General features: G+C 43.3%; 1 protein-coding gene across 1 annotated transcript; it reads right to left on the bottom strand.

Annotated features, from left to right (window-relative positions):
• Positions 1 to 55,313: 55,313 nt before the first annotated feature.
• LOC308568158 (uncharacterized protein) lies at positions 55,314 to 127,519 on the bottom strand. Its single transcript, XM_081160707.1, has 3 exons — positions 127,357 to 127,519; positions 126,673 to 126,920; positions 55,314 to 55,908 (listed from the first exon to the last, which is right to left on the bottom strand). The coding sequence occupies exons 2-3, from the start codon at positions 126,753 to 126,755 to the stop codon at positions 55,524 to 55,526; spliced, it is 468 nt and encodes a 155-aa protein (XP_081016833.1). The 5' UTR covers positions 126,756 to 126,920; positions 127,357 to 127,519; the 3' UTR covers positions 55,314 to 55,523.
• Positions 127,520 to 144,179: the final 16,660 nt, after the last annotated feature.

Raw genomic sequence — 144,179 nt, 5'->3', positions numbered from 1 at the left:
TATTCTCTAGCTCCTCCAAAACGGGCAGATCCACAGACAGACCTGAGCAACACTGGGGACTGGGGACGAGGTCCGCTGATCTCCAGTTCCTGCTTTGCCTCGGAGAAGGGTATTTTGAAATAATCCACTTACTGTTGCTTAGCTTACAGTCAGGGTATTTGGAGCCATTTCTGATGTGTACAATTTCTCCCCCGTTCTAGCTGCAGGATCAGACAGGAATTAAATTTCAACCTATTAGGTTTGTGTTTCTTTGTAGCGCAACATATATATCAAGTAGTGTGCAGGCACCCCTGGTATAATATATGTTTGATTATATTTCAAATCCAAGCGATACCACACTGAGATCGCTTCAGTAGCTAAGCAAATGTGATTCAGGACATTACCTGAATCCAAACTTAAAAAAAAAAAAAGAAAGCGAGAAAGAAAAATGTATTTTTAATCTAAGGATCAGTACTACACAAATCAAACCACGCAGCCCCATTTACTAGGGAACCCGGGACTGCAATGCACAAAATCCCCAGTGACAGAATTTGTTCATAAACAAGGCTTATGTCAGCAACAGAACTATACTTTCTAAAGCAATTCTCTTCTTACAGTTCCCAGGGCGAAGAGAACAAAAAGAAAAGACAGGGAGGGGAAAAAAAAGAAAAAGTAGAAAGCCAGCCCATCGAAACCCAGCACCGTGCATTATGCAGATAAAGGCAAAGCGAAAACAGTCCCATGGAGAACCACAGCTCAGGGAGCTTCATCTGAGGGGATGCTGGGCTTGAGTCCCACGCGAGGTGCCTCTTGGTTCCTGCTGCTGGGTTTCCGTCCTGGGGACCAGCAGCATCTTCCTCACTGTCCTTCAGCAGTTCCCCAGGACACCTAGAAGGTGGTCTGTCCTCTGGCCAAAACAATCAGAGCCTGTGAAAGGACACATAGGAGAAAGCCCATCAGTCCTGGGCCCAAACCATCCGACAGCTAAAGGTCGATGGAGTCAAGGGCAGAGGGAAGAGCGATGTTTCCTCACCTCCTCCAGGCTGGCTTCCTTCCTCCTCTCCAGAACAGTGGCCTTATATGTTGGAGCAGCTGGAGGCTTGGACTCTTTGAGACCTTGCAGTGAGCTCCTTGGGGTAGCCATCACCTTTCAGTCCATGATATCTCTGTTGACAAGAACGTAAAATAAATACCCCTGTGGCACTGGTCTATGGAATCTTGAGGAGAAAGAGACACAAAAGAGCAAGAGACACATAGAAAGAGCAGAGGGAGGACAAGAGGGAATAAAAGTTAGAAAGGATACTCTACCTGCCACCTTTCCCTGGAAGTCCCCCAGGTGGTCGGATCCTCGATGGGAGGCTTCAGGTGATTTCTAAGACCGCCCAGAGGTCTCAAAGGTCTGAAAGGTCAGGAGGCATCATTCCATTGCCATGTGGGCACCTGAACTCAAAACAGCTCCTTGAGAACCTCAGCCAGCCTCGCCTCAACTTCCCTCAGTGGATCTTGTCACTGAAATACTACAGAGAGCAAAATGCAGTTGGAAATTAGCAGGAGGTCCTTCTTCCTTTGCCCTGGGGCAATGGACAAGGGGTGGGCAAGGGGCTGGGGAAGGAGGGACATCAACAACCACCTGGTCTTCTCCTCAGTGAGTTCAATCTTCAACTTCATACTCTCAGCTTCTCACCAAGTGACAAAGCTCTAAGAAGATTCCTCCAGGCCCACGTTCCATGCCCTTTAGGTCAATCTAGCATTGCTTGTTGACTCTAGAGCATCCTTTGGATCCTGAAGAAAGTGTCTATTCCAGTCAGGCTGCCTAGGGGCAGAAGAGCTCCAGCAAAGGAGCATGACACCTGGCTCCACTTGTGACCCTCCTGTCCCCAAACTCACGGAAACCCAGGGCTACCCCTTTGTCCTTCACAGAACCTGCCTCCCCCAGAACGCAGGGTGGGTAGACCACCAGTGAAGAACGCAGGCTGAGAATCAGAGGAACTTGGAGGGCTACCAGGAGAGGAGGCAGAGAGAAAAAGGCATTCAAGAGCACGTATCCTAACAAAGCAGTGGCGGAACAAAGGGTGGGGGCTGGTGGGAGTGGTCTGTTCTGGACAAACATAATACAGAGGGCACATTATCTGCCAAGAATTTAAGAGCAATAATAAAACTAAGAGTGAGCCTGCCTTTGACTATGACCATGCACTGGTAACAGGCAGATCCCCCTCCTTGGCTCCTTGCAGGTCACTGCAAATACTTCACGGTATCTGCACCCTGCCGGAGTCTTTGCTTGTGCTCCTCCCTCTGCCTGGAATCTTCTTGCCCCCATCGCACCTGCCCACATTCCACCTACATTCAAGCTCTCTTTCCAATGCTACCTCTTCAAAGGAGGCTGTCATGACCCTCTCAGCTAGGAGTAATCCCTCTGTCCTCTTAACTCCTAGGGCAGTGCATCTATATTTTTTATTCCTACCTTCTATTTCAATGTGCAAAAGTGCTATCTTCCCTATTGATAGACATCAAGATGCAGTGAACTGGATTTGGAATAGGGCCGGGGTTAGAATCCCCGCTCTCACCCTGCACTAGCTCTCTGTTGTTGGGCTAGTTTCCAATACTTTTCAAATAAACTACTTGCTTTCAAATCCTTGTCTCAGGGTCATTCCTTGTGAACAACAACTTAGACACTAGGAAACCACCTTTTCTCAGCTCTAGTCACTTCAGTCTTTTCAGAAAATGCTTCAATTTTATGTACATATGGATATGTGTATATATAAATATGTATTCCCAGGCCACGTTAATTGGATTTATAAATAACGAATGATACATGTCTGGCCGACATCTGAGTGCTCGTGTGTTTTGCTTTGTGCTGCATCTATCCCGTAAGCTGGTAAGATGTTTAAAGGCCGGGAGGGCATCACCTCCTTCTATAATTCTCCACGACAGACAAGATGCCATAGAGGTCAGGTCCGTCTGTCCATGGACTTGTCAAAGGTAAGAAAGCGCCTTATATAAGGAAATGGTGATGCTCTTTTCAACCCTTTGAAGGATGAGCCTGGAAGCCCCGAGTGGAAGCTGGTACTGAGACAGGGCACCAAGTTAGGACAGCAGAGTCACATGGCATGGGCTGAGCACCTCCAGGCCAACAGGATGGGGGATAATGCACTATCAGCTGTGTTCCCTGAGCCTGTTTTGGGGTGAGAATCCAGTAAGAGGCAAACTGAGCTAGATGAGCTGGATGGATCAACATCAGGTCCATCTCTGAGAGATCTTTCTGAAAAATCCCGGGCCTTTGCTGAAAATCAGGAGCCATCTCATTTATTAAGCACTTCAAAGTACATCACAGAACTGGGTGCTAATAGGTGAGGGGCCAAAACTGGGAAAGAGGCGGCCCTACCTTGACCCCTCTTATACCCCTCATGGCTTTGAGGGCTTTTAGCAGAGGCAGACAGTGGTGAGTGTTCGTATCTCTGCAACACGCCCACCTTTGCTTTGGGCTCTCATCTCTCTCCAGGGCCCGGGAGACCTTATGCCCTTTCCACTTGCCTATTTCCCTTCCTAAGTAGCATAAAGGCTGGCTTTTCAGACATTCTAGACCTGGAATCTTTATTAACTCCTCCCCCAGGATACAAAGATTCTAAACGACCTTCTGAATCAAAGAAAGGTAAAAGGATGCTCTGCGTGATTTCAGAACTGAGTATTGTTGCATTATTTTCTAAGCCTTTCACAACTGACAATCCAGGTAAGGTGGTGATTAAACAGATCACTTACTTCCCCAACTCGGCTGCTAACAGAGTTCACTGTAATGAACTTTTGGCCCTTCCTGGGGAACTCAAGTGCCTCCAGAGCGAATGGCCACTGGGAACTCATGCGTCGACACCTCACAGTGGCTCTGCCAGGCTCCAGGTGTGCAGGGCAGGCCTGCCCACAACACGTAGCCGCCCACCAGTTATGGGATTCTAAAAGAACATTTCTAAGGCTTTATCTAAGCAAATCACACCAACATATGGCTTCACGTAAATCCTTTTGTTCAAGAAAACTTGAATTCTATAACAGTTTTCTAAAAATAATTCTAATTTGAATAGAAAGTCCAGCCCTTTACAAAGCTCAGACTGGTTTGTTGTTTTTTTGTGTTTTGTTTTTTCCTGTCACATGGGAACTTGAAGAAGCCACAACAATGACAAGCAGATAGAGCAACGGGTAATTCATCCAGAAATGAACTGCAAACAGAATAATATACAGCTGACATATGGCCAGAAAGAAGCCAGAATTAAGAAGGGCTTGAAAGGGACGCACAAGGAAGACCAGAGACCTCTAAGCACCAAATAAGAAGACACACTCAGCATCTCTCACGATCTTCCTCTAACTTCTGCCCCCAGCCACATAGAAACACTTCATCTGACAGCCAGATAAATTCACTTTGGAAACAAATAATGAATGAATACATAAATACATTGAAAATAGACAAAGCAGTGGACAGCCAGAACAACAGAGTCTTAGAGGGAAGTTCTAGATAATCTGGTCAATTCCAAAGTATGCTGCGCATTATTTATGGTAGAAATTCACTGCTAGATGTCTTCTCACACATGAGAAATACAATGCCAACGGAATGCTTAATTAAGTCACTTTCAAAGCTACAGGCTACTGAAAGAACCGCGGCAAAAGAAAAATAGACACATTCCATTGGGGTTATTTACTCTCTGGGTTCTTTGCACGCAGGGTGCCCTTGCAGCATGAAAATGACTTTACATGTTACCGACACAGAGGGAAGACACGTTCGTAAGAGTCACGCTAAAAATATTCTATATTGTCCCAGATTCTGCTCACGTTTGCACTGAACAGATCATTGGCGATTTAACCTGCAGCAAGTTATATTAGACGTGGCCCCTTGGTAGTCTTATTAATGTCTAAAGCAGCTAAATATTAAAGGGTGGCTTACTTGAAGTCGATTCTAATTCTGCCTAGTCTCCACCCCGAAGGCAGTCTAACATCTCCCCACCTAGTCTCACAGCAATTCTTTTCTTCCTCCCGAAGTCGCTGTCATCCTCGACAGTCCCTGGGTGTTATAAATCAGAAGTGGCCAAGGGGTCATTTATCGTGCGCAGTGTTTTCGCAACGCTGATGGATAGCGCTTCGACGAAGCCTATAAGCTCCTATTTGAATATTTTTTATACACGTGCTTGACTTTAGCAGCCGGAATATAGACTCTGTGAAAGCTGTAACTGTTTCTTACGCGTGTTCCTTTTGTAAGTCTCATAATGCCAAGCAGCGTGCTGGAGATGGAGTTCTGGTGGCTGTAATTTCTAATAAGATAGTGATGCTCACTGCAAGCAGGCATCCTGCACGCTGTTAAACTTGAACCCGCTCTCTCCCGGGCTCCCAAGGGTGGGGCCCAGAGACGTGGCCCTCATGGAGGTGGTGCCAATGAGGGTCCTCCTAGAGGGCTTACGGTATTTTCTCATCGATTCCTTCTCCACTTTTGCCTGAAACCCAATGGTGGAAGTGAGGTTAAGCAGGAGATATTATTGACGTTGATCCTGCAAAGATTCTGCCAGATCATCACCATGGGGAAAGAGGCCCTGGCATCCTCTGTGGTTGGTCCAAGACCGGCGCAGAGAAGACCTAGGAGTTTCCAGTCCCCTGAACTGAATCCCATTCCTCTTGGCCCTGTGCAGACTTCTGCTCACATGAAATGGGGTTGGGGGGTGAATCTGTCTGTCTTCAGGAATTCTGACAGCGGAGCTTCTTGATTTGCCTGGGAGACGCACGGAGAAAATAACAGGGAACTCTGCTCAGTACTGAGAGGTACAGGTGATATATAATGGGAATTACCTACCTAATATAACTTTAGACAATTCTGGGTTTCAGTGGATGTACCTATATGATGGGAATACAGATGACCCTTGAACACCATGGGCTTGAACTGCGTGGATCCACCTGTATGCAGATTTCTTCAAAAATACTTACAGTACCATAAATGTATTTTCCTTATGATTTTCTTAATAACATTTTCTTTTTTTATCTTACTTTATTGTAAGAATATAGTATATAATACATATAACATACAAAATATACGTTAACCAATTACCTAGGTTTTCTGTAAGGCTTGTAGTTAACAGTAGGCTATTAGTAGTTAAGTTTTGGGAGAGTCAAAAGTTATATGCAGACTTTCAACTGTGCTGAGGGTGGGGACCCCTAACCCCTGCACTGCTCAAGGTCCCACTGTACTAAATGTCTTGATTCCATTGAATATCTTGTATTCAGACATGACACTTATGCAATTGTTCTAGAGTCCCCTTAGCTATAGCCGTAGGTTATTCAGGACAGCCCCCAAGGTGGGTTCAAGGAAGTTTTTGCATCCAAGTCTATACCAGTAAATTTCCAATCTATCAATCGTTCCAAAGCTGTGACCCAGAGGAACCAAGTTCCCAGGCAGGAAATGAATATAAACAGAGTTCACATTTGTCTGTGTGTGGTCTACCCAGATGCAAACAGATTACTCAACCAGGGCAAATACATGAGGTGCCAGCAATAAACCCAAATGGTGACAGGACCAATTATGACTCCGCTCGCCTCCCTGATTTTGAAATGTCACTTACACTAGAGAAATGCTCTGTCAGTGAAAACCCTGAAAAAGAGAAACCACACCACTAGGCCTTTCATTCCCATTGACTTCACATGGAGGAAGCCAACCAGAACAACCAACTGGCTGTGCTACGCAGCACACCTTAAATTCCTTGATGTTGGAAATGTCGAAATTTTTAATTGAATCCAGAAGTCACAAACTTGTTTGAACACAAAGGCCCTGGAGGTAACACAGACAAATGAAGAGGGCTGTGTGGGCACTGAGTGAAATGACAGAGCACACGATTCAGTTCCTGTGGTCACTTGCCATGGAGAGATGAGAGCCTGAGGATATTGTATCTTTACGTTTTTTCAAGAGAAGCCAGAAATCTTGATGATTTGAGGGAAGCATCTTAACATTAAAATGTTGGCAACTACAAACTTTTTAAGTTACCATACATGCAAATAAGACATATCCATGGGCAAGATTTGGCTTGTAAGTTGCCAAATTCCTAGGTTTCTTCTGCAGATAAAAATCATAGATAGGAAAAAGTCCAATTCTAATGGTTTCAGTATAAATAGGATGTAGTCTTGGAGTCGGGAGACTTGTATATTTGTCCTGGATCTGTGATGCTCTTACAGGGAGAAGGAGGGCAAATGGAGCCCATTTCCTTCTGTCTAAAATGGAGCTAGATTGCAAGGCTCTTAGGAGAATTACATTAAAATGAACTAAATACATGAAGAGCACTCAGTGCAATGCCTGGTATGTTACAGCAAATGCACTTTATGACTCTATGCCCTCAACTGAAAATTTGAGATAGTAATTTTACCTCAAGGGAGCTGTCCTTCGAACCCAGTGAAATAATACAAGCAAGGGGCTTAGCACAGTGCCCGACATAGAGTAAGTGCTAAGTGTTTGTTGTTATTTTTATTATTTGTAACCAAGAACCGCATTTTTAAATCCTAATTTTACCAACGTGGACACAGAGATCCAGAGAAAAGGCAGTGTAGTCAGGGCTCTGCTAGTGGGTAGCAAAGCCAGAGTCAAGAAACAGGCTTCCTGACATCTGACCAGTAAACTTTTCCATGAAGCTCCAGTTTCTACTCAGCTCTTGGTTCACAAATTGCCCTTTCTCTGTATTAGGTTCACCAACATATTCAAAATAAACCAATAGGCTGCTGTTATTTTTGTTGTTGCTGTTGATGACTGATGAAGTTGATATGGCTGTCTTTACTTATTGATAAAGGAGAAGGGATATAGGGACAAACTAACAGATTTTCTCTATTACATAAAATCCAAAGGATAGCTTCTACTTTTCAATAAAACCCAAAGAATCAACTAGTTTTCTTTAACATAAATTCTTACTGTACGAAGTGACCTGCACTCTGATTCATTATATAAAATAAGAATTTTATTCTCTTTTCTTATGACAGTCCTGAAACCAACAGCCTCATCATGATCACAAACAGTAGTAAGTTTGATGTCTGCATGAAAAGAATGTTATTCTACTTAATAGACAAACAAGACAATCCCAAGCCACTGTTTGGGTAAACAGGGCTTATGTGTATCAACACTGTCAAGGTAAAACACTCAGGAATCCAGCATTATCGTCTATGAAAGCCAAAGTGCATAAAGTGTTTGGGATTCCAGGCAAGAGACAGTATTGTAAAGAATCAACAAAACTGATAGTTCTCAAAACATGAAGTTCCCTTTCAACGTAGACCTGAAAATAGAGCCCGATTTGTTATAATTGGATCATCGCCTGCTTTTTCTCGTTTGTGTGCATTCCATTTCCTCTACTCTCACCTATTCGTCACATCCTGTCTCCTATTAGAACCTAATGATCTAAAATCTCCCCTTCTCTCTCAAGTTCACATTCACGACCACCATGTTGAGATCCATCTACTCAGAAAGTCTATGCTAAGCACGCACAGTGTCCCCATTTAACCAGGGTCTTGGAAGACCCATAGAGAGTCTTGGCCCTTCTTTTAGAGTTGCCTCCCTCTGCTTGTTTTCTCACATTTCCCATATTTCTTATTTGTTTAAAGACTTTATAAATATTAATGGGGGTCAGGCACTGACCCGATCCATTAAGGCCTATTCGTTCAACAGATGGTAACCTTGAGTTGCCATTTTTATTTTTATCTAGGTAGGTCCTTAGCTTTAAAACTGCAGAAATAATAATAATTATACATTTTAAAGTCCTCAAGTCTTGCCTCAAATCATGTTCTCTACCTACTTGCCCCTTGTTCCAACAGACAGGGTTAATCTCTCCTTCCTAATATGCTCTGCCTCACCATAATTTGTTGTTACTAGTATTAAGTATGTATTCATTTAACCCCTTGATAACATTTTACCCTTGAGAAAAGGGACCAAGTATTACTGTTGGCATTTGGAAACATTTCCCCTAGTAAACACCTAGTAGAATGGCCTGTACTTAGTAGGCATCCTCATAATAACTTGTTAAATTGAATTACGGCCCAAATTCATATCTGGCCATCATTTTAAAACATTTCAACCTTTTAAGATTCTTCTGAGTGCTCTTACAGGAGAAAGTGCAAATGGATTCATTACTATGCTTGACAAAGTGAAAAGCCCCAGTTGGTTCTGCCTTGCCCTTCTAGCTTGGAACACAACTGGAATATGAAGCTGGTTGGGCATCACATCCATCTAGGCTGGCAGATCTATCAGGGTCCTGTTGGAGATATTAACATATGAGCTGGTTAGAGTGGGATTTATGCATTTCCATCATAGGTAATGGAGACGAAAAGGAACCTGTCAAATCACAGGGCCTATTTGTCTGCCCAAGGAGGGTATTCAATTAAAGTGATTATTTATATATGTTCTGTAGAGTTTTAAAGACTTCATTCTTCATATCCCCTTGGAAATCTGGCAAGAGACAAAGAATATATCCATTTTTTGCAGGCAAAGCAGAGAGGAACTCAATGAAGAATCCAGGTTCCTGGGAGATGGAAGTTCTGTCCCCTGAGTTCAGACCATAGAAAGCTTAGGCCACAGATTTCAAGATAAAGATTCTTTGGCAAGTTTATATGTTCCTAATGAGAACGTAAGAGCTAATTATAACAACGTTTACTGTCACTTTATAGGCATGACTTTACAAAATGAGGCTATTTATTTCTTCCTAAACACTGTGTACAATTCAGATAGTTGCAAGTTGAGCTGCAGTGACTTAACAGTGGTTGGTTTCATGGGCTAAAACATATTCTAAATAGCACAGTCATTCTACCTAGGTAAATTTTTTTAAATAAAATATACCTGTTTATTAAAACAATCACCTTTTTTTATATATAGTCAAACAATACACAGAGCAAGAACAAAAGAAATTCAAATACCTACATACAATTAGGTGCCATGCTTACAAACCTGGCCCTGTTGTCAGTCATCACCTACTCTAAGCATGATCATAAATACAAATTTGATTAGGCTTCATGCTATGCTGTTTCTCAGATGTGTGTGTGTGTGTGTGCGTGTGCGTGCACACGCGCTTTGGGTTGAGCTCTTTGCTCAAAATCATTTATCCAGCATTATGAGCACCTAAACTCCATGTGGCCTTTCTTCATATTTAAGTTTTCACTTTATCTAACAATGTAACTAACAGAAAAATGCATCGCTCCTGCCTGGTAGATGGCTTAGCACAGAATACGCCCTCTTTCCCTTTCCAAGTTTCCTGGTTTCTCTTCACATCTTTTGCAAAAGGGATGAAACAGGCAGCCTGCAGACATGGCAAATTTTGTGAACCCTCTTATCATTGATTCCTAATTCGGAGAAGAGTTTTACAATGATATTAAGGAGCCACTCTGTGTATTACTCTAAGGTTTATTCCACAACTTTCCATAGCTGCTGCCCTGATTAGCTCAACTACATACAGCTCGCAGACTCTACACTATTTTAAAAGGACTTGGAATTATTTAAATACCAAGCTATTTCAGATCTTTCCCTTTAGAAACATGTGAATAAAATATTTTCTTTACGCACACATACCGCATGCAGAAACACACACAGTATTTAAGTGCCTAAGGGGACTGCACTATATTAAATACTTTGACATTTGTTTTTTCCTAGGAGTTTATAATAAAATAGGCAATACTGACTCAGACAGACATGTGGGCATTCAGCAAACACTGCCTACATCATTAAACTGTGGAGGGACAGTGAAATGTCTGTCCCATAATACAGCCCAAGGGCTTTTGAGGTGAGGAACAAATATAGGTTATAAAACCGAGGAAAACAGTCCAGTATCTAGAGACACCATGTCCAGTAGACTAACGATGCTGGGAAGCCAGAAGTTCTTAGCTCATCAGACCAAAGCAAATAGGACCACGCCAACATGGCTTGGGAAATTACAAAGAAAAATGGCTGAAACAAGGTAAGAGATAATTAAAAAGGGAAATTCTGATAATACCCTCATAAAGATCCAAATGAACATAACAGGAATGGATTTTCAAATGACCACACTAACCCAGTGGCTGCACAGAGAGCTCTCTGATGAGCTTATATTTTCAAAGGGTGAGTACAAAGCCAGAAAAACAAGTTGTGCAATGTGAGGGGTGCACACAGTGTCTGAAAGGCTTGAGCAGAGAAAGAACCACATGTTTTTAGAAAAATATAAAGAACCCTAAGTGCCTTTTTCTTCTAGGTCTTCTTTTAAGCTCAAGAACTTTCTTCTTTGGTTTCTGTAATGATCTAGAAAAGGAGTTAAGAGGTATAGGTGGACAAAATGAGTAATTGGGTGGATATCTTTGCAGATTCCCCCTGAAGATTAAAAGAGAAAGGAGAGATGCCAGGTATCCAGAGAAAAATGAATATCTTGCTTTTCAAAATGACAGAGGATAAGCAGTGAGGAAAGAAAACAGGCTCCAGAAACTGGTGAGACTGATATCAAGCCTTAATTAAATTCTAATGTGCTTACTACATAAACTGTGGCTGCGTCAATAGAAGAAATGATTACCAAGAATTAATATTCGTTTACCTGGATAGGGTTGGCCAACCTGGTTGATTCAGGGAAGTGCCATGGACATGAAATAACAAGCTCAGCAGGAGATTTTACTGTTTCAAGACATCCTTCTAGAGAACATGGAGCAATGACTAAGAGTGAGATGGCTTAACAGCTGGTGGAAAAAATATTCCAAAAGCGTTGATTAATGACTCCGGGTCAATGTGGAAGAAAATCTGTATGAGTTGCAGAAAGCTTTTATCATTTCAATGACATATATCAATGTCAGGTACAACAGGAGAAATCTGGCTTAACAGAAGCTCATCTAAATAAGACTTTTGCCAGCCACAAGGTCAAAAGAATGCACGAATAATATGCTTGCCAAAAGAGCATAGGAAATCTTAGGCTCTACTATAAAGGCATAGAGTCTAGGAGGTGGGCAAGGTGAGGAGGGGTCAGGGAGGTGTTGGCAAGCCCATTCCATGACTTTGTGCTAATAAAAATAAAAAATAGAAGCCCTTTCTCTGTGAAGACACAGACCTGAGCCAGGGCATGGATCTTGGTGGGTGGCATGCAGGCTAGAATTTAGCTTCCCCATGCCACCTCTATCAGGCGCTGCAAAGCAAAATTGCATGACTGTATGGCAGCCTTGGAAATAACCTGCTATCCTCTGCATTTTGCTCCAAACTGAGTATTCCTTTTTAAGAGATACTTTCAAAGTGGAATGCTTTCAAAGATGACTAGAACAGCAATTAGTCTGGAAGTAAATCATATGAGAAAGGATTTAAAAACCAGGTAAAGCCAAAGCTTGATAAGACATTACTCGGGAGACCATGATAGGAGACTTCAACTATTTGAAAGGAAGGGGATTAGACTTATTCCGGGGAGATCCAGAAGGTCAAATGAGGGCTGGCGAGTGGACTCGCAATGCCCTGCAGATGGTGAGTGTTCCAGCCGTGTGTCAAATCAAGTCAGTTATGACAAGACGTATTTTTCACTTTAGTTAAAGGGATATTTTCTGTAAATATGGCAATTCAAAATGGGATGGCACCTTTTGAAAATAAATTCCTCATAAGCAGAGAGTTCTACCCGTCAAGAATTTTATAAAAGAGCCCCCATTAAGCAAAGGTCGAATTAGAAAAAGTCTTCCAAGACTCCACAAAATTTCATAGCGCACAGTGTTTGACCATGTTCACAAAAGGGATCATAGGAGATACAAACGTAACTGAAGAATTTTCTTCCTTGCAGCAGTTCACAGTCCAGTAATAAAGACAGATATGTGCACAACCATGATGCTACGCTATAAACAATTATTTTCCGAATGCAACCAGTACACAGGATAAGCCTGTACAACAGAAACCACATATCTAACTTTTATCAGCACCTGAAAGAATTGGAGGGCCAGCCATCCAATAATTTGCCTGGCATGTTTTATTCTCTTGTCTTTAAATATTTAGCCCCAGAAGGAATACTAAGAACTTATTTATTCACAACTTCCCACTAAAGTTTATTTTATTCTTAGGGATCAGAAAACAGACCTGAACACAACTCTCATTCATGTCTGAATCTTACTGAAATCAGAATTATCGTCCATGTGTCCTAGGGGGTCCACACATCTGGTTTACCCGGAAGGGTCCTGGCTTGTGCCTGCTGTCACAGCATCATGCTAACACCACTCCCTTCACTCTCAAAAGTGCCCAGTTTGAACTATAAATTAGCCGGCCACCCTGATGCTATCCGACTTTTATATGCCCTATGCTCTGCTCTGTGGAATAAAAAGAAAGCATAAAGACCACTGAGTAATTTTAAGTTGAACAAGACTACTTGATGTGTGATCACTAACACTAAATACCTTTACTGCGATGCAGATTAGAATAGTTACCCAAACAAAATACAAAAATCTATGGAAGTGTGGAGGAAGAAGATACCAACTGACTAAGAAAAAGCTCCTTTGAGAAAAAGAAAATTTCCTTAAAGTTGAGCAATAGGTGAAAATTTCAGTGACTGGAAGGGGCATTCCAACTAGAATATGGAAATATCTTTACACGTATGTATGTTCATTCATCATGTATTCACCTAACAAATAAGAATATAAGTAAAATTGGTTCAAGGAATACTATATTATGTCGGCAATAAAACAGGGAAAGGGAAACGCTAGGTTATTCAGACATTCCTACATCAACATTCCTTTTCGGTTTCTAGCAACAGAAATGGAAATGGAAGGAAAATAAGAGTAAGTGGGTTTTCCAAGGTATTTTACATATTATTGTTAGCCAATGTGATTCAGTATAACCATCTTAAATGGGAATGGGTTGTGCCTCTGTGGTTTTCTTCATTCAAGTAGATTTTTTCTCTTTCTCCTGCCTAGGGATTTATGATATAACAGGCTGTAATAGGCAAGATAAAAGCATTCATCATGCAGGCTTAAGGTGGGAAAGTAAATTTAACTTGGTGAGCTTGATATATAAATATTGGCCTTCTTGGGAACACACAGAGCGTATTTACTTGAGTGTAAAATCCAGGCTATATACCATGTCCAACAAATGTCTCCGGTCTGTGGTTCAAGGGAAGGGTCTTTCAGTGCTTTAGGTTATGCAGACCGCTGAGAAAAATACTGGGTGTGGGAGAAAGAGACTATGAATTCTGCTGCTTCCCAGCTTCTACTCTATGACTGCATTTTAATAGCTGTCCATTTTATCTCTATATTTATACTTAAAGGACAATGCAAATTAACCCAGCCACCTAGAAAGTTGAAGGTGGATCTACTCTTGATAGATTTATTCACAAAGATGGTTGGAATGTCCCTAAAAATGACAGGGCAAATGAAAATGGCATTGTATGAGATTTAATGCCATGTCTAGACATCGTTCATAAGCCACCATCCGTATCATGTGCTAAAAAGGCTTTGGGTGGTAAATTCGGGGATTGCCACCAAAGGGGGCTCACTGAGGTTGTGTATCAGTCAATACAGAGAAATATTGTCAGGCTGATCAGTCAAATGACTTCACTTGTGCTCATTTTTAGCAAGTGATTCAAACATTCTTTAGATAAGGCTGAGAGTTAGACTGAGAAATTTGGAAATGTAGCTACACATCCCTATGCTTAAAGTTCTCAGTGGATATGTTCCGCTGGTATAATTTAAAATATCTTAGGATACTAGACATTTTATTTTAAAATATTTAAAATTGGGGGGAGGGCTGTGTACATAAAAACAACTCTTATCAGAGGTGGTGGTTTAAGTGGAGCCATCACCGATATTGAAAGGTTTTGCTAAAGCAGAAGCCATCTCACCCAGCCTCAGCCAGGATAACTTCAGTTAAATACAAGTAATATTCAAAAGTCAAGTTATCAAGGAGTGCTGTATTATATCTCTTTTTTTCTGAACATCTTTAAAACAGGCAAGCTATATCCTGTTACTAGAGATAATTTGGTTCAGATGATTCAGTCAACAATGTTGAGTGCCTATAACATGATCGCTTCTAGGTGCTGGAGACGAAAAGTTAAGTAAACCACGGCCCCTGCTTTTAATAAGCTTATCATCTTCTAATTTAGGGTATGAGACTATTATAAAGGCAAAGAGATGGACTCAGATGCTTAATTTTCAATTTGTCCAACTGCTTCAACTATATACAAATATATATACTGGATGAGGAAAATTATAGTAGTGGAATTGCCCTTAAAGGAGCTCAGAAGCTGGAATCTGGATTACGGGGAGATATGTACAGATAGAAACAAGACAAGACAGTACTTCAGGAGTACCAGGAACACAAGTTTTAGTTCAGTTGATGGTTAGTCAAGGTGGTCTCCAAGCTGGTCAGGGAAGGCTTTGGAGAAAGGGCTTAATAGTACATTGGATACAGCATTCTAGGAGGTTTGAGTGGGAAAATCACAGCAAAGAAATCCATGAAAAAAATTTTTTTTTACTGATTTTAGAGAGAGGAAGGGAGAGGGAGAGAGAGATAGAAGCATCAATGATCAGCTGCCTCCTGCACGCCCCCTACTGGCGATCAAGCATGCAACCCAGGCATGTGCCCTGACTGGGAATTGAACCTTGACCTCCTGGTTCATGGGTCGATGCTCAGCCACTGAGACAAGCCGGCCAGGCCATGCAATTTTTTAGAGATTGAAGTAGGGCAGAAAAAGCAATGAGACAGATGCTACAGTTCAGTTAATAAACAAAGGACTTGAATGATAAGGTCAAAAGCATATATATATGTTGGCCTTACAGTAAACTAGCCAGAGGATGGGAAAACAATCCAAAGATCAGTGTATTTGTAGCCTTTCAATGGAAATTTCCAATTTACAAAGTCAGGCCATTCAGAGTTGACATGGTTGACCCATTCTCATTGGGTGATAATGCTAAACAGAAGACAGTTACTCTGTGAAATGTACCCATACTAAAAATACTACACATACATGCCAAGGGGTGAGGCTACAGTTACCAAGGGGGTCTGATCATAAATTTTTGATTCGGTGTTGGAAAATAAAATCCTACCTGTCTTGAAAATAGAATTTGTGCATGCAATTAACTCACTATACACTGACTTGTCACCCCAAGTAGATTAGTTTTTTCCATCAATTTTAAGTACATTAGAGCTTTCCAGCAGCAAAATATAGCCTGTGTTACAAAAGACATCATTAGTCATGTGTATTAAGCCATAAAATGTCAAAAACGATTCTAACATTCTATTAAATGGGTTAGAAGTCTGGGAAGTCCCATAAGTGTCACTTTGTTTATTAATAACAGTAAAGGATAGTGGTGGTGGGGGTGGACATAGAAAAAAGACATAACCCTGTAAATTATAACTATACCTGTGTATTACCTTCAGGGTTTGAAGGTATCACCCCAGGTGACAATTATGATGGGCATACACACTAAGCTTTGGGTATAGGCTGATAATTGACTCCAAAATAAGATTAGCTGAATGGGTTCGGAAAACCCTCTGGCTTTAAAATACATTGATCTTATAACTGTTCCTATACAGATAATGATATACAAAATAAATAATGTGTTCAACTGACATTTAGAGAAGACAATTTCCATTCCAGATTTCTTATTTGGGAATCTCCTGATTGCATTTAAAAGCCTGAGAAAGCGTTCTGTAGCTCCAACTGTTCACTCATTTTTTTAATCCTCACTCGAGTGATATGTTCATTGATTTTAGAGAGAGAGAAGAAGGGAGAGACAGAGACAGAGACACAGAGAAGAAGAGAAACATTGATCGGCTACCTCTTGGAGGGACCCCCCCCTCCTCCAGGGATCAAACCGGCAACCTTTTGGTTTACAGGACAATGCTCCAACCAATTGAACCATCTGGCCAGGTCCCAGCCAATCACTCTTCCAAAATACCCAGGTATAAATAAAGCTAATAGCTTCACTGTCTTTACAATAATGGGATTAACTCTTTGCTGGCATCACAACAGGTCAAAAAACAATCTCCATTATCTGCCAGATATGAACAGTTCAACAAATGCTCTGGGCAGTTGGTTTTTCTTAATGTGGCGAGTGTACAAGATTATTTGAGACAACCACTGACCTTTGCCAGAATCCTCCCAGCACAAACCTGCCCCGAGACTGACAAACCAATGAGGTGCAGCTATTGCTAATTCAAGGTGCTGGGGGGCTAGGGGAGCCCGGCAGCTTTACAGTGGGTCTTTCCGTCTGGGGGCAGGCGCTTATCAGAATCCACGTCATCAAGTCCATGCACATGCCAGCTGCTTTTCTGTGCCTTCTCTAATATTGTCACTTCTTTTTTTTTTTTTGAAATATATCTTTATTGATTTCAGAGAGGAAAGGAGAGGGAGAGAAAGAGAGATAGAAACATCAATGATGAGAGAGTCATTGATCGAGCCCGCAACCTGGGCATGTGCCCTGACCGGGAATCGAACCCTGATCGCCTGGATCCTAGGTTGACGCTCAACCACTGAGCCACGCCCGGCCGGGCATATTGTCACTTCTTTAAAGGGCAAAATGTCCCACACCGTCTGTGTGCCAAACAGTTCACCAAAACAACTACTGCTTGCCAGGAAAAACAAACAAAAAACTGTTTCCTAAAGTAAAAAATTTTTAATCCGTTTTCTACTGAAATAATATTGCAAAGACAAAAAGAGTAGGAATTAGATTATTCTGGTCACTCTAAATCTCACTTCTGAAAGTTTTTCTAAAAAGGCATTCTTTCTTCACAATTAATGAGCTGGGATGAGTTACGCTATTTTCTTCATTGTACCTAGAAGACCAACCCACCATCCAGAAAAATCTGTGATCCTAACAGTGGGGTCAGCATTCTGAGCTGTAGAGAAGGGTTTCCAGCGAGTGCCTCACCGTTGCCTGCCCAGTAGACCCTCTCTGCACCCTTTGCTATTCAGGCACAGTCATTAACTCACCCGACCACAGGCTCCGAACAATTAATTGGCTCTCTTACCATCACCCTGCCCTCTTATCCTCTCCCCTCTCTTAAGCCTTACAGCCTTCTCTACACACTATGCTTTTAGGAGAAAACCCTAAAAAACTACTTTTCATTATTGATTTTTCCAATCATTTGACTAATACTCAACATTTAAATAAAATGTTAAAAATGAAAAGTGCATCTCCCTATCTTCGTCTTTGCCACCCTCCCCCACCCCATAATTTGCCACTGTAAGGATTCATTTCATTATAGCAATAAGCCTATACAACACTGGCATCTCTATTAAACCATCTTTACATCCCTGGAATAAGAGAGCAAGTCACCATGTTACCCAATCAAATAAATTCCAACACCAACACTAAACGCATCACTGTCCAAATTAAGATCATCTGTGTAACATGTGACTTACTAGGATATCACTGGTGCAGAAATTCCTTCCAGGACCTTAGTCCATTTTCTAATTTATCCTGGACACCATTATAGGGCCTTGGAGATCCAACGAGTCCAAATGAATTCAGGGACTCCTACTGATCTGATTAAACTTACTCAAACTTATAATGTGAATTAATGTTAATGCTCTAAGTTCCACGCCTACTGTACTTCAGGCATAGTCATTAACTCATCCTACAATAGGCTCAGAAACAATTAACTGACCAAACTCATCAAACTCAAACTTTGACTCTTCAGGGAAGTAGGGGGCCAAGGAATTGGTGAGCCAGATTTGTCAAGTTTCCATTCCCAAGATCAGCTGTGTACCTGGTCCAGTCTCTTCTGAATCCAGACAATTCTAAAATGCTTCAAATTCTCTGACAATTGCTTCCCTCCCAGTGCTCCAGCAGCAGATGAGACACACACATATATTTAGATGATCAATTTGTGAGAAGTGATTGCCTAATTTACCCTTGTCCATTTATGTGCAACAACAACATTATGAAACTACTCTCTCGCCCATCCATCCAACCTCTATTACCTGAAGTGTAATTGTTATTTCACTGAGGAATCACAACCAGATTACCTGTTCCATACGTTGTTGCTTCAGCAATGTGAGGCATGCACCCAAATTCTGCTTTTCATTTTGGAGGAAAAAGGAGGAGATGGGGAGGCAACCAACGTTTACTGAAATGTCTTTTAAGGCCAAGTACTCTGCAGCATATTCTAATCACATCATAAAATTTATAATCAAACCTAACTCACTAACTCATTCAACCATCCATTCAATACATCTTTATGGAGTATCTCTGATGTACCAGGTGTTATGCTCAGTGCTAGAGATAAAGCAGTGAACACCACAGCGGTAGGAGGAAATGCATCTCTTAGAAGATACACAGGAAGGCAGTATCACTATCCCCATTTTTCAGACAAGGAAACAAGGCTCAAAGAGCTGACACGACTTGTCTAAGTCATAAGCTTTCAAGGCACCATAAGTTTCAGAGCCAGAATTCAGACCACCCAGGCCTTTTTGATTGTAAAACTCAACACCTTTTTGCTACTTACTGGGCTCCTTCCCCTTTGTTTAGCCATTTTTACTCAGAATATTTTTATTGATTTTTAGAGAGAAAGGGAGAGAGAGAAATGCCATTGTGAAAGCAAAACATCGGTGGGCTGCCTCTCTTACACACCCCCGCCAGAGATCAAGCCAGCAACCCGGGCATGTGCCCTGACCAGGAATCAAACCAGCAACCCTTCGGTGCATGGGAGGATGCCCAACCAACCGAGTCACACCAGCCAGGGCCAGAATATGCATTTTTAACAATCCTCAAGTGATTTGTGTGCACGTTAAAGTTTGCATAAGAATAGGCCAAGAAGCTCTTTGGTGAAGTAGAGGAAGAAAACAAAGAATTAACACGTTTTACTAAAACTATACCCAAAAGGGCTGTAATTCCACCAGTGTGGTCTGTATTTTGAGATAAAAGATGTGGGCTCAGCCTTCAAGTTTATAAACTAACTTGATAAATAGTTTATGCACTTACACTCAAAGAAAAAAGACAAGAAACACAATCCAAGTTGCACTAAGAGCCTTAGAACACATAACAAATCCTGCAAAGTGCTGATTTCAATATACCAGTTTGCAGAGAGTCTTTAGGAAATGCCAGACTTATACCACTTCTGTTCTTGTTCAGGTAAATCCGCTTAATTAGAATGACCTCAGATTCCCTCAAAGCTGCACAGCTACTATATTTTCTTCAAGACACAGTTAACTACCATTTCCTCAGGCATTCACTCATCAAATTTTTGAAAGCCTCTTACAGTTGAAGAAAGGTCACCTATAGGAAGCATGGGCTTCTGAAAGATATCAGTCATTTGCAAAACATCTCTGCAGGAGTTTTTTCCTACCCCCTGGCCAGTGACCTCTCTCCATCTCACTTCTCAGGAGCTGACCCACTGGATACTGGTTAATGCCCTGCTGCCTTGGTTAGTGCTAGTTTCTCAGCTTTAATCATGACAGATGCCTTCTGATTGCTAACCTGGATCTCTGTGTGGCCTTTCCTTTAACTTTGCAATGTTCTAGTACGTTTCTGTATTCACTTACAACTTCAGATCTACAAACAGTTAACCAACCAGCCAACAAGAAAACCCTCCTGAATGCTTTCTGAACTTTGATCTTAAGACATGGCTTCCTCCACCTTCAATGTCAGAAGTCATCAATAAACTCTAAATTATCACATCTAATAACCACATTTGGCAGGTTACAGCATTTTAAAGCTTTATTTTTCCATCAAAATTCCTTCCACAGAACCCCCAGGGCTCTTTTCTAGGATGTGAATATGAGTCACTCTTGGGAAAACCAGAAAACAAAGATTGCAAAACGCCTTCACTATTAAGTTCAAAAGCCACTCTTCAAAATGTACAAACCATTTGCACAGATGAGCAGGAAAAGAGAAAGGAGAGGAGCTGTGTAAACAGGAGAGAAGTGTGATGCCACAAACCAGTATCACCCCTAGAGCAAGTACCATCCCAGGGGAGGAGCTGGGGCTGTGAAAGCACACCACCATCCAGGCATAGTTTCACCGATGCCAATGAGGACACGGACTCACAGTGGGCAACATAGTGTCTGTGGGTGTCCCATCAAGGATGACACTTGTCTGTGTCCTGTGACTTTGCCCCTGACCCCATCTGTCCCAACCCATATAGACAATGCCTTGTTTAATGATAAGACACTCATCAAGTCCTGGAGACAGAGGAGTCCTTGAATACCTGGAGGAGCAGATGGAAGCATGATTAGAAAATCCCCACGCCTGGCCAGGTAAAACTAGATGGACCCAACAAGATGCCCTTTTAAACAGGACATACTGGAATTCACAACCAGTTTTATTTTCTCAGATTGATTGCTCGTAAACATAAGTTTACTAGCCACTAATCCTCTCTAAAGTATTCCAGCTCCCTTATCTATCTTTATAAGCCAAATAATCACACTTCTCCCATTGGTGGTTCCTTCTAAAGCACTGGTTGCTTTAATTCCTCTTGCCCTACAAACCTCTGCCCAGGGCTTCAATCCAAGGTCTTCTACTACCTGCTTACCGCCTACAAGGCCCTTTCTTCTTGAACTTTCCCTTTGCTGATAGGCCACTATTTCTCTAAATTCTTCATTCCTTGGTTTTCCATTCCAATGTCTCTCCTTTATTTTTGTTTCTACAGTGGTGCCTGATTGATTTAAAGGTGAAATTTGAACAATTTAAGCTGCAGATCAAAAGGACCAAGCAAGTAGATGGATAAACAAACATGAATCTGACACTGAATAAGCTCACACTTTGGGAACAGACCTCAATTGTACCAACCACATGTAAAATTCAACCAGTATAAGATGGATTGGAAAATTGTAGTAATTAACTGGGTAATTTAGTAAAATAAATAAATATATTCTAACAAGTGGGGGGAGGTGGAGTTTTGTTTTTTTTTTAACTAAAGGCATCCAGGTTGCCAGTCTACATTGATCAAATTGACAAGAAAATTGCTCAATTCTCTATTTCATATTTCCTGGTAAACACAGTAAAAGACATCCAGATGACTGAACAATTTCATAAAGTAACTGAAGTATACACATTATACTCAGGCCTTAATACAATTTACATCTGTGCAAATGCCTGGCATGTGGTATCATGTAGAGATGAATCTGTGTTTGCATAATGACTTCTGCTTACAGTGGCCCTGTAGGTAGCATTTCAAGAGTGAAGAGATAACTGCTATACCTCTCCCTCTCTGCAACTGAAAGCTGGGTTAGGCTCTCATTGGGGATTTTCTGGGTACAGTATACAGTACAAATTTTTAAAAGGCAGACTCATATCTCGTTAAGGCAATATCCATAAATTTTCTCAAATCAAAACAGATATTTGGTGACCAGCTAGACCAGGCATTAGAAAACATTTTCTGTAAGGGGCTAGATAGTAAACACTTGAGGCTTTGCAGCCTCACAGTCTCCGTTGCAACTACTCAGGTCTGCATGGTAGCATGAAAGTAGCCACAGACAATATATAAATGAATGGGTAGGCTGTGTCTCAATAAAACATTATTTACAACAACCAGTGGAAAAATATATTTGACCTGTTAGCCATAGTTTGTCCACCTCTGTTTCAGACTCTGGGGTGTAAAGTTGAGTTGGAAAGATGGTCAATGAATCACCCACCATCTTAATCTCCATATTTATCATCATGAACATCATAATCATCATCTCCATTTTACAGATGAGGAAAGGCTAGAATATAAATTTACAGTCGTTTATGGTGTTTGGGCTGGGACACCAATGACCTGTTCTCAAGTCCAGTTTTCTTTCCTGTAGAGCATAGTACACATGCATAACACAAAAACAAAACATTCTAATAGTAATGCAATAGTTAGAGTAAAAAAATATGGTTAAAAAAAAAAGAGAGAAAAATTAAATTTAAAGGAGTAAAATTAAAGAAGTGCAAATTAAATGTGCATTTTCATAATCATTCGATGTAAGGAAATAAATATAACTGTCAACAGGTGATATCACTGTAACTAGCTAATTATTAATAAAAGAAAACGAACAAAGGGAAGGCCAGACATTATAGGCATGTTTCCTACAAAACACTGGGGGCAGGGGGCTGGAAAAAGGGAAGGCAGGCGCATGCCCAGTAAAGTCGGGATGATATAGGGAGGATACTTGTCTGTCCGTCACACCTGGGAACAGAAGTCACTGGCCAGAATGGGGGTGGCTGCTGCAAGCCCTCAAAGATTTGGGAGATATAACCCCCTAAACAAAGGAATCCACTCTCTTGGTTCCTCTTGGCATGCTGCGCTTAACTCCTAGATTGCGGGGCTCTTTTGCTCCTGCTTCCTTGCATTTACCCACATGTCCCACAGCATGTGGACCCCACACATCATGGACTAATGGGCTGGAATTAGCCCGATGCTGAACTGGACTCGGCTCTAACACGGAAAGGAAACTCTGGACACTGGCTTTGCTTCCAGCTTTACTGAAACCCCAGCTACACTTCCTCTGTGACTGGGCTAAGGGAAATGGGACTTCAGAAAGGCAGGGATTTAATTCCACGCAAATGAAAATCACTCATCCTCCCGGGTGAGGCTCAGAAAATTCTTTTCCTTGGGATAGGGTAAGAAGTCCACCCCCAGCAGTGCTCAGTGGGGAAGAGGACCCCCCCCCACTTCGTCCGATATCATCGGTGTTCCCACCTGTCTACTGTGAACCAAATTCATTTACCTCTTATCAGAGCTCCTTTTGCTGTCTGTAGCACATCACTGAGTTTCAGTTCATAATTGAAAGTGTCAGGGTAATAGACACAGGGCATTGATGACACAAAGGGTGAGCCTTTTCTTTTTTAACATCTATTTCCCCAGTTTCAAAATGGATTCGTATGTGAGCATAACTGAGCCCAACACAGGTAAAGATAATTCAGAACAACTCACAGAAGCAGGTAAAAACATTTCCAATCATTTTAGTGATACTACATTGTTGTCTGAGCATATATATTTGGGTCCATTTGCTGGTAAAAGAGTTAACATATTCAAGAGAAAAGTTTTACTCAGTCAGTTTTCACATACATCTGTGTTCCATAAAATAAATGTAAATTGCATCTTAAGACATGTGCTAAAAACAAAATTTTTTTTTAAAAAAAAAATGTTTTTATTGATTTTAGAGAGAGAGAAAGAGTGAGGGATAGAGAGGTAGAAAAGAAACATCAATGAGAGAGATACTGGCTGCCTCCTGCACGCCCCCTACTGGGGATCGAGCCAGCAACCCAGGCAGGGGCCCTGACCGTGAATCGAACTGGGGACCTCTTGCTTCATGAGTCAGTGCTCAGCCACTGAGCCACGCTGACCGGGCTGGAAATAAGTAAAAGAATGGGTGCTGCTCTGGCAGATGAACTCCGCTTCTCCACGTTCCCTCCGGTGTGGAAAGCAGTGCTGCTTTATACAGCAACTCCTTCCTGGTGATTGTACAGCCCCTGGAAAGTAGGTCAAGACGTACTGGAGCTTTCCCATTTCCCAAGTGCTGGACGTCATGCACGAAAGCTGGGACTTATCTGGAAAGGAGAGGAGGGGCCAAACCAAGCGGAGGGTAAGAAGAAACGCAACATATTTCCTTCTAAGCCCCTTCATAAATCTCCAGCCTGTTTCCAATAAGATCTGGGAAAATCACAGTTTTACTCCGGGACAGGGATGCTCGCTACCCAAGTTCAAAAACCCATGAAAAATTACAGTGGAAAAATCATTCACAATTGATTTATGGTTAAATCAAAAGAAGTGGAAGTGTTGGACCAATCATCCGCTTTGAAAATATCTTTCAATCCCAAACCCACTCTGAAGCTTGGCTCCAATCTGCTTCTATAATTAGGGGACCAAAACACGGGGCGTTAATACCTCCAACAGATCATTAATCATTCCAGCTACCTCGTGATGGAGGTAGAGAGGGGCTGAGCAAATAGAATAGTCATTGATCTCTGTTTGAAGACGAGAGCAAGACCGCTCACTCCATGTGTGTTTGTTGGTTTCTATGACACTCGTTTGCTGCACAGACCATCAATAACACCCAGCTCTTTTTAACAGCCTAAAGCAGAGAGAGAGACTATGCCTGTTTCCTCTTAGTTAGCAAACTAAGACCCATCTTAGGTGCCTACACTTGGTTAGTATTTTGTCCCTTATAGGTGATTAAACAGCAACTATCATTATCTCCTTTTACTTCGATATTGGGACAAAAATTGATGCATATGTACTAAATGACTTCACAAACTGTCTACTAGATTCTCTTGAATACTTCATGAATTGACACCTTTTTCGAGAGCAGTAAAACCTCATTAATACAAACTGTTTAGAGGGTAAGCCTTCAAAACAATAGGGGGGAACAAGTAGTTATAGATTTATTCCTTAAATAACTGAGGTTGCCTTTCTTTTACGGTCCGGTAGAAATATCCTAAGGTTAGAAGCCAGTAGATGTGGAATCAACCCCTGCTCACCTCTTTGGATGGAAAGATAAAGTGCCAGGCATTCTATTTCCCTCACCTGTTCACTGCAGATCACAAAACCTACCCGTCTTCCTTACAGAATGATTCTGAAGACGGTAGGATACAATACTTATAAAGGACCTTTGCAAAGTCGAGATCATGATGAAAAGATAAACTTCCATTAAGACAAGACAAAGTTGGAGTCATTTAAAAATTTTTATTAATGGGCAAATGATAATGACTCCTCATTAGTTTATAAGTGGATGCTTAGATATTACTTGAAAATTATTTTAAAGCAGAGTAATCATTTCTGATTTGACACATTTGACTAATTTATTATATATTCTATATAATTGTAAGTATTAATCCCTAAATCCAGACCACATGTGAAGTATCAGGCCTTCACTTTATGCCAAGTCACCACCTACATTCTCCTGGAGATAGGTCCTGAACAGATGAACAGGTGGTCCCGGAAATACTAACCACATGACCCTCAGAATTTGTTCCCTGTTCTCCACATGTCAATAGCAGAACAGAGGGAAAGCCTACTTCTGAATCATTCATTGTCTATCTCTTGACCATTAAGGGTAGAACAGAGCTACTGGCATGGAAACAGAGTCTACTTCGGTTCTGATATTCTAGATGCCCAGAGGTGATTGCCCTATTGCTAACCTGACAGAGATATTCCAGAACTCCTTAAATGTCTTCTAGATGCCCCAGAGCAGTGCTGTTCAATAAACTTTCTGTGATCAAGGAATTGTTCTTTAATCAGCACTATGCAACATGGTAGCCACTAGCCACTGAGGCCTTGGGGACCGACCTGGGGCAAACCTGATACTGAGATCAGCAGCTAAGTCAGGGGTTCCCTACACTCTCTTTCCCCCGTGAACCAGATTTAGTTTCTCTCTGTTACAAGAATAGAATAGAGATAATGGTTCCTAAATCAGTCGTTTCTCATCTATCATATGGATTACCAGCATCCGCAAACATTGAAGAAACAACCTGGTTACCCGTGAAAGCCAAGTGACTCACAGATTCACGGTGAAGTACCCAGGGTGGATCTGCCAGGCCTAATGTGGAAAGGAGGAAACTGAGAGTACTGTTCTGGGTTCTCTGGCTGGCCCCACTAAAAAGCAGCAGGCTAATAAATGATAGCCATGGTCCTTCACTGCTCAGATCCAGAAGATGCCAGACCCTGAGATCTAATCTACTTTGATACCCGGATGAGCTACTGTGTTGCCAATGGCAACATAGTGACTACATGCTGGGAGTCCTGTTATGCGAATAGAATTAATACTGACTGCACCTCCACAGAGAACATGGTGCTCTCCTGGTTCAGACAGAAAACAAACCATAAAGCTCAACACTCACGGGGCTATGGGCAGGTCACAACAACAGAGATGGAATCAGGCTCCTGGTTTTTCTTTTTCCCTCAGAAAGAAAATTAGACTTGGAAGACAGTAATAAATTAGCCCAATTTTAAAGGAGAAATGACCATTCTAATGCCTCAGTATAGAGCCAATCTCATTATTTCATAGAAGAACAAAGGGCCATTATTGTTATTTAATCTTTATGAGACTCAGCTCCACATCTGCAAAATGGGAGTAACAGCAGCCGTCGTGCAAGTCTGTGGTGAGCATTAAAGATAAAGCAGTGTCTGGAGGACGTTCTCCGCTTACCGTCGCCCAGCATTCTACACCTACCCAATGCCTAATCACTTCTAGGGATCCTTACCTGGTCTCAAAATTAGGGAAGGGGTCCTTCCAATGAGGACCCGAGACACCTGCATTTTCTGCATTTAAATGCCATTTTCCTCTACTAGACCCTGGCGATCCTGTTTACTATTATATCTTAAGTATCAATACCCTGAACACGACAGGAGCTCACCTCATATTTAAAGACTGACTGAATGAGTAGATCGAGGGAGGAATGAATGCTGATGCCTTCGCCACCCCCAGAGCCCAGTGCAGGTGACTTGCTGCAGCCAGTCGACGCTCACACCCTGCTCCCTTTCAGAACTGGAGTCGCCTGGTGCGGCAGGTAGAACAATGGGCCCCCAAGGCTGTCCCCACCATCACCCCTGGAACCTGTCAATATGTCAGGTTACAAGGCAAAGAGAAAGGAAGGTTGCGGATGAAAACAGGTTGCTAATCAGCTGACCTTAAACTAGTCCATTATCCTGGGCTACGCTGAAGGGCCCAGTGTAACCACGGGGATCTTTAAAAGGAGAAAAGTGATACAAACGAGTTGAGTCAGAGGGAGATGGGCCTGCAGACGGAGGTCAGATTGATGCACTGTAAGGACTTGATTTGCTGCTGCTGGCGTTGAAAAAGGAAGGAAGAGGCCATGAGCTAAGGAACTTGGTGACCTTAGAGCCTGGAAAAGGCACGGGAACACATGGTCACCTAGAGCCTCCAGAAAGCAACACAGCTGTGCTAACATTGTGATTTTAGCTCAGTGACACCTGTGGCAGACTTCCATCCTACAACACTTTAATAAATTTGCGTTGTCTAAGCCACTACATTTGTGGTAATTTGTTACAGCAGCAATAGAAAACAATCCACTTGGGTAGTTTAAAAAATATATAGTAATGTCTGGGTACCACCCCCAGAGATTCAGATTTACTTCCTCTGAGAAGTTGCCAAGGTATTAAGAATTTTAAAAGTGCTGCAGGTGAGTCGAATGTAAACCAAAGCTTAAGAATCATTCCCCTGCCCAGCTGGCATGGCTCAGCAGCTGAAAGTCGACCCACGAACTGGGAGATGGCAGTTGGATTCCTGGTCGGGGCACATGCCCGGGTTGTGGGCTCGGTCCCCAGTAGGGGGCGTGCAGAAGGCAGCTGATGGATGTTTCTCTCTCATCATTGATGTTCCTATCTCTCCCTCTCCCTTCCTCTCTCTGAAATCAATAAAAACATTAAAAAAAAGGAATCATTCAACTATCCAATATGTGAATATCCAAAATCACATTCAAAAATCTGCCCAGAAAAAGTACCAACCAAGTACCATGCTTGGCCTGAGAGAAGGAGGGCAGTGAAGCAAACTTAATATTCCTTAATTTGTAATAGCAATGTGCATATTCCAGCACAGTATTTAACTTGGCCATTTCAACAACCCCTTGATAAAGGAAAGAAACATGAAGTTAGGTGCAGAGAAATCTAATGGGTTCTCCAAACCTGGGAGTTAGTGAGTGGAGACAGCCCATGCTGAGGCCACTTGGCAGCCAGGATCTTAAACATGGAAGTGCCTAGGAACCAGGAATTTCCCCCATGGAATCTACCCTTGATTGAGCGTAACTGTGTTCCACGCCCAGGAGTAACGAAATCAGGAAATAAATGATATAAATCATTAGAACGATTTTCACACTCTCTACTGGGAAATTGTGTCTCTTTTGCCATTAGTTCAACTCAGTAATGGATTTCTGAATCGGTTCATGAATAGTCAGGAGATTTTAGTATTATCACCTAGACCAGGTGTTAGCAAACCGCACCCCACAGGCCAAATCTGGCCCACCCCTGACTATAAATAAAGTTTTATTAGAACACCAGCATGATTATTTGTTTATATATTTTCTACGGCTGCTTCATTGCTACAACAGCAGAGTTGAGTAGTTGTGACAGAGCCCATGTGGCCCCCAGTACTGAAATATTTTTATCATCTGGCCATTTGTGGGAAAAGTTGGCCAACCTCTGACCCAGGTCAAGTACGAGTCCTTTACTTTCCTCACCGCTGGGACTGTTATTCTCCATCCTGTTCACTTTGTGAGGACAATTTACAGAGGCTGGTAGGAGTGTCCTGCAATAATGCTTCCTGGATATAGACAAAAAGACCTAAGACTGATTTTTTAATAATAAGTTTAATTTAACCACTGATTTAGTTCAGAGAAAATCAATATACTTTCAACATTATCTCGTTTTTTTTCTGACAGTTTTTATTAGGAAAAAAAAGTGGGGATAAAGAAAACATTAAAGACATCACTTAAATCATTTAAGATATCATCAGTTCCTTTTTGTCTTCTCCCACTGTCAGTGTTTTGAGAATTAATTGCTCATTTGTGCATAGCACTGTACAATGCAATTTTAAAAGACAGGGTATTTGCCTTCTGGGAGCTTATACAATCTAAGACAAGCAAGGACAGCAGAGAAAGAGTGGTCCTTAGGGGATACACTAAACAAATCCATAAAACAAACAAATAAGCCTTCCTGTAATGTATTCACAAAAGGTGAGTCTAGATTTAACAGGAAGGCAAATAAAGAGGTGTTCATGAATGTAACCCACTCTTCTAAGAAACTCTTTTAATTATTTAATGGAAGCTTTCCTGGAGAGGGAGTTGTACATGAAGTGATTAAGGTGACCCGAGAAACAATGCTAGGCATATGGTTTAATTACACTTAAAGGGGCTAATTAGATGGAAGCGGTGGTACAGAAAATTACTCAGGAAGACAAAGAAAAGTTGAGAGCATTCTGACACCCAACATTGAGACGGAAGACAAGGCTGTACACTTGAGATGCATTAATGGAGCACTAGGAGCCTGATCTCCTGACCCACCCCCAGGGCAGATAAGCCTGGAAAGATAGATTAGAAATATCAGAGGAGCCACTAGGCTGAAGTCAAGCAAGAATAAAAAGTTTGAGCTAACAAAGTGTAGGAGAAAAAATGCAAAGCAAGACTAATTTGGGGACAGAAAATGTTGGCCCTTGAAGCTCAACGATGTTTCTTACCCATGGGTAATTAATTCCAAGCCTATGTTTGCATTTAAGAAACAAACAACACAATAATAATAGTAGTAGCTATCATCTCTGGGAAAGCAACCTCAAGATATGTACTGTGATATACCACCCATTTTAAAATCCTCAACAGTGCTTCAGGCAAGTATTGTGATCCCCATTTTGCAGATGAGTGCAAATGAAATTCAGAAAAGTCAAGTGACTTGTCCACGGTCACACAGCTCGGTGCAAAAGTCAGCATTCAAACCTAGGTCTGTCTCAGTTTATGATGCTTCTCCTACACGACTAAAAGTTAGTACTAGTGGACTTCTGTGAAACTAACATTTATAATAACAACAGCTAACCTATATGGAACACTTATTATGAACCAGATATTTTCTGCCTCTTAAATCTTTGTAACACCCCTGTGATATAGGTACTGCTGGTATCTTCATTTTTCAAGAGACAAAAAAATAAAAACATAAAAGACATGGAGACATAGAAAAAACTCACCCGACATCACATAGCTCATAAGGAACAGAGCAGAATCTGAACTAGCTAAGTGACTCCAGTTGCCTGTGTTAAACCACCAAGCTGGGGTAAAGGAGCTGGGGTTACAGGCACTCCCCTAAAACAAATAGTGAATCAGAAACTGCTCTAGAGCTTGTGATTTGAAATCTCACGACATTGGCAGTGCAATCCACTGTGCTGAAAAAAAACTGGACTAAGGAAGAATCATGAAGATGAAATAAGTACCTTTGCCTAGTTAACTCTGAGTCGATAATAAAAGTATCCTGTTTTTTATATTTATACATTTGATATTTAAATATACTTTATATGTAAATAGTATTTTATATTTTTTAAGTTTCTCCTGTATTATTATAGACTGCATATGATTTCTACAGGACTGGGTCAAGCTGACCATCCAGGGGTGGCCAGGTGATTGGGTTATGATCTCAGAGTGAACAGCAGCCGCACCCAGAGGGAAAGGCAACTGGTGGGAATCCTGGAACAGAGGGCCCCACAGCCAAGGACATAAAGAACAGAACCAAACCCCACTCTGGCCCCCGAGGGAGGAAGCCGTGCAGAAGACGACTGTGCCCTGGAAACCCCGTGCCCAGAATGTCTGGGGCAGAAACCCGTCTGGAAGTTCCCCTCGTTTAATGACATTTCCATATAGATTAAGAAGGAGCCCTCATTTTTTCCTTCAGCTGCCTCCTTCCAAAACAAGCCTGTGGTTGTTCCCATTCCAAGGCTGACATCACCCCCGGGCGCTCAGTCACTGCAAAAGAATGTTTCTTCATATCAGCCCAGGGACTGTGCCCCAGGCAGCCACAAACCCGCGCTAGTGAGGGGCACAGTCAACTCCGTTTGAACCCAGGTCTGAAGTGCCCGTTGGCCCCAGCCCGAAATGGCCCTTCGAGTTGCTCCAGGAGCTGTTTGTCTTCGCAGGGACTCTGCTTGGGTGGCCTCCCCGTCTGGCCTCTGCTTTCTCTTCCCGAAACTTTAGCAGAAAGAACGAAGGTGACATCCCATTAGAAGCCCCTTTACCATTTGCTTTCCCTCAACTTGGCATTGCAAGTCTATTACTCTTCCTTCTCTGACATTCATCACTCCTGGATTTTTAAATATTGTCTCCTCTCTTCTTGCCCGACTCTTAAAACCCATCGGAGCGGGGGTCTTGAAGCCCATGACTGTCACGAAGAAATAACTGCTTCAAGAACCACTGGCCCCTGCTCCCTTTCTGTGCTGGCATCGCTCTTCCCACCATCACCTCATCACTCCTCAGCATCATTGCTCCCCCTAGGCTTAGTCACCACCTTAACCCATCCATTTTGCCTGTAAAAGGCAACAGACATCTCAGATTTACTCAAATCCTCATACGACTCTGTAAACCGCAGAATGATCCCCATCAAATTTACTATGACACAAAGGAGTCCAATGACTCAGTTCTCCCCAGCACTGCAAAGGTCTGAGACTCTTGGCTCCCAGTCCATCGTCTTCCATACCAAGACTTCTTCCACCTTTAGAGAAGGGTGATGGCAAATACACTCGTGCCCTTATTCATGCCCATATATTTTCTAAATAGCAAAGAGCTTCATCTGGTTCAGAAATGGCATTTGGTAAGATCTCCCTACTTGTACATCCATGGCATAAAACCACTATCAAACAGTATCGGCAAATAAGCATGAGTTCCTTTTTAGTACAAGATACTGTGCCCCAATTCTTCTGAGTCAGACATGCTGGACTAGCTAGTTTCTCAGGTACAGTTCTGAAAATGAAGTGGCTAGAGTGCCTCTGGGTCTAGTCGACTCTGGCCTGAGTACCAATAGAATATCCAGGCATCTATGGAAAACTGAATGGACACCGGACACCTGCCTGTCTGATACCACTCTTTGTGGGCCCAGCTACCTCAGTCCAGTTTCCTTAAAAAATTTAGCTCAGATGAAAATGGATTATAATGGGAGACAGGCTGGTCCCAAGGTCCCTGCTGACAGGGTCAGTGAGGATCAATCCAGGGTCACATTCCAGAAACACAATGATTCAGAGGAAACTGCCAAGTAATGAGCTTCCTACCGGACTGGAAAAGGGGATGAGAGGCTACAGAATCTAGAAGGTGAGGGTCAAAGGAAGCGCCAATAAGAAAGTGACTCTAAGACAAAATTCATGTCTGTGCCGTTGTCTTTCAGGTTAGTGCCCAAGACCTGGTATGGCCACTGATTTACTCAAAAAGTTTCAGCAAAGTAGACATCAAGTGTATGTTCTTGCCTTATGTTGTAATAACTACCTATGGTGCCAGGTGGGCATTAGAATTCTTGGGGGTGGGGTGAGTGGGGGGGGCCTTCTTGCCAAAAGAGAAAGGTCTAGATGCCTGGGGAGGGGGAAATAGTGTTTTAAACCTTTCTGCTTATAAATATTATCGAACTGAATCAGTGAAAACTATATAGAAAATAAAAGAGTGCATCTCCTTCCCCACCGCATAACACCCACACCCCGCCATACACCTAGAAAAGTCCCCAAGTCTCCACTGGATGCCCTCGTACCCGAACACACCAGAACCGTGGAGAAAGGGCAGCATAATGGATCATCCAGTCCCTAAATCCCTTCTTCAGATACACAAGAAACTGGGACAAAAGCGGGACCTGGGAAGCAAATCAAACAAGCCGGGCAGCTCCTGCATTTTAAATCAACCCCACGTTTAAGTTAATATCAACCAGGACACTGGGGCATTGTTGAATCTAAGTAAAAATCAATGAGTTCTGCAGAACCTTTTGTGAAAGTGAGAATCTGGAAGAACCACCACTGAAAGGGAGATAATTAGAGGAGCCGAGGAGTTTTTTGGCTTCAGTCTCAACCCCCGTAGAAGAAAAAAGAACACACAGAATTTCTCTCGTATTTAAAATTTAGGAGAAGCTGAAGGAGCTAAACTTGCTATCCTTTCTAAGAGCGTGCTGCAAGGTAGGACATGACAGATAACTTCACGTAAATATTGGAAAGTAAACGATGCTGAGAAACAAAGGGCTGTGGCCACAGAGACTGGAAAACAAGAAAAGGGCTGAGGCAGACAAAACATTCTCCACGCAGGGCCACTCGTCTTCCTGCCCCTTCCACCAAAAACAGACAAGCAAGGCTGTGTAGCACCAGGGCCAGGGTGCGGTTCATCACCTGGCAAGTTGGGAAGCATCACAGTGTCCCCAACCTGCTCCGACCCTCTGCCAGGGCTGAGGTTCAGCTGGTAGGTGACCGCCTTGACATACTAGACACCAAAATATTTAAAAAACAAAACTTCTGAATCCCTCTAGGTGTCCCTCACTCTGACAGTCTTAAGTCAATATTTTGGAACTTTCTGGGCTGTTTCATGATTCAACAGTTAAAATCTTAACAGCTGCTACATCAGGTGGCCTCCAGGACCCTGCTTCAGGTATAAGCCCTGGATCTTCACATGGAGTGGAACCCATGCCTTCCCACTTATTGAATAGTAAACATCACCTCTTTCGTCTTTTCTCTTGTGGTGATTCTCAAGTAAGTGGGTCATACAGAGAGTTATTTCTTCCCCGGGGAGAACCACCAGCTCCCCATTCCCCAGATCAACCCAGTAGAATTATGGTTTTCAAAGTATCACTGTAGGCTGTGCCTATTTTTTGCCCTGAGAATGTCACACACAGCACCTGAAGGGTGCAAGCCTGGACTTGGCATTAGAATGGCTGGTTTAAATGAAGCCCAGATCTTCCCCTAGTTTTGTGGCCATGATGCAGTCATGTACGCTCCTGAGCTTCAGCTTTTTCACCTGTAGCCCTGAAGTACAGCCAAGGATTCTGCAGGGTTTGGAGAGAATTAAAGATAATATGTGTAAAATGCCAAGCATAATGGGTAGCATCTGGCAGGAGTCTGATAAAATGTTCTAATGTTATTATCACACTAGAAAGGGCAGTCAATAGGACCTAATGCTCATGTCTATCTTTCTACTCCCAGATACATTCCTTTCATTTCCCAAATTTTTGTCTACTGAACCCTTATTTTATGCAACATCAATCAATGTCCTCCTCTCAGCATCCATTTGGGTAGATGCTGCTCTATTGGAAAACCAGGCACAATGCAGGGCCCAGCTGGTGCATCCATGTCCCTTGCTTCCATGATGTGACAACTCCAGGATCTCAAAGCCCATATTGTAAGTACCTCTTCACATACTAAAGATGAACTAAAACAATACCTGAGGCTGACAATCAGCTGACAATGGCTTTGGAGGTCTTGAGCTGGGGCATCATTGAATCAAAACCTTGCCCTGAGAATTGGCAACCACAAAACACCAAACTCCAGCAAGAAGTCCCTGCAACAGAAGTGCCCACTGCTTGATGGGTTCTGCAGGAAAGGCCAGCCTCATGGCTCCACATTGTTGGGCCTGCTGCCATGCTGCCTTTGGGCTTAAGGCTATAAAACTCCATTACGAGACCAGGATATGAGGAGGTACTAACCGTCCACCCTTGTCTAGACAAGCTCAAGGCCTGCCCAGTTTATATTGAATTCTGAAGCTGTTTGAGAGGCAGGCCTCATGGTGGGCAATAGCAGCAACTGTGCACTGAACATGTTTCTGGGGCCACGCACTGTGTCAATTATTTTCCATCTCTCATTTACAACCGGCCTACAACACAGGCATAGTTTCAATGATACACATGGGGAACTGAGGCCCAGAGAGGCAAAACAAATTGCCCTGAATCACACAGCCAAAGGACAAAACCAGAATGCAAACCATGTCTGCTTTAGCTCAAAAGCCGATGCACTTTTCGGTGTGTGATGCCTCCTAATCCTACTTAATTCTCACACTGAGGTTAAAATCACTCTATTTTGCAAAAGAGGAAACTGAAATTTACCAAGGTCCATACTTCTAAGCGGTAGAGCAGAATAAAACCCGAACAGACACTGTCTCCCTCCATCTAAGTGCCTGCAAGGGTGCAAACACCAAAAGTGGAAGATGTAGCATTCATTTTATTTTTAAAAACTGAGGCAGCCTTGGTGGGAGGGGAGGTGCAAACAGTGGAAGATGATGACTGAACAGAGTTCAGAAAATGTGGACTCGGCAACCTGCAATAGGCCCATCACCTTGATCTTCCCTGGAAACAGTCTCCAGGGAAATATCTGTCTATGAGATTTCTCTGAATCAAGTTTGCCCTCAGTCCTTGCTATTTTTTTTTTTTTTAATGAGCCACAAATTCCCAACTCAACAGCTTAGTTGCACATAGATATTTGTCATCTCCTGGCTGGAGCTGCTGGACTTCAGCTCATCTCTTCTCTAGTCTTCAGGGACTTGACTCAAGATCTTGCCATTTATTTTCATCGTGCAAACCCCTTTGTTCTCTTCGTTTCTGACATGACCAGTTCAAGGACTTTTCAGCAGTCAGCACCAAAAGCAACATGCCCCATCTGTTAGGAACAGTCAATATTTGGCAAAAGGTGAGCATGTGACTCAAGTGGTCAAGAAGAAATTGAGGCTGAAAACAGCAAATACTGCCTGATACAGCAGCATACACTGCCTGACATCCCACAGAAAGTTCTCTTGGTCCTGAATTTAATGCCTTTATTTCAAGCAAGGAATGCAACTGCCACTCTCGGAGAATATTAAAAGGGTAAATACTGGCATCTTTACAAATTCAGCAGGCTCTCCCACCAAGAGGCTGGAGCGTAACTGCATTGAAGCCATCCCACTCATAGTGAAAGGAAATAAAATCACTGCTCTTGTCAGCAAAATAAATCAGCAGGCAGTCCTACAAGAGTGATTTCGGGGGAAGGAAGGCAGAGTTTGCTTGTTAAGAAGCTAATATTGTGTAAAATTTAAGTTAAAAAAAAAAAAGGCAAAACTTTCTTTAGAATCAAAGCTTTCACAGATTGACAGTACGATCTGGAGCAGCTTCGTTAATTGACATAGCTTAGGAGGCCTCTGATCTGTAGCTATGATGGGAGATGCATTTCCACACTCCCCACCTAACAGAACACAATCTCCTCGGGCCAAGGCCAAATGGCCTTGGCATTCCAGCCCTTACCCACAATTATAAATATACATAATAAAACTCAGAGCTTTGCCATTCCCTAAACATTACAGTCATTCTGAGCCCCTCTTAAGAGTGGTTGCTTTAACTACTTGGGACCCTTAGGCCCAGATTTCTAGAAAAAAAACTATTTAGCATCTGGTATACCTTTAGAGATGATTGAGTTCATTTGCCTCTGTTCTTCAGCTAGGAAAAGAGAGGCACGAGTGGAAAAGGACTTGCCTAGGGGGCCCTTGGAAAGTTTTAAAAGACAATTTTAATGAACACGAGAGAGCCTAGAGTGAACTGAGTGTTCATATAAAAAAAAAAAAAAAGGGGGGGAGATTAACCAAAGAATTTATATGCATATATGCATAGTCCAAGGCAGACAAAACTTTAAATAAATAAATAAATAAATAAATAAATAAATAAATAAATAAATAAATAAAATGGATTCCCCCCCCCCCCATCTTCTTAATAAAAGAGGCATATCTCACTTAGGGAGACCTTTAATAGGCCTTTATAAATATTAGTATCAACTTTTGCCTAATCAAGTAGTTGATGGTTCCAAAATTTATGCAGCAATATTAACTTTCACAATATTTATCTCAGAAAGTCTACAGCCTCATTAAATTCCTATGTTCTCCCTTATACCAACCCCCAGAGGTTCTTGAGGTATATAAGATATCTGTCCTTCATTTCCCTTCCATGGAACTGCATTTGAAAGTAACTCAAAAGACATCAGCACATATTGCATCACCACAGCATCATTATCACATTAACAAGGCCACATTCTCGTGTAACAATAAATCTCTAATAATATCTAACCTCCAGCCCATGTTTAAATTTCCCAGCTCGTTCACAGTATCTTTTATGGTTGTCCTTCCTCACACCCAACCCAGTCAAGGTTCCCACATTTCCTTTGGTCGCTATATCTCTGATCATCCAGAACAGCCTCTCCGTGTTTTTGGTTTGGGATTGGTCTGATTCATTTCCTTCTAGTGTCATTTAACTGGTTCCTTTATTCTCAGTATTTTGTATCAACTGGAAATTATGTTGACATCTTGATTAAGTTCACCTTACACATTTCTGACAAGAATGCTCCATAGATGATGGTCTTTCAAAACGTTGCATCATGTTGGGAGGCTCATCACATCCATCCGTCTGATTTTAGTGATGAGAAGTTGGGGTACACAGATAAAGGAGTGACCACAAGATCTCTCCCTGTTTTTCCTTTTACAATTAGCAAGGAACCTGTGGTATCATGCTTTCACACAGTGTGAGCATACTTTTTGCCAACAATACTTCATAGCAAGATTTGAACACCCACTGACAATTTTTAGCTGGGTTGATTTTTTCCTAGGAACAGCATAGATGGAGATTTTCTAATAGTATCATTACTTCTTTATTAGCTGCCATTCTTCGTTCAAGAAAAGCTTCCCCTCATCAACTGCAGATGGACTACAGTTCCTCCTAAAAATTTACATTAGATGCATATATCTTCCTTACACTTGAGAATTCCAATCAAATATTCTATGGTCTATAACAGGGGTCGGCAGACGTTTTCTGCAAATAGGCTCACAGCAAATATTTTAGGCTTTACAGGCCATATGGTCTCCATCACAGCTATTTGACTCTGTCACTGTAGCATGAAAGCATCGGTGAACAATACACAAGGAAAGGGGTGTGGTTGTGATCTGACAGAACTTTACTTACAAAAATAAGTGGAGGGCCAGATTTGACCCTCAGGCCATAATTTGCCCACCCTGGTCTAGAATAATATCATTTACTTTTGTTTTGGATACCTTTTACATGCCCTACTGAGTGACTTTCAAAGCATTTTCACATTTTTCACAGTGTGTTCTTCACAGCAGCCATGTTACATAGATGGGCATACATGTGATCGCTAGTACGCAGATGAGATGGGGCTCAGAGTGGATCCTGGAATCTAGAGGTCTTTCTTTTTTTTTAAACGTCTTTATTGATTTCAGAGAGAGGAAGGGAGAATGAGAGAGAGACAGAAACATCAATGATGAGAGAGTCACTGACCGGCTGCCTCCTGCACACCCCGTCCTGGGGATCGAGCCCGAAACCCAAGCATGTGCCCTGACTGGTAATTGAACCTTGATCTCCTGGATCCTAGTTGATGCTCAACTGCTGAGTCATGCTGGCCGGGCTCAATGGTCTTTCTTTACGCAGAAAGATACACACCCAAATCTACCATCATGAGCAACAAATGCAGTGCCCCTAAAACTTCTGAAAAATTAAAGGTCAAACACTTGACTCTCCAAATTATGCTTTCCCCAGAGACTTAGCTGTTGATTTGCCAAAATAAGAAATAAACCATAAACATACTCTGAAGACTACAGTTATGTTTTCATTTCCATGAAGAGAAAATAAAAGTTTAAATGTTCTGAAATGCATAACCCAAGTGGAAATTAGTGTCTGAGTTTAGTTTGTTAGTAGAACATAATAAGTAAACATGAGAACCCTGTCACACTGCCATTAACTTTGCAACTAAATCTATCAATTTGTCAGAAGCTGCAGTTTTCTTCCCTAACCTATTAGCAGGTGGTGAAACACATATCACCACGTTGAACACTGTAAAGTGCTATTCTATAGTCAGTTAATATTACTGTTGTCACTGATATTATTAGAGACAGAAATGATCCTTAAATGGTTAGACAAAGCACATATTTTGCCTAACCAAGTAAACTTGCATCTGTGCTGGGGGAAAAAGACTGTATTTAAATCCATAGTAACAAGCTCTAAATCTGGCCTGTTTGTTACTGATTCTAACTAACATACAGTCTTAATGAAAACAGAACATTGAAGGGATCACATTCCTTTAAAAAAATTTTTTTTTAATTTATTGATTTGAGAGAGAGAGAGAGATCAATTTGTTGTCCCATTTATTTCTGCATTCATTGGTTGCTTCTTGTATGTGCCCTGACCTGAGATGGAACCCGCAACCTTAGCACGTTGGGACCATGCTCTAGCCAACTGAGCTACGTGGGCAGGGCCAACATTCCTTTTGCTAATGAAGAATTTGTCTTGAACTCTATGGGAAAAGACCAGGCTCCTTCAAGTTGGGAGAATCTTAGCTATCATCTGTCCTATAGTGACACCTCCATAACATGTTGACAGAGTTTCTGAGATGCAGTTGCCCATTCCTTGTGAAAGACAAAAAGGAAGGAAGCTAACTTTTATGAGGCAAGTAGTATGACCTGGACAATTTACATTAGGCCTAACCCTAATATTTGCAGGGGCAAGAATACAAATGAAAGCCTACACATCACATGTTAAATATTTTAAAGTTATAAACAGTGCTAATAGTTAAATGAAGCATGTTCTATTCTACCTTGAAAAATACTTCATAACTATAACATTTTAAGACGTGTGTAAAGCAATGGTTTTTATATAACTGAAAGTCAGCGAAATATCAAAGACAACTGAATTTCATTCTTATTGCACACACCTGGGTGTTCTGCTGATGGACCTGTGATCTGGGGCCGAGTAGTTGTTTAATATTACAAAATGTTCTTCAGCCGCCATGTGCAAGAATTGCAAAGAGCTCACTAATTCACAGGTACCTCTGGAACCATGACGAGAAGGAAGAAAATGATTACTCAGTACTATTGAAAAATAATGCTTTTTATGTAATAAACTACTGCACTCATGCTGAGAGAGAGGTTTTACAATTTAATTAGTCTTTTGTCTTACCTAAGTGCTTCTGCTGCTCAAGCCCTGCCCACACTCCAGGCAGCTCCCGTTTCAGACAGCACAACCCACATATCCTCACGGCATTCAAGTGCAGCCGTCCTCTGTCTGAGAACAGTGGACAAGAGATGAGGGAGAGCGTGTCCCCCGGGGCCTGAGCAGTATTGGTGTCATGAGAGTGGATGCTTAGCTACCAACGCTGAGGGCTCAATTCTGAGTAACAGGTACCACGTGTTCTTTATACAGGGTGTGTGTGTGACTGCTGGACGTGAGGATCTCCAAAGTGTGTGGCCCAGGACAGAGGCCCCTCTTGCCCAGTTTCAGAGGTAGTACTGATGGCCATTTATGTCCTTACTCAAGGGAACTATGAACCACTAATTTTCAGTGTCTGTCCCTAAGTCCACTGTGCTTCAGAAGTGAGGGTTTTATTGCACTCATGTTGCCATACCCAGCTAAATGCAAGGTGTGAGAACAGCTATTTAGTGCTGACAATCACGGCTATTCACGATCACTTCGAAGATCATTCCATCTCCCCACTGCGCAGTTTTATGTGGGCAGGGCAGGGGAAACAAACACTGGAGCTCTGCAAGGGAAAGGGGCGAGAAAAACGGGGAGCATGCATCTTCCAGAATTCCTTTTCCCCAATTTGGCCTTTCTCACAGGGAAATCACACCAGTGCCTTCTAACACCTTGGCATTGGAACCTTCTTTAACTATGCACCCAGTCAGCATGGTTCAGGTACTGCCCTGGGCTCTGGGAGTAAGGAGGCCAGTGCCTCCCATTAGGGATCCCAGTATTCCATGTCAATGGACTTTCTGTCACCATTTCCTGGTCCACCACAAGGACAGTGTTCATTACTCCTTTCTGTCACTTTCCCTTTCACTCTCTCCCTTTCTTAGTAAAAGTATGAAGCTAGGTGGAGAGCCCTGCTCGCCTATAATTTAGAGAAGATGCACAGTGTCACACATTCTAAGGATGAAGACCCAGACACCTTCCCGCAGGGCTTGCTGAAAGGTAACAGGTCAGTAGAACCAACATTAACCCTCCCTTTCCCTCCAACCCATGCCCCTCTGCACCTACCTTATTAATTACTGGCAGAACAAAGAAGAAAGAATGGAGGCTGAGGTACTGTAGGACTTCTCTGAGAAGCTATTCTCCTCTCCCCAACAATAAGGAGGGAGGGAGGCCCCAAGCAAAAGGGGAAATGGCATCGTGTGCCTCCAATATGTCAGTTCACTCACTGAGCTTGATAGCAAGTCCCCGTACTGCTGAGGAAAGGCAAAGCACCAGGGAGGGATGGTGTGAGAAGGGAAAACTCTGATTCCCAAGGTCTATGTAGGTTAGACCTGAGCACGCTAGTAAGCCACAGAGATGGAAACACCCGCCCATACCAGATCACACCGTCTTACTGTGTTGCCAGGCACAGGCATAGGGTCAGGGAAAGTGATGTGATGTCTCCAACTAGGCATCGAGTAGCAGATGGGGTTGAGTCAGACACAAGGGGTCACATGGGAGTAAGGCCTTTATCGGGGGCCTCATGGAGGAACCAGCCTCCTCAAGCAGCCCGTGGACTAAGTCACAGACTAGGTCAGCAGTGATGACAAACCCAAGAAGAGTCATGGGGTTTGATACAACAAATTGGTGGCAGTTATTGAACAAAACGAAACCATTTCATTAAGATACCAAAGTAATCAAACAGGAAACCAAGAAATTCTTATCCATATTCATCAAGCTGCACTGGTGAAAAGGTGGTGAAACCACATCAACTGTATAGAGAGAAATCTGGGGTGTGCCTAGGAAGGGTCTCCTTAAATCAATCCCTGGGAAGTTCAGCTCTACTTGCTACCTCCCAGGGGCCTGGAGCCCTAACAGAGAGTGATTCTGTTTGTCTTGATCGGCAAAGTCATTTAAAGTTGGCAGAAAGTCTGGCTTAAATGTTTGCAAATTGTCTACATTTACAGCTGGGATCTCTTTTCTCCAAACTGCAGAGAACAGAAAATTGTACTCTGCATTTTCCTCTTTGTACTTTCTTCTCCTTGCTCTCATCTTCGTGGTCGCCCATTAAAAGCGATCGCTTTTGCAAAGGAGATCAGAAATTGCTTCAGAAGGAGTCTGTTCCTCCAAATGACACTGTTAAGATGGGAGTGTGTGTTTTTTTAATAAATCTGTTTCTCCTCTGATCTCTTCACTTTGCAGCTAAAGTCTTTCAACCTCCTTGAGATGAAAGAAGTACTGTAGAATATTGATTTTTTTTTTGCTTCCCCCTATAAATTCATGACAAACGGTGAACAAAAGCTTATCTGGAAGTTTCGACGTCCAATTAAAATTTTACTCTCAAGTGAAAATTTCTCTTTAAAAAAAGAAAGAACTCTAACTCCTGTGCACTCCTCATACATCTTCATCTCACTGGTGACACGTCCCAGGTCCAGTCCCATAAACTAATCTTAAGAGTAACTTGGAGTAAGAGGGAGAGAAAATATGTGTGTGTGTGTGTGTGTGTGTGTGTGTGTGTGTGTGTGTGTGTGTGTGTGTGAATAGTGAAAAACATCACTCAATACATTATCATCCATTGTGTCAAAGGGAAAGTAAGACATGGCCCCTACTGGGGGGATGGTGGGATCCTGTGAATTCAGTGATTTAGATCCAAGCTCTGGGTGGATCTGGCGATGGCGAGATAAGACACAGAGGGCTAGGAAGGGAAGGGTTCCAGGCACCACATGCATGTAAGCGCAGAGGCAGAAAACCAGAGGCAAGGGAAGAGACCTGGACAGGTACGACCAAAACACGTTGGAATGGTGATGCACTGTTTAGATGACTGACACACAGCTTGTAAGACAGAAGTCAGGTAAAAGTCTGCAGAACGAATTGAAGCCAGCCTCTGAGGATGTAAATTGGTTCTTTGCTCACACTGTGGCTTGTTTTTGTTTTTTGTTTTGCCTCTGAGTCTCTCTTTTCATCTATTAACAACCCCTGCTACACCTTTGCCTCGTAAGCTTTATCTACTTCCTTTTTATGCCTCTTCTCCAACCACCACTTGAAACTATTACTGGAAAGAGAAAAGGGTATTTGGTAATAAACACACTGTTGATTATGTAAAACTAGTAATAAAATACTGGGACAATGATTATAATTCTGCACCACCACCACCACCACCCCCCACAGAGATGGAATATTACTCAGCCGTAAACAAAACAAGGAAATCCCACCACTTGTGGATGAAACTTAAAGGCATCGTATTAAGTGAAATAAGTCAGACAGAAAAACAAACACTGTATGATCTCACTTATATATGAAATCTTAAACAAACAAACAAAACCCATAGAAAATGAGATCAGATTTGTGGTTACCAGAAGTGGAGGCTAGGGGCAGGGGTACTGGAGGAAGGTGGTCGAAAGGTGTCGCGTACAGCATGGTGACCACAGCTAACACTGCTGCATAGGAAAGTGGTTAAACAAATACATCCTCAGAGTTGTCATCACAAAGAGAAACATTTGTTTTCCGTTACTGCTTTCTTCTTTCTTCTTAGAGTCTCTATATGAGAAGATGGGCATTAGCTGAACCTCCCGCGGTCATCATTTACTATATATGCAAATCAAGCTATCATGCTGCATGCCTCAAACTTATACAGTGATGTATGTCAATTATTTTTCAATAAAACTTTGGGGGGGAGTATTAATAGGTGTTCCTTACAAATTTGGAAGAGGTGAGTAATCGTAGCACTGCTTGGAATCATCAGAGGAAGAACTGAGTAAGTCAGGGGTCTTTCAGTACAAAACAGAGCACAGGTGCCGTCCTTCAGCAATTTCCTTTCCTGGCTCGAGGCTTTCTCACCCCTACAGACACCTTAGACGGTGGATGCATTAAGTGTTAAGATTCTAAGTATTCAATTCCATTCAACAAGTCTTTGGTGAGGACCTGCTGGGTACAGAGTGAAACTATGCATTTCAGAAGCCTACAAGAACTTTAAAAAGTCTTTGTAAATAACTCATTCCAGGCAGTCGTAGGAAATAATTATGGGGAGGTAGGGGAATTCTAGAAGGCAGTAGCTGTTGCATAAAAGCTGATGTAAAATGCAGAGTGTGCAGAGGGGAAGATTGCTACGTTGGTCCTTTAGCTGACCACTATATTCCGCTGGGATAACTGATGATTCCCCGCTCGTTCAAACCCATCCTTCCCCCAACACACCCCCACACCCACTCACACAGACACTGCAGCGGAAGTGACAACCAAATCAATGACCCCCTACTCATGGAAAAAGGACCACCAATTTCATGGGCATAGTTTCTCCTATCATCTCTACTTTAGGAAAGAGAACTGAGCAACTTAAGGGAGAAAACAACTTCTCAGATTAGGTCCCCAAATGCATCCATCCAGAGTGTTAGATTTGTGGGGAGGACACTGGTGACCATCTAACCTGACCTCCTTTAAGAGGGGACGTCCAGGGCAGTCAGGGACTTGGTAACGTCACACTAGTCACAGTGGACCTGACACTGGAGCCTGCCAACCTCTCCCAACTCTTTTTCTCTCCCTCACACTCATGATGCTGGAAGGCATTCATTTTGTTTAAAAAAATGTGAGTAACCCTCATTTAATGACTATTAAATAGCACATTGAAAATTATTGCAGCTTAATCAAGAGGCAGTCTGCTCCAGTAACTCTGGGCCCCGCACACTCTGGCTAAGGTCTCACTCTGTCCTTAATCGCCGTTCGGCTCCCAGCGTCAGACGTGCTTGCATGCCATGAAGACGATCATTACAGGGATTAGGGACACTTCTGATGCAGAAGAGTGAGAGTGACGGAGGAAGCAAGGGAGGCCTCCTTCTCGGCAGCCCCACCAGGCAATCCCAGCTGCCGGATGAAGCTGAGTCTCTCTTCACATAGAATGGAGCTAGGGAAAAAGAGGCACGACAGACATCAAAAAGGCAGCAGCAGCTCCTATATCTTCATATAAAAACAAACCCCAGCCTGGCCAGAGTGGCTCAGGTGGCTGAGCACCGTCCTGTGCACAGAAAGGTTCCCAGTTACATTCCCAGTCAGGGCACATACCTGGGTGGTGGGTTCAGTCCCCAGCAGGGGCATGTCCTCAGGCAAGGATTAAAATAAAAATTAAAAAAACAAACAAACCAACAAAATCAGGCCTGGCCTGTGTGGCTCAGTTGGTTGGGCGTTGCCCTGTGCACTGAAACGTTGCTGGTTCAATTCCCAGTCAGGATACAGGCCCGATTTTCGGGCTCAATTCCAGGGGGCATGCAGGAGGCAGCGAATTGATGCTTCAGTCTTGAATTGAAGTTTCTCTCTCTTCCTCTCCCTTCCTCTCTCTCTAAAAATCAATAAAAATATTTTTTTTAAACCCAAATATTAACAAGTATATCAGTCAATGTTCTTTTTATTTTTTATTTTCTCAAACTAAAGAACAGCTGGCTGGAGTGGGAGTTTTGATGGGGACAAATGATTTCTATGATTTGGTTCCCCAAAGTTTATTTGTTCTGGTTGTTTTCTCTCATTTATTCCTCACAGATCAATATCTGCCTTCAGTTCCTCCCCCACAATTTAGCAATCTGAATGATTTTTCTGCAGAAAAATTGTGACTCACCAGGGGGTTAGGTTTGGGCATCCACAGCAGATTCAGTTTGGGGAGACCTTCCTGTGTAGTATTGATGTCAGCACATGGACTGAGTTTAGATCAAATATTTACTCAGGGGAAAATATAATTACTTTTTAATTAAGGAAGCTTACACATGAACAAAATAACAGAAAGAAAAACATTTATGCCTTCCATTCAGTCCTGAGACAGTCTACAGCAGAAAGCTCAATTCCCGTAAAGACTGAGTTCACAGCCACTCAACTATGTCTTTCCCGGCATTTCTGGCAACTCAAATGGGATATGCTATGGCTAAGAAGGGGTTTGGGAACTTGCCTTCTGGGGAATCTCTTTAATAGACATGTTTTCCGGTTGCTGGCTTTGCCCAGAGACACAGAGGGAGACCCAGCGAGAAAGAAATTAAAGAAACAGAGACACAAAGCTAGAAAAAGAAAAGAGAGACAAAGATACATGGCGAAAAAAGAGCAGGAAGGACTTGCAGACAGAGCAGCACCCCTCGCACAGGGCGGCTGCTCCCTGCTCCTGGCCCGCACGCTTCCACCTTCAGCTGTCACGGCCTGTTTCCCGTCCTTGGAGCTCTGAAAGCCACTCGTGCCCTCAAAGCCAGGCCTCTCAGAACCAGTACACGCTGAGAGACAAATCCCTCCTTCCGATGACGTTAGGAGCACCGGTTTCAATTTTATTTTCAGTCAACACGACTATACTAATCTATATAATAAATGATCATAATTCAATTCACAAATATTAAACTCGCAAAGTAAGCAAATATGATCAGATCTACTCCCTTCCAGAAATCCACGGATGCCTCTCCATTGCTCCGAGGACACAAGTCAAATTATCCAACCTGTTTAACTAACTGAGCCCTGCAGGATCTGACCTACCCCTGCCCTCAGCTCACCCCTCCCGCCCCCCCCCCCCCCCCCCCCCCCCCCGTATCTCATGCTCCAGCCAGAACCAGGGACACGCCTCAGTTACTCAAACCCACCAGCTCTCCACAAGGCGCTGCGTGAAACCGCCGGCCCCTCCATGAGACCCCGCTAGCTCTTCCCACGGCTCACTCGCCAGTCCAACCCCCGACTCTGGTATTTACAGAAAAGCCGCCCCACACTCCCTCCTCCACTCCGAGTTAGCCGCCTGCACACATACCCCCAGGGGACAGCACAGCTGCCCCAGGCACAGCATGTCTGGCCAACCTGCACTGCCTCTGGTTTTTTGTTTTTGTTTTTTTTTTCAGTTACAGTTTAACTTGCCTTTCTTCCCCACCATGAGGACCACACTGTGTGCCCAACCTCAACACTGAGGACAGCGGTTAAAAAGTGCAAATTTAGGGTCTCTGTAGGCCAAACCACTCTGTTTTCTTTGAGCATAACAAGAAGAAATAGTCACTAATATCAGTCCAAAAATTGCATACCCCCAGCGTTCCGTAGGAAATTCCAGGCTGAGCTCCATCCATATGTCCTGAGCACGCCTTCTGCTCACTGCCCAATGTGGGATTTTAAGAATCGGAACAGCTCTGGCTCTGCGTGGTTTGCTTAGCAATAGGGGCTGGATGCTGAGGGATTCTGCCCTCAATTTTCAGCCAAACCACTGCACAGATAACCAGACAGTTTGTCTGGTTGAGTTCCCCGGGAAACAAGCTCTGAGGCTCAGATTTGTGCGCAAGAGGGTTTGGGGGAGTGCTCTTGGGAAAGGGAAGGAAGCAGGATGAGGCAGAGGGAGGAACTGACCTGTCATGCACCCCAACAGAAGTCTCTGGATCCCGTAGGGAGTGCCGGTGCTTGAATGACATTTTAGAGTTTGTTCTGAATTGAGGCAAGGGGGACAGGCACTTGTGCTCTGGAGGAAAAGTCACTGGATGCTATCTGCTCCTGGTCTCCTGGGAGGGATCACAACCTTGGGCAAAGTGATCCCCTCAGGCATTGAGCTATTAGGAGAAAGAATGAGATCTGGAAGCTGTCAGCTGCCCACACTCAATGCCTCAGAAGAAGAGAGGGCCTGGGTCCTAAAGGGGGCATCTGGCTGCATCCCATAGCATCCATCACCCTGTTTCAGAAGCGGATGAAAGGAGCCTGATTCTTCCACCAGGCTCCCTTGTCAGAACTCATGTGCTTATCAATTACAACTTTGCTTCAACCCATTGGCAATTCAATGGGACAGATTTCTCGCTAACATTCTTATAAAGATATATCTAAAGAGCTACTAAGCATTTTAAAAAACAAAAGCACAACTCTGTCAAGAGACTTTGGTAGTAGGGATGTAAGGCTTTGGGAGGGGAAGGGTACGGAAAACTTTAGGGGACTTAAATTAAGGACAATAAATAGCTCTACTTTATTCATTCCACAGGCTTCCCAGGAGAAGGGAGCTGAATCAGAATGGATCTGGGTGAATCACGAAGTCCCAGGCCCTCCAGGGGAATTTTCCTGAGGATCTGTGGTTGCAGATATAGAAACTGGGTGCGTATTTGTTTAACTGGATTGAGTGAACTCTTATGCAAAGTCATGGCACTCGCACTTTCATTCTGAAACAGTGAAGGTTTTAGTTCTAGAATATGCTAAGTGGGTCTTTCGCAGGTAAATTAATAAAGATGTCCTGGGATTTGAGGATGAAATCAGGAGGTAAAAGAAATAGCAGAAAGGAAAAGGGGCCTTACAGGGAGCCTTGTGTGAGATACAGGGGTGAGGGGAGGTCAAGCCGGGCCTTCCATCGCATTCTGGCTTTTTCAGAGCCAAGGAAGAAAGTGGAGAGGCATCTAAGAAAGGGTGATGGATGTGGGCCCCAAGAAGACAGAAATCAATAATTCTGAGTCATAAAACCAAAAAGGCACTGAACATCTGGATGGCGAAGTGGACCCAGAAAAAAAATACCTTGTAGTATGCACAATATCTGCCAAAATAAACAAGTTAACAAAAACAACATACAAGCTACTTGCTGCACCTGTTGGGAAGGGAGGTTGTGGAACTACCACTAAAAATATGTAAACTCTCACTAATATTGTCCTTATTTATGGTGCTGTTTTGAGTTATTTTAGTGAACATAAAAATTTAAAAGTTTTCATAGACTCATTTAGGACCGTTATTTCAAATATGATGTCCTGGGATGTGACTTCTCCTACAATGAGGGTTTTTAATACCTAATTCCTGCAGTTAAGTAGAAACTATTACATGAACATGGACTTTATTAATGGACACAGGTGCATTTGATGGCAGCTTATCAAAAAGTCCACAAACTCGTGGAACTTGACAATGAGTGTGAACTACTGGACGAGAAGGGTAGTATTTCCAGCTCCAGCGCTTAGTAGCCTGGAGATCTTGCCAAATCCCCTTAATCACAGTAAGACGTAGCCATCTTATCTCTTAATTATATAGGAAAGCATATAAAACAGGCCCTGTTTATTGTGTAAAGATTTCTGATTCAAAGGAGATTTTATAAGTGAAAGTAGCTTGTAAACTTTAAGATCCAATATACACATAAGGAATTATTATGACATGTGTTGAGAATATAGGAGTCTATTATAAAAGAGCATAGAAAACATTCAGTAAAACTGGTGAGAAAAATATTTCGGGTATAAGTTCATTTACATTTGGCCATTTTTCACCCTAGTAATAAAAGCTACCACAACATGAAACATAATAATGAATGAAATGTTTTTTATGCTCAAGATAGCATCACAAAACAGCTATGTCTGATGGAATATGAAATAAAAAAGAGTCAATATTTTCCAAGTGTACTTAATATGGGCTGGCCTGTGGTGAGGGTTTTATGTATGTTAACTCATTTAATCCCCATTACAACTATAGGAGGGGGGGGTGTATTATTTTTATACCCGTGTTACAGATGAGAAATCTGAGGCTCAGAAAAGTTAAGTAACTTATCCAAGATCAGATAGAGGAAATGGCAGAGCCAAGAGTTGCACCCAAGTGGTCTGGCTCCTAACCCAACTTAGTGAAATACTGGAATGACAGAATATCAACATTAACCCTGAAAAGTTACAACCACAGGAAGAGGGTAGGAAGAGGTCATGTGAAGAAATATTTTTAAAACATGACCATGCTTAATGTTTTTATCTGCCCTCTTCCAGGTGTATGAAACTATATGATTAAAATCTAACCCGTAGCCCACAAATAGTTCAAAGACCAGGAATCCATTCTCATTAAGGGACAGATTTGACCTTGATGGCTCTGCTGCTTAATCTTAAACTGACCTATTCCATCCCCAGTCTTTAATTACCAACAATCCAATTTGAACCAGGGTAAGTGGACACTGTGGTCACACCTACAGTTTGCCACCCTAGAAAAAGAAAGGGCCCTGGAGCTCTATCTCTCAGAGGAGAGATCGAAAGCACAAAAGAGCCACACCATTGAGTCAGGGAGCTGTGCAATAATGGTCTCTGTCCTTTCACAGGCCAGAGTAGATACCCAGCAATTCAGGACACACAGCGCAAGGTGAATGTCCTTTCAGCTTATGTGACCACAGGAAAAAATGGTCATTTTGATCTGTCTGGCTTCTGCCAGAAAAACTTTATTCACTCTTTAAATAGGAGTGCCTTCTCTGTGCCAGGCACTAAGTCAGACCCCAGGACACAGAATAAACATGACTTAGCCTCTGCCCTGGGGAGTCCAGAGCATAGCAGGGCAAGGCAGGCACATGAGTCACCTCTGTGGTCAATGCTACAGTTTCAGACGAAAGAGAAATGGAAACAGAGGAGGGAGAGCGCGGGAGATGACAAACAGTCAGGAGTTAGTTTTTAGTGTGATGGATGGGATCTGGGGGCCAACCAGGTGGGGGTGGGAGGGAATGAGGAATGACCCTCGCGATCTCTAGCTCTCAGAGCAGCTCAGGCCAACATAAAGAAAGACTGGCACTAAGAGGCTCCACCTGACTGCACTTGGTCAAAAGCCCAAAGTGACATTTCAAAACTACTGTTAGCGCCATCTGTTGGCCAGAGTAGGTGCTGACATATATTGGGCGGACGTAAAGCTTTATCTAAATAAACTTTGGAACTTTCAAAGTAAAAGACCATCTATATATAATGGCATCCTTAACCTAGAAGAGAAGGAAAGGATAGTGGTTAAGCTACATAAGGTCTCAGGTTAGAATGCCTTGGGGGTAAGTCAATAGTATATATGACCTTGGTCAAGTCATTTATCTTAAGACTCGGATTTACTCAAATTTAAAATAGAAATAAAGAGTACTTATGTCATAGATACTGTTTTGAGGATTAGAATATATGCGGCATAAACAAGAACTCTTGTAAACTAGTACTGAAATATAAACTGATAGCACCATTTTAAAAATTGATTGTCAACATCTACCAGTGTCTAACATATGTATTACCCTATAATGCGGAATTTCACTCTTAGGTATATGTACAACAGAAATGTGTACAAATGGGCTCCGAATGATATATATGTGAATTTCATATTGTTCCTATTTGCAATAATAAAAAACTGAACATAATATAAATTTCCAGCCATAGAAAAATGAATGCATAGAAGAATATGGCATGTTTATACAATGGAAAACAATTCAGTTATAAGCTCAAGCTACCAACAACTACACACAAAAAGACAGATGAATCTCACAAATATAATGCTGCGGAAAGAAACCAGACACCAAACAATATGTATTGTATGAATCCATTTAAATAATGCAAAGAAATAGGTTAAATTAATCAATGCTGTTAAAAAGTCGGGATAATGATTATCATTGGGTGGAGGGTTAGTAACTAGAAGGAGCACTAAGGAAGCTCTAAAAATGCAGTGATGCTCTTTCTTAATTTGGGTACTGCGTACCGGAATGTATTTACTTTATAAAATGTATAAGGCTGTACATTATCACTTGAGCATTTTTCCTGTATGCGTGCTTCATGTTACTAAAATTTTAAAAATATTTTTACAAATGATATCCCGCCCGTAAAACTCTCACATTACTCAATTTCAAGATTTACTATAAAGCTGCAGTAATCAAGACAGTACGCTATTAGCAAAAGCACAGACACGTCAGTCAATGGACCAGGAGAGAACAGCCAGAAATAGACCTCCACAAATAAGGTCAAATGGTCTTCCACAAAGGAGCGAAAGCAATTCCGGGGAGAAAGGCAGTCTTTTCAGCAAATGGTGCTCAAACAATGGGGCGTCCACATGTGCAAAAAAAAAGAGAGAGAGAGAGAGAGAAGGGGAGGAGAAAAAGCCTAGACACGACCTTACACCTTCCAGAAAGTTAAGTCAAAATGGATCGCAGGCCTAGGAATAAACTACAGAACTAAAATTTCTAGAAGAAAAACCAAAACCATGTTCCATGGAAGAAAAAACTGGTAAGCTGGACTGTATTAAAACTAAACATTTATCTGGAAAAGACACTCTAAGAGGATGAACAGAAAAGCCACAGACTGGGAGCCCAAAGTTCTTAAAACCAAAATATACAAAGAACTCTGAAAATTCAACAATAAAAAAAATTAGCAACCCAATTTAAAAAGTGGGCAAAAGGTCTAAACAGGAGCTGGACTGGTGGCAAACGAGCGTATGAAAGAATGCTCAGGTCGTACGTCCTTCAGGAACTGCAAATTGAAACCACAAGGAGATACCACAACATACCTACAGTATTAGAACAGCTAAAACCCAGGAAACCGGCAACGCCAGTAGCTGGTGAGGATGCAGAGTAACGGGAGCTTTCGCACTGCTGGCGGGAATGCAAAGTGACAGCTGCTGGGGGGACACTTTGTCAGCTTCTTATAAAGCGAAACACAGCCTCACCACAGTTGTGCTCTTAGGTATTTGCCTAACTGACTTGAAAAATTATGTCTATACAAGTGGTCTTTCACCAGGTGAATGAGTAAACTGCGGTACATCCACACAGTGGCTATTATTCAGCGATAAAAAGAAATAAGCTATCCAAACACGAGAACACATAGATGAACCTTAAATGCCTATTGCTCACTGAAAAATAAAGGCAGTCTGCAAAGTCCGCACACTGTACGATTCAAATTATGTGGCATTCTTGAGAAGTCAAAAGTACAGCAACGGTAAAAGATCGTGGTTGCCAGGGGACTGGGAAGGGGGTGCTGCGGAGGTAAAGCACTGGGGAGTGTTCATGGTGGTAAATGTATCCAGTGCAATACTGTAATAGTGGATACATGTCACTACACATTTGTCAAAGCCCATACAACTTTACAGCACAAAATGGGACCTTAATGTATAGAAATTTTTAACAAATCATTTAGAAGGTTGCGAGATCCCAGGACGGAATGCTGAAAGTAACAAAACAATCTAACTGTATTACAAATGTATGAACAGTCTCACTCAGGCGGAGGAAGCAGTGCGAAAGCTAAGTAACTGTGGAAATGGCTGGGGCCCGTAAGACTAACGGCAATAGAAACTGAACATAAACACTGTACTCTATCTAGTTGATAAATATTTTCCCCTACAGGGGTACAGATCAACAATTTTGATGACACTGTAAACATATACTGGCATCGAATAATTTCAGAAAATGAATGGCAGACGGTGGGAGCCAGGTTTCTGCCTGTGGAACCGGAGGTTACCAACAAGCAAAGGGAAAAGTCCAAAATAATTCAGGTGATAATGGATTGGAGCTGGGACATCAGTATGAATTCAGGCTTCGCTCAAGATAGATACAAATGGTTACACATAGAAATAGTTATAGATAGTTGTATAAACACAGGTTAGTATACACATATGTTCATGCTCTGTCAGCTTAGAACAGGGGTGGGACATGCCCGACCCACGGGCCATATATGGCCCTCGAAATCATTTGGTCTGGCCCTGCCATGGCCTCACCAAAGAGAAGCAGTTTCAGCCATCATATTAGGGGTGAGTTAATCAAATGTCTGACTAAATATAGCAGGCTAATTTTTAAGTTAATAATTTTGTATGGCCCTCAAATGATGTTATAAATATCCAAATGGCCCTTGACAGAAAAAAGGTTCCCCACCCCTGGCTTAGACAGTCTAACAGAAATAATACCCCAGTAACAAAGGGCATGCCTAGGACCCAGATCTGGGTTTCTAATACCATCCTCCAGCAGAAGGAACCAAGGCTCCTGGGAGAAATGGCTGATTCTAGGACTAGCGTAGGAAACACGTAAGATGAGCTTGGAGCATTTTGTAGTGCTAGAAAAGTGAGAAGGTGCTCCAAAAACAAAGACAATTCACACACACATACACACACACACACACACACGAGTATGTCAAAGGCACATAGGAGCCACTGAGAGAACTCCCTATGGCCAGACCAGGAATGATTTGAGTAACAAAAATGTAGTAGAACTAGGTTATAACCAAAGTATAAAATAAGTAACCATGAGTCCATTCTGATATTACAAAATGATTGAGTAATAAATAAATGGGGGATAATATTGAAATCTCCTGTAATAGAATTTCAAATAATTTATATAAATACTCCACCCTCCAGGAGAGAGAGCTTAACTCCCCACTTGGTAAGTGTGGGCTACATACAGTGGCTTCCTTTCAAAGAGTACAGCATACAAAAGAGGAAAAGAGTAGTTTTCCAGTGGAGAAATCCTACCCCAAACATTACCCCAGTCAAGTGACCCATGTTAACATGAACAATGACATGTCACGCTGAAAATAGGGGCCCTTGATATAATGCGATGAAAATGTGCTTGACCTCTGTGCCCTTCCTCCCAAGAACCCAGAATCCCAGTCTAACCGTGAAGAGATCATCATACAAATCCCAACTGAGAGACACTCTACTTCTGTCCAGTACCCCTCAAAATACCAAGGTTGTCAAAAATTAGGCAAGTCTGAGAAACGGTCACAGCCAAGGGAAGCCTAAGGAGACGTGACTGATACATATAATGTGGTACCCGGGATGAAATCCTGAAACAGAAAAAGGTAAAAACTAAGGAAATCTGAATAAAGCATGCACTTTGGTTCATCTTTTGAAATGGTTTTCTGTTTTTAAAGCTCTCTGCACAGAACCTGGTGCTCGATATATGTTAGGTATTAGGACACTATTGAGAATGGACGAGAGGAAGAATTACGTAGGGGAGTAGCTTAGGGGCTATAAATTCTACTGCTACATTCAGATAGAGACATTTATCAGCTCGGCAGGCAGTCACTGGAGCCATTGCAAAGTGGAGGATTGCTGAGGAGAGCTTCTAAGTACAGGGCCTGGGAAATATATTATAGACAAGACAAACAGAGAACGAATAATCTGAGAAAGAGACTTACTAGGAGGAGAAGCAGAACAGGATGGTGGTTCAAAAACAAAGAACCAGTGTCTTCCAGGAAGGATGGTGTCAAAAGTTTTAATGCTGCATAAGATTGGTACAAAGTCTATGTACGTCGTCCCACAGATTCATCTGTGACTTGTGCTAGGTCAGTTTTCAAAGAGTTGAATTTAGAATGAAGCTTAAAGGAGTCAGTGAGACAGGAACCACTGGGGCAATAAAGGGAAGGTGACACTCTGTCAAGATAAAATAGGTGATAGCAACGCCTTTATTACAACATTTAAGATTTGAGAATTTTGCTAACAATTTGATTCAACAGTGGAAAGGAAGCAATAGAAGATATAGTAAAGATGGGTAGTTGACAGAATAAGATCTGTGAGGGGCCATGAAAGAAAATGACCCAGTTTTCAGTTGAAGCAGTTAGCCTTGGAGAGAAGGGTGACCTCTTTTCCTCTAAGACAAGCAAGTAAGAAGCAAGGGTGAATAGCAATGTAGCCTTATGGCGATGATGATGATGATGGTGATGATGGTGATGATGATGGTGATGCTGATGATAGTGATGATGATAGTGATGATGGTGGTGATGATGATGATGATGGTGATGATGATGGTGATGATGATGATGCTGAGATGGTGATGATGATGGTGATGCTGATGATGGTGCTGATGATGGTGATGGCGATGATGATGCTCATGATGCTCATGATGGTGATGATGGTGATGATGCTGATGCTGATGGCTGCAACAAAGACTTGTTGAGCTGTTCCTACATGCTTTACTTACACTGGATGTCTCACTCATAGCATAATCCCAGGGGGCATGTACCATTACTTGCATTCTACAGATAAAGAAAAATTGAGTTCAGATAGGTTAAATAACTTGTCCAAGCTAGTAAATGGCAGAACTTTATTGCTCCCCCCAATACTCTCCTCAAAATATTTTAGATCTCATCCCCCTCTTGGTAGGGGTATGTTTAGGAACTCTTCCAGTATAGAAGCCTGGGTGTGGGAAGTAAAGGGCATGCTGATCTACCTCTAACATGCTATGGAGCCTTGTGTAAGTCATGTGCCATCTCTGAGATTCAGTCTCTCAACTGTGGGATGAAAGACTAGGACTAGATGAATCGTTTAGATGGTTTCACCGCCAACATTCTTTGACCACTTTTGAAGAGCCAGATAGGCTTGGGAACAGTGGAGATTTTACCTAGCTATAAAATCTCTTATCATTTTTAAAGTCAAGAACGTGGCTCATTCAATCCAGAAGTCAGCAAATTTGTTTTTCTGTAAAGGGCCAGGTAGTAAGTATTTTAGATTTTTCAGGCCAAATAGTGTCTGCCACAATGGCGCACCTCTGCAATCATAGTAGGGAAAGCAGCCACAGCCAATGTATAAATGAATAAATGTGGTTTTGCTTCAATAAAACTTTATTTACAAAAAGCTGCAGGCTGGATTTGGCCCAGGGGCTACAGTATGCCAACTCCTACAACTTGGGAGTTGAGGTCATTAATATCACCTCTCTCCTGTAATTCAGACAATGACCTCAGACAAGTCAGTTAAACTTGCTTCAAATCAGTAAGCTAGAGGACACAGAAACAGGGGCATTTACCCCCCTGTGACATGGGAAGGCAAAGCTATAAATGTGATAATAAAACACTGAAAACAGATTAAGGTATATCATACAGAATGACTAGGCCAGCTGTTCTTTCTAGCCAGTAGCTATTAAGAAAAAAATGGGATTAAACTGCACCAAGTGTTATTTAAATTAGAGAGAGAGAGAGAAAGAGACAGAGAGAGAGAGAGAGAGAGAGAGAGAGAGAGAGAGAGAGAGAGAGAGGAGGTGAGTGATTGGCTCTGAAATAACCATACTGCACTCCAGAGTTAAGTGGAAGATTTGGCTTCTCTGGGTATCTTGAAGAATTGAATAGATAAATGATGTGTTAACAATCATCAAAAATAACCCCAAACAGGGTTATTTGATGGGAAGGAATGAACTCGAAGCTCTCTTTCCGTGGCCAATGAAACTCACAAGGTCCTTCATTACGGTGTACCACATGGACTCCAAGTATCCACTTAGTCCTTTCTGACAGTCCCCATTCACATTAGAGACTGTGTGATTCTGGAAATGCCGACTCCTTCCTCCCCTCCGGGGTAAGCAGGTGATCTAGTCTAAGCCAACCGCATGGTCTGATCGGAATGACTCCCCGGCCCTTTCTAATGAAGGATCCAGGGCCTAGTCACCTTGCCTGGACAGGGTGGTGTGTGGACAGGAGGCCTGGAACTGCTGGAGCCATTTGCCATCACGAGGGACGTCAGACTCTGAATGATGCCAAAACACTAGGGAGGAGGCGTCAAGGGAATCACCAACAATAAACTCAGAGTCCTAATGACACCTTGGCCTGCCCTACCTTTGGCCTTCAAAAGTCACACAACTCCCATATCCTCTTTGTTGTCTTAGGCAGTTTCAGTTGGTTTTAGTGCTCCTTTCAAAAGAGTATGTCCTAACCGATACATAGTCTCTCTGATTTGTATCGGTAGCCTGCCTGGGGCAAGGAGATGAAATAAATGTTTAAATATGTTTCTAGCATTTTCATCTACTTCTGAAATATTTTCCTAAACTTTATATTGTTTTGAAAGCACAACCGTCAAATGATCACCTTACTTTCACTGTGGTTCCAACCTGTCAGCAACTCATTTCCTCCGCAGCCTCCAGCCTCCAAAAACAAAAGGCTGACTAGCTCCAAGGCCTCTGCCCTTTTAATCTGATCAGATATAAATGATCATAATTCAAAATCTTGTCTTCCCGAGAGAATTCCCTCATGCAAAACAGTTCTGTCTTCAAGTCTCAAAACTTATACCTCAGATGGCCTCTGAGAAAAGCCTACAGGAACACACTAGTTCCAGCCGCCCCCCCCCCCCCCGCAGAGAACCCCATCTAATGACAAGAAACAAGACATGAGGAATCTCTGTGTCTTGGGACAGCAGCAAAGAGATTTCTAATTTATTCAGGAGTTCAGGGAAGGGGTTAGAAACTGCTAGGTCATGCTTGATTCATTCCCTCCATTCTATTTTTAGTTTCCTCCAGGAACTAAAGTACCACAGGAAATTTTTAGTGCTCAGCATATTGGATACTTTACATGAACATAAAAACAAGAGCAGGACAACCTATTGACCATTGCCGTAACATTTCTCCCTCGCTAGCCAGCAGCAAAACAAAGATAATGTATTAACCGGCCTCCCCGACCCATTCATCTTCTCAAGATATGCTGGATTCTTAGGCTGGAAAGATGCAGGATGGTGAACATCCATCTTTAACATGTCATTGAAACAAGGCTACTACTTCAAACACCAAGTCGTCTTTTTCCCCTCCCCTATTACTAAGTAAAACTTTTCCAAATGGCATGCCCTCCCGAAAAAATAGATAGAACAGGCCCACTACAAAAATATGCGTTTCTCTACGTGCCCGGAATATAAAGCGAGTCAAGTAGGCCAAATGGAAACCAAACAGAAAAGCCAATGAAACGCAGACACAGGGGCCGCAAAGGCACTGCACGGATCTTGCTGCTTCTTTCAGTTATGTTTCCGATGAGCTTTCTTGGGATCCTATGCCTATGAGAGAATGTAAAACACCAGAAGGGGAGGGCAAACAGTCTCAAAGCATAAAACGGTGCCTTGGGGACAATCCCAGTGGGTCTCTCAGACCCTGGCTGCAGCTTCTGCTTTTTCCTGTCCGATCTGTTCATCTCCCGCCACATTGTGCTAGTTTTTCCTCTTCCAAGAGTAAGCTCATCTACAAATGACACTATCCTCTGGTGCCCATGGGGCTTGAAATCCCATTACTATTATTCTTGTATTGCTTTTTCCTTCCTATGGGAATGGGGCAGAATAATGTTATAACCATTATTCTAAGCAAGGAAGGCCAAAGGCATGGTGCCCTTTCCCGAAATATACCCGCATGCTTTCTTTGAGAAAGAAGAAATAACATTTGCAAATGCCCTGCTGGAAATTCCTTTGTCTGGGAATCCTATCTGCTTTATCTTTATTCCTCCATAAATAGATTCGAATAGAACTTTCTCTTTCATATCCCAAAGGAAATCAAACAAGGACATCACAGGTCAAAGTCAAAATTGGATTAGGCAAGGGTTAAAATTATTTCCAAGAACCTATACCTCTGACATCAAGAAAATTATAAAGGGTCCAGGATGTCCCTTTTCTCTCACTGAAGAGAAGACTGATTAACTACCTGGAGTCCTGCATGTGAGACTCTCTTCTGTCCTTCCCTGTCCCCTGTCACTAAGGAAACACACTAACTTCAGGTCCTTGGGCCCTCAGAATTATTGAAAAGACTCATGTTAGAGGAGAATGCGGGAAGAATTTGCAGAATTGCCCCAATACTTTGTAGCAGTGTCCTTGACAGTGAATAAGGGACCGTGTGGAACTGTTCACTACCCTGAAATGTCCATTCACCCTGCAAGTAACAGAATCAGAGACTGATCTAGTTCAGAAAGTGGAGGGACTCTGAATTGGCTGGTAATGCCTCAGGCTAACACCTCTCTTGATTAACTACGTCTCTAATTCCAGCCCTACTAATGACCACATATACTTTTTCTAAACTTTGCAGAACTCTAAGACAGAGGACAAATCCTGTTCATACAGTAAAATATGTGTATGTCTATTTTTTGGAAACTCTATGTCAAGTCAAATTAACTCTTAGTAGTAATCGCTTCCCACTGTACAACACAAACAATGTGAACCAAAACAACTAGAAGTTTCAGGATCTCCTTGCAACCGAGAGTTGACGCCAAGAAGGACAATGGTGATGTTAAATTCTACTGGCCTCACCTGGTGCCTGAACACACCGACCTGCCTTGAAAATCCAAATACATTACATTATAACAAAGTTAAGCAGCTCCAAGCAAACTATGCTGGTGGCATGACTGACACCGGAGGCTAGGTCGTGTTCCATTGCAGTTGGATACCTAATTTCCCAAAGCTCTGCAAAGCACACACACACACCCCCATGCAACCCTAGCCAACACTATACTCTATATTCATAACACTTCAATTCTTTTTCTTTGGCCCCTGTTACCAGTGGACACACAGCTTAACTCAACATTTTCCAAATATTTTTCCAATATAAATATTCTATCTACATATCTGCCATTTTCAATAGTTTTCCATGCTTAAAGACACCTGGCAAGTGTCTCACATACATACATGTCTGTATGTATGTTTGTATACATAGCATATCCCTTCTTCTCCTTGCAAGGAAAGAAGTGATTGCAAACAGAAACCTGAAAATAATGGGAAATGACGAATCTTTCTTTTCCTAATTCTGCACCTATCTCTGCATCCGTACAAATAAACCAAATATCAAAGTTGGTTCCTTTACTTGCTCCCATGAAAGACAAAATGATGCGAGTGGAGCCTTTTCCAACCACAAGTCTATGTAAGAATCTCCAAGGGGATCTTCTAAAGACCGTTAACACCTAGGCCTCACACTTTGAGATTCTGATATAACTGGTTGAGTGGAAAGGGTCTTAAAGACAGATGGACTTACACTGAGTCCCTCTTCTATCACTGTGAGTTACATACTTGGGTAATTACATAAATTCTTTGCCTCAGTCTTCTAATCTGTACAATGGAAGTGGCATTACTGAGGGGGTCAGAGATAATATATGCAAAATGCCCAGCATACTCCCTAAATGATACACCTCCCAAAATGGCAGCTTAATATTATTCATATTCACAGTTCTTTAGGATTCCAGATAGTAAAGCAGAAGCCACAGTAAAAGAAAAGGCTCTGAAGCCTGTAAGGATTCTAACATGCTTTGAAATGCCATGCTGTTTAGTGTCTATGTCCATGAAAAACTATACAGTATCTCAAATACTATTGGGACGTCTTACAGACGTAACACATCTTAGTGCTAAGCAATGATGTACTCTGACTCTCTTATTTTCATCCTGCATTTCTTTTTTTTAAATGTCTTGATCTAATTTAAAACAAATATATTAACTGACTGGGTTACTACATGACCAATATTTTCAACCACAACACAGTATAATGGGAAGCTCTTTAATGTTTATGTAACAGCAGAGCATCACTTATGTGTAAATGAAGCCTAAAATGAGTGGTCTGCTGTATAATGGTGCTGTTTCTTATGTTTATCTTTCTAAGTTACATATGAAATTGCACTGTATACAAATGTGAGTAGATAGAAGCTGGACGCATTACCAGGATACGCATTAAGTTGTTATGGTCTGAGAGTCCTCAGTAGCATCTCATTTGTGTGGTGTCTTGCGACCAAATGCCACCAATGCAAAATGTGTGATTGCAAAAATCAAATGCAAACAGGAAGGCAAAAAGCACGTGCAAATGTGGAGAAAAATCTTCTCTCTGTACACTGACCTGAATTAGAGACAGATTTCTCTTTTTCCAAAGCAATCCCACATTTCTATACACACATCCCCATAGGGGAAGAATTCCCAAGAAAAAGATGCAGAAAGAAGTACACTGGATACGTCTTCTACAGGACGGCACAGTCTTTCTTCCTTTTCACAGAAAGAGTCCCAGCCCTGTTACTAAAAATGAAAGCAGAGAATTCAGGAGAAGAGAAGGTCTTCCTGGGACATGGACCTTCTATATGAGCACTCAGACTCCTGAGAAAGAAAGCAGAAGGGAAAGCAATTATTTTCATTCTCAGTCTTCGTGTTCCAGACATTGGGAAGGATAAGAGAAGTATAGGAAAAAGTGCCCGGAGGCACCACCCCAAATGTTTTAAATCCCGATTCTGAACATTCATTAACCATCAAAAATACGCTATGCTGAACAGTCTGTAACAGATATCAATCAAAAGCACATTTTCTCACAAATGGACGGGGGTGGGGGGGAGCCCCAATTCGGGCATCTCTCTTCCTCTGGGTTCTTTACTCTGGGAAAATACTGCCTTAAACTGCTGTTTGTTCTCGTAATAGACTAGCGCCTGTGAGGTCTTTACTATTTAAAGTGCTCTTAATGTACAGTCAGTGCACATGTGAAGTTCGGCTGATTATTCGCGGCTCAAAGGGTTTCACAGCACCTGGCGGAAGCCTTTCCTCTCTCAGCACCCCCGCCTGAGCGTCCTGGGGCTGGCTTTCAGGGGAGCACGAGGGAGACCCCTGGGAGCCGGTTTCCCACGGGCTGGGCTTCATCTAGGGAGAGCCCGACGTGAGAGCGGCTGCAGCGCTGAGCCCCCCCCCCCCAAGGACAGCGCACTGGCAGGGCCGCAAACGTGGGGCCAGGCCTTCAGCCCGCCCGCGCCCCTGGGGCCCTCTGCCTGTGGTTTCATCCCTAGCGTTTTGCTGTGCTCACTTCAGAGGTCCCCGGCCTTCTCACTCGCAATTTCCACTAAATTCAACGAACTCCTTTGGCGCGTAGCTTTTTTGTCCTGTCTCCGGCATCTGATAGGGTTAACTCTCCAAAGTGTCCACGCTCCACTTCCATTTCACACGCACTTCTCCCTCCTGTCCACCGGGGACCCACACCAGCGCTGTCCCATCTCACCCTGTAGCCCATCCCTTCCGGGAGAGCTCAGGCATGTTTATGGTATTAATTATCATCTGACCCACACCCTGACCCACACCTCCAGCTTAAAAATCTTCTCAGTCCCAGATACCTAGTGGGAAATGACTGAAACAGAAAACACATTAATTCAACAGGGTGAGCAGCAGGCAGGGGACGCTCTCTTTTACCTCAGTCTGGAAGGTGGCTTCCTAAGGGACAGAGCTTGACCTGAGAATTAAACCATCTAACAAGGGAGGTTCTTTTAAAGTTTTCTCTTCCTAATCTTCCAATCTGAATTCATAAACAAGGCTTTCATTTCTGGCTTGTGCTCTTATTGTGTATAGGTTTCCCATATTTTATACACACACGCCAGCCATTGTATTTTGCTCCATGGGTCATCTGGTCTAGTATCTTAGAGCATCAAGACATACTCAGCATGAGCAGCCCCACTGACCCCAGTGAGGGGTCAGGCTTCAAGACAACGCAAAGGGATGGGGAACGAGTCTGCATTCCAGATAGAGGAGCAGAAACCTGGAAACGTTACTTGGATTCCACGCCTTCAGCTTTCTTCAAAATAATGGATATTATAAACCAAAGTCATGAACCCAAATACCTACAGAGGTCCAAGAGCCAAGTGACCAGCCCTGAGTGGGGACCATGGGAAGTGCAGCACACACCCCCTTTATAAGGAGCTGCGGCCGCTCAGGCCCAGCATAGCGCTGTCTCAAGCACCTTCCACTCTCCGGTGGCATCTATCCTGGCTTTTGTCCCATTGCAATATACTCTGCATTTCCAACATAATAAAATTCCTGGAAGTTCACCTTTGGCCCCATGTGTTACAGGATACGAGATCTGGGCAGGTAAAAATCGAATTCTAACATCTTCTTCCTCCAGCTTCCACATGGCCAGCATCCTTGCCGGCTTCAGATCCTTGTCCAAATGTCACTTTTCAGGCAGACCTTCCCTGACCTCGCTGTTTAAATTTATTAGCCCCTTTCTCCTAGCAATTCCCTTTCCCTGCTTTACTCTCCCCATGGCACTTACCATCTGACATACTATAATTTTAACTTATGTATTCGTCTCTTCTTTCTCAAATACAATCTTTGTCAGGGTAGAGATTTTTGCCCATTTTTTTTCACTCTTCTACCTACAGTACATAGACTGGTACCTGGCATGTACCAGATGCTCAGTAATGTGTGAGTCCACTGAAAGAATTTATCGTTGATGACTGAATGGCAAGAGTGACAAAGGCAAGTAGCCCAACAGGTAATCTGCCATTTTACAGAAAGGTGGCATAGCGCCCGTGGTTACTATCTCCCCCAAAATAACACTACCCGCCAAGCAAATCAGGTCACCTTTGAAGGAAGTCGTTATTAGAACACTCCAAGCTAATACAAGAAAGATGGGAGAATGTCAAGTGAGGGCCATTTTGAGCGAAGAGTTGGGTGGCTGGGAAATGACAGCTGGAATCTGAACTTGCAGGCAGAGAGCAAAGTCGGGGCCAGAGGCCGGGAACAGAGTTACCAGGAGCTGTGGCAGGTCAGCGCCACGCTGACATTCACGTGGAAGGCGCTGCTCGGAAGGGAGGGAAGAAGGGAGGAAGGGAGGGAGGGAGGAAGGGAGGGAGGGAGGGAGGGAGGAAGGGAGGAAGGGAGGAAGGGAGGAAGGGAGGGAGGGAGGGAGGAAGGAAGGAAGGAAGGAAGGAAGGAAGGAAGGAAGGAAGGAAGGAAGGAAGGAAGGAAGGAAGGAGACCATTACAAGCCAATCCTTAGCCCGTCCTGTGCAGTTTGGAGCCCTCTATTTTGAACACATCAGGAGATAGGACATAAAAGGAGGTAAAGTAACAAAAGTTGCCTATGACACCTAGAGAAATGGTTAAAATAATATATATTAATTTTTAAAAGTGAGACGAAATGTGTAGACAAGACTATGTCTGCAAGGAAACCATCCAAAGCAAGAGTATCTGGGAGGTTAGTATCCTCAGTTAACAGCTACTGAGTCCACCCACCGGAGACAAGATTTCTCCTCCTGGGGGGAAAAGACAACACTAGCGCTGTATTGGGGACAGAGCAAGTCTGAGGTCAGTGAGAGTGGAGACCTTCCTGAAGGGACATTTTGACAAAGAAGAGAGGCTGATGTTTGAAACGGTCCGAAGTGAGGTTATGTGAACCCGTAAGCAGAATCATATGAAAGGGAACACACAACACTCCTCGTTGTCATCTTGTTTGGCGATACAGAGGAGGGAGAAGACAGATACATCTACATCTAATTCCAATAACTTTTTACACAAATAATGAAACTTTAGCCTTATGGTTTTGAAATACTAAATAGTATTCCACCTGGCATGTCAATGTAGAATCAGTATAATTTTTTAAATTTAACACACACAAAAAAGTAAAACAGATCATTTCCTAAAAAATACAGGAAGAAATATTAGCAAGAAAAACTTATTTTCAATGTGTTTTTGTAATAAAGTAATTAAATAAAAAATTTTAAAAAAACACGGGACAGGGACATAGTGGTTCTAGTATTGAAAATTGCTTTTCAAAACCATACCGAGCAGCATCATAGGATGAGGAACTTGAAGGACTTAACCTTTCTGCTTGACCCATGGCAGAATTAAATTATATCTTCCCCAACCCGATTTCTTCCATGAAATCTATTCTGTTTAGGATGAAGGTCAAGTACCAAGTGAGAATGATTTAGTGCTGCTCTTCAAATCCAATTCCATAATCATACTCTTGTCTCCAAATACCAGCTGGACATCAAAGATGGGGGGAAAAAGACACAAAAAAATTCAACGGCACTCTCAAGCGTGTTGTGAAGCTGCAATAGGACCATTTCAGATTCTATCTTCCTCAAGTACAAACAGCACCTTCATTCAGCCAACACTAAGCAAGCCGGGCGTCTGTTGCTGGCTTCACTGTTTGTTAGCATCTCGCCTTTTCACACGGAGCAGCACTTCCATCGCTGTCTCCCCTTTCTCAAAAGGACTTGACTTCTTTTGGAGAACTACAGTGCTTACATTAAATGCTTTTATTTCCTTGTCTGCCCATGTAGAATAGTTGCTTGACTCCAGAGAAAGTAAAATTCGGCAACTGCAAGTACTTCAAAACCAGGCAGGACCAAAATAGAACAGTGGACAAGCATAGCAACTGCTTGGTCCTTAATACAAACCTAACAGCAGCTTGGTGTGGGCAAAGAAATACTCTTTATTGATTTTCCCCCATGCAACGAGGTTGCACAGGTGTTGAGGAGGAATAAAGTCATTTAAGTAGATGCCCTAAAACAAAGTTTGAGCTAGGCAAAAAGACTGCATGCTAAAGGAATCTTCTCCCCTACTTTTCCCGTCTAAAGCTCCTCCAAGGCATGCCATAGATTAAAATTATCCTTTGTGGATAAGTTAGGGTTTTAATAAAATACTCCTGTAAAGATGAATTAACCAATATATATTGAGTACCTACAATGTGCTCTGTTTTTTTGCTATGGGCTTTAAAAAGTAATAGAGGAAGGGTTGTTCTGTTTAAGAAATCTACAGTCTAATTAGGGTAATCAGACACCTTGCTGTCAAAAGCTAAATGGGGGGAAAAACAACAAAATGTAAGTGGTCGTCGGGTCGTATATTACATAATTTATGGATTGTGTGATTAAGCGGCACGAATTCAAAGGAACAGGGAGGTGCCACCAGAAACCTGGCAGATAGAGGAGGGCTTGAAATAAGGTTAAAAATTCTGGTAGCTTTACATTAGAAAAAAGAACAAAAGTTTGGGGTGGGGAGAAAGGAATCACAGGAACAGAGCCTGGAGGCGGAAAGGCCCAAATTTGATTTGGGAGGCAAATAGAGAGTACCATTAGCTGGGTACGCTCTCTTGCAAACAGTTCAAAGTTGTTGAGGTCTAACTTCACGAGCAGTACATGTCTAGAGACTGTCTGCCTTCCTCTCATTCTCGTGGCAACAGACAAGTGTGCCTACATCTCACCCATTGTTTTGTGTTTATTTCTGGGCTCTTAATTCTGATTCTTAGATCTCTGTGTCTGTTTTTAGGCCATTACCATACTGTTTTGGTTACTACAGTTTTCTAATGTAGTTTGAAATCAGGAAGTATGATTCCTCCAGCTTTGTTCTTCTTGGTCAAGATTGCTTTAGATGTTTGGGGACTTTTGTGGTTCTATATGAATTTTAAGATTTTTTTTTTCTATTTCTGTGAAAAATGGCATTAGAGTTCTATACATTGCTTTGGATAATATGGATATTTTAACAATATTAATCCTTCTAAACTATAAACATGGAATATATTTCCTTTCAGTTGTGTCTTCTTCAATTTCTTTTATCAATGTTTTATGGTTTTCAACATATAGATCTTTTATCACCTTGATTAAATTCCTAAATATTTTCTTTTTTGATGCTCCTATAAATAGGATTGTTTTCTCAATTGCTTTTTTAGACACTTGTTAGTGTACAGAAATGCAAATGATTCTGGATGTTGATTTTGTATCCTACAACTATACTGAATTCATTTATTAGCTTGAACAGTTTTTTGGTGGTATCTTCAGGATTTTCTATATATAAGATAATATTATCTGCAAACACAGACAATGCTATTTCTTCCTTTCCAATTTGGATGCTTTTATTTCTTTTTCTTGCCTAACTGCTCTGGCTAGGACTTCCTGTACTATGCTGAATAGAAGTGGTAAGAACAGGCACCTTTGTCTTCTTCCTGATAGTGGGGGCTTGTCATGTATGGCCTTTATTATGTTGAGGTAAATTCTTTCTATATCTAATTTGTTTAGTTTTTTTCATAAAGTGATGCTGAATTTTATCAAATAATTTTTCTGCACCTGTATGATTTTACCCTCTGTTGTGTTAATGTGGTGTGTGTACCACATGCATGGATTTGCATATGTTGAACTATCCTTGCATCCCAGGGATAAATTCCCACTTGATCATGGTGAATGATCTTTTTAATGGGTTGTTGATCAGACACTGTTAATTGACTAAGGTAATAGCCATTCCCAACCCCTACTTGGTTATTGCCTCTTACAACAGAGGTAAATGAGTTAGCTGCTTGTTTTCCTAGACTCCCTTACAGATAGACATTCACAGGCCTTCCTTCTGCCTAATGATTCATAAAGGGAAGTCGGGTGTGGGCTTCCAAAAACTGTAAATAAAAGAGACCAACATGCAACCTTTTCTCTTCTTGCCTTGAATGTGTACATGATATTTGTACCTCTGGTAGCCATCTTATGATGAAGACATGACAAACAGAAAAGCCCATACAGAAAAGACAGTAAAAAAATAGAATGCTACAGGGTTCTTAATGACATCATTAAAATAATGGTTGAGCCCTAACTCCAGATTTTTTGTTGTGCAAATAAGTGTTAAACCACCACTAATTTACACTATGGTGTTACTTGCAGCCAAAGTACTCACACCTGATGTACCTGCCCACACCCTCCATGATCCCAAGTCTACTAGGCTGCCTCAGAAGAAGCCACATTTTCCATTATTTTACTCTCAGGCTAGAATTAACGGTTCCAAGGATGAAGTCCTAACTCAAGTCCCTTCCTGAGATTTTTCAAATCTGAGAAGGAAAGTCAACCCTCTCAAATGGCTAAAATTATCTGAGATGTTAAACTTGGGTCATCAGCAGAAATAGTTTTTGCAAATAGAAATCCTGTCTACAATGTGAATGCAAAAGTCAACATGAAGAGACACAAGTGAAACATGAAAGAAAGTCTTGGTAGGATTTAATTCCCTGGTGTCAGCTGCATTTGTGCCCCTTCTACAGTTTGGTGAGTCAACCATTCTTTGAATTCCAATAAATCCCCCTTTTTGCCTAAGCTAGTCTCGAATTAGGTTTCCTTAATTCATAACTGCCAAAACGCAACCGATATAGTTCGTATTCTTCTCAAATGAATTTTCCTATGATTTTTCTAGTAAGCTGATAGGAGAAGCAAATATGAATTTTCCAGAAGGTCAAAGTATAAGAAGGTAGAATTCATCCTTTCTTCTAAACCAGGCTGGGAAATGTTATTATTCTGGGTTCAAATCCCAGCAGTTTTGTGACCCTGGGTAAGTTAATTAACCTATCTGGATCTCACTTTGCTCTCTACAAAACAGGAATGACAAATGTAGCTAATTCACAGTGTTTCTGAGAATTAAATAAGTCAAAACATATAAAGAACTTAGAACAATGTCATGTGATAGGGGCTCAATAAATGTGAGCTAATATTCTTGGGCCGAAATCAAAATCCTAAAAATAATGAGATACTTGATCCATGAAAAATCATAAGTGAATTTTCAGTTGTGGCTCCAACAAATTAATCTTTTAAGCATCTACTATGTACATAGCACTTCACAGGCTTAAAGTAGGATCTAATATTAACTCTTAAAATAAACCTATTAAGTAGCTTATAACTGTAATCACGGTGGAGGGAAGAAAAGCAAAGATAAGGAAAAGTTAAGTAAAATGTCCCTATGACATACTAGAATTTGAACCCAAGGTTGTATGAATTGCAAGGCTCAACTTTTCCCATGAAACCATACAGCCAAAAGTGTAAGAATACTTTCGATATTTTGGTTCTGTAAAGTGGAGTAGAACGATTACAGTGGACTCTCATCTGACACAGAGTTAGGGTCTAAAATCAGATTTTATGGCAAAATGAAGTATAGACAAAGTGACCTTCAAAAAATTCTCTGAATTCATCTGTAAATTTTCAGCACGTGGGTCCCTGAAAGCACAAAAGCCAAGACTTGATTCTTTTACTTTGTATTTTGTAATTAATTTTTTAACCTTCGAGGGAGGGAGGGCATGGAGCCCCACGGGGCAAAGCCCTTTTTCTTCTGAACTGGTGAAGAATCTGTGCCCGTGGGATACGTGGAATGACTCCGCGGTGGCTGCCACTCAGGAGCGCACCGGCTTGAGGAACAATGTTCCCCACTCTGGCTACGATCATCTACCTTCCCTTCCACCTTCAGGAAGAATGAAACAGCTGGCTCAAGGTCAGGAACGGAAAAAAAGAAAAGTGCAAAATATGTAAATGTTTCTGATTCCACAAAAGAGCTCCATAATGACTTGCCTTCTTGCCCTCTGGACAGCCACCACCATCATATGCCTTTGTGTTCAAATAATTTTTGAGATTCCAGCTAAATACTGTACATTGAACACATGTTTCCCACCGCTCTGACTCAGATCCCCACAAATCACAACAATAGAAAAAATTTTAAGACAAAGAACAGGATAAAAACAATTAAATATTGAAAGGCGGAGAGCAGATGAAATGAGCAAACCAGAAGAAGTATGTCAGCGCTGGGGGAACCCCTCTCTAAGAGAATTTGTACTACGTTTGGGGCCAATATATACAATGAAATATGTGCGTAAAACAGAGAATAGGGGAAACGCCAAAAGTGAAAAAACAATGAGACCCCCTAGACCACCCCGAACACTCCACACTCCTCTTTGCTGCCGCCTCCCCTCACCTCTCACACACCGAAGGCCATCGCCTTGGGCAGGAGTTACCGCGGGTCCAGGCCAACCCTCCTTACTGGGCTCCATGAATGTTCACAAGACGCATTGGTATAGCCTTTGCCCCACCAAACTCTGGGGATATCTTTCCACTCAATTTGACCTTTACTTTCAGCAATATTTCCAACGTAGCAAATTCTCCTTCACCACCACTGCACAAACAGCTAGTTCTAGCTGTTCAAACAGCTAGCTCAACACATTCGTTTGGGTTTTGCAACTCACTTTGGAATTTTATATCTTTTGTCCCACGGCACCCTGGATGAAATAGGATTTAATATCCTATCACACTTACATAATCAAATATTATAAAACTAAACACTGGTTCTTAAAAACATTATGATGCACCTATCATGAGGGAGGTGTCTGATTTAGTTGGGGTTAGGAAAAGAGCTAAGCCCTTATTTTCCATAGGAGAACATCAATAGGTAATATCAAAACCTGAAACCCAATCAAGAAGTGGCAGTGTAAGCATATTTTTTGGAAACGTGGAGGTAAAACTCAAGAGAAACAGCTCTAAGCGCTGGAAGCAGTTGACTCTGGGGAGTGGGAATTGAGCTGGGGGTGTAAACAAAGTACTTCTGCTGTTCACTGTGAATCTTGTACATCTGTATAATTTTTAAAATTATTTATATGTAACCTTGAAAGAATAGAAATACATAAGCGGGAATCTCTACCCTCTCTTAATTATTAACCCCACATTTAGTTTTACTTCTGCATCCTATCCTCTCCAAAAACATGCAACGACCACGTGGCTTAGTCAAGTTAGGATGTCAGAATGATTAAGTACAAGGCACACTTTAAACTGGTTTGAGAAAATCCATATTTAAATCCTATAAAGTAAGAGATGACACATAAGTCTATAAAGTCTGTCCCAAATGGATTCTTTCACACAGAGATCTTCTAATATATCTAAAATGAGTCAATTGATTTTTAAATATGATTTACATAGAGCTTTACAGCAATGTGTTCAATGAACGTAGCAGAGCAGGGCTGTGTTCAATCTGCCATTTCCACACGAGCACACTGAGGGCGATGCAGCTCCGTGAGAGTGCTACCTTAAGAAAACTTGAAACAGCCGCTGGTTACATTTCAATCAAAATATCCACTTTTCAAATTTTTTAAAATGAGACCATCAATCCATTATTATATCGCTTAACGCTTATGAGTTAAACTGAGTACCCTGTGAGTGATTTTTCTCACGTGCAGAGGAGCTCTGAAACATGGATTCACAAGCATTAGAAGTGTGATCAACCCCACTGAGAATTGCTGCAAATAAATGGCTTTGGTAAAGCTAACTGTTAAAACCTGGCATTCACTGTCAACATCTAGCTATCTGTTTTCCCTCCTATCTACAAAGACTTTTTTCAGATAAATGCTTTGCTTGATAACTTCCACAGCCCTATATATTCTGGAGTGGTTCAAAACACTCAAATATGTTTTTCATTAAATCATAATGACTTTAGGCTCCTGTGTTTGAAACATCATAACATTTCAAGTTATATATTGTTTCCATGGCAAAGGAACACATGTCTAGAAGTTCATGACAAGCGCTCACAAGATCTCCTGTATATCTGCACAGATTTAGGGAGATGTATAAAACTATTGACAGCCTTGTACATATTTCAATTTGGAACACCAAATTTCTGCCATGAACTTGGCCTCAAAGGCAACTTCTGCACAGTGTCTAGTATACAGAAAGCTCTCAAAACGGTGTCTTAAAAATATCATTCTTTCCATACTTTTAGAAAAGTGAATCATACAATACTTCATGTAGTTTTCAGGAAATTATTTCCAGCATCGGTGACTGAAATCATTGGAGAGACTAAGATTAACATTTTTTAGATTAATGCCAGTACTCATCAGAATGATGTCACAGTTATTGCCATTATACCAATGGCTCTACTCAGCTACGTTACAATTCTAAGTTATCTTCATATCAGTTAATTCTCAAAACTAAAAACAGATATATTTCTGGTTATCCAACACGTTTAGAACTGCAATGAAATTTATGTTCCCCCCCCTTCTTAGAAAGCTTTACCCAAGTGTACTGGAGTGCACCGAGCTATAAGTGTAGGCTTATAAAATCAACCTCCTAAACAACGCTGAAAATGAACACATCATCAACCCCGACACCAGGCAATCGTTCCAAGTTTCCATCATAAACTTGAAGGTAGAGCTGCCATAAACAATCTCGTGTGAACTAAAAGAAGACATCAAACTATGACATTAACTCCCCTACCTGAGAAAGAAGGCAGATTGTAAAATCCTGTAACCAGCGTTCAAAAATATGCTAAAATGTCCCACCAGCATCTCTCAAGTTTGAGGTCCGGATGAGAAGCAGCACAGGAGAGTGTCTGGAAAGATAAGAAACCCAACTTGGGTTCAAGTCACCCCTCCTTATGGCAGCCGCAGCAGACGCCACAGCCCTCCTCCGATAGGAAACACACTCCAGGCACCGTTATTGTGAGAAAGGTTGGCTGTGGAAAGACAATGTGCTTGGCCCCTTCTAACAGTCCATGAGCCACAGAGCCATCCCCTTAACTTCCAGTCTCACACAGGGGCCCACTCGCCTGAGGCAAGGGGACCCACGAAAGCCCAAAGGGCAAGGAAGGCAAGAATGACCCAATGTCAATATGACGTTCAAGTCCTGATATATACACACCTAACACCCGAGTTGTCATCTACATAATGAATGATCTAGGGCACCGTTTGTCGACCTCAGGGTCCTGGCCCTTGGGCTGGCTAATTCTTCGTGGTGGGAGACTGTCCTGTTCACTGTATGAGCTTTAGCAGCACCCCCGGATTCCATTAGCAGTCTCCACTCTTGCAATCGTGACAACCAAAAATGTCCCCGGGGGGGAGGAGGGAAGGCAAAATTCCCCACATTTTGACCATTTAATGGAGTATTTCAAGCTCTAGAAATTGCAGACAGTGACTGGGGACTTTATAAATCTCAGCAAGTTGCTCGGAATTGAATTTAAAGAGAATGACAACTTGTTTTTTAGTTGTCTGCTGTGATTTAACCTAATTTGAGTAAAATTTGAAATTTACCAGAGGGTGTGTTGAAGGGTGAATCTTTTATCATAAAAATAAGACCATCTCATAAATTTTACAGAAAATTTCAATCATTCCTTTGTGTTCCCTCGGTTGGCCAGAAAACTAGGAATGTGCTAGAAGGCAGATTATGAAATCCTATCGCCAACACAAAGCACTCCATAATTAAAAGATTTAGATTATGTTATAATGAGCATATGTGCATATCACCAATGGATTCAACATTATTATATGTAAAGTATACAGGAATGTTCTACTTGGAGAAAACAGTCACTAAGTACCAATAAAGGGGTTCCTGCCATAAATACTTAAGGTAAATCTGTGGAAATGTGTTTAAACCTTGATTTTCTGCTCTAATCTCTACCCATGTCTCTTTTAAAAACCTGTTGTTTTCTCAGCTCTAACCTGGAGCGATACATTTTAGACACCAAACACCTTTGGGGACTTTTTCAACCAGGATGACCCTTGCATCATAGAGGCAGCAAGCATTAAGGACACAATGGTGTGGCAAGGCTGGGCTAGAATGCGCAGGAAGAAAAGAAAGAATGAAGCTCCACCATAAAAATTTTATTCCTTTACAAATCAAATTCACGATTTTTTTAAACTCTAAACATCCAATCCTCAACTATCCAGGAACTTTGAGGTTAGATTATTTATTATATTATTATTATTTATTATCATTAATTGTTAGAGAAACTTTGTTACCTTTATCTAAGTTACTTCTCAACTATGTTTTGCTCCTTCCTCCTAAACCCTGAATTCTTACCCTCAATCCTGCATTTTTTCCTCAATTCTTTTTTTCACATATTTTTCTCTCAGGATACTTAGACACACTGACCGTAAAAGTGCTAATCAAACAAAAAATATTTTAGGTGTCCTTCCTAAGAGCCAAACTCCAGACCAGGTGCTATGATGTCAGAGATGGGTAAGGAAGGAGGTCTGCCCTCATTACAGCGGTGGCTACAGACCACAGGGTGGAGGAGTGGTGACTAGGAGCCCAGGGCCCATCTGAGAAAGGCCTTCCCTGAGTCCTCCAGGCAGAGCAAGCAGCAACTCCCTTCTGGGAGCACTAACAGTCAATTACCAGCTTGCTCAGAACCACGAGGGGCCACCTGGGCCACCTGGGTTCACATGTTTGCTCCGCCACATACTATGTGAGAGGCTTTGGGATGTAACCATATGCAGGGCCCACATCTCTTAAGCTGAACTTCATTAAACATCTATTCTACAACTGTTTTTGATGTACATCAACTGCAACAACAATTTCACATGGTTTAATCTAATATAAAATGGGAATACTAGTCATGCCAACACTCCTGGGATTACTAGGTTTAAATAAATTAACACGAGTCAAGGACTTACAACATACCCAGCACGTAGTGGGCATGCAATGCAACTTTATTATGATGATGACTATTTTTTGATAATTATTTTCCCTCCCTGAATTTGAACTTCTTGATTATTGAGACTCTTTCTCTCTCCCTTCTGAATTTACCCTTATTCTATTCCAAGACGAGAACTGGGCATGTAGTAAATGTTTAATAGATGCGTGTTGGTGGATGGGTGAATGAATGAATGAGTGAATGAACTAGAGTGGAAAGGAACGTGAGATCACAACACCATGAACCAGGAGGCCAGAAGAATTTGCACAAGGAAATGGCCCATAAAATTGGCAAAATTCAAATGTGTAGAAGGAAATAAGGAGAGCATGTTAAATGGTGTGAGTGAGGGGCTTATAGAAAGAGTGGAAAGAACTTGCAAAGCTGGCCAGGGAGGGCCCTGGCACTACAGAATGACTTATGTAAGTGAGAAAAAGGCACCTCTCTGGGCCACCACAAATCTGTGGGGGCCTCTATCTATAGTGAAGCACATTGAGATTTCAGGCTCCACTGGCCCAGCATCAGGAGCCTTGGACAACCATCCCAAGCAGCCCTGAAGTGGCACCCTGAGAGACAGCAGAGGATTTCATTTTTCATGTGGATGCTCTGTACATGGTTCTATTTGGTTAGTTGGCTGCCGTAAGCAAGTGCTCTCCTCTCCAGCCGGTCCCATATAACTCTCTACATCCAGACCTCAAGCCAACAGAACAGCACACCATGGGTTTTAATCTGGGCTCTGCTGGTTACATGACTTAATGGTGAGCCAAACTTAACCTCTCTGTCGCTCAGTTTCTCCTTCCTGAAAATGGGGATAGTGATATTTGCCTCATCGCTGCTGTGCAAAGCAGGATGAACAGTATGTGTGAGACTCAGCACAGTGTCAGGCCCCAGGCAGTGCCCAATGAGGGGCCCCAGTAACCACCTACCTGGCTAGTGGATGCCTACGCTTCCACTAGGAAGCATTTGGCAAGCTAGTTATCAAAATGAAACTAGCCCTTTATGCCTCTGGGGAGTGGGAGATTGTACATTCTCACACTTTACATTACCTATTTTATTGAGTACAAGAAGTTGGTGTTACTTTTTTATCTAACAAAATACTAATAAAAGAACACTTTTGAGAAGCAGAAACTCAGGAAAGCATTTGATTTATTTTTATTGTTGACACTATTACCAATGTCCCCCATCCCCCCTTTGCCCCTCTCCACACAGTCCCCACCTCCGTATGTTCATAATTGTACAGCCTCTTCTCTTATTCTTAGGAGAACTTCAGAAGATGGTTAGAATTGTCTTCCTCAATTTACAAACGAAGAAACTGAGGCTGGGAAATGTAGGGGGGCTGGCTGGAGGACCCAAAGAAAGAGCAGTAAAGCTGACTGGAGCAGATCAGGCTGTGATGGATCTGGAGCTTATACAATGAGGGAGGACCAGAGAGAAGACTTCAATGTCAAGAACATAAAATTAGGTATAGTAGTTTGGAAGGATCCTGTGTGAGTGAGAGGCTTGAACGGCTGAGGTCAGAATTTATCACATGTAAATGCAATGCTTGCAAAGTGTGTGGGGTCTTGTGCTAAGCACATGACTGGACATGCTTCTGGAAGTATTCTCCCACCCACCCCTAGCACCACGCTTCCCCACCTCCCCACACCAGAACAGCAAACCCTGGGAACGATGGTTAGTTTTTTGTATCAACGTGGCTAAACGACAGCACCCAGATATTTGATCAAACGCTCATCTAGATGTCCCTGTGAAGGTAACAGGAAGATGTGGTTAACTTCTCCAATCAGCTGATGGTAAAGGAAATACCCTGGATAACATGCATAGGCCTCAGTCAGTCAACTGAAGGCCTTAGAAGCAAAAACTGAGGCTTCCAGAAATGAAATTCTGCCTCAAACCTGTTACACAGAAATCCTGCCTGAATCTCCAACCTTCTGGTTTGCCCTCACAGACTTCAGGCTTGCCCAGCTCCACACTGCATGAGCCAAGTCCTTAAAATAAATCATATATACATATACATGTGTACATGTATAGAGACATCATCTTTTCATATTTATAAATCTGTGTATGTATAAATGTTACACACACACACACACACATCTCTACATATCTCCTAATGTCCCTATTTCTCTGGAGGACGCTGACTGATACTCAGGGCTCCCTCCTCCTCAAGAGTTGGGCGTGGACAGCTCTTGGTCGACTCTGTAGTATATGGTGACATATGTCACAGCCCAGGGCCAAGGCCAGGCTCCTGAGAAAGATGCTGGGACCTGTCCATGGGCAAGCATCCCTACCCCCTTTGTCATCACACCTGTCCTCATGGGTGAGCCTCCTCCATCAATCCTTAGTCTCATGCTTCAACCCCCCAACACCATGACTGTTTCTACCCAGTTGTGGTCAACAGCCTGGTGGAAATAACTAAAACAGGACAATCCAGGCCTTGGCTCTGCTCACACCTGCACTAACTCACAAGCTCTCTGCAGGAGGGCTGTAGAAGTGCTTTTATTTGTCCCATATTATTTAAAAAACATGAGCCAACATTTTAAAATTCATTAGGTTTCACATTAGAAACTAGTTTTTCCAGTTTCCTTTGAAAATACTGGAATGTTTGGAAATACCTTAGGGGATGGGGTTGGATACTGCTCCCTTTAGGAGCCAGTGCTCACCTGTCCATTTCCATCACCAGCACCTCCTTCTTTCATTAAAGTTACCCATTTGAACCCTATAACCCATCAGCTTTTTGGAAACAAAACAAGTGCACTTGAAATCCTACCACCAGCCAAGAGACAAGCAAGGTTAGTGGCACGAAGCCATTGGCCTGTGGGCTGGACAGGCCCGGGGAGGGCTGGGCCAGTTCCCCTGCGTCTCAGTGCCCTTCATACCCGGCCGGAGCTCAGTGAGGGCCCAGCCGGTTTGCAGCCTCCTGCTCTCCTGCCCATCCATTAGTCATTAGCAGAGCCAAACAGGAGAAAAGACATAAACGATTCATTTTTTTCCCAATCGTTAGCCGTTCTCGCAACAGACTCAACGCGAGCATGAAATGAAAGATCTTGGCTGAGAGGGCAATTAGGGATTACGTGGGACCCTTCCTTTTAAATTCCTTGCAGCTCACCTATGGACAGATGGTGCTAAAAAATTCATCATTAGTAGGAGATGCTTTCAAAGTTAATATTCGGGTAGAGAGCAAAAGACTGTAAAGAGTTACCCATATGATTATAAAACCACCTGAAAATAACAGCAAACTGCTCTGCGATGTAGAGTTGATGGTGGGGCAAGCCGACAGGAGAGGAAGCTGCTTTTCATACCATGATAAGCCTACATTTCGGACAACAGGCTTCATGGAGCAGGGCCTTTATTTACTCTTCCTAGTCCCTCTCTGCTTTTGGTAATCCCGGGACACAATGATGGAATCCTGACTTTACTGCCAGGGCCACTACTAGACTATATGGTGTCTGTACACAAATTAGAAAAAGATGTCCCTTCTGAGCAGGAAAGTGAGCACACAGTGCCTGTGTGGGGGGGACAGAGGCCCCAGGGACACTTGGATTGGCCAGGGGATAGTACTGTTATGCCAGGGAGAGAAAGAACAGCCCTACCTTTGATAGACAGAGCCCCTCGCAAGGGCCCCTAGGTGAGCAGCACACAGGCTAATTTCCAGTGCCAAGCTGTCTCCCTGTCTGGATGCTCTATGTCAGGCCAAAACCACACAGCTGGATTCAGTGGTCCAGCCTGCGGGGTAAAACAGTATAATTTAGTGTCTATAAATAAGACATGGAGCAAGGGAGAAAAAGGAAAGTTCTCTCGGTATTTAGGAGTTGAACGTATTTTATGACAGGCCCAGACACCAAGATCATTTATTCATCGGTTTATTCAACAAACCATGATGGAGCGGCTGATGAGCGCTGGTTAATGAGGATGCCGAGGTGTTTCAGACACAATCCCTCAAGATGCCAAGGGGAAGGACGTGTCAACGTGAGCTCGGCAGGGTAATCGGTTCAGAATCCATTGGGAAGATGCAACGCCTGCGGTGGGAAGGCTGCTGCTGTGGAGGCGCCTGACGCTTAAGCTTTCTGTGTTTCACACTTAAAGGGATTCCTGAAGGCTCTCCCTGCACCTGCCGCTTAGGAGGCACAACACTGAGAAATGGGGAGGGAAGCCCATAGGTCCGGTTCTTGCACTCACCTACTTCCTTAGAAAGCCCAGAGGAAGACAGCTAATTTAAAAAGAGGTGGGCACTGAGGTCCAGGATTACAGGATGAAAAATGTGTCCTAGAATCGGTGCAACTGGCTCTATTAGTAAACAGAAAAGATTCATTTCTCCTCGCAACACAGCAAACCGATGCAGAAGGTCTGAATCTAAAGCATGAGCTTGACAGGGAACATATTTTGAGAGTATCTTTAAGGGTTCCATCCTGTATTTTTAGTTACCCAAAATAATCTCACGAACCAGAAATTGGCCCCTTATTAACTGCTCTGAAAGTCTCCAGGTTCCAGATGGTAACCAGCCCACATTAAGGTCCACCCTCCTTTCAGACCTTAACCCTGTGAGGGTGATGAGGGGACACTGATAATAGATCGTGGTCATTCGGCCTTGCTCTGGGTCAGGCATTCTTCCGGCTGTTTTGCTAGACTGGCTCTCTTAACCCTTACAGCATGTCCTTCCTGAGAAGCAAAGCAGGGTACAGAGAGTTTAAGTAGTTTGCCCGGCAGCATGGAGATAATTCATGGGGAAGCTAGGACTGGTCCAGCATCTGGGATGTCAACCACTGCTTTTTCCTGCTTCTATAATGACCATCATTCTGTTCTACTGACCACGCTGAGTTGTGATTAGTGGCTTTGGTGCCCAGCTCCCCCAGAGCATCGGGCGCTCCTTGAGGACCAAGGCTCTCCACTCACTAGCACAGGACCTGCTACATATTAGGCATCCAATAAATATTTGCTAAATAAATGGACAAACTAGACTCATGGCTCTGTCTTAAACAATGGGTAGCCCCCACCGAAAGAATGTACCACCTATTCCACGGGAAACAGGCCAAACTAAATGAAACACAGGAGTTGGGAAGAAAGAAAATTCTAAGTGGACCAGAGCAGGTGTTTAAAGAGCCTGGTCACACAGCCCAAGGTGTTGAAGAAGGATCCTTTCTGGGCTAACACTGCTCGTCTGGGCAGCAGGAGGCTGAGGGCTGAGAAAGGGGCAAAATCTCTTGCACAGACATGCCCAGAGCTCCACAGAAGAGGGGCCAGAAGGGAAGTGACAAAATACCCCAGCCACCGTGTAAGGCGATGCCAACTAATGGACATCTTCCTCGCGCAGGATGTTAGGGATGACCACAGGATGCCAGCAAGTATCTGATTTTACAACATCCCTATGAGTGAGTGAGTGTGTGCGTGTGCACATGGGTGCGTGTGCGTGTGTACGTGTGCAGGGGTGGGGAGGTGGAGGCAGAGAGAATGGATACCAGCCTTTATAAGGCACGGGCTGTAAATGAATGTGGCTGCAACACTGGAAACAGAATACAAATGTTAACCACAGTTCCCTGACCAAGAAACCCCAAGGAACAATTCAGAGGCGTACAGAGAACACAGTCAAAGCCAGTTAGTGCAATCAAAACACAATCACGAACTGCTTATGCTAATACAATTTTTTTCCTGTTTCACTCTCACAGAAACTAGATATTAAAAAAAAAAAAAAAAAAAAAAGCCGCCAAAGACTAGCTTTTATTCTTTACTGTCTGAGGAGAGGGTAGCTTATGGCTCTTAAAGCTTTAGAAGGAGTTATAAATGCAGAAAACAAGACATCAGCTGCGAAAGAAATAAAGGAAAGAAATGCCATATCTTCTCCACGTAAAGTCCAGTAGGATGAACCAAACATTTTATGAAATTTAATTTCAATCATCGTTGTCCCACCTACAAACTCTAACATTCCTTAATTCCAGATTTAAGTATGATGGCTTCCCCAAAGTCCCACTGGGAGATACCAGAACAGCACGCAGCCATGGCCTTCTGGGTGGGGATCTGACCATTACCTACAATAACCACCGCCTGTACCACTCTTTGTCCAGACACTCTTGCCACCAAACAATTCCTTTCCCAAACAATAGGTAGAGTGGTTTTTTAACATTCATAAGTCAGATTTCTGCTCTCCTTGTTTAAATATTCCCACTGCGCCCTGGCCAGTTTGGCTCAGTGGTTGGAGCATCAGCCTGCAGACTGAAGGGTCCCGGGTCAGCTCTGGCCAAGGGCATGTCCCGCGGTTGCAGGCTCAGTCCCCAGGCCCTGGTCAGGGTGCATGCGGGAGGCAATCAATCGATGAGTCTCTCACATCGATGTTTCTCTTTCTCTGACTCTCCCTTCCACTCTCTCTGAAAAGCAATAGAAAAAGTATCCTCGAATGAGGATTTAAAAAGATAATAATAAAAAAATAAATATTCCTATTGCATTTATAGCAGAAACCCGTACCACCCGCCTGTGAGGCCATATAGAACCTGCCCTGTGTCTAGCACTCAGCTCATATCGCTCACTGTCCTCTCTGTAATTCAGATACTCCTATGTTCCCACCAGCTTCTTCACTTGGCGACATTTCCCTGCATCTTCTCTTCTCTTCTCAGCATTCCAACTTCACCTCCACAAGAGGCCCCCTGACCATTCAGTCTCTTGTTATCGCATCGCCCTGATTTGTTTACTATTTAATATTTTCTTTTCACCATCAAAATTATCTTGGTCTCTAACTTATTTCTTTAGTATTATTTTATCCACTGGGGTCCAAGCAGGAAATAGATATTACAAACAAATTGGGCAGTTGGAGGATCACTTGTTAAAGGGGCTACTTATGGAAGTGGAGGCAGCTTACAAGGAAACCACAGGACAGTGAAGTCCCCAGGGCTTGGGGACAAGGAGGGACATTAGCAGCCCTGAGCCTGGAGGGGCAGGGGAGGGAGCAGATGCTGGCACAGAGAGAGGAAAGGGTTTTATATTTCGAGGATTACCTGGTAGGAGCTGTGACCTTCAGAAGTTGATTTGACCAACCACAAAGACTCCAAAGATAAAGCTAGAGAAGAAGTTCCCCAATTCCATCATCCTGTGCCCTCTGACCCTCAGCAGCAGCTCCCCATTTCCAAGCTCAACAAGAAGAGGGCAAGGGGCCCTGGCTGGGTAGCTCAGTTGGTTAGAGTGTCATCCCAATACACCAAGGTTGAGGGTTTGATTCCTGGTCAGGACACATACAAGAATCAATCAACGATGCATAAATACGTGGAACAACAAATCGGTGTCTCTCTCTCTCTCTTATCAATCAATAAATAAAAATTTAAGAAGAGGGCAAGGAGTCTATGAATGAAAACCAGGGGTCAGTATGTTTTCTCTGTAAAGGATCTGATAGTAAACATTTCAGGCTTTTCAAGCCGCAGGTTCTCTTTGGCAACTCCTCAGATCTGCCATTTTAGGCCAGTAAGGAGCCATAAACGACAGTAAGCAAATGGGTGTGGCTGTGCGCCAGTAAGATTTTATTTGCAGACGCTGAAATTGGAGTTTCAGATAATATTCACATGGCACGAAACACTCGTCTTTAGATTTTTTTCCCCATCCATTTAAAACTACAAAAATCATTCTTAGCTCACAGGCCATACAAATACAGGTGCCAACCTAGACTTGGCCCTTGGGCCATAGTTTGCTGGCCCCTCATGCAAACCATTTGGGCAGCCTCCCAGGACTCAGATTAGAGCCGAGAAGGACAGATGTCAGATCAGAGGTAGCAAATGGAAAAGAGGCAGCACGTCTCTTTTCCCACAATGGAACATAAGTATCAGGAAAGCAGGGACCTTGCTGGATTCCCAGCACTTTGTATGCGGTCTCGGAGAGAGTAAGTGCTCAATAAAAACACTGTGAATGCCCCATCACATGAGTGTCCCGTCATTATTCTTCATATGGTTGAAATCGTGGTAACTATGGGGAATCCTTGAAGCCTCACTGAGCTGCATTCCCTGAAAACGTTTCTGGGGCATTATCGTGTGGCATTTCAGCTTTTATTAAACAACAGAACAAATCATTAAGTGCATCTGGAATCATCTAAAGGAGGGAAGGGTGCAGATGTTGCAGCGATGTGTGTCCTTCTTGATGTGTTGCCCAGCATGGGGACCCCAAGGCACCTCAGCCAAAGTCTGATTCCGTAAGAAATGAAACAAAGGGAGGAAAAGAATATTTTCCTTTGCCATAAGCCAAAGGCAGCTCTGGGACTGAGCCTGAGGGAATGTGGATGCTGGACTATTGATTTGTCTTCTAATCAAAATGGATAAATGTGCCCACTCGGGCTGTGGCTACACAAAGACTGATGGACGTGGGTGGGGAGATCCTGGACAAGCTCAGGCCTCTGTTTTTAGCACAAAGAGCAGCCCTGGGCCTGGGCATTGGATGCTTCCAGGAGCTCGACGAAGGCCATTGTTGTTTAGTGCCACTCAGGGGAATCCCTAAAGTTGCATTTCTAGCTCCAGTTTTCATGGCGAGTTGCTGTCCAGAAAAGCAACGAGGACCCACTTCCTGAATAAAAAGAGAAGAAAGGGATGTGCCCAGACTCACACCCTACTCAGCACTGAGATTTTTACTACTAAAAATAACAATAACAGCGAGTGCCTCTGTGACGCGTATATGTCTTGTACTGTTCTCAGAGCTGTATGTGTATTAATTTATTTCTTCCTCCCATCAAACTTAGGAGGCAGGAACTACTGTGATTCCCATTTTATAAGCTGAGGCACTGAGGCACAGAGGGCTGGGTAGCTTTCCAAGGTCATTCAGCTAGTAGGTGGCAAGCGAGCCATCTGGACCCAGGGAGCATGGCTCTTAGCAACTACACTATTCTATTTCCCCGCTAAATAATCTACCCACTGAAATCTCTGTCCAGGAGAGGTATGTAGTTCAAAGTCGACAAGGAAATGACATTGTTCATGGTCTCAAAGCGTCTATAATCAAGAGTCAACACAGATTCTTGGTAAACCAAGAGTGAAGCTAAGAGATTATACAGAACATCATCACAGCATCACCTTCGTGGCTGAGTACCATTCGGCCAGGGTTTGTGCAATGTCTCCTGTGCATCCCTAAAAGGATGCCAGGGGCCTCAGGGAACACAGCAGATGACAAGGGCCCAATCATAGGAGTAACACATGAGACAACAGCAGCATTCAAGACCAAAACAGATCATCACATGCCAAGCACTTCTTTACGTTTCTTTTATGAGGAATGAACCCTCCTTAGGACCAGGTAAGCACCAAAGAACTTTTCCATTGGTAAACGATTTGAATGAAATGGGCCCAGATAGGATAACCAAGGTGTATACAATTAAAAACCCACACAGACCCCTAGAAAATGCTCCTCACGTGCGTTTTAATGTAAGCTCACTGACTTTTGGTGATGTTTGGTGATAAGACCATACAGCAAACTGAAGAAGAAACACTACTGAAACGGTTGTTTTGCAGCCATATATAGCAATAGGATCAGACTGAAAGAACAACTGTCCTGATATTTACAGCAATCCAAGTTAATTAACTCAACTCGTTGATACTGAATTTTATCCTTGGTCCCGTCTGCAAAGTCAGAGAAGTGCTTCTGAGGAACCCGGCCAGAGAGGAGGGTTTCAGATGAGGGATGTGAAAGAGACCTTCTCTCTAATTCTCTCCCTCTCTCTCTCTCAATCTCTCTCCCTCTCCCTCTATCTCCATCTCTCTCAAAATTGGCAGGTGTAGGATAGCACATAGAGCCACTAAAGGAAATTGTCTCATTGGAATGAAGAGGGCAAGATGGGTGCCATTAGATGAGTCTGCTGCTTGGGTCTCGAGCGGACCAATATTTACACACAGTGAGGCCTGGCTGTTTGACTGGGTCCATGCAGAGGCCCTTCCTTTGAACCAGGAAGCCTCCAACGGCCTCCTCCAAACTGCCCTCAAGTTCCTTGTTTTTCTTGTGATCACCTTGGCCAGAGTTATACCATTGGCCTGGAAAGATGGAAAATCAAGGTTATAGAACTCTAAATGAACCAAGCAATGCCTTTCTGTTGGTGGCATCTTTCTTCAGATCTACCCGCCCACCATTTCACCCATCCCGTCAATTCTCATTTTGACAAAATTGGCTCCAGCTCCTTTTCTCTTAACTTCTAGAAAGCCCCATGTCTTCCAGAGGTTTTCTTCAAATCCTGGGAGATTTTTGCCTCAAGGTCACTATGGATCCACCAGGCTTCCTCTATATCTCATATGAGATTTTACCCCATGCAACACCTCCTTGAGCTCTGTGCCAACCTAGTCATGGATTTCAGACACTGTGATAATCCTAAACGTCCACTGGGATGTGTGGTAGGCTTTACTGATGACTTTAAAATGGAGCTATACACGTAACATAAATTCGAGGGTTAGACTACTTCATATTAATATATCCCTCAGGCAACCTACCACCGGGCACTTCCCCCTGGACACCTCTCTTTGCAGGATCCTCCTCCCACCATGCTGTCTGTCCCATTCACGTCCTTCCACCTAGTCATCTCTCTTCTCCCTTTCATCCCCCTCCCCCACTGCCTTTCTTGTTCATGACATACACAAGCACATTTATCTATATGTTTAATATTTTTCTTACAGGTCTTGCCTACAAGCTTCACATTTCCATAGATATTTCCTAAACAAAAATGGTCCCCCACTAAAAAGAACTTTGGTACCAACTATTAATTTTTTTCATCCCCTACAAATTAATTAATATCATATTCATATACATAAACACTTTGAGTGTTCTAAAAAGAAATATATATTTATTTTAACAATAAAGTAGATTTGCATTTAATTTAACATAAATTAATATGGCATAAACAGTCCTTTTTGTACTAGAAATATGTCACATTTCTTCCTAACATGACAAGACTCAGCTTGTTCACAGGAAAATAGCTGAAGTTCCATATTAACAGGAATTTGTTCTTTATACCAGCTCTGCAAAATTCACTTGGATAATTGTTTCAGAAAGAAGCTTGCTGATGCTGAGATCAGGTCTAAATTCCAGAACAAGTTTCCTTCTGAGGGTGGACTGTGTCTATGAATTGCCTCAAGTAGCAGTACCTTTGCCCTAGCTCTCTGGTGACAGTGGCCCCTTGAGAGCCCTGAGAGTGTGGCATCTCCGCTCAATGACATGCATGACTCTATATGTGACTTTCTAAATGTACTGCACAGCTTCAAAACAAAGTTAACCATGACATACCCTAAGAGTGAAAATGTCTTCCCACCCAAGGGGTCATGTCATTTCCTCTTCTCCACCCAGAGACGGGCCCCTTCATCATTAGACTTTGTGTCATCTCTCACCTGGGTCTCCATTCATCTTCCCGAATCCTGCAACAAGTATTGAAAGGTCCTGAGTGCTGCGTGGGGTTACAGAAATCATGACAATTCCGGCTCACAAGGAGAAAGTAAACAAATGAATATTCTTACTAAGGAGCAGAGATATATACCCATTAAACAATTGTTGGCCCCAATAAAAATGCATTTTGTGGCATTAGTTGTTGTTTTTTAAATAAGTATTTACAACAAATAATCTTCAGTTAATTATAACACGCTGACCTTATTTTCAGAAGCACACAGCACCTCTTGCCAAATAAAAAAATAAAAAAAATTAGCAGACTCCAAAGTGTTTCCAGGGTTCCCACTGACAGAACAGGGGAGCAAAGAGAAAATCCAACGAGACCATAATCATGGCAGCACAGCTGGGCCCAAGAGCAAAGAAGAATGGAATATTTATAAAATTATTTGTATTGGCCATATACATGGGCTCACTTCTAGGTTCATAACCACAGGCCAAAATAAAATATGATCATGAACCCACTCCAGGATGCCTATCTGAGACGTAAAATGGCCTCTCTATTTCCAATCCCTGGAGTGGTAGTGGGGAGGACATCTGACATGTATTAGATATTTATCATAGAGACTCAAACTAAACAAACTAAACATGTATATTCAAGTATACAATTTTCTAAGAGTCCTGGCATTTGGTATAGGGAATTTTGCTTTTTAGCATGGGAAACACAGTTCACTAAAAGAGAAACCAATTTGTTAATCAACAGGCCTGAGTCTTGATTATCAATTAAACAGACTCTAAAAACATCTAAATAGATGCTAAAGATATCTATGCAGATGGTCTCATTCAGTCCACAAATCTCAAGAAAGAAAACTCTAGCCCATTCATGGAAATTTTATCTCCTACAAAGTGAGAGAGACATGACATCAAATGCAATCGGTCTTTAAAAAAATATAACACTATTTTTCTATGAGAAGTAATTTAAGAAAATTAAGCTACGATAGTGGTGAATTGGAATGGGGGTGCTGCAATAGGATTTTGAAATAAATAAAATTCTACAGTCTTTTACTGGCAAAAATCCACAGTATCCTTGACTTGGGTAAGTAGAAAATATTCAACACTATCTTTAAAACTGCAATCCTTCCCAAGCAAGGTTCCTATTGACCTCAATGGAAATTCTAAAACTGAAATAACTTTAGGGATGGTTCCATGTGTGATTTTAATGTAGTAACTAAAAGATTACCAAGCCTTCAAAAATTCTCCCTGATTGTATCACCAACATATGTTCACTGCAATTTTCTCTTTCAGGGGTCATTATTATGGGGGATTCTAGGAAAGTTTCTTTTTAATCATTCATAAAATTTCATATCTGAATTACACTAAAATCTTCTATTTTAAGACCATACTGAAAACTGTTCCAAAATAGAGAATATTATGCTTTGAAATATAATTTTACTGGCCAAATTAAATAGGTACTCTGTAAACATATAAATGATTAAAACATATTTCCAATAAATGTCTTGTTTTTGCACAAACATGGACTAGCTTGCATAATAATGAATATTTTCCTTAGAGTTCTGTATCTGTAAAGTTTGCCCGTGAGACAAGATGTGAATTTGGCAGGGCTGTTTATGGACTATTCCAGAGCATTTACAAAATAGCTTCCCATGTTTGACTGGCTACCTGTTCCTACATTAACAGGTGTTACAATAGGAGGGGTTTAGGGAAAAAAGAAAGGGGACTGTTAAGTAACTACAGAGCTTTGGTCTTTGGAAGTTGTGCTACCTCCAAGGGACCATAGAACTTTCCCTACGCCTCTCAGTGCCCCATTTCTGGACATGTGGGTTCATGCACTCATGTCTGAAAATCAGAACAAGTTACCTGAAGAAAAATCATGAGGAAAGATCAATGGGTGGTGGCTTGTTAAAACCACAGCCATACTCTACAAGTTACTGACAAAAGTCTGGGGACATACGCAGGAATTTCTGTTGCAGTTTAGTTTGGCTTGTTTTCCTCGGAATGTAGGGCCATTTGGACTTGACGCTGTAACGGAACTTGTGTCTTCTAGAGTTGGCCCCATATTCTTACTCTGAGAACCTCCGATACCTGCAGCTATGGCTAAATGGCAATGTCCTCCAGAGGGGAAGAAACAAAGCAACAAACTCTAACACAATGGGGGGGTTTCACAACCTCTAGTACCAGCTAGATCTCATCCTTGTCTTGAAGGATGAATAATTATGGACTACAGGTGCCACATCAATCAATCAGTAACGTGAATTTATTGACCTCCTACTATGTGGCTAACATTACGCAAAATGCTCTCTGAATTATAATGTGAATTGACGCTATATTAAAATGTCAAAGTTATCTTTGTAGCACTTCAAAGAGCTGTGTAAGAAGCACCACTCTCTGCTGTATCCATTAAGCACACAATCCTGTTTGACACTACCTATGGCAGTGATTTACAAAGACATGGATCAGATCTCCTTCCTAGACAAGAACAGTCACCTCAATGACAGTTTCATAATCACGTCACTGTGTGTGCGCATGTGTGTTTTAACAGCAGTTTCAAATGCAGAAAATAAGAAGAGAGGGATACGACTAAGCTACTAACTGCCAACAGATATTCAGTGCATGAAGACCACTGTGACTTATGTTTCATTTTGTTCTTACAAACGCAGACTTAAAACTGGAGATACTTTGCTCTTCCTGTCCCTCTTCTTGCTGCTTTTGGCATATAAGAGACAGAGAACAGGAAACCTAGTAGGAAAAATAGCACCATCCCACTGGGGAGATTTCAACAGCTGCTGAGGCTAAAGCCTACCCCAGAAGGTCAAAGCTTTGGGACACCGAAGCACCAGAGACATGGCGGTTGGCTATGCCACAGAAGGACTTCTGATCCTATGAAAAAATGCAAGGTGAATTAGAACATCAGGATTGTGGAGAGTTACAGGAAAATTAGGATAAAGGGACACAGTTGTTAATAACAGTTGTCCCTAAGTGAAAACTGCATCTGCAGTAGGCATTTATGGGTTGACTGATCTGGCTACTCAGCATCCAGATGGACTCTTCAGTCCTAGTAGAATTGTAAAGCCAGGCCCACCCCAACCCATTCCAAGGGGCACTCATGTAACCTAAGCTTCAGCCATTGGACTCTCTACTGTAACTTCCAATCTTGAGTAAAGTGGTACAAGATCATAAATGATGAAACTTTTAGCTAGATCCTATTGCTAGATGCCAAGAGCTGCCTGTTCCTAATCTATGATCAAGCATCACTCTTAAATCTACCATCCATTTTGCCCGTCTACTCAGGATCCCTTCTCTAAATTCCCTGTTTGTTCCCTAACTTAGACAGACTTGACTCTGTTGTTTGCACCATAGGCTCTTAACTGATGAAGGATCCAACTGCGCCTCGGTGTTTGCATTTCTTTGACTCTTACTCTAGAATGCGTATCATGTTTCATGGCATTACGCAGCCGCTCAAAGAGCTCAATAACAGATGTGAATTAAGATTAGGAGCAGTTAATGCACCCATTATACAGACCTTGGTAGCTCAAAGAAATAGCATTTATTCCATAAAAATATCCCCACAGCCATAATCCACACATAACCCCGTGATCTGTAAGTTAAACTTTTATAGTCAAAAGACTCCCTTATCTATACACAAAACCTCAAGCCCAAACTTCAAACCAACTTAACCCATTTCCTTCTAAGAAAGGAAGGAAAGGAAGGGGAAGAAGGAAGAAAAAAAGAGCAAAAAGGAAAGAAAGAAAAGAAAAAATATCACAATATCTTTTAACACTATTTTGCAAGGAAAATATGTACATGTTCTTGGGCTTATAACAATCTTTCTACTCCTATGATATCAAAAAGTTCTACTTTTTATCCAATATAATCCTGCATAATTAGTACCCCATCTATTTTAATTTATTCTGGTTATTCCAAATCATTCTTTTCTAAGAAAGATACTACTGTTTCTAATAGTACAAGCTGGGATCATGATCATCAATACTAGAAGACAGTTTTTGTTAACAGTAAACCATAAATGTTAATAGTTATGTTTTGATGGGAAGAAAAGTATAACCAACTCAAAAAGATATGCCAATCAGTTCTATTAGTAATGATGATCGCTGATATTTATGGATTATTTTCTCTCTGCGAGGCACAAGGCCGATGCTTTATGTAAGTTCTCAGTAGTTCTTCATGACAATCGCAGGTAGAAGGGACCATTTCCTCATGTTACTGATAAGAAAAGACAGGTCACTGCAAACCTAAGGTCCTAGTGCCCACCTTCTTACCCGAACGCTACACTATTCACAGCTGTCCTTCCTTCCAGGAAAGCAGGCCACGCCACCCAAGGACCACTCTCCATCAGATGGCAGGTTTCCCAGACGGCAATCGTAGTAATCATCTAGTAATTAAGGCTCTACAAACCCTTTCATGTGATGTCATCACTTCCCAGAGAGCTTCAAAAGAATCTGGAACATTCTCCAAAAAAGATGTGACCCATCATAGACTGATGACATTCAGTCTGATTCATACCCTATTACCAAACAGGATGAAGGAGATTATTTAAGGAAAAAGATTCTATAAATTAAATGTAATCCATTAAATCTTGCTAGCAGGCACTGCAAGAAGATGAGAATCTGGGCTCTGCCTGTGTGTCTGTGCTGCTGCTAACTTTGTCTAACTCTGCAGAGTATAAACATCATCAAAAATCCTGGAACCAGCCATCCAGAAATGTTAAGCTCTGCACTGCACTGCACTCTTACCGGAGACGCTGAGAAGTTGAAAAGGTCTTTGGTTTGGGCCTTCGTGCCTTTCAAGTTCTTTCCCCATCCGATGCTGAAATGCGAAGGGCAGAAAGAAAGGTAAAAAGATGGCAACTAAAGGAGCCACAGAATTCGACAAGGCATTAATGTAGATGTTCGCTCTGTATCACCAAGACGTGGCCATAGTGCCGACAGACCCTCTGTATGCAAAAACAAAGCTTTCACAATTACCCCGAGAGCAGCCAGAGGGAACCATGTTTAGAATTTCTGCTACCTGACTGTTTCTAATAAGGTTTTCTTAACTGAGGATGGTTTGAGCAAATTCATCTTAATCTTTAGAACCAACATAGGGTGTGGTGGTTAAGACCTGGGGCTCTAGAGCCATGCTGTCCAAACTACTAGCCATGGGTTGTGGCTACTGAGCTCTTGAAATGTGGCTAAGTGCAAACTGAGAAGCGCTACAAGTGTAAAAAGCCCACCGATTTCACGGGGTAGATAACAAAAAATTAAAAGAATGTAAAACAGCTCGATGACTTTTATACTGATTACATATTAAAATAATTTTTTGGATATATTAGGTTAAGTAAAATGCATTCTTAAAACTATGTTTGCCTGCTTCTTTTTACTTTTTAAAATGTGGCTATTAGAAAAGTTAAAATTATGTTCTGTTGCCATCGGAAATGTTCCCACTCCACTGCCAAGGTTTGAATTGGGGATCTGCCCTCCCCAGCAGGGCTGCCACACAGGCTGTGTGGGGTGGGCAACACCTAAGGGCAGCTGGCAGCGGGGGCAGCAGGGGCTGAAGTCCGTCCTGTGCTCTGCCAGCCAACCATCACGGGGTGACAGCCTTCTAATCTGCACACAGTGCTACACGGGCGAGGCGCAGCCCTGCTGGATGGCTGCCTGACTTTGGGTGAGCTATGGAACCTCCCTTTCCCATCTTCCTCATCTGTAAAGTGGGGAGACCCTCTGGCCCTCACTGGGTCTTGCAAACATTAAATGAGTTAATTCATGTCAAAGGCCTAGCCCAGGGTTTAGCATATAGTAGATCCTCAATAAATGTTAGTTATTAGTAGCTGTTCTGTGTAAATTCTCCCAAATTTTGAGTCTTCTAGACTGTTGAACATCTTCAGGGACAATTTCCTTGGATTAGGCGACCGTTCTCTTGCTCAGACGCCCATGAATGAAAGGAGCGTGAGAGTGCGGGCCAGGCACCCTCTCCCAGCAGCTCACCGACGGCACGGAGCTGCCCCCAAGGAGCTGCAAGCTCCTCACCAGAGGAAACGTTTCCGCAACCACTGGGAAAGAAGTGAAATGAATGGGAAAATTTTGAATGAGTAAAATGGAAATCTGAAGAAAGAGAAAGAATGCCGAAAAAATTATCCCTCACTGACTCGCGGTGACTGTATCTTTTCTTCTCAAAATGTATCTTTTCTTCTCAAAATGAATGCCAGGTGTCTAAGAAGGAGAAAATTTCAATTAAGCTGCTACATAAAGATGAAACGACCTTTACAACAACTGGGACATCCGAAGCCGCTATTGATCATCATTAGGGTGTGTGTCAAGCACCATCCACAGGCCTGAGGCCTCAGACTGGGCACACCATTTCCAAGGTGGTGACGCTCCAAAGTGCAAAGTGACAAAGGTCGAAGAGACAAGGCGGGAGCCTGGGTTCCCGTCGGGGAGGGCTGGCACCTCTGCCTGTTTTCCCACGACGTGGAAATGAGCTACCGGACGCAGAGTTCATTAAGCTGTAAGCCCAATTACCATCGCATGGCGCCGACCGTATTGCAATTACAGTCCTTCCGAGAGGCAGCCAGCCTCAGTTTTCAGGAGAGAAACACTGGTTTGGACAAGGTTTATAAATGGTTTTCATTAACTATCATTTACCATTAGAGCAAATAAAAGCACTAAATGCCCACTTTGCTGGAGAGGATGACCTTTGGCCCGGATTCTGTCTCTAACCGATGAGGCTAAATGCATTGTGACAGCTCCTAATCATGTTTAGTGCAGCCCGTGATCTGACGGCGCTTGGTGTCCCATCAACTGCAGACAGTCCTGGCAAGGCCATTAGATTCCATTTCCTTTCAGAGATATGCATATTAGTATCCCTGGGAATCGGGAAATAAAAGCCTTCTCCAATCATCTGGAGTATATTTCAACAGCTTAAAAAACTCATAGTTACACCATTACCTCCAAAGAATTGCTTGCAACGAGAACGTATTTCTCTTGTCTGTAATTCAGGTTTATATGCCTTAAAATGTATTAATCGGATCAGCCCAAGTCTAGTACTACAGATAAAAACCTCGTCATCATAACTCACCAGTCAGAAACAATCCTCTCCAAAATCCACACATAATGTTTTGCAGCTCAGCTTCATTTCATAAAAAGTTAATGCAGCTGTGTGATATTTAATACCGAGGCATTGGTGCCTGATTCTGTACTAATCCAGGATAACACGTTTCACAGAAACATCAAGGGGAAGCACTGGGAAGTCAAGACTCCTAACAGGAAAGTGATTTACTTTGAAACTCTAACTCCTGGATTTGAATGAAAAGGTTCAAAATAAAGTACTAAATTCTGAGTCCAACTCCGTATTACCATAGGCGATAGGTTTCCTTTCCCTGAAAGAGACTGGATCATACACTTCCCCAGCAAACACCTGACCCCGAACGGGATAATGGTTCCTAAGTACACAGTGCGAGGCTGAGAGGGGTGATGTAAAGGTTGTTTTCTATAATAAAAAGCTGAAGCTAAGAGGCAGCTGAATTAAATATTGCCCGTGCTGTCATGGTTATCAAGCAGGTGTCAGTGATTATCAATTGTCTCTGTGACATGAAGGCTCACTTGTTCTCCACTCTTCGTTCCCTGCAAGCAAAGTATTTACTATCCAGGGAAAGCAGCCAGCTCACGCCTGCCCTCTGTCCTGTTCCACAGGAAAGTGAAACGCGTTGGGGGAAAACACAGGAGTACGCGGTGCTTTTTATCTTCACACAAATAGTTAAGGGGGGAAAAACACAATTGTGGCTGCTTTCATCTTTTGGAAATTAAATAGATGCTTTACATAGACAGGTCCCCTATCTATCGACTTTTGGCAGAATGCTGTGTGTTTTATCAACACCAAAAGAGCCTAAACAATTTTTAACTTGGATACATGGGCATCCTTTAAAAAAAAAAAAAAAAAGCCCCATTATCATTTTTCTCTTTACTTGGAATCTGTGAGAACTCAGAAGTCAGGGAAAATGTTTTCCGCTGTGAGTTAAACTTCTAAAATCAGAGCCGCGGGGGGAGGGGAGGCAGGAAGAGGCTAACCAAAGAACTTATATGCAATATGCAGAACCCATGGGCGCAGACAATAGTTCAGTGGGGGAGGGGGGTCAATGGGGGGAAAAAAGGGGACATCGGTAATACTTTCACCCATAAAGATAAATTAAATATAAATAAATACAAGAGAGACAAAATCAGAGCTGTGTAGGGTCACTTACAAGAGACAACGACAACTGAGTGGAGGAGCATGTTGGGCAATGGGAGCACAGATGGTGCAGGCGATGCCGGTTTCTTGTGGGCTGAGTGCTCTGCTAAACCCTCACTATACATTTTTATAGGCAGGGGACTTAAAGCACAGTGAGGAAGGTAACTTGCCGAGGTCACAGGGAGCAATTCCAGTTGACAGTGCCACCCAAGTGCTATTTAAGGCATCTGGCCCTGGTGGCAGAACTGATGGAACCAACTATCTTAGCTTCAGGCCACTGAATACTTAAATCATGTGGCTCACTCATTGTGGCTGGTTACAGCTTTGCAACTAGCTGACTATCATTTGTTGTTCTGTGCCTACGGAGCCATGATGGGTTGGTTGGCTGATGACATGCGTCTAGCCCTTTGACAAGAAGGGCTCGCTCTGTGTTCATCAATTGGCTTTCTGACTTTAAATATTAGTGTCAAGAGTTTGTGACTTTACAAGTCCACACCTAAGAGAAGAAACCACTTACAAATGAGTGCTCTGAGAAATGAGTGTTCTGAGCCCATTGGGAGTAGGTCCAGAATGTGACAAATTCACAAAATTAATGCTTTTCTGTGATTAGATCCCCAGTGCATTTGGGGCAAGAAATTCTAGACAGTGCCACTGAATGAGTTAGACCCTTTTCCTTTTAGTTAAATGTACACAATTACACAACTCATGATCTCTGGTATCCCATGGTTTCCCAAAATATTTTCAAAAAGAAAAAAAAATTACAGAAAATAAAAGTCTGAGGTTATATATAGTTAACCTATAAAGAGCTCATTACATCTCCCTTTAATACTACCTTAAAAAGCTATTCCCCTGAATATAACGATTCAGGACATGCTTTATTTGTACTTCTTCATGCTCCTCTGCACTTTGGATATGGATTATAGAGCCTATTGTGCTGCTGCTTTTTTTTTTTACTTCAAAGTCACAAAAACTAAAAGCTCTGCTCCCTTCCTTAATGTCATGCATTTACGAACAAGCCACCATTGGAAATAAAATATTCTAAATGCTTCTTCAAATAGATAGTCCATGTTTTAGCCAAACAGAGCATTTTCACTTAATCCAGTTCCCTTTGAAGACAAAGTGCTTTTAAATTCGATCTTTAAAAATGGGTCACCTGCAACTGTGTCAATTTCCTAATTTATTCATAGCCTTAACCTTGACATGCCCAGGCACACCAGGCTTCCTGTTCATAGAAGATCTGTGCTAGAGTTTAAATCAGAGGAGAAAGCACCCTGAATAATCCTTAGAAAACAGAGTTGTGAGGCCAATCCCCACGGTGGCATTACAGCAGACGGCTTAAGAGCAAAGACTGAGGTTTGAAGCTCATGGAAATTAGAATCCCAGCTTTTATATATTTACATATATACATAACCAACATTATTCTGATTAGCAATTTAAGCCTCACTGCCTTATGATGAAGGAGGTATTATTGTTGCCATTTTACAGATGGGGCGCTTGAATTTCAGTGAAATTAAAAGATTTGCCAAGGACACCCAGTTGTAAATGGCAGAGCTGGGATTGGAACCTAGACTCTGTCTTTCCTGCTCCATAATTTTACCTAATTCCTCCCATGGTTGATAATAGAATTAAATATATCTTATTTAAGTCCTCAGGAACTGTAGTTGTTATTTTATTATTAGTTTATTTGATACTAAGGTGAAAAGAAATATAGGACCTTAAGGTTATATGTTACTCCTTGCATCAGTAAAATTCCCACTTATTGAATAAAAATATTATAACACTGTAATAGTAGCAGCAATAATGCCATAATAGGAACAGAGTCATTGAGAGCATGGCTCCAAGTGCAGAAGGTACTGATTCAAAATCCAAGCTGTAAGCTGTGTCCCCCAAAATCCATATGTTGAAGTCCTAACCTCCAATGTGATGGTGTTTGGAGGTGAGGACTTTGGGAGGTAAGTAGGCTTAGATGAGAACACGAGGATAGGATTAGCATCCTGATAAGAAAAGAAAAACAGAAAGAGGTCTCTCTTCATGCTTAAGCACTGAGGAAAAGCAATGTAAGGTCACAGCGAGAAGGCGGCTGTCTACAAGTCAGGAAGTGGGCCCTCACCAGGAACCAGTCGGCCAGAACCTTGATCTTGTACTTCCCAGCCTCCAGAACTGTAAGAAATATAAGTCTGTTGTTGAAGTCATCCAGTGTGTGGTATTTGCTAGAGCCCCCACTTTATAAGACTGTAGTGAGAACTAAATGAGATGATACACATCAAAAGCGTTTAGCACAGTGCCTGGCCCAGAGAAGGAACTCTAAATTTAATCAGCTGTTATTTTGGGCATGGCCCCCTTCTCTCAATAGACTCCAAGTCTTTCTGTGTAAATCAAATGTTCCCTGACTTATGAAGGCATTACATCCCAATATACCCACCATAAGTTGAAAATATCATAAGTCAAAGTGCATTTAACACACCCAAACTTGCCAAACATTATAGCTTAGCCTAGCCTACCTCCAACGTTCTCAGAAAACTTACATTAACCTACAGCTGGGCAGAATCATTTCCCTGCCATAGCCCAGCATGACAAGAGGGCATCATACTACATATCACTAGCCTGGGGAAAAATCAAAATTCAAAACTCGAAGTATGGTTTCCACTGACTGCATATTGCTTTCACAGCACTGTAAAGTTGAAAACTCCTTAGAACCATTGTATGTCAGGGACCATCCGTAGGTCTATGGATATGTTTGCTCATTTGGGGGGGTCATATACTAACAGGTGCTTTCAAAGGCTATTTTAGGAGGTATTACTCATAAATCTCCCAAATGTTTCCTCTTATAAGCCCATTCACTATCATTATCCTAGCAACGTCTACACATACAACATAAAAGCCACACAAGGCTTTTCTGTTTTCCCGTTTTGCTTCCCAAGTCCTTTTACTGAGCACTGTTACTTTTTAATGAACTCCTTTCTAGAAGTAAGTATCCTGGATTATTCATTTTTTTAAAAAGACATCCAATTCTAAAAAGTTCTCTGTGCTTCCTCCTGTACCCCTTTCATTCATAACGCTCCCACCACGAGTGCAGGCTTCCTAAAGCTGTCCCTTGACAACGCTCAGCAAACACTGAGTGCCTGCTCTCAGGAGCACAGCTCTGAGGTTTTCTTCGGTTTCTCACTTGAAGGTGACTCCATTCCTTCTCCTTGGCCCAACCTGGGCCTGTGACAAAGTCCGTGTCATGGCCTGGAGATTTCATATTTCCCTTACCTTATAATATCTTAAGTCAAAGATACCAAATTACAGTTGTGTGTTGCCATTAGGAGGAGAAAAAGATGATTTAGGGAAAGTGATTTGCTTTGGTGCAGAAAGAAACCACCTAGCATTTAGGCGGAATCTTTCAACCAGGTGAGTCAATACGGTTTAAAAGCCTTAAAACTGTCTTTATTTCTCCCTAGCTATTTTAGATTATTAAAGAGTCTTTACTATCCCATTTTCTTTTCGCCCTGTAGTCTTTGGACCTCATTAGAAATGTTTATGCTCGAGAATGTAAGCTTTCGCCAGACAGTCAAAAAATACTGAACTGCTCGCCTTTAATCACCAATTAGCATTTTTTTGTTTCTCTTTCCTGTGGTTTGAGCATTTCTCTGAAATGAGGCTAAGCCCTTTCACACCCGTGTCAAACGGAGAAAATGAAAGTGGAACATTTCGGCTCTCTCCTTCCCTTTCTCTTTTTAAATATTTAAGACACATCCACCAGTCCATTACAAAGGCATTTTGTCACCTATTAGCCTCCCGCCCGGAAAAGTAAGAGTCTATGCACCTTCTAACCAAGGCCACCGCAGCGACAAAACTCCGTGCTCCACACGGGAGAGGACGATCCCAGGCCCCCGGTGCTCCCAGACGGCAACCAGCGGTCCCAGCCCGTCACCTTGCCCCACCTCAGCCTCCCTCCTGGGGTTAACTCGGGCCAAAGACAGCGATGCTCCCAACGGATGTGTCCCCGTCTCCCCTTTGCCCTACTTCTAATGGGGACTCCTCGTCGCTGCTCTTCAGACGCCACCCCACCAGGTTTCACTCAGAGGAGTCACATGTATCTGATGACGGTCCAAAGCAAAGCGCGCTGTCCCCGTGGTGGTGACGGCACTCTAAGGCCTGTGCGTTCTGCCTTCAGGCTGTGAAGTAAGCCTGTGCTGTCGTCAAGGCTGACTCTAAAAATGGGAAACCAACAAAGAGCACTTCTCATTGTTATAAATGTGCAGACCTTACTCACTCTGGCACCAGGAGAAGTGATGCATAAGGAGCCCATGAGTCACTTCCAGCTGGAGGGGACGATTCCGGGGTCTGACCCCAACTCACCTCTGACTTCTCTGCAGCTTCCCTGAGTTCCCTGAAGCCTTACTCCTTCCTCATGTTGCCCAAATGCTTCCTATCCCTATCTTTTCGTAACTTCCTAAATTTCTGTGCATCCAAAAACTAATCTTTCCTTTGCCTTCAAGCTTGATTGACAACTGGCTAAGTATAGAATTCTGGCTTCAAGACCTTGCCCTGTCCTCCCGGCATTGTGGAGACGCGGCCCCCTTATCTACCATCCAGGGCTGCTGACAAAAGGTAGGATGTCACTCTCATTCTTACACCTTGACAAGTAATTTGCTTCCCCTTCTCTCTGAAAGCTTTTAAAACCTTCTCTTTATCCTCAGATATATATAATTCCCCGAGGGTATATTAAGTATATTATCATGACTTTTGTGACAGAAACCCATCTCAGACTATTCTGTCCTTAATGGAAAGCCCAGGGGGTAGTGCTAGAATCAGATGTGGCCACATGGATGGTTTAAACAATGCCACTAAGTCTGGGTCTCTTTCTTCCCATCACTCAGACCTGGCCTCTTATGTTGCAATCTGTCTCAGGCTGACACTCTCCTTAAAAACGGCCCCTTTCGCCCTGGCCAGTGTGGCCCAATTGGATGGAGCATCGTTCCATACACCAAAAGGCAGCGGGTTCAATTCCAGGTCAGGGCACATACCCAGGCTGCAGGTTCAATCCCTGGTCTGGGTGAGTAAGGGAGCAACAGATGGATGTTTCTCTCACATCGATGTTTCTCTCCCTCCCTCCCTTCCTCTCTCTCAGATCAATAAAATAAAAAAATAAAAATGGCCCCTTTCTGTTTCATGGTCACTGGGTCCTTAAGCACCAGAGACCTCAGAAGGAGTGAGTCCATCTCTCCCAGCTTCTACAATGGCCCCCCAGGAAGCATTAATTGGCCAGTTCTGGCATTTGGTAGAGTCACATCTTAGTGACTAAAAGGGAATAAAAAGTTGAACAGACAAACAAAAGTCCACTAAGCTGGTGGTGGGTTTTCTTTTCCTTTGTTCTGTTCGGCAACTATTGGAACCTGTCAACCTAAAGAATTATATTTATTTTGCTAAAGAAAATTTTCTTCTAGTATGTTTCAGCTGCGCCCTCTCTCCTGCTCTTCCTTGCTTTCCTTCTGGGGCGCCCATTAGAGTCACGCTGGATACCTGGACAGCTGCTCCTTTTCTTAGCACGGTTTCCCAACTGTCTGACGTTTTTATGGCACGGTGTAGAAAGTTTCCTCAAGTCTATCTTCAAGAACACCAACCTGGTCTCCAGTTCCATTCGATTTATTATTTAGCCCATTCCTTGTTTTTTAATGTCAGTGGCCTACTTTTTGATTTTCAAAAACTCTTGTTTTTTGGATGAAAGTTCTTGATTTACTTTGAGAACACATTTTGATTTTTTCCCCCCACTATTGGAATTATTTCTATTTAACTTAGATGCGTGGTTCTGATCATCTTTGTTCTCAGGCTTTTCTTCATGGTTTGCATCAAATATTTGCTCAACCTCATTTGTCCACTTGTGTTTTTGAATATATGGTTTAGGGGAGGCAGTTAGGTTTACTTTAAAGTCTTATAAGCTGGCTTACCCAAGCACCTCTCCCTTGGATGGGAAGGCTGAGCACAGGAGCACGTCACCAGGCGTGCAGCCTGGAGGCAGACGCAGCATAGCCGCTGGGGGGACGGAAGAGTTTGCTGTTCCCTCCTGGCACCAGCCTTTTCTTTGGTTTCAGTTGCAATATATGGATTTCCTGCAATCACACCCCGTCACTCAGGGACATCCATGCTCTCATGGGATCTGTCCCAATACAGGTCACTTTCAGCGGGAACGCTCATTGCCTTGGTCCAAAGGCTACAGCCCATTTCTACACGCTGTTCTGATGAACAAGGGCCAAGGGGAGCGAGCAAATGCACAGGCTGGTAGAGACACCGGTCTACACAGCAGCGACTCTGATGGTGCTCCGTGGGCCACTCGCTCCCGCTGCTCTGGATGGCGTTTCCCTGAGCTTTCCCCATCAGTCCAGTCACAGCAGTTTTCTAGCCTCCACAGATTCTTCCAAAGTTCTGGCCACTGGCAATGCCTTTTCTTGTTCTTACAGTTTCATTCTTTCTTAAAACATTTTTTCTATCATTTTAATGGACAGGAGAAGAGTTAGACGCGTATCATCATCAGTCTGCCACTTTGAGCCCAAAGCCTCCAGATACCAATGAAAGCTTATTGGATTGACACAAATGAAAATGATTGATAATGCTGGGTGATGGCAAATGCGTGAGAAATCGGCACTTTGCTCTTAAGAGGAAAGAGGGCTGGGCCATCTTTTTTTGGAAGGAATTTGGCAGTCACTATAAATATGTTAAATGTCCACGATCCATGACTTTGTAATCTCACATTTATGATCTACTCCACTGAAGCACTGGCATGACTACTTAAAGATCGACTGTGCAGTCATGTTTACTGAAGCCCTCTACCCAAAAACAAATAAATAGGTGAGGGCATAAATAGGACAATGGTTGGACAAATTACTGTATATCCATAAAATGGGCAAAGAATGAGGCAAGTCTATTCGTGATGAGTGGGTGACTCGGAAAGATGCCCACGATATATGACTGACAAAAGCAGGTTGCATAAAAGCATATTTTTGATGATCCCAATTTTTAAAAAAAATAAAATTAAATTAAAACACAATATATTAATGATGTGCCTTGCTACTATTCTAATATATTTTTAAAATGCTTCTAACATATTTCTTTTCTGTTCCTACTTTTTAAAAAATTCGCAATCTCTGCATAAATCAGACATAGATAATGGCTGCTGTCAATTAAAATCAAGTTGCCAGAATGAAATGCAAGATTTCTCAGGAAAAAAATATGGATACAACATACTGACAAAAAAAAAGTGTTTTAAATCGTAAGTAAAATATTTTGATGTCTAATAACATTTTATTTCTTGTCATTTTCATAGTCACACCTCCCCAATTTTAGCTATCCACATTCTACAGCTAATATCAGAATCCTTCGTGCCAAAATCTGAATTCTTCTTCATTAAGGTAAATATATTTTTCACCAAACAATTTCTATATGACAATTTGCTGATTTCACCCAGAATCAATTTCTAGCTGCTCATCGTAATTCCGACTACGTCATGCTCTCTTCCCCTTCCTATTTCTTCATAAGCAATGTTTCTTCCCTCCTTGGGCATTGTAGAGTTAAAGAACATCATAACCAGGACTGGAATGTATTAAGTAAAAAGCAAAGTATTTCACAGAAACAATAAAGTCTGGACATGTTTATCATTTCAAAAGTGACATTTGAATGCACTCATAACATTTAGGTTCACTTAAGCAAGTTTTACTAATGAGTCTATCAAAGGCATCTTCATTTTTGTCAATGCTTTTGATTTGTAGCATTTCTTTTTGGTTCTTTCTTAGGATTTCCATCTCTCTGCTTACATTACCCATCTGTTCTTGCATGTTGTCTACTTTTTCCATTAGAGCGCTTAGCGTATTAATCACAGTTATGATTCCCAGTCTGACGATTCCAACACCCCTGCCATATCTGAGTCCGATTCCGATGCTTGCTCTGTCTCTTCAAACTGTGCTCTTTGCCTCAGAGTATGTCTTACAATTTTTTGTTGAAAGGTGGACATGATGTAGTAGGTAAAGGAAACTGTAGTAAGTAGGCCTTTGGTGATGAGGTGGTGAGGTGTGGGGAAGGGAAAGCATTCTATAGATCTGTGAAGGGGCCTCAGTCTCTCAGTGAGCCTGTGCCCCTGGCTGCGACCTTCACACATGCTCCTCAGTTCTCACCCTCCCCCCCTCTTAGGTGAGACAGAAAGGCAAGGGGGGCTTCCCTTCGCCCAGGTAAGGGAGGCTCTGTGAACAGTCTCTCCTGAGGGCAGGCCTTGTTGAGAAGAACAAAGGTGAGATATTTTATGTGTATTTTCAAGCACTACATATCGAGTAGATGCCCGTGTGGAAGAGGAGAGTTGAAAAGGATTATGGTGTGTCAAGGGTTAAAGGTGGGGAATGAACTAAAAACAAGAGAGGGGCCTTACATGGGAAAGAACAACACACACACACACACACACACACACACACCCCTCTCTAAAACACTCTACTTTTCCGTGTCCCCTCAACCTGCAACTCCCAGCAGATAGAGACCCTACCCCTAATTTTTTGTCTTTCATGCTCCATTCTTCCCAATGCCCCATGTCTACCTGCTAGGTGCTCAACCAAGTCATCACTGGTCACTGAGTGATTCAATGAAAAATGCAGAATTTTAGTAATCATTAACCCCCACTTCCTCATTTCACAAACTCAGACTTGCTTTATGGTTTCAAGAGTGACACTTAAATACACTCAGAGAATTTAGGGGCACTTAAAACAATTTTATAACTCTTAATACTAAATGCTTATGTAAATGTGTCCATAATTTGGAAGTAGCATTCCTATTATTCTACATAGAAGAAAATGACAGGAGAAAGTCTTGTTTATGCAAATGGACCCAGTAAATTAGCAGCGGGCCCTAAATGAGAAGTTAGGATCCCTGACTCAGACTAGCACCTCCACTAATAGGGGAAAACCCAGGGTGAGGAAGGTACCTAAAGCCTCAGAGCTCACTCCAGGCGGTTGGGAACAGACCATAGGTCTTCAAAGTCCCAGGTCAATGGGCTTTTTTCTTTCATCATTGTGCATATCTGCACTGGTCCCAATTGATCAGGCTTTTCCCACCATGGTCTCCTTCTGGTGAAACCAGTATTTTTATTTATTTTTTATTTTTTCAATAAGTATAATGGTCATTCTCATTTTTAAAAATATGTTTTTATTGACTGTAGACAGAGAGGCAGGGGGAGAGAGAAAGAGAGAAACATGGATGAAAGAAACATCGATCGGCTGCCTCCTGCACGCCCCTTACTGGGGATCGAGCCCTCAACCCGGGCATGTGCCCTGATGGGGAATCGAACCAGTGACTTCTTGGTTCCTGGGACGGCACTCAGCCAACTGAGCCACACCGGCTGGGCACCAATATTTTTAGTTAAATAAGGGTATATAACCCCCTGATGCTCATTGTTAATTTTAAAGGGAAAAACACCACAAACTCACCTATCAGTGTTGAAAAAAGATATAGTCAAGGGTACAAAAAATTAGGGACCTTGGGGGGCAGGGCAGTTGGCAGTTGCATGCTTTCATATTTTCACATGAAATCCCCAAAGGCAGAAGAACTTAGTTAACCTTTTAATGTTTTTCCACATCTGAATAAAGGCTTAAAATCCAACATGAGATGGTCAGATTTCCCTGAGTCGAAACCCCTACCTTCAGGTGTTAATCACATTTTGTCATTGTCGTAGCACTAGAAAATTAAATTGGTTCTCACTGACAAAATACTTCAAGGATAGAAGGAAGAGGCTCACAAAGGCCCCCCCAGAAGTAAAATAGTCCCAGAAGAGTGAATTAAAACGCTCGACTTACTTTTGCTGAGGTCTAAATCTCCCGAGGTACCTTCTGTGATCTTTTATTTAGAGCGAAAAAAATATTCAGCTGTCTGCCTATACTTTCTCCTTCAGGCGTTGAGCCCCAAAGAAAAAGGAAACAGAAAAATATTTCTAAAGAAAGCCCAAAATATAAAAAATGAAGAAACACATTAGAATTGAAGTGAGTTTTGCAGGAGGTTGGAAATGGTGTCATTTAGACTAACCCTGGATGTACAGATTACATGTGACTAAATCTGATCTTTCATAAAGAACTGGAATTTGTATTGATAGAAAAAGCTTCCAGCTATAAGAAAACAAAAGTAGCAACAATAAGCAACACTGATCTCTTTTCTCACAGAAGCACTATTCATGGACAAAGGAATTGAGGTGGAAAAATAACTTCAGATTTCAATCTACTCTATGAAATGAGTCACACGAACATACACAGAAAACGGGCTTAAATGGTAATCACTTGAGCAAAGTACAATAAACCCTGGGTAATGGCACATCTCCCAGGTTGGAGAGGGACTTCACACACTTAGCAACAGCCCAGAGAGGTCACCGAGGGGAGCATCTCATTCGAACACAAGTTTACTTAACCACCTCTGCTGAGAAGAGTCTGAAAATGCTCAAAGGTCTCCAGATCAGACTCCGAAGTCACAACCAGAACACATTTCAGAGCTTAACAGCCTCCGCCACCAGGAGATGATGCATGATTTCATCTAGGTAGCTAAGGACAGTTAACCTGTTTTGGTTGTTGTTATTTCAGAGGGTGCCCGCTGACCCTGCTTCAGCGAGAAGCTCGTCCCTTATGGGAAGTGTGACCAAGCAGTTCAGGATGAGCCTCTGCGGGGTTTGACCTTTGCATCTGGCTCTCCCGTCACAACTCTCCACCTTGGGTGGCTCCTCAGGGAACCTGCTGCAGATGACAATGGGTCCCATGCAGAGAAGTACAAAGAGGGGGCTTCATGTTAACTCTAAGGAGGCTAGGAGAAGTCTACCATCAGACCCTAGATGTCCCCGTGGAGAGGGGGAGGAAGCCGAGACCAACTCTCAAAAGGATGCCCGACGATCCATCCTAAAGATGCTTCCTAACACTGACATTCATCTACTAAAGTGTCCTAATATTTACCTGCAAGGATGTTCACTGCAGCCCTGTTTATAATAGGCAAAAACTAGGAACGACCTAAAAAAGTCCGACGTTAAGGGAACTGTTTAAAATCATAGGTGCATTGAGTGGACTATTACTCATCCACGAAAAGTAATGCTGTTAGGTGAGTATTAGCACAGAAATATTTTTATGCTGCAGTGTATTGTGTTATTTAAGGAAGTAGGTTACAATACTGCATATACAGAGCATTCTAGCTTATGTTTAATTGTGTGTCTAAAAATGCTGATTTATAAAAACACATGCCACGATCCTGGCAGTGGTTATTGCTGGGGGTAGGACTGCGAGAGCTTCGCCCCTCTTTTTTTTCACCTATGAGTGTTTTCTGACTTTTCTCACAATGAGCATTTATTGCTTTTGTAATAGGAAGAAAATCTAGTAGTTACTTCGGCTTTGGAAACCTCTCTTATGGAAGATAACTTGCTAGTTTGTACAGAACTACCCAGAAAGGTGTGATAGTTCAGATACCAAAAAATTAGGGTCTGGACAAGAGTACCTTCCAAAATGGGAGGCATATTAGGGACATGGCAAATGACCAGTGAAAGGAGGGCTGAGAATCGCGCTTTCACTTCTGTTCTGCACGACTCCCCTAAAGCTTGGACGCTGGCTCCTCCAGGTTCCCGCTCCCTGTGGGCTTCTTCCACCTTCTGTCTGTGTCTTCAGTTTGTGCTTCCACCGCCATATATGTTGCCCTCGGCTAATCCCAGCTGTTCCTCTGTAACTGTACCTGGCACCAACCTCTCTCCTGACCTTCGAATTAAATGTCCCATCTCCAGAAGTCCTATAGAACCATTCACCTCTATACAGTACATCAAAGACCAAAGTCGTTACCTGCTCCTTTCCCAGATTCCTTCTCTCTATTCAACGGCATCATCATGTCCCCAAGCGAGACATTTTAACTCCTTCCTCTCTGTTAGTCTTCAAGCAATTCAGGACAAGTTGTGCCATGTCCACCAGATAAATACCTCTGGTATCTGCTGTCTCGTTTTTCCTCCCAGCCTTGACTCAACGCCCATCATGGCTAATGCGCCTCTGATAGTTCTTCCCTCTAGTTCAAAACAGAAGTTCACCACCTCATCCTTACACAAAGCCATCTGTACCCACCCCGCCCGCAAGATAAAGTCCACACTGCTTTCTTTCCACTAGGCACGAGGCCCTTTAAAGTCTAGTTCCAACTTATGCTCCAGCCTTAATACTCTCCACCGCTACCAACACACACACACCAGACCCACCAAGTTTCTACCAAGTCCCAACCATGAAATGCAAATGCCACGTGTCACTCACTGCACCCCATTTCATTTCCACTGCCTGGAAACCCCCCTTTTCTTCGCCCATTATCCATCCGTTAGCATCTTTCTCCCACACTCTTTCCTCTCTGATAATTAAGCCTCAAACACCACTCCTCTGTAGTCATTTCCACCATGCTTTCACAACTTCACACACATTCCTCTTTTACACTTCTTATGCCCCCTCCCCATGTTGCCCCTACCTCCAAATGAGACTATAAACAGGGTTCTTGCCCAAGTCCTCTGCTAAAGCTGGGAAAGCTGGTAGTCAAGTCCCAGTCTCTCTTGCACGTAGGGACGGTCCTGTGACACAGCCTGGCCAATGAGATGTCAGTGCAAAATTGCTAGGAAATCTCTGCACAGCTTTTGTGTTTTCCTGGTTGTAGAAAAAAGCACAGCTGACACCTCCCTCTTCCTCTCACCTCATGCATGGATATGATGTCTGGAGCTGCAGACGCCATTTGGCCAACATGAGGGGGAAGCCAAGAGAATCACAGAGATTCCAGCCCTGAGATCACGGAGCTCCTTCACATCACTAGCAGCCACCAATCTACAGGCTTATTAGATTAGAAAAATCAACCCTGGTTTTTCTAGCTATTTTTCACACTGTCTGTTGCTTGCTACACTCCTGGTATTTTTTTATGAAAAAGTTAATGTAGCAATAACTATTTGGGGACCTACCCAAATAGCTTCCAGTCTCCTGAAATTCTATCTAGTATTATTTCCTTTGCCTTATTTAATCTTTAGGCATCATCATTTCTATTTGCAGAACCGAAGACTGATGTACTGAAAAATTAAGTAATTTCTCAAACATCATACACAGCTATGAAGTTTCTGAGCCAGAATTCCAAGTCAGAGCTGTCTGCTTTGAAAGTCTGTTCTTGTCACCACTTTTGAAGACTGATTCAATAAGATTAGACTGAGAAAAGGGCTGCTGAAGACAACAGGGGCTTGCAAACCCAGCTAATAAGAAAATCCGTATCAGCTGAATCCATTTGCCAGTTTACTGAAGAGTTGGTAGTGTGGGATAGAACAAAAAGCCTTGTGAAAGTTGGTAATAGATGAAGTCTTTCTAAGCTGCCCTGACAAGAGTTATCAATCCTTCCACTCTGTGTTACAGGAGATCGGAGTCTCCTCTCTAAAGCCAAAGTGATTACTGCCCAGTACTCCATTTGCCTCAAGATGCTTCCAAATTCATTCACAAAGGAGGCCCACATTTTAAAAAAAGAGAAAGTTTGCTTAAAGTGTTTGTGAGCTTGCAAAGACAACACATGAAAGAAATTACCTCTGTTTAGAAGTGAGGCGGCCACACTTGGGATCACAGATGATTTTAAAAGAAATAGGAAAATAGCTCTACAGTGTGATCTAAGGATCAAGAAACATGTGATTTAATTTAGCCTAGAGATATGAGACCAAAAAGTCAAACGTATTCATTATATGGCTCTTAGTCTGATGTACATCATATTGTGGAAGAAAGGGCAAAGAGCTACGTACCAGATAGAGTATATTTAAATCTCAGTTCCACCATTAACTACGTCTTAGTCTCTGGAACTCATTTAGTTTAATGATCAAATGAGGGTAATATTCTTACTTTAAAGGTTTTGTGAGTATTATTAAATGAGATAAGAGATAAGCAAAACGCTTAGGTCACTGTTTGGCCCCAGTAAGTGCTGGGTAAGTGGTGGTGCTGATGATTACAATGACAATTAGAAAGCAGTGTCAACAACAGTGGACAGAAGCACGTCTGCTAGATACTGACCATTTAACCTTGGGGTCAAAAGAGGCAGTTTAGATAAGCAAGTCAGAGGACTCCTAGGAGCAGAGCCATGACTATCAGGTCCAAGAACACTTTCTGTAAAGGAGGCTGGTGGCTTCCTATGAAAGGGCTGGTACCTTGAAGACCTCACATTATTCTAGAGTAAACCTGAAAAAGAATGGGGGGCATTTATGTTTATCAGTGCCAAGTGGTGCCCCCCATTCAACAACAGTATAAACAGTTTACAATGCATTTGACCACCAAGTGTGAAATTGTGCGACTCTTGTTAGAAATTTTACTATGAGAATTGGCTCACATCATTTTAAATTTTACTTATAAAGTGAAGTAATATTAACCTTTGTCACAAAATTTCACATAATGCATAATTTCAGTTCTCAGAAAATGTCACTGCTCCCAGGCAGGCCCAGCTCTGCAGTATGAAATCTCAAGCACAGACAATTGCTTCTTTATCAAAATCCATTTTGATCCCCAACACCCCCCACTCCTTCAAGAGAATAAACTTGTATCTGGGAAGCAGCTGCCCCACAAGAGATCCCATTTCTTAGCCACCCTGGACTCGTCAACGCCTGTGACAAGCTCTGTCTGACAGAATACAGGTGGTGTTGCCATTTCCCCTTCCTCGAACTGCAAGTGATAATTTGGCCACCAGGGATGGCAGGCGCAGAGGGGAGGAGAGATCCCTGCCCCGGTGCGTGAAGGAAACCCACCGCTGGGCTGGAAACGTAGATCTTGGACTCTCACGAGTGAGAACTAGTTTCATTGTGTTTGAGACATTATATATCTTTAGGTCTTTTTTTTCTTTTAACAGCAGTTCAGCGTCTCCTAACTAATACCGATTCTGTAGAGGAAAGTTACGTGAAAGATTTGAGTCGGGAAGACCAGTTGGGATATGTAAGCAAGAGATGAAAAGAAAAGCAAGATACATGGAGGTGGAACCCTTTAGGAGAATTTTTTAAATTGAACCACTGCCACAAAATTGTAGCATCTACTACAACATCCAGAGAGAGCAACTGAAAGGTATTAAAAGCAAAAAAAAATTTTTAAATCCCAGCTGGCATGGCTCAGTGGTTGAGCATCAAGCTATGACCCAGGAGATCGCAGTTCGATTCCCGGTCAGGGCACATGCCCGGTTGTGGGCTCGATCCCGGGGGGGGGGGGGGGGGCGGTGCAGGAGGCAGCCAGTCAATGATGACTCTCATCAATGATGTTTCTATCTCTCTCTCTCCCTCTCCCTTCCTCTCTCTGAAATCAATAAAGACATATTTTAAAAGAAAATGAAAAATAAAAATCTGAACCCATCAGGTATATGCTAAGTTTCACATCTCTGTGTATATGAAAAGCCTACCTTAGTGACGGCCTCCACAGGTTTAGAAAGGATGTTTGAGGGTATTTCTACCTCCATGCAAATAAAAACTAAGGGCAGGTACTAATTTGAAGAATCTTTTCAAGCAACTGGCTATAGAAGCCCACCTCCAAGATTCTCACCTCTTGGTATTCACACCCGTGATGTCTCCTGCCACAGCGAAGAGGACCGACCTGTGTAACCAATAGGGTACTGCAAACACAACTGAGTGTGACTTCCCAGGCTAAGTCATAAAGACAGTGTGGCTCCCACCTTCCTTCCCCTTGGATTACTTGTTCTGTGAGAAACCAGCTGCCACGTTGTAAGGAGAGATTCAAATGGCAAGGAACTCAGACCTCTTACCAACACCCAGCGCTAACCAGCCACGTGACCGGGTCACAGGAGAAGCTGATCATCCGGCCCCAGTCCAGCCTTCAGATCACTGCAGCCCTAGCTGACATCTGTGTGCTTCAACTTCATGAGACACCCTGATCTAGAACCACCCACATACGCTGTTTGAATCCCTGACCTACAAAAACTCTGTGACATGATAAATGTTTCCTGTTTTTTAAATTGCTAAATTTGGGGGTAATTTGTTGCATAGCAGTAGATAATTAATTTGCTACCTTGTTTTGTGTATTTATTTAACTATATCACTTATATACGGGCATAGAAGGGAAGCAAATGGGAAAGAAGAGAAAGCCAGCTCTACCTGAGGATGAAAAGCTTTGTCTATTTTTAATTCTTTCTAATGCTTCCTGGAAACAGGAGACTGGACTGCATCAGACATCATGTAAGTATTATATTGGGTTTTCCTCAACTGAGTCTATGATGAAATTAGCTCTTTATGTATAACAGGCTCTTGTTAATTAGACAGGAAAGGTTTTACTCATGAACTTGTCACTGGATCATGTGAAAAGCAAATTTTAACGTTGCTATCTTTGTGTGCTGTGTGTGTGTGTGTCTGTGTATGTGTGCTGACTGGTAGAATTGAAGCAAGCATGGCTAATTGAACATAGGAACATAGCGAATATTTCACTCAGGTTATCAGAGACTATTTCTTGAGAGCCTCACATTTCACATAAAATGAAGACTTCAGGGCAATTTTATGCTCGCGTGTCCCATGGCACGCTGAGCCTCTCCCATCCCATGATTGAGAACCTCGCACAAAACTACATCAGTTTTACCTTTCTTGACTGAGGGCACTTAAGAGGTGGGGGAAACACCTCTCGTTGCCTCCACGATGCGACTGTCTGGCTTGTTGGAAGTGTCACAGTGTTTGATCACAGTGGCGTGATTACTGAGGAACAGAGAGCAAGGAACTCCTGGGGGCTCATTTCTCTCTTTACAGTTGGCACGAACCATCGCTCGCTCTTACGTTATATTAGCTGACACACTGACAGGGCCTAATAACAGAGCCCCCATCAGAAAACTCCATCAGGAAGTCCCAGGATACAGCTGAGCACGACAGTGCCACACGTCCCCACCCACTCCAAGGTCAGAGCCGAGCCACGGCTGAGGACTGTTGAGTCGGAGCCACTGCTCCGCCCAGCCGTCCCCAGCGCAGCTCGTCTGCAGGAAACTTGCATCTGAAATGACCCATTTCTTTTTTCCCCCAACTCGATTCTTCACCAATTCCGAAATCTAGCAAATATTAAAAATGACATGGTATGTTTATAATAAGCTAACAGATCTTATTAGATAATTTCCATGAATACTGCTTCACTTTTTAACAAAATCAATTGGTGGGGGGGGGAGCGGTGTTCCTTTTTGCCTGTTTTGTGTGTTTTTTAATTATCACCCAAGGATATGTGGGTTTTTATTTTATTGATTTTAGAGAGAGAGGAAGGGAGAGACAGAAACATCGATTGGTTGCCTCCCGCATGTGCCCTGACTGGGAATCGAACCTGCAACCTTTTGGTGTACGGGACGGTGCTCCAAGCAACTGAGCCACCGGCCAGGGCAACTGCTGCAATGCTGATGGTGTGCAGACCAACACTTAAGTGCATCCTGACGTCATTCCCACCCTAGAGTCTTTGATGATCACATTGGGGTTCCATAAGTAATCCTCATCATTGCAAAAAGCACAACAGGAATGATGCATTTGCCCATGATAAAGCTGCCTGGGTTCTTAAAACTAAGCAGAGGTGGAGACACGAGGGTCCAAGGGCCCAAGTGGGACCAATGCCTGTTTTTATCAAGAAAATTTTACTGGAAATCAACCACATCCACTCATCGGTGGATTGTCTATAACTGCTTTCCCACTGCAACAGCAAAGCTGCGTAGTGGAGACAGAAGCCGTATGGCTCACAAAACTGAAATATTTACTATCTGGCCCTTTGCATTAAAAGTTTGCCAACCCCTGAAATAAACTATTGCACTTGTCGTTTGGGGCTCAGAATGTGTAAACTGACGTGGGCCATTTCCCTGGCCATCTCACGCAGGCTGAGAGTTAATTTCCTGTATGAATAAAGTTAAAAGAACAAATTTGGTAAGATGAAATCTTTTAAGATTTGGAGTGGAATCAACAGAATTTTCCTTCTTAACCAAGTATGTCCATATTAAAAAAAAAAAAAAAAAAAAAAAGACTATGGATTGCTCAGACCCTTGTTTAACAGTTTTAAAACCAATTGGGTAAGTTTAAGTAGCCATCTCTTCTCCAACATGATTCATTTAGTTGTCACTTATATTTTACAGGGCTAAATATTCTTAGCCTTATATTGTCTTTTTAAAAGGAAAATGTGTAAACTACTTGGGAAACAATGTTTTTCTTGATTTGAAAAGTCATGAGCATGGATTAATCCATATTGTACAAGATAAGAACATGCTTGTAGCGAAATTTAATAAGAGTATAACAGCTATAGGATTTGAGTTCACTGGTTTGGAAACACGAAGCATATATATTTTGGCACTGAGAGAGAAAATCTTTGTTATAGTCTAAGAAAATTATGTTTAGGGAGGAGAATTCCCATCTTCCACTTTCAAGGCAACAGAAAGAGTCTCAGTGAGCTTCGGTTTTGTGAAAAGTAAAGACAATGCTCAGAATTTTTGGTGTAAAGAACTTTCTTCTCAGACTCATCTTTGCAAATGAGATCTGGCAAAAGGATGAATTCACAGATTTGAGGGTCCTGACAACTCCGTAACAAGAAAAAGCCTTACACATTTTCTGCTTAAAACTTCCCCTCAAAATATTATCCTCATAAAGTATATGCAAAGTCAAGACCCCACAGATCTAGAACATTCTCTAGATCAGGTTTCTCAACCTTGGCTCTGCCGACGTTTAGGGCCTGGTGATTCATTGCTGTAGGAGGCTGTCTCGTTCACTGTAAGATATGCAGCACCGGTGGCCTCTTCCCACTAGATGCCAGGAGACCTCACCCCTGGCTGACAACCAAAAATGTCTGCAGATATTACTGAATGTCCCCAGTGGTGGTGGGGGGACAAAATTGCCCCAGCTGAGAAACACTGCTCTAGAGAAGAGGTAGACCTTTAATTTGCCAAAAGATGGTTACTCATTCAACCCATGCAAACCAACTCTTCATACAACTGGAAGCAAAATCTGGTCCCTTCCAAGATGAAGTGGCTACGTGTCCTGTCACACCTGTCACTGCCACGCTGGAAAGGAGATCAATCCTTTCCTCCGAAAATTCCTCTGTGCCAGTTCCTCTGATTGTCATCTCGCCCTGCCGTACCCAGATTTCCTTCCCGGGATCTAATCAACATGTGGAAGGCATCCCAGGCATCCACAGTGAGACACACTTCTCAACTCGGCATTTTCAAGCCCCGCTTTGATTCCGCAGCAGCGACGGACAGCCTCTTGTTACTGATCAGGGCGAAAAAAAACTAAGTAGCCTGCACTTGCTGAGGAGACCACTGCAACAGATTATTGCCTTACATATTGCACAGCAACAGAATTTCTTACGACAGAGCCAACAGTTGAATGCAGTTGTTTTCCTGTGATCCTTTTAAATCCCCAATTCAATTACCATGCTCATTTTTCTGATGACTCATCAGCAGAAAGCCAGGCAATTTTTCAGAGAGCGATATGACCCTCAGCTGGAACAGCACTTCTGTAGGACTCTGCTGTACCCAGTTGGCACTAAACAGACACCCAGTGTAGCCCCGAAAGTCAGGCCTTAGTACTTAACCCAGCATGAAATTAACCCTTTACAGTACATTCGATTTCTTGAAGATAGCTGTAATACAACTGACACAAAAAAAGGGAAAAATAAAACTGAATCATGGAATGAAGTAGGCGGCGTTACTTTATTGTTGTAGCTCTACATTTGATAGCCTCAGAGATGCAACTCTCAGCTGTAGGCCATCATTAAACTGATGCATCAAAATAACGAAGGCTTCACGTATATTTTCAACATCACAGAAGCAGTAAAATGTTAGGTCTTCAATACTGCTTTTCCCTGGAGGATTTCCTTTATTCTCTACCTCGACTTCCTTCACTAGAGGGATACACACCAGCAAAGCAACATCTGACACGTTGACATTGCCCCAGATACCAAATCCCTGCAGAATTCAGGGGCTGTGCCATAAATGAGGAGCTTCCTTTGAATCCCAAAGTTGCCTGAAAGCTGAAAGTAGAAGAAAAAATGGACAAGTGACCGTCCGGCATGTCGGCTGTGACTCTGAGCTCGCATGACCTTGAGCCAAGTGCCTTTGTTACATCGGCAGATGAGTAACACACACACATTTCTAACTAGTGAGGATGGGAAGACCCAATGGCCGAGGCAAAGAGATGCCCAAGAGTTATTTGATTTTCCTTGACTCTTGCTCCTTGTATATGCACCTTCCTAGGTTTCCAGTTGCTTGAAGCTGTTGACATCACAACCACCACAGCTCCATCTTTTCACCCTCAACATCCCAGGGGTGAAAAGTGAACCCTCCCTGAGGCCCAAGGCTCAGAAATGAGCTTCAGCTTCACGTCCTTAGCTCAGACATAGAGAAACAAAAAGGTAATGACTAATGGGCAACTGTGGTTGCCTTGGCTACAATTCTAACTTTTGGCAAATGTACCTCTGTGTGCTTAATATGTATTTAAACAGTGCATGAAAAATACCCAAAAAAGTGTCATTATTATTGGCTTGGCCGTATGCCTGTTTCTCTCCTGGTTACTGTCCTCTGGTACCTGGACTCCCCCCCCCCCCCCCCCCCCCCCCCGGTCCAGATTATCTGCAGGGCTGGGACGGAGGAAAGAGCGCTCCCGTCTTTCACTCTCATCTTCCCCAGGCATTGCTGCGTACATTCAGAATGCAATGCCTAGGGGCCTTCCAGCTAACTGGATGTGTAAATTAAGGGGTTTTAAATCACTTCAAGGTGCCATTCAAATTTTCATCCCAGCTAACAGGGCAGAAATTTGCCAAACCCACCCTGGGGCCATTTTCCCATCTCTTTCCCTGCTGACACTCCTGTAAAGTGCTAGACAAAGGCACAGCAAATCCCGCGTTAGACCCTTTCAGGACTACCTCCCGAGTTCTTCCTCCAATCTTAAAAAAGATCACTTTTCCCACTCATAAGTAAAAAAGAAATATACGAGGGGCTAAAAGGTAGTTTTCATGATCAGGCTTTTTGTTCCCACATCCTCGCTTTTTCTTATTTATCCAGATGTGAAACCAATAGTAACGAAAATGAACTTGGAAATGTATTGAGTGGGATATAAGAATAGGAAACCTTAAGAATAGAACTTTGTAACTTTAGTACTCTTTATCAGTTATATAACTTTGTTTTAAATATGATTTTATTAATTTTATTTTATTTTTTTAGAGGGAGAGAGGAAGAGAGAACATCAATAGTTTGCCTCCTGCATGCTCCTGAATGGGGGTCGAACCTGCAACCTGGGAATGTGCCCTGACTGGGAATCGAACCGGCAACCTTTCAGCAACCTTTCGGTGCAAGGGACAATGCTCCAACCAACCAAGCCACACACAGGCCAGGGCTATCCATTACTATATAGTTTGAAAATCAGTCCTGTGTTATTGTTGCAAACACAGGGGCTCTGTGATGGTATTAGATTTGCGCCCTGGGTAAGAGTTCTCTGCCTGTGTACTCTGACAAGTGCCATCATGGTGTGAAGTGCCCACGATGAGAAGACAATCATTAGTAAATGGCAAAGAGGAGGAGTCAATGGTCCTTCAGCCAGTGGTTCAACTGCTCACTAATAAAGGCCCTGAACTAGGGTAACAGGAAGGCCATCTCCCGAACCACTTTCCCAGAGACCATTTTCTAGAATGGCCAAACACAAATACCAAGATTCAGTGGAGCACCTAAGGGAAAATAGCAACTCTACTAGCCAGGGTTTTTGAATGAGAGCTTGCTCTAAGCAACCCCTCCCCCCACCACACACACACACACACACACACACACACACAACAACAACAACATAGGTCGTTCAAAAACAATTTGTAAGTAATTCACCAAGAACCTAAAGCAAACCCCAGGAAGTTGTAAAATCTCCATGCCTGTCAAAGGGTTAGTTTCAGAGCATCTCGCAGAGATTTCAATCAGCAATGGCTGGGGCGGCAGGAGAGGTGACATCACAGTCTGTAACACTGCTGTTCAGCAGAACTTTCCTCAGTGATAGGAATGTTCTATTCCTGCACTGCCCAACATGGTAGCCATTAAACTTAGGGCTTTTGAGTATTTGAAGCATGGCTGGTTCAAAGGAAGAACTGAGTTCTTAATTTCATTTCATTTTAATGACATTTAAATTTAAATAACCACATGTGTCCACTGACTACCATATTGGATAGCACAGGTCTCGAAACCGAGGGGGGGTGCTGAGGACTGAATGTCTAGTGCAGGCGAGGGAGAAGGCACTGCCAGGAAAGCTGTGTGCCCAGAGCAAGGGCAGGGCCAGTTTCATCTTGCAGGCCATCCGACTGTTGATGAAGGCCTGCTTCCCAAGCTAAGGCTAACTCCCTGGGAAGCGCTGTGATTAATTAGCGGCGTTTGAGTTGGTGCACATGTGCTGTGATTTCTCACTGCCAATATGGTAGGAGAACTTCAGCTCTGCAGATGATGGAGGGGGAAGTGGAGGCGGCCGGGTTCAAGGCCATGAGATAGACGGCAAGTCTAGAAAATAGACTGAATTCTGGTTTTTTATTTTTTACTGCTCTCAATTAATGCTCTCATATAAATATAGTTAGGAAGGGATTTTAAAGATAGGACTGCAGCCAGACACAACCAAGGGGTACTGGAATCAGATTATTTATTTAGTTATTTATTTAGTTATTTATTTATTAAGCTGTTTACTTGTTTAGTATCTGTCTCTCCCACTAGTATGTGAGATACATAAGGTCATGGGCCATCCTGGGCCACAAAGCAGGGACAGGGTAAAAGAGTCAAATGAGTTTTCATACCAAAATTTATTAGTGAAAGATACATGTGAAGGTCTACGACATGTACTACGTTAGGTTTGGAAGTTAGCTGTGAAAAGGCAGACCCAGGCCCTATCCCATGGCTTCCATTAAACAGCTAATAACACAATTAGGAATGTAAGATACTCCATCGGCAGAGGCCTAACTTACGGGGTAGGCAGGGAAAGGGCCAAGTAAGGAAAAGCGTCCTTGAGGTATGGAACTGAATTTTCAAGGCTGAGCAGGAATTAACTGGGTGAGACAGACGCAAAGAGGGAAGGGGGAGAGCATTACAGGCAACGGGAATGGATGAGGCAAAGACTCTGGGCAGGGTGAGCTCCAAAAACTTAAAAAACAAACAAAAAAAGACCAGTATTATGGTCACCCAAAGAGCAAGCAAGGAAGAGGGCTGGAGAGCAAGCTGTCAGGATCAACTGGTGAGGTAAGGACCACTTTTAAGTCTATTGAGATACTTTCGCTCATTTTCTTTAAAAGGATAAAGAAAAACATGGGAGAAAACTCATTTCTTCAACAAAACCAGACACGCACACACACACACACTCACTCAGACTTGTATATGGTTTTACAAAAGGCTTTGCCCATGTGCTACTGAATTTGAGTTTCCTGTCTAGACAGTTCCTAGAAAGGTAAAAATATTATCCCCATTGAACAGTTGACAACCCTGAGGCTCAAAGAAAATGTGACTCATCCAAGGCTTCGGTTAGACAGGTCAGAGCCAGGATTCAAAGTCACACCACCCAGGTCCCATTACCTTCTCTACAAGAACAGTTTCTTTCCAACTGAGGGCCCCATGGAAAACAGTGACCCTACCAACTATGCAATTTTCAAAAGATTATTTACTGAAGCGATTTTTGTCCTGCCAGTGCAGGCACTCCCCCAAAGTGCCTTCTCTTCTCCCGCCAGGGACACTGAGCTAGCCGTCTAAAGCACACTTACTTCATGGTTGGAGGCCCTGGGGTGCTACCTTGGAAAGTTCTACAGTCACTTATTCAGAAAAGTAATGCCATTTGTCCAATTCAACTCCAGAGCCTTGCTTTGAACTATTTTTTAAGTCAATTTGGAGAACCTGGAATCATTCACAGGGGCTCATTAGTTCTGAAATGCTATGAGTCATTTTCAGACTCAAGGATCAAATGCCCCAGAGCACTTTCAACAGTGACAGCTCTCAAATCCTGAGAGTCTGTCATGGTCCAGATACTGTACACGTACCTTGTAATTAGGGCGACCAACTGTCCCCATTTACCTGGGACCCAGGGTTTCCTGGAACTGAACAAGTTGGAGACCCTACTAGTAATTCAATCTCCATAAAGGTCAGGTATGATTTCCACTGTCGTTACTGATCAGAAAACCAAACCACAGTGTTCACATGGTTTGCCCAAGGTCCTCACAGCCTGTAGGGGGAAAAAAACCACTGGAGTTTGCACTGAGATGTTATTCCCAGGGATAAGCCCCACCCTGGTCCTCTGGGTAACCTGAGCACTGCAATTTAGCAGAGGGAGATGGACACCCTTAGGGACTGAAATGTAAACAAACACGTCAAACCTTCTACTTCTCTGGAAAAGTCTCCCTCTTCTACCTTATGAAGTGGATAGAATTTTTTTCAGGACTGAAATAAAACTGGGAGCTCTTCCCCTCCCTCCAATTTTAACAGGTCTGCCTTATTTTTTTTAATAACAAATTTCTTTCTTTAATTGAGTTTATTGAGGTGACATCGGTTAATAAAACCATACAGGTTTCAGTGCACAATTCTATAACCCATCATCTGCACACTGCAGTGTGTGCTCGCCACCCAAAGTCAAGTCTCTTTCCACCACCACTTATCACTCCTGTGCCTTAAGCTCAATGTCCTGATTTGCATGTCACTGCCAGCAGTGTTATTTCACCTGAGGGCTGCTTTTTAAACACCCAGAGCAGTGCAAGCAGTTCAGGCTGGGATACAAACCAGTAAATTGTGGAGAACAGGTCTTGAGTCACACCTGATGAAGTGAAAGGAGTAAGAGTACTGCAGACGTAAATGAAAATCCTTCCTCTGCCATATACTAGCTGTGTCACTTCAGGGCTAATAACAGTTATTTCCAAGGATTACTGTGGAGCATAAAATGAGATCACTCAGTGTGACTCTACCCTGCTCCATGACTGGCACACGATAAGTGCTCCAAAAATGTTAGTTCATCAATAGGCCCCAAAGAAAGGAAACTCAAAATGTCCCTTGCTTTGTAATCTTCTCAAGCTTCCACCAGGGTTTCTGAAACCTAAACCTATGAAATTAATGGACTGCATCATAAGAATACAAACAACCCAATTTCGTTTAAAAAAAGAATGGGCCAAAGATTTGAACAGACATTTCACCAAAGAAACACACAGATGGAAAGCAGGCACATGAAAAGGAGTTCAACATCATGAGTTAATATAAATTAAAGCCACAATGAGATAACATTTCATACCTGCTAGAATAACTAAAATTAAAAATACTGACAATACCAAGTGTTGGCAATGACTCAGGCACTGATGGTAGAGATGCATGATAGGTGTATTTTGAACAGCTGGTTTTGAAAGTAAATTGACAGCTTCTTATAAAGTTAAACTTATCATACAACTCGGCAGTCCCATTCCTAGGAATTCACCCAAGAGAAATTAAATGTATATCCACATACAAGAAAGTCTATAGGATCTTTATTCATAAAAGCCAAAAATCAGTAAACAACCCAAATGTCCATCAACAGATAAATGGATAAATATGTGTGGTACATCCATACAAAGCGACTGTACTCAGTTAGATGGAGGAACTACTGAGACACCAAAATGAGTGAATATTAAATACATGTGTTAAGTTAAAGAAGTCAGATACAAAAGACTATATACTTTTTTACTCCATTTATATGGAATTCTGTAACAGGCTGGGTGGGGGGAGGGGACTGTCTGCAGACAGACACAAGGAACTCTGTGGAGGTGACGGAAACATTCTACATCCTGTTTGGGGTGGTAGTTACACAGGTATATATATACATTTGTTAAAACTCATTAAACTTATACTTAAAAAAGGTGAATTTTACTGTCTATAAATTATATGCCAGTAAATCTTACTTTAAAAAGAATATAGATTGTAATGCCATATGATTTCACTTACATGGGGAATCTAAAGAACAAAATAAACAAAATGGAAAGAGACTCATAGATACAGAAACAGACTGATGTTTGCCAGAGTGGAGGGCGCTTAGAGGGCTGGGTGAAAAAGGTGAAGGGATTAAGAATTACAAATATATACTCGAAAAATAGTCAGGGAGATGTAAAGTACAGCACAGGAAACATAGTTAATAATATTGCTTTAAATATGTACGGTGTCAAATGGGGGCTTAAAATATTGGGGGGGGACCACTTTGTAAAGTATGTGATTGTCTAACCACTACACTGTACACCTGGAACTAATAAAAATAATAATGAATGTAAACTGTAATTGAAAATTTAAAAAGAAATTTACGTGAAGACATGTAAAGTGTTAGAAATGCACCACTAACTTGCAAACCTATAACTGTTAAACAATAGTTCTTCTCAATATTTTGATAAATGTTTTAAATTGTGCTTAACTATTGTTTAAATATATGATAAAAAAAAAAGAAAGAAAATAGATTGTAAAATATAGGGAGTCTAGCCTGGAAAGGGGGATGTAACCAGAGGAAAGAGATGGAAGTGAAAGCTTGGGAAGGAAGGATGGATGGACAGGGCAGACCCAGCCACTAGTCGTTGGGAATGGGACATAACCTGTGCCTTTGGTTATTGGGGAAGCAAACCAAAAAAAAGGGAGACACTGGCCAGTGTCTCCATGGGTCCCCCAGTCTCATTTCACTTGGCTACTTCTAATGCCTGTTAGACAGGCCAACATTTTATCTTTAAAGATGTGTTAAGAGGTCCCACCTATAAAGAATAGGCTAGCAGAGGCACTGCTCCTGCTGCCCCCAGTTACATTTCTGGCTAAGCTCAAGATTGCTTTTGAAAAAAATTACAAGTGGAGACAACAGCCTAGTCTAAGAAAATGAGTCTTTCTCACAATTGACTTTGACTCTGTCAAGGCTGCACCCATGACAAAGGGAAGACAATCTCGATCTTGATGCCTGGGTGCCCATAGCAGTTCACAGAGCCCAATGCATAAGCACACAGAGGTCTACAGAGAAGTGAGGACAGTAAAGTCAAGGGATGGGACGGGCTGGGATATGCATGACAGGGATATCGGGTTTGGAGGGGAGTGTTGGGTAAAGGCCACAACCTATTCTTTCTCAAGAAAGGTTACTTTATTCAGAAAAATTTATTGATTTATTTTTGTGTGTGTGCCTAAATGGCCACCCTTCCCTGACCAAGAAGCAGATTATCTGATCCAAGCAAGGCCAGTTAGATATTCCCTCCATGGACTCAGACACTTGAACAAAGTGACATGAGGCAAAAAATGGCTGGAATTTATCCCTCTGTCAGAGCGCTTGAGAGACCATTCATCACTTTCTAAGACTTAGATCTTCTAGATTCCCTGGCTTCCTAATAACCAGTTGTATCATTTATCCTTTGATTCTGTGATTACCTTACTACTTTACAGTAAGATACTCTTTTGCTCAAATTGAAGTCAGTTTCTGTTGCTTGCAACCAAAGAGCCCTGAAAGGATACAACCTTTTTGTAGCTCAATCGTTTTTTTAAGTGTTAAAAGTTGCCACCCACTCCTCCTGGGAATCCATAAATGTGATGTGTAAAAGCAGGTCAGTCCATTGGCTTTATTAATGCCTTGCATGTACTCCTGGGGCCTGGGCCGGGATGTAGGGGCCTTCCATCCCGGTCCTCTTGGCTTTCCCGAGAGAGGAGCAGTCTATTGACAAGTCTGAATAAAGGATAACTCTTTCCTAACCTCCTGCCCACCAGGAAAAGACATGGGAACATCCCAAGGCCAGCAGGGCAAAATTGGGTCATTGAGCACCAATTTGGTTTGATTGTAGAACAATGTGTTTGTATCATTCCAGCCCCACGACCTCCTGGGGCACTGAAAATTCTAGGTGAACTTGGAGCCCCAACTCACTGTCCTTTTCATGACCCTGGGCCCCAACCGTAATAACACTAATCACAATTATTATTACTCACTGTTGCTGAGCAATCAGTACCTATGAAGCACAGAATCAAGGACTTTGTCTTATCTCATTCAAGCTGCACAATAACCACAAGTGGCAGGCACTATAATTATTCCTATTTTACAGGAAAAAAAACAACAACCCACAAAACTGAGATTTAGAAAGATCAAATCCTTATCTGAGGGTAAGAGCCAGCGAAAGAGCCAAGATCAAACGGGGGGGAGGGGGTATCTTTCTGATTTCAATCCTAATCAGAGCCAACATTCTCAATCACAACGGCTTCCTACCCGGTGCGGGCAAGTTTCTGCTGCTGTGCTGGAAATCAGGGTTATCCCAGCCAACACAATGCAAAAACAAAAGGGCTTCCACTATTTTTCATGCCAGGAACAAACACCCAAGGGGTTAGGCTTCAAAGTGAACTGTCTTGATTTTATCAATTGCCTTTTCTCCTCTACTTGCCACCTGAGACTTCGCTGTCCTCTGCGTACTGACAAACCCTATCTTACCTGGAGCAGGAATGTTTTTCAGGATGAAATAAAAAAGAAAACTATCGCTCCCCATAAGTTAACAGCGCTCAAGAGCTCTGCCAAAGTTGCAGCCCTCATAGGGCTCGCTGCAGTGTGAGACGGAGTTCCTGGGCCTCCACCTTTGTTCCTCGCAAGCGGAGTCCACCCACCAGGAAAAAAGGGTGGGGGAGAGCTACCCTGAAGTTAAATTTGGCTCTTCAATACCCTCTCAGAAGGCCTTTCAGGTGTAAAGAAAGTCTTAAGTCCTAGAAGGATAGAACAGACGACATCAATATGTTACACATTCGCTCAACAAAAATTGACTGGACAAGTTTAGCTACCAGTGCTGGAGCGATGGCAATGGCTTCATTGTCCTATACATATAATAACTAAGCGGGATGCTAACATTAAGGGAAGGGGCGTAAAGGACGTATGGGAACTCTCTGTCTGACTTTGCAACTCTTCTATAAATCTAAAATTCTGTCACAATAAAAGGCTTTTATGAATGCCCCGGACAGGCTGAGGAAGATTCCCTACAGCGTCCTCTGTGGGACTGACAGTTTAGGACAGCGTCACCGAGGGAATGCCGCCGAGGTGAGGCTCTGGAGTCACATTCACAATCAAGTGCCGCTGGCAGCAACGGCCCAGAGTCTCTCTAGTCCAGAACCATAAGAGTAACAATGTACTTGCAAACCAAGGTTTAAATGAGAGCTCAGCAATAAACAAAAAAGAGAGTTTGGCCACAACGCCTCACATCTGGGCCATAAGCATACACTTAATACACATAAAAACATCATGGTAAATATGGGGGGCAGTGAGAATAAGAGTGGGGGGGAGAGAAAGAAAGAAAATGGAAAAATATATGAATCAAATGAAGCTAAAGAGATAAGAAAGAATCAGTTACATCACTCATCTGAGATCAGGGGAAGAATTCAGACATCTGTGTAAGTAACTTGGTACCGTAGACGCAGTAAGGTACTGGGATGCTGGTCCTCGGCACAGGGAACTTTTTTTCATGTTTTCCTTACAAAGTTTCAGAACTACCCACCTAAGGATTATTTAGCTCAAGCAAAGCATTTCAGAAGGGTTTTAAGAGGCACTAAAAGGATGAGATATTTAAGGCCCACAGAAAAGTCTGCAAGAAAGTTTTGGGGGTAATCAAACTCAGGGTCAAGAAGACTTCCAAGGATTTGAAGGTCTCTTTTTTCAAGGACAGTGACCCTTTAATCTTCATCTGTAAGACTAGAAGGGAAGAGTTTTGTCCAGTTTAGAGAGCCTCCCTTCAGATATGAGGAAGATGTTCGAGATAACGGGTGAGGAAATATCTCACTAGGTCCCCAAAGGGGGTTCCCACACTGACTCTGGATGCCACTGGAAGGACGGGAGACTGCTTTTCGTAAGGGTTTAATACAAACCTGCCTTAAAGCACAGAGGACGGATAAATGGCTGATTTCAGGTCTTTTCCAATTCATGGAATCATAGCAGACATAGCATGTAGTTGCTTTAACGTTTCTCTGAAGAGTACTTGCTGGAGAGGAATCGGGCATTGTTATTCTAGGAACAGAAAGCGCCAGTCACGTCATGAAACTCCGGTGTAAAAAAATCCCCTGACTGATCCAGTTTTCTAACCTTTCCTCCTATTTCAGAGACTTTCTGAAGATGTATGACCGTGTACCTGCAATTCAGGAGACAAGCCGATCGGGCTCTAAGCTCTGATTTATTTTCCAATAAGACAACTGGGATAAATTCATAAGAAAATAAATCATGGCCGCAAACCAGAGTCAGAAAAAAAATAAATAAACGCTACTACTCCCCTGACGCTTTCAGGGGGAAGGGGTGTTAATATCCATCGGCATCCTATGTAGGGTACCCTTGCTTGGGGAAGATTCAAGATAAATAATACCATATTCAAAAACTCATATTTTATTACTCTCATGAATGAAAAGAAAACATAACAGTTCAACACATCACATCTGTACGTTACTGTTTTTAAATCCTAGGTGATCATCTCCCAACCTCACCCCAAACGCTTGGTAAAACCACATCTCACTTCATCCCAGGTTGTCTCCCATTTACATGTTAGAACAATTTGGTCAGACACCCAAAGGCCTCCCCGCTAATGAAATCAGGAATTGCCAAGGAAAATCAATGTAGAACCTGCCTTAGTATCCACCAAAAACAAAAAGACTTATTCAAGTCTAGAACACGGCAGCCGTCCTCAAACTCTCAGAAGAGCCAGCAGGCGCGGAGCAGAGGCGAGCAGAGGGGGAAACGCGGCTGATTTCTGGGCTAAGGGAAGGGTGCGAGACCGTTCCTCAAGGCAAACACCTGGAGGGAAAAACGAGTATTTTGTTTCCACCTGAAGAAATGGCAGACAAACAAACGTGAGGCAAGTCACAGCAGGGGAAGGCTCAATGACCTGAGCAGCCGACTAGCGAGCTGTGGCCAGCGGGCTCTGGGTCCCTCACCTGCTCCTGGCCGCAGCGCCCTGCCTTCCAGCCCTCAGCTGGCACAACACCGGGCAGTGTGCTCGGGCACCCGAGGGAACCGAGTAAGCGCGGGGCTTTGCTGATGGCGGGGATTTCTCACGCTCAGGGCGCGTGAACCCACAGGATGGAAACGGCGGCAGGGCCCGTATAGCTTACTGCCCTCCACACCTCCTCTGCAAGAGACTTACGGTCCAATCAGCCAGCATGATGCTCAGCTATGGCTCTTTCCTAAAACTGGGCACAGACGGTCCCTGAAAGTAGTAAACATGCAGTCCTGACAGAATTAAATATTCATGAAATCAAGAGCGACTGGAAAGCTGAGGGCATTAGAATATTAAAATTCATCACAGCTTTTACAATGTAAATCTTGTATGCGTCTGTCAGGCACCCCGGTCCGGTCTGGAATGTGCTGAAATTCCAGTTTCTTGGTAGACTGCCACTTAAATTACAATATTGATTTTGGTAGATAAACAACAATCTCAATCCTTAGCTCAGTTTTAATACACAAAACAATTTTGAACATTTGCAGATGCCAACTTGTTAAGTGAGCCTGTCTCCAAATACAGAACAGCAACGCTCAACGTGACCCCGGTATGTCCCAGATCTTGGCTGAATCCACTAGCACCTTCGGACAGGCCCAACCGAGACCCAGGCAACCTCCTCCCAGGGGCACTTCATGGCCTGCAACCCTTTCCTAGCCGGGAGAAGTGACTATTCTCCTGCACGCCTCCTTCCGTGAGCAAAAGGGAGGAGGCCTACCGACTGACCCTTCTTCGCTTCCAATATTCCGATGTGTTGAACCAACTTTTCCCCTATCGCGGCAGCACGTTTGAAAATGTATTAACAATACATGTGTGCACTTTGTACAGACACAGCCGGTCGACAGCAGCTTCCCCAGAACTGAACTCCAAGCGTGTGTGAAGAAAGAAGACTGGGCTTGGACACAAGGCTGTGATAAACACACTCGAAACAATATTACCAAGGCATTCTTTCCTATGGCATTTCATCTACTTTACAATTTTCTCAGCAGGAGAGGCACCAGCGCCCGGGAACGGCATGTGCACGATTTCTTACTGGAATCCAGTTACCTGGAGACCCCTGTCCCCTGGTCTGCAAGGACACACAGGCTCACCTGCCGCCAGGCGCCGGCCCCCGCCCTCCCCGGGAGGGGGCCTGGAGTTTACGGCCGGGCTGGGCAGTGATCTCCATTCTACGAAGGAGCCAAACTTTGCTCCCATGGTTGCACCTCTGGGTGGGCGGCACCTCGCTCCCAGGGGCCTCGGGCGCCACTTGGCAGCTCCTGAAGACACGCTCGCCCCTGACCTAGATCTTCCGCCTAAGCCCCGGGCGTGCTGTGCGGGGAGCAAAGGTCTCTGGGCACTGCGCCCCCGGGGCGCGGGCGCTCCCCTGGCATCACCCCGCGCCGCACGCGCCCCGAGACTTTCCCTGCACACGCCGCGCGACGCGGAAACCGGGCAGACTTCGGCACGCGCCTTGCAGTTGGGAAAGTCACCGTCCAGCCCGTCGGTCCCTGAAACCTCACGCCTTCCCCGCAGCCGCAGCCCCGCCACCTCACACGCGAGGGGAAGGGGTGGGGGAAGCGGCGGGTTTAAAGTGACAGCCGCTGCGAGAGCTCCTCGGTTTTGTTCCAAAGGTGTCACAGCGCCAGCACCGGGGACCTACCTTGCTCTCTCCCTTCTCGGGGCCGGGTGTCGCCTCGGGGTCGTCGCTGTCCTCGGCTCCTGCGCTCTCGCCGGGCAGTTCATCCTGAGCCAGCGGCTGCGGCTGCGGCTGGGGCTGGGGCTGGGGCCGGGGCTGCGGCCGGGGCGGCTGTGGCGGCGCCTGGCAGGCTCCGCCGGCCCCCTGGGAGCGGGGGATGGGCTCCGGGCGCGGAGAAACTCCCTCAACGTCCATCTCCATCTTCCCACTCGCTGGAGGGCAAGACAAAAGCGGAGCGGAGACTTGGCAGCGGCGCCCGGCGGCTGCTCAGCTGCCCGCGGCACGCATGGCTCCGAGGAGGGGCCGCCTCCCGGCGCCCTCCCTCCCGCCGCCCTTCGCCCGCGCGCCCCGCCGCCCCGCTCCGCTCGCCCGCTCGGCTCGGGCGCTGGCGGCGTCTGGGCCGGGGCGCGAGCGCGGGCGGCCGCGAGTCCTTGGCGCGGTGGCCTTCAGGCGCCCCCGGCAGTCCCGCTAAGCGGGGCGCATCCCGGCCGCGGCGGCGCCTCCCAGCCGCGCGCCCAGCCCCGCGCCCGCTCGGGGACTCGCTCTCCAGCCTGGCCTCCCGATCCTCGTCGCTTTCGGTCCCTCCAGGGGCCCGCGGCGTCTCCCCTCCCCTCCAACCTTCCGAACAAAGTTACGGGAAGAGCACACCGGAGGGCCGGGCTCCGCCGGGCGAAGCTGGCAGCAGCGGGGAACGTCAGGTGTGAGCGCGAGCCGCCGGCCCCGCCCGCGGACCGCGCGCCCAGCCCTCGCCTCTGCCCTGGCCCCGCCGCCGAGGAGCCGAGGGGCGCAGGGTTCCGACCTGGGCGCGGGCGCGGCGAGGACCGCGCGCGGGGAGCAGACGGGGGGCGGCGGCTGGCGCGCCCACCCCGCCGCAGGCGCCCCGCCCGCGCTCCGGCCGGGGCTCCCCCTCCCGCCCGCCGCGGCCGAGCGCGGCCCGGGTCAGCCTGTCGCGGGCGGGCGTGTGGGCGTCCGGGCCCCGGCGCCCGGTCTGCTCCGCCGGCGGCCGCGCGCCCCCAGCCCCGCACCAGAACTGGGGCACAGAGGCGAAAGCCGCGAATGCCGGGCAGGAAACCGACCCACCCTCCCCTCCGGCCGAACGCGGGCGGGGAGCGGGGAGGGGTGGGGGGCGCGGGGGCGCGGGGGCGCGGGTCTCGCCGCGCGCCCGAGTTTGGCGCAAGGGTCGGCGGGGAGGGTCGCCGGGGAGGCGGGAAGCGCGAGAAGTCGGCGCCGGGCGCCGCCGGGCGGGCGCAATCCCGCGCGGAAGGGCGTCCTCCGCGGGGCAGGTCTCGGGGGTTCCGGGGGTGACCCCGGCCCGGCGGGGAGCCGCGTCTATGGCTATGGGTAGATGGCGATGACAAGGGTAGACCTGGCGATTCTGAAATCGGGGCTCCCCGACAGTCAGGTGGTCCGGGGGACTTGTAAATTGAACACGCTTGGTCCTGGGAGTAGCTTACAACTTCGGGGGAACTGTGACGGCACCTCCGCACGTCCAGGAGGCCCTCCAGCAGCCTCGGAGACGGCTCGCGGGTTATTGAGAACCTGTTCGCTATTAAATAAAGCCCATTGTTCTGGGCTTTGAGTTCCATAATGCCCCCAAATGGATCAGGAGATAAATGAACAATTCATGCATGTCTTAGCGGAGGGTGGCTTTTCCCTTCTAGCACATAATCTATCCCAGATAACATTTGCCTAATGAAACTAGAAAATTGCATTGTTCATCTACTGACTGCTTTGCATTAACTTAAAAAACAACTTTTACATATCAAGACACACTGCCCCAATAAATGCAGTCACACAAGAACACATCATTAGGTCTTATCCTTCAATGCAATCTCTTAATCTCTCTGCCTGTAAATGTGACAGAAATTAATTGCCACTTTAATTTAACCAGTGTAGACAGCCTATCTGGATAATGCAATGTGAGCATGCTTTTAGAAAGAAAAAAGTTTGGGAACGGAATTGCTCAGTCTCTTCAAAATTTCTAAAAACAAACAAAAAAACACTAGACTTCAAGCTCATTGTCTAAATTGGGAACTTGCTGAAAATAAAATAGTCTAAGATTCACTATACTTTTAAAATAATACTATGACCCTTTATGTAGTAAGGTACCAGCCAAGAAAACAAATCTAGAGCTATGTGCCTTTAAAGAAGTTACTTCAGCTCTATTTCCTCCTCAGTACATTGTACTAAATCAATTCGTATAGTATCTTTTTAATGGTAAGTCAGAGGACCTGTATTAAGAGCTTAGCAAAGTACTCCAGCGCATAGTGAGCCCTTGACAGTCATCGCCTGCTACGCTGAAAATAGTAAGATAATACAAAGTCACTCATCTAAGGACCTTGATTTAGAAAGAAGAAATTGCCAGTTTAATTAACCGTTTTTATAGAAATTATTCTAAAAGATACTTGGTATCTTCAAAGAATGGAGCTCCTTCTGAAGGCAGGAAGAAAGTCAATGGTGTTTTGTGCAATAAAGTTTTGGATTTGACAGATTTCCTTTCTACGGTGTAGGAACAGAAATTATATGTCAGTTCCCACAGGAGCTGGAACAGCTGACTGGTGAGTTAGCATTCTTCCATGCTTGTTACTTCCAAAACTCGCGTCTGTGAACTTCTTTAAGGCCTAAATGAAGATGAAATGAAAATAAAGATACAATGCTTCAGCTATATTTGTTCTAAATTTAGGCATGTGCTTGTAAAGATTCCCATTGTTAAATGCAAATATTTTTCCTTTCTCTGCCCTTCTATTTTCTGGGGACACTGATTTTTTTTTTTTTTTTTGCATCTGTCATAAGTAAATATGGGCTCAGAAAATATACTACATTTCAAAACTGTTGATTGCAACTAATTATGCATGCAAATTGCTACTTCAAGCATGCAGACAGCTTGCAACATTTTAAAAATTTTGCCCCAGTAGTCAGTTGAGGTATTTGTGTTACTATTTTGCTTTTGCCTTAAATGACTTCATTTCCCAATTAGCTTTCAATTAATGGCGGGTCTATGAACAATGGTGGGTCTATGATGCCCACAGTTTAGGTGATTCAAATGAGCAAACCAGCACTTTCAGGAAAATCACCCTTCTTATTGCTTATACCAGACTATTTGATTTTTGAGTCATTGAGATGAGCGTTTACACAAAGGTGTCCTGGAAGAGTCATCCAACTCAAAATATGGTGGATGGAACAACACATCACAACTCGTACTGTTAGACATACAGTCTCAGCCTCACCCCAGACTTAATTCATCAGAGTCTGCAGTTTAGCAAGAGCTGCAGGTGCCTCCTATCACATTCGAGTTTGAGAAGCACATAGCTGGCCTTTCTAGTATAATTATCTTTGGCACTGTTCTCCTAAAATACTACTCAGAAAGACTTACTAGGAAAATACAATCTTAGAAACTTTGTGTGAGTGTGAAGACATTGTAGTCCCTCTCCACTCTCCCCCCAGTATCTTAGTGTTGCAAAATGAAAAGTTACATAAATTAAGAACATATCTGTGTTGGAATCTCTGGTAATGAATTAGAAGCATACAGTTTTTGAAAATCAAATGGCAGTAACCTAAAAAGGGAACAGCGCTTTATCTTGAATAATAAGTTTTGTGCAGACATGTGAAAGTCCTTCCTTAAAAACTTGGTTATTCTTGACCTTCTACTTAGATTTGAAAATCCACAATTTCCACTCTGCTGGGATTTTTGATACCTTCTGTGACAATGCAAGCAAAACTGCCAAGTCTGTGTCTGTGCAATGACAGCCTAATAAATCTTCAATGATTTGGCATAAGTATGGGCTAAATTATATGACTCAATATTTTTAGGAACTAACAGAACCTATTACTCTTTTTTAAAAACATGTTTGGGTTTTTTAATTGATTTCAGAGAGAGAGGAAGGGAGAGGGAGAAATAGAAACGTCAATGATGAGAGTCATTCGCCGGCTGCCTCCTGCACGCCCCCTGCTGGGGATCAAGCCCTCAACCCGGGCATGTGCCCCGAATGGCATCAAACTGTGACTTTCTGATTCACAGGTCGATGCTCAACCACTGAGCAACACCAGCCACACAGAACTTACTACTTTTAAAGAATTTCTTGAAAGCACATATACATAGATGAATAAATTATTTACTTTAAAAGGCTATCTAGTAGCAGTTCTCACCTTAAATGTGCATGAAATCACCTGGGGAACGTTGTGGGAATGCAGATTATGACTCAGCAGGACAAGGTCTGGGCTTGAGTCTCTGCATTTCTAACTAGCACACTTCTAGGGGAAGCGAGTGCTTCTGGTCCTCAGGTTTCATAAACTTGCTTTATCACCATCAGTGGTTCTCAAATATTAAGCACTTGGGGAACTTTTAAAAATCTTTAATGCCCAGACTGTACCCCAGACAAATTAAATCCAAATCTCTGCAGGTGAGATCTAGGCATCAGTAATTTTTAAACCTCCCCAGGTGATTACTATGTGTAGCCAAGATTGGGGAACAGCGCTGCACATCAGCGATTCTCCTCGTGTGGTCCCCAGACCAGCATCTGCAGCTTCACTGGGAGCCAGGTGAAAATGCTGTCAGGCCCACCCCAGGCTTACTGAGTCCATATCCGCACTCTAAGATCTCCAGGTGATCTGTGCACACATTTAAAGATTGAGACACACAGCTCTAGGGTATCCCCATGAGATGGAGAGGTGGCACTAAACCTGAGGCTAACTCCTGCATCCCTTGACTCTTTATGCATCTACATACATTCTGAGAGGTTTACAAACCTTTATGGATAAAGCTCCGGTGCACAAGAGGGACATACAGACATCCCGAGCTCTATTTTAATATTTCGGGGTTTAGCAGCACTGCCTGATAGAACTTTCTGCAATGATAGAAATGGTCTCTATCTGTGCTTTTCAATATACAGCCACCAGCCACAAGTGGCTATTGCATACATGAACCATGGCTATTGTGACAGAAACCTTTCATTTTATTTCATTTTAACGGATTTAAATTTAAGTAGCACCATGTGGCTATCGGTTCCCCTATTGGACAGAGCAGCTCCAGTCGCCATCCTTCCTGTTGCTCAGCCCTTACTCAAGTCTCCAGGTTGCACATGGTGTCTCCCGCTCAGTTTCTGTGTATTAATTCCCAGTGAACACACCAGGACGAAAAACATCTGCCTCGCCACCTCCCTTACATGGTAACATTATGTTTATTATTTTGAATGAGGGGGGTTTAACTTGAATTAAATACCACCAAAAGTTGTCAAAGCCTTTTTCATAGCATTCATAATTATGTAGCTTTAATTTTACAGCCTTCTCAGACATCAGCACACAGGGAGGTATGTTTGGAACTGTCTTGAGAAAAAGAGACAAAAGACTACAAATGAATTCTGGGTAGAAGATGCATGAAGACACCCCCTTCCCCAGCATCTTACTGATGCGTAATGGAAAGTTGAATAAGTTAAGTGTGTATCTATGTTGAAAATAAATATGAAAACTTGAAGATTCTGCTCGAAGTGGAAGATGAGATGCAAAACAAAGGAAGGGCCAAAGAGTTAAGATGCCAGAAGATAGTGAATAAAATTCAAAATAAAAATGTATTCAACAGTTACCATGAATGTAAGTATCTAATCTATGGAATGGATGGGATGAGGGGGATGGGATGGGATGGGATGGGATGGGATGGGATGGGATGGGATGGGATGGGATGGGATGGGATGGGATGGGATGGGATGGGATGGATGGGATGGGATGGGATGGGATGGATGGGATGGGATGGGATGGGATGGATGGGATGGATGGGATGAGGGGGATGGGATGGGATGGGATGGGATGGGATGGGATGGGATGGGATGGATGGGATGGATGGGATGGATGCGATGACGTGGATGGGATGGGATGGGATGGGATGGGATGGGATGGGATGGGATGGGATGGGATGGGATGGGATGGGATGGGATGGGATGGGATGGGATAGGATGGATGGGATGGGATGGGATGGGATGGGATGGGATGGGATGGGATGGGATGGATGGGATGGATGCGATGACGTGGATGGGATGGGATGGGATGGGATGGGATGGGATGGGATGGGATGGGATGGGATGGGATGGGATGGATGGGATGGATGGGATGAGGTGGATGGGATGGGATGGGATGGGATGGATGGGATGGATGGGATGAGGTGGATGGGATGGGATGGGATGGGATGGGATGGGATGGATGGGATGGGATGGGATGGGATGGGATGGGATGGATGGGATGGATGGGATGGATGGGATGAGGTGGATGGGATGGGATGGGATGGGATGGGATGGGATGGGATGGGATGAGGTGGATGGGATGAGGTGGATGGGATGGGATGGGATGGATGGGATGAGGTGGATGGGATGGGATGGGATGGGATGGGATGGGATGGGATGGGATGGGATGGGATGGGATGGGATGGGATGGGATAGGGTGGATGGGATGGGATGGGATGGGATGGGATGGGATGGGATGGATGGGATGGATGGGATGGATGGGATGAGGTGGATGGGATGGGATGGATGGGATGGGATGGGATGGGATGGATGGGATGGATGGGATGGATGGGATGAGGTGGATGGGATGGGATGGGATGGGATGGGATGGGATGGGATGGGATGGGATGGGATGGGATGGATGGGATGAGGTGGATGGGATGGGATGGGATGGGATGGGATGGATGGGATGGGATGGGATGGGATGGATGGGATGGGATGGGATGGGATGGGATGGGATGGGATGGGATGGGATGGGATGGGATGAAATGGGATGGATGGGATAGGAAGGGATAGGAAGGGATGAAAGAGGAGGGGATGGAATGAAACAAAAATACTCATGATTTACAGATAGGCACCAGCCCCCTGGAGTCTCCCCTTCTCCAGGGTGTAGCCAGCAGCAGCCATGAGTACAGTAGCACTGACTACCAGCAATACTCCTCTGCAATACTCCCAACAAACCTGCGAGGTGCCAATGACCAGGAAAGAGTTTATTCAGGGAACATTATTTTAACTGACCATCTCAGAATAAAAATAAGGAAATTCCTGCTTGAGAGGGAAGAGGGCAGTGTTAAAGTGGAACCCCCCTTCTTTGATTGGAAGGGGCATGCGCCATGTCTAAGCTGAATTAACCACAACCTGTCTTATGGAAGGAGGCTACCACCAGGCAAATGTTCCCGCAGGGTCGGTGCCTTGCCCAGCTGCTGCTGACTGCTACTGTGTGATACAAGGCTGTGCCCACAAATAAACGTGTAGCTAAGGGAAACAGCCTCAGTTCTGAGGATGGTCACTTCATAGCAGCTGAAACCAATAAATAGACTGCCTTTGTTGTCCTCAGGAAAGAAACTCCAAGGGACTTCAGGCAATACAATTTCAGGGCTGTGAGCTCAGAGGCCATTCAGTGCTCGTCCTGACTCCCAGGCATCTTAAGATCCCCCTCACCCATGCTCTCCTGTTCTTCAGAAAGTAAAGGCAAGTTTCTTCATAATCCACATCAGGGGGCAGGGTGACCAGGAAAAAAGAAGAAAATATTTACTCCCCTCAGGATGGACTGAAAAGACTGAACCCAGTTCTATGTTTACACAGGCTTGCTGCTCTCATGCCTAACAACTCAGTTTATTAATTAAGCCACAAGCCCTAACTGTTGTTCTAGGCAATGTTTGGAGGATTTCCCCCACCCTTCACTTGCTCACATATCCCCATGTTTCTTAGCTAAAGTTATAGGTGTAGTTTATGGACACAGGCTTCCCGTGGATTCTGAACTTTACCTTCTGAGTCACCTGAAAGTATTCCAGGACACACTGCAGTTTCACAAGCAGTCCCATTCTGCCCCGGCAACATTAGACCAGCTCTGCCTAGTGAGAGGGCCCTTTGGCTTCCTGCATCTTGTTCAGAATGCCAGATTTGCTGAGCTGCTTGTAGACTGGTGCCAAAATATCACCTTGATTATGAATAAAGTCTAGGTTGGAGGAGGTAGCTTGTATCTGTAGGCAACTGGTCTTCCTGTTTTTGAACATCTGGATCAGCCACACATCCACTCAGTCACAGCCTCATGGGGCTGTTGCAAGCTTTGCCTGCACTCACCCTACAGGTAGCTAGCTCCCATAAGATAAAAGCAAGAGGCTGGTAAGCTCTCAGTTCATTTTCTCCAAATTCACTAGGCAGGTAAGACACCTCTTCTGGGCAGAGAGAGTAAAAGAGCAGAAAAGACACCAGACGTTAGGTTACTTTAACTCACTACATATGGAAAGAAACATCAGAAGTGGGGGGAAAAGTGTTAATCCCCTCAAATGAATTCTTCTTCAATATCAGCAGATCCCACGTCCCTTGTCCCAATCCCCCAGGCAGCGAGGGGGAGTTCTGAGAGCCCACCCTGGATAGCTCCATCTCCTGCCTCTTGTATCTGCTCATTGGTCCTGTGTGGTCACCAGGCCACCGTCAGCTCTGCCAGCCACACTCCCCTGAATTGCAGATCTAACTCACTGAGTCAGACACAGTTGGTCAGAATTAACATCCCTCGTACAAAGCTGTCAAGAATTAGACTCCCGACCCGGCTCTCGTGAGCATCATACCTATACAGCCGGAGCCAACCTGAAATTTTATGGAGCTGTAGGCTTGCAGAGGGGGAGAGCTTCAGCGAGTGCCTTTTATCTTACAAGTGCCTAATAAATATTACATTTTCATAATTTGGCTTTTTAAACAAGAAATTACCTTTCATCCCCTCGTATAGTATATTTTCGGAGACTCACGCAATGCAGTATCTCGCACGTGGCAGGAACTAAATAAATGTTTGAGGATGAATATTAAACACCTGTTATGTGAAGGCTTAGAAATGACTTTGCATCTCATCTTGGAAAGTAAAACAAGAATAGGCTATTTGGGCCAATTCTAAAAGCAGCCATCTTTCTGCAGGATTATGCAGAATTACAGGATGAGGGGGGACGAGCAGAGAAAAGAAATGTTACATGTCCCCGGTCTGTCCATTCTGGGCAAATAGGACCTTCTCTCTGAGATATGAGAAACCGTAGCTCTGCTATCTAGCTGTAGCCACCTTGGTCTGCTGGTTACATTGTTTTGATTTGCTTTTCTGGAAAAGGATTTTTGCTAGCAAAAAAAAAATGTACAGACTTTAACAGTATACAGTATGGCTTTGTGCCATGAAGCATTTGAAGACTCAGTTATTATTATTTTTTAATTTTTAATATGTCTTTATTGATTTCAAAGCGAGGAAAGGAGGGAGAGAGAGAGAAACATCGATGAGAGTCACTGACCAGCTGCCTCCTTCATGCCCCCTGCTGGGGATCGAACCCAAAACCCAGGCAAGTGCCCTGACCAGGAATCGAACCGTGAGGCCCTGGGTACTAGGTCGATGCTCAACTGCTGAGCCACACTGGCCAGGCTGAAGACTCAGTTTTTAAAATTGCTTATCTGTGGCTGACTTTATTGTTAATTCCCGTTTCAACGCTGTTTCCCTTAATTCAGGACACAATTTGTTGTGTACATTTTCACATACCATTTTGTGTGTGTGGTGTGTATATATCTGACTTGGGGCAAATAGGGAAAAAGCACAGCTTTTTAATTTGTTTATAACAGACCTTCTGCCTGTTCCATTTTGTGCCTTTAATCAATTAAAAAAGCCAATGGCATTTTTAGTGTCTTGTTTTTTTTAAAAAAAAAGAATAGGCTATTTGGAAACTAGGTTTTCACCATGGGTTATGGTGATCACACTTGTAAAAGTTTCACTGAACTGTTGTAGAAGGTAAATAACAAGTTTGCACAGGTGCATTTTCTGAGTCTGTCTCCCTTTTTTATGCCTTGAGGAGCCTGTAATTCCTTTCAGCTCGAAGACACTGAGTTCACAGTAGGGCTATTTGACCAGTGAAGGGCACACTGAACGGACTCAGTAACCAAGTGAGGGTGAGAAACTCTGTAATTCGTAATGAAATGCTTTCGTTTTCATCTGTCAAATAGCACATCTCTTCGCCTATTTCTAGAAAAGGCCATTGGTCTCCTGGTCACTGCGTCCTTTCCATTTTGGATCCAGGATATAAGCGACACGTACGACCGCAGCGATAATTAGACAAGACATCCTGGAAAGCCAGGAACCCCCGGGAAAATAGGAAGCCCGCGGGCAACCCCCCCAGCGGCGGCGGCCCGACTGAGCTCCGGGGGGGGGGGGGGGAGGCCCCCCACGGGCCGCGAGGCCGCACTGGCTGTGGGCCGGGAGCGGGGCCTCCCCGAGGCCGCCTGCGCTTCTCCCCAGCCCGTGTCCGGGTTCCCAGAGCAAAGGCCCAACGGGAGCCTTCAGAAGTGAAGACATCGCCGGGACTTAGTGGCAGGGTGTCGTTCTGCCGTGTTGTCGGTTGAGGCCCACCCGGGTTCCAGGGGCGGCGACAGACAAGGAAACACCGCTGCAGCCGTCGGCGGAAGACCGAACTGCCACCCCGATTCTTCCGTGCGCCCCGTCTGCACGGACGGCTCCTGCGTCTTCCCCGCCGAGCCCCGGCTGCTCCTCTGCAGCCAGTCCGCAGTTCTGATGGTCCGCTGGAATTTTTAGAAATCCAGATTCGCAAGGCTCCCCGCTAACACCAAGCCTGAGGTTATTCTTGGCTGTGACATTGCAGCAACATTCTTTCCAGTCCCGCGCTCAGCAGCTCACGCGCGGCTGGGCTCCTCTTGCTCCAATCTCTTCACATTGGTCACGCCTACCAGCTCTTCTTCGCCACAGTTTTTTCACTCACACAAAAGCCCTGAGCCCTGAGCACCTGCTCTGTCACTGGCCTTGTATTGTTTACTGTTAGTTATTAGTGATGGAGACACAAGAGGATACTCACGCACGCACGCTCGCTCACAAATACGGAAAAACACACGCACGCCCTGCCTGTGCTCTCAAGTAGTTCACAGGCTTAGGCAGAAAGAAGAGTCGTCATCAAAAAGTTATCACTGTTTCAAGTATCATACTCCAAGGGGACCCAGGGTGCTGAGGTTGCCAAGGAAAGGAGCACTGCCCTAGGCCTGAGCGCGGGAAGGGACAGGAACTCTGATGCGTTTACCGGCGCAGTAAGAGTTTCATTCCATCGGAGCTCACACGGGACAAACAGAAACCACACCCAGAATGGACAGAATCCCATTTAGCTCAGGACGGCTTGCGGTCGGTCGGCCAGTAGACAGTCTCTGAAGCACTGAATGATGCCCAAAGCTAAAACTCTGGTCAAATACATTTCTCTATAATTTTTTTGAATGTGTCCAACCTATAGAAGGTTAATCTAATTGAGATTAACCAGTTTTGCTGAGCATTGTATGTTTGAAATCACCTATATAATTTTATTAACCAATGTCACCCCAATAAATTCAATAAATGTTTTTAAAAAGAAATAAGCCAGGCATGAAAGGACAAATATATAATTTCATTTATATGAGGTACCTAAATAGGCAAATTCATAAAGACAGGAAGTAGAAAGGTGGTTCCCAGAGGCTGAGGAGAGGTAGGAATGGGAGTTAGTGCTCTGTGGGGACAGAGTTGCCGTTAGGGAAGGTGAAAAGTTGTAGAAATGGCTACTGATGCCGTCTTATAACACTGTGAGTGTTCTTCATGCCAGTGAAACGCTAAATTTTATGTTATATATATTTTACTACAATAAAACATGTATAAAGCAAAAAAAAAAAAAAAGTCAATGTAGACTGATTTTTAAAATCCTGTACAGGAATTGGAGAGAGCCTTTTAAACGATAGGGAAAGAAAACACCCGTGCGCCAGTGTTTTGGCAGCTTGCTCCCACACTTATTCCTCATGTGTCTGCTGAGGAATCTACATTTCTGGGTTCCTTTGCCCACTTGTCTCTGGTTAGTTGAAGTCCCTGAAGGCACTGGTAGAAAACAGGAGGGTGCACGGAGGGGAGAAACCCCTCTCTTGGCTGCAGCTGTGACCTACAGCAGCTGATCCCCTCCTGCCAGATGTGTCCAGCTGTCCTGCTGAGCAGCAGCACCCCCTGTGGTTCCCGCCCCCACAGTGTAGCCCCAGATTCTGGGGTTAGGCACCATCCCCTCCTCCCAGTGGACTTCCAGCGCCAGGGATGGGACCAGCCCCTGCTCCTGCTACTCTCTGGTGGCCTCATGCTCTGGCTGCCGTCCTAGGGTGACCGATCTATCACAGCCCCTTCCATTTGGAATAGCAGAGTGCTGCCTGTGACTGCACCCTGAATGACACACCTAACTAAATGGTTTTTAAAATTACTTTCAACTGTGGCAAAGTACATATAAGTTGAAATTTATCATCTTAACCACATTTAAATGTATGATTCAATGGCATTAAGTACCTTCACATTGTTGTGTAACTGCTACCACCATCGATCTCCAGACTTTCTCATTTGTAAAACTAAAACTCTGTACCCACAAAACTACTGCTTATTTCCCCTAACCCAAGCCCCTGGCAACTACCATTCTACTTTCTGTCTATAAATTTGATTATTCTAGGTACCTCATGCAAGTGGAATCGTGCATTATTTGTTGTTGTTGTTTTGTAACTGGTTAATTTCGCTTAATGTCCTCAAGGTGCATCCATGTTGTAGCATATGCCAAATTTTCTTCCACTTAAAGAATAAATAATATTCCATCATATGAATATACTGGATTTTGCTTATCTATTCATCTGCAGATGGACCCTTAGCTATTGTGAATAACATTGCTAGGAACATGGGTACACAAACATCTCTTTAAGTCCCTGATGTTGATTCTTTGTGGCATGTACCAGAAGTGGAATTGCTGGATCACATAGTAATTCTATTCTAAATTTTTGGAAGACCCACCAGATTGCTCTCCAATGTGGCTGCACTGTTTTACCTTCCACCAGGGTTCTAATTGCTCCACATCCGTGTCAACACCTGCTATTTTCTGTCTTACTGATGGTGGCCATCCTAATGGATATGAGATGATAGCTCATGTGGACTTTAGTTCATTTTAATACCAGAGCAGTTGACTTTGAGTGGTAAAAATCATTAACCTAACCTTGTCTGCTAGTCATAAGCAGGGTTTCTGGCACTAAGCTTACTGCTTCATGGTTCTATGACAAGTTTAAGGGCCTTAGCAGTGCCCAACAATAGAGCCCAATGAGGATTTCAGAGTGAGACAGCTTTTACTCAAATCTTACTCAGCCACTCTATCACCTTGGCCACCTCAGCCCAATTCTTTCTCTAATCTCAGTTTTTTCATCATTACATTGTGAGTAATATCCCCTGCCTTGTGCAGATAGAATTCTATTTCCCCTACATATTTACTTATATTTCAGAATTCTTAGTTTTAAATATTTGATGCTTCCTAGCTTGCTAGCTTGTTTACATAGTTAAAACTTCCTATGCTTTTGTTGACACAGTATCAATAAAAAGAACCAAAAAGCTGCACATGCTGCTTTCCCTGGTGGCTGAGCTTCACAGAGGCGGTTCATTAACAGTACAAGTTCCTGATGTCTGACAGCATGACTTCAAATCCTAACTCCAGCATCAGTAAGTGTGTGACTTTGGAAAGTTATCTAAATTATTGAATTTCTCTAAACCTCAATTTTCCCATCTGTAAAACAGGTATAATAACAGTTCCTACACCTTTGTTGTGGAGATTAAATGGTAAAATTACCTTAAACACTTACTTATGACATTTATAAATATGCATTATATATTATTAGAGTCCATTTTAATTTAAAATGCTAAAGGATCCATTCTTAAAAAGATCCCTTGAAATCTTTTCATCTCATAGGATTCTAGCCTGGGTCTATACGGACACACTGAAAAAGCATACTTGTTCCTCAATGTGCAGCCACTGCCTGCCTTTCCCAAACTCCACAGTCATCGTAACCGTATCAAGTTAGGTAACCTGCCGCTGGGGGAAGGGCAAGCTCTAGGGACCTGGTCTTCCTTCTGTATGCTTGAATGGTGGAACTCCATGGGGACCAGCTTTTTGTGTATTACAGGAAGTCAGAAGTCTAGATTTTGATTTAAAAAACCCAAACAGGGCCACCTACGGTCTTCTTTGAAGGGCATAATGAGCCTGTGTATGAGGAACTTGAGTCTAATGAGCCTGTGTACAATGAGTCTGACTCACTGACTTCTCTAAGGGAAAATAAAGCGTAACATTTACCTCATTGACTCATCCATTCATTTCACCAACCCTTCCTGAGGACCCGTGCAAGGCCCTAAGAAATACAGAAATTCGAGACACAGATCTAGCCCTCGGAGGAGAGCAGAAGACTGACTGCACAAGGTTATTGTGGTTATTCCCGTGGGGAATCTAACTCAGTCTGATGGATCTGGGAGGAGGCAATGGCGGGGCTGAATCTGGATGGACGAGGCGACGTCGACAGGAAGACTAAAAGGGAGGGAGTGTGCTGTTGAAGCTAGAGAGAGCAACAAGTACAGAGGAACAAGGACAAGAGTAACATGGCACAACGCGGGGAAAGGTGTGTGAAGGGGAAATGAGAGGTCGATGCAAAGGTTGGCTGGATCCAGATCGGGAAGGAGTCCAGGTGGCAGACCATGCGTACTATGGAGGAACAATGGTGGTATTTCAAGTTGGAAAGAAGAGATAGGAGATTTCTATGACAGCACGGTGGAGAATGAGACTAGAGAGCAAGGAAACCAACGAGTTCACCGTATCCTCAGCCAACGCAAGGAATAAGCGACTGAGTCAGCCGCCACAGAACAGGACAGAAAACTGGATTTTAAATCAGAATGCGAAAGCCTCACCAACAGGACTGGGTGAGCCACTGGATGCCCCTACTGCTTCTAAATTAAGAGTTCCAAGAACACTGAGCAAACTAGAAATATCCTCTGACCACGTGTGAGAAACCAAACGATGTTTCAAACGACGGTGCAATGTAGTTGTCAGATTTCAACCAAAGGTGACCTATTTTCTATCCACTGTACATTGGAAAATCAGAGGCCAACAAATTCTGTGAAATTATTGTTGAGGATACAAAAAGAAAGAAACCCATAGCTTCAACATGCTGCAAATGTTTGCTTCTATGTTTACAGAGCTCCTCATTCTGGAGGTTCCCTTGAGTCTTTGTCATGAAATTAAGGATGTACTTCTCTGTGTCAAACATCCAGCATCCACAGACTATATTTCACATTGTCTTTAAGCAACACTTCACTTAAGCATGTCCAGCTAATGAGAATCTATTGGTTCTGTTTTTAAGGATATCCAAATGAATATGCTCCCTAACCTCCTTGATTGACCTACTCCAGTTCTAAAGCCCTTCCCATGATGAACACCCTCCTCACATACTACTATAACTCTCATGTGTCAGGTGAGGCTCTTTCCTCTCATACTCTTTGGAGTGCGTTGAAGAATAGCTGTTGTACCAAAGGCAGAGATTTGCATTTGACTAGATCTTTTGAATGGAATTGAGTTCTCCCTCAGAGATCAATGCAAGGTGAGCTACACTAAATATAATTTGCTGAAAATCACACTTCCTAGGTTCCATAGCTAATCACTCACCATTATGAATAAATGGATTTGGTTTGCAGTGAGAGTAAGAACAACCCTGAACACCAATTTCAGAACTAAGCTTACCTTCAACATTTTCTTGGCTCAAAGTTTGTATATATATTTAGAACAAGGCACTCATTTTGGAGCATATGACTGAAAGACACTCACTATTACAGGACGTTATCATCAGGTTTTCTAGTAATTTCCAATGCCTCAGAAGGTCTTAGTAAGCTGGATGACTAGCTCTTTTATGCCAAGTATTGGCCACATTTTGAGAAGATACTGTCAGGCTGGGCCGTGGGTGTTAGATGACTAGAATCGAGAGTTGGTATCTAGTGAAACTAAAATGGGATTAGGAGCAAAAGAAAGGGTCAATTCAATAGTGCAACCAGAAAGGAAGTGTAAGCTGCTTCAGTGAAGATGTTTTGGGCCATAAGTAACAAAACAACAACTGAAACTATTTGAACAACAAAGGGATTTTCATTTATTGGTCTGTGGCAATAAAATGTTTAGAAATGATATAGTTTCTGGCACAGATTGAACTGGGCTTTGACTTTATTCCACTACTATTTCCTTAGATCTTTCTTTGTTGTATCGTCTTTGTCCACACTTATTAGACTAAATTATGCCACATACCCTCCCATGAATTAATCACCATGGCCAACAAAATATGATAACCTGATTGATGTAAACCAACCCAGTCCTGTTCCTGGATCGGGGTGGGAGGGGGAGTCAACCCCACCAAACCACATGCCTTCCACAACAGGAGAGGAGTAGGAGAGATGCTAGAGAGTCACAGTGCCCACTGAGTCGGTGGTTAATGAGAGCAGGATGGTGAAGGCAGACAAGAGGGAAGCAACGGCACTAGAAAGTAAAATAGTCATGGCACCAGCATCAGACTCAACTCATTAGGCTGGAGAGGACACTGGAGCAAAGCTAGCCTCAAATGGTAGGTTGATTATATTCTCCCTGCTATAGTGGGTACCTAAGAATAGTTCAGGGAGGACTGAAGCCAAGACCTGTACTTATGACAGTCACTTTCTGATTTTTATTATTAAGCAAAGAACAATGATGGTTATAATGCCAGATAGCTCATGGCAGTAAATCACCACTCTAGAATGAGAAAAGAGAGGCATTCATTCTTTCAAGCAACTAATGGGCTATTTAAGAAACTGTCTGCTCTTAAGGACAAAGTAGAGCTCTGAAGCACTAAGCATCTCATTAAATAAAACAGCTTGTTTCCTAAGAACTGCACTAGTACAGCGACAGGATGTTCTAGGACTGACCGATTCCTTTGATAGGAACAAGAAGTTTACAAGCCAATAATGAATAGAGAAGAGGGAAAGGTCACAGCCTCCGGGAAAGTGCATTTTACAATTTACCAAGATTTGAGTACTAATACCCATTGTTTTGTCTTTGTTTATATCAAGAAAGTCTAAGGACAAATCAATTAGTAAATTTATCTTACACATTACTTGGTAAGTAGTAGATACTCAACAAATGTTCACTGAATTAACGTATTTATTGAGCACCTCGTAAGTGCTGTGCCAGGCACTGCCGGTCGTTTAGCAGACCCTGTACATAATCCTGGTGCCCATTCCCAGGCAGTGGGTGGCTTCTCATTACCAGCATCTGAGACTCTGCTTGAGGGAGATGCTTACTTCCTACAGGGGTAGGTAGGCTGGAGGCGCTAGGCAGTTACTGTCCCTGGGAGGAGCTCCCAACTTTGCCTCCCAGGTCGGGGAGCTCTGAGGCATGTTCCAGGCTGTCTCAGAGAGGGCTTGAGTAGGACTGAGCCCCACTTGCCTGTATCGCTAACCTGCTCATTAATACACACTGCACTGACATCCTTCCATTCCTTTTCTCACTTTTCTATTTTCCTGCTAATGCTTCCTGGGATCACCTCTTAAGAAAACCCTTTTGCTTATAACCTTGTCTCATGATCAGCTTCTGGAGGAGCACAGCCTAGGACAGTAGCCCTCCTAACATCCACCCTCCCTTTCTCCCT

This window comes from Miniopterus schreibersii, assembly GCF_964146895.1.
Source record: "Miniopterus schreibersii genome assembly, chromosome: 15".
In the NCBI taxonomy this organism is placed as follows: Eukaryota; Metazoa; Chordata; class Mammalia; order Chiroptera; family Miniopteridae; genus Miniopterus; species Miniopterus schreibersii.
Note: the sequence above shows the minus strand (reverse complement) of the source record. Positions and strands in the feature narration are given on the sequence as shown.

What these genes read in the sequence shown, in the direction of transcription:
- LOC308568158 (XM_081160707.1), bottom strand. Translation starts at nt 126,755, where the DNA reads ATGAACTGCCCGGCGAGAGCGCAGGAGCCGAGGACAGCGACGACCCCG. An exon ending in CCGAGAAGGGAGAGAGCAAG is followed by an intron (nt 55,909 to 126,672) that starts GTAGGTCCCCGG and finishes CTTTATCTGTAG; the next exon opens with AATGCAAGTAATGGTACATG.